The following is a 115,079-nucleotide window of genomic DNA, read 5'->3' as shown; positions in this document are numbered from 1 at the left end:
CTTCGTCACTGTTCGTTATCGAACCTAGTGCCATGCAGTAGCGCCGGTCGATGCTGATGTCCGCGAGAGGAAGCGTATCAGCCTCGTGCCGACCGTGATCGCACACAAGCTGCGTCCTTTCGGGCGTTGACCATCGCGGTTGATCGCGTCGAGCCACCGGCGTCGACAGCGCTGTGACGATCACCTGTACGAAAAAGACCAGCGGGTTGGTGAACCACATGCCTGAAGTGCCGCCGTGCCCAAGAACCCGTCCTGGTTCATCTGCTGCCTTTATGGAGGGTCGTGGCCGATCCACCGCCATGGAGGCGCTGTCTTCGTCACTGTTCGTTATCGAACCTAGTGCCATGCAGTAGCGCCGGTCGATGCTGATGTCCGCGAGAGGAAGCGTATCAGCCTCGTGCCGACCGTGATCACACACAAGCTGCGTCCTTTCGGGCGTTGACCATCGCGGTTGATCGCGTCGAGCCACCGGCGTCGACAGCGCTGTGACGATCACCTGTACGAAAAAGACCAGCGGGTTGGTGAACCACATGCCTGAAGTGCCGCCGTGCCCAAGAACCCGTCCTGGTTCATCTGCTGCCTTTATGGAGGGTCGTGGCCGATCCACCGCCATGGAGGCGCTGTCTTCGTCACTGTTCGTTATCGAACCTAGTGCCATGCAGTAGCGCCGGTCGATGCTGATGTCCGCGAGAGGAAGCGTATCAGCCTCGTGCCGACCGTGATCACACACAAGCTGCGTCCTTTCGGGCGTTGACCATCGCGGTTGATCGCGTCGAGCCACCGGCGTCGACAGCGCTGTGACGATCACCTGTACGAAAAAGACCAGCGGGTTGGTGAACCACATGCCTGAAGTGCCGCCGTGCCCAAGAACCCGTCCTGGTTCATCTGCTGCCTTTATGGAGGGTCGTGGCCGATCCACCGCCATGGAGGCGCTGTCTTCGTCACTGTTCGTTATCGAACCTAGTGCCATGCAGTAGCGCCGGTCGATGCTGATGTCCGCGAGAGGAAGCGTATCAGCCTCGTGCCGACCGTGAGCGCACACAAGCTGCTTCCTTTCGGGCGTTGACCATCGCGGTTGAGCGTGTCGAGCCACCGGCGTCGACAGCGCTGTGACGATCACCTGTACGAAAAAGACCAGCGGGTTGGTGAACCGCATGCCTGAAGTGCCGCCGTGCCCAAGAAACACTTGTTATTTCCCCCCCCCCCCCCCCCAAAAAAAAAAAAAAAATCTGGGAAGATTATGCAGAAAGGGCTTCCCAATTAAAAATGAGAAAACAAGATGCAGTATTAAGCATAAAATAAGTTGATGGAATGCAAAGAAGGAGCAGTATATGTGGTGCCTTTATCAAGTGGCGAAGGCTATATACCAGCCGGTGGATTAACGAGCGTCTGGACGAGCATAACCGCAATGTAAGGCGAGGCCGTGAAGGTGCCGCGCTTCGCACTTCGTGCCAAGGATGCCAGCATTTTCTTAATACGTGCCGGATTCTGCACTATCGCTTAAATCAGCTGACCCGGGAGATAGTCGAAGCGAGGGAACTTATTAGATGTGGTGAGGGTGGTGCTCCGTCAGTGGTTTTACTGGATAAGTAATTGATGTTGTTGGATGGGACGACGGATTACCAGTGTCGCGTTTGGTTTCAGGCACGTGTGGTTGTGCAGTTTTTGCTTGTTTCTTGCTTTTCTACAGTGCCTAGCCGATTTTCCTGACGGCGAAAGGATGTGTATGCGTTGCGGTCGCAATAAAATTCAGTTGAAGGTTGCACCTGTGTGCGTGGCTCTCGCGTTGTCCTGACCGTTGTGAGCGCAAAACATTTCCGTAAGTGTGTAAACCAACTCGCACAAAAGGCAACGGTTCTATACATGTATTTATTGGCTGACAGTTGGACTTTACACCGACACCCGAAACAAGCTGCCACTAGCATTTCGGTTCTAGATTGCTCCCAGCTTTCAATGCGATCAGTTCGGTACTTGTGCGAAAATTTGGAGGCCCACAGTGTTTGCGCAAAAAAATCCTCACAGGCCAATGTGAGGCGGGCGCTTAGTTTCACGTGATAATTACGCGCTGCCGTTACTTCCCTTTTAATTGCGTTTTTTTTATTTCAGCGTTCAGCTGCCTTTCATTTTTTTATTGGCTTTTTATTTTATTTTGTGTTGTTTTGTTTTATTCATTTTATTTTTTTACATTTTCTTAGCGGACCAATAAACGAAGATTCATGTTCATCCCCACAACCTTTGAACACGTGGCAATAGGAATACACAGCTTTTGTAAAATAAGTATGATGGAGCGACGCAGTGAACCTGTGTTGTTTTGTGCGCCATTTCTTTTCAAATTATGTTGTTTACGCTCAAGCAGATGCTTGGGCAGTTGGTAACTCATTTTCACCGGAACAGCGCGCACTAAGACACGGACACGAAGGGAGACACGACACACACGAGCGCTGACTTTCAACTGGTGTTTATTGCTTGGAACGATGCATATATACAGTTCCAACAACATAAGGAAAACAAACCATCCATTCATAGATTCATAGTCAATTCATGCATGTCACACTGAACAAGGACGATAACAACATTATCATTTTCCCTTCCCTAAAAATACCAATTCTTTAGAACCTATCGATAAAGAGGGGCTACTGACGCATGCGTCTTTAGACCAGGCGATGTACGCTGCTTCGATTATTTCGCGTGTTAATTGGTCACTGTGTTTACTTCAAATTTGGTTTGGTTTGGTTTGGTTTGGTTTATGGGGTTTAACATCCCAAAGCGACTAAGGCTATGAGAGACGCCGTAGTGGAGGGCTCCGGAAATTTCGACCACCTGGGGTTCTTTAATGTGCACTGACATCGCACAGTACACGGGCCTCTAGAATTTCTCCTCCAAAGAAATTCTAGCCGCCGCGGCCGGGATCGAACCCGCGTCTTTTGGGTCAGCAGCCGAGCACCATAACCGCTGAGCCACCGCGGCGGCCACTTCAAATTTGTGTTCGAGTGAAGTCAGGGTGGCAAGTTTTGCTTTCACAGCCTCTACAATGGATCCCGAGATGCCCTTTTACTGTGTTATGCACGTTATTATTGTGCTCCTTCAGGCGTTCATTGAGACATCTCCCCGTCTGACCCACATAAAGCTTGCCGCGTGACAAGGGAATGGCATACACTACACCTTCTTCACATGACACGAATCGATTTTCATGCTTGATGTCGCATTCTCTGGGAACGAAATCAATGTTAACCATTTTGCACATTTTCCCAAGATTATCCGGAGCCGAAAACATAACCTTAACACGTGCTCTATTCGCTATCTTTTTAGTCTGTGGGAGAATTGACGAATGTACAAAATACTACAAAATATGTCCGAGGTCAGATTTAGGAAAACTGTTCATGAATATTTTTGTTATAGCTAGTTGTGGTGTGTTTTTACCTAATCAGTTTTTGTCTTAGTTATGTTTTGATCTTAGTTTTGTTGTGCTTAGCTCTATGCATGCCTGATCTCTCTTTCGTTGTCAATATATCCGCTGTTTTTCTAGTTTCTGTTACTTATGGAAACTTTGTACCATTGCCAAGTGCCGCTTTGTTTTTTGTTTTTTACATGGGGAGGGCAGGCCTCTGTCAGGCGCTACTAGGCACCTTTAGCTTGCTCTCCCTTGTTTGCAGTCTCTGTACTGGCCAAACAAAACCAATAAATGAAATGAAATGAAATGTAAGGCACAACAGTAATTTTTTCTTTTTCCTTCCGCGTCACTGAATCTGCCTGCTCCCCTTTTCCATTTTTGCTCAAGCTACTGAGAATAGATTCGGACACTGATACTAGTAGCTGCTTGGGATAACCAGCCTTAACGAGCCGATCAGTTTGGAGAAGGAAACTATCTTGCATGGAGTGCATGCAAGGAGTGCATGCAAGAAATTCGCAGGATGTAATCCAGTTTTTAGAAACTAGCAAGAACAAGGGACTGATGGTCCGCTCTTTTGACGTCAAGGACCTATATTATTCACTACCACATGACGAGCTTTTCGCGTGCTTAGAAGAATGTATTGACCAGCAAGGAGTAATTGAATTCCAAAACAAGAACGGCATATCTGCCGAGGGCTTTTTAGAACTACTTCAAGTGTATTTAACTTCTACCTTTATTTCCTGGGAAAGTGAGTTTTACCTGCAAAAACGAGGAGTTTGCATCGGGTCATGCATAGCTCCCCTGCTTAGTGACTTGTTCTTAGCACAAAAGGGTAGAAGGCTTCAAGAAAAATTGAAAGGGTCAAAGGTTGTACAATGTTTTCGCTATGTTGATGACTTTCTTGTTCTTATAGACTCTAATGTGGAAGAATTTGACGCAGTGTTTACGCAGATCAAAGCTAACTTTGTTGAGTGCCTTCATCCCCTCATACTAACTACTGAAATGCCAGAAAACAATGTCATCCAATTTTAGACCTCAAACTCAGATTAATGCGCCATCACATGTGTTGGGCTTACCAGCCACGAAACAGAAAGCCATTGCTCTCTTTTACGTCATCTCATTCTAAGCTGGTAAAACGTGCCGTGGCGAAGTTATGCTATCACAACGCGCTTAACAGATCTTGCATGCACTGCATGGAAGATAGTTTCCTTCTCCAAACTGATCGGCTCGTTAAGGCTGGTTATCCCAAGCAGATACTAGTATCAGTGTCCGAATCTATTCTCAGTAGCTTGAGGAAAAATGGAAAAGGGGAGCAGGCAGATTCAGTGACGCGGAAGGGAAAAGAAAAAATTACTGTTGTGCCTTACATTCATCAATTCTCCCACAGACTAAAAAAGATAGCGAATAGAGCACGTGTTAAGGTTATGTTTTCGGCTCCGCATAAGCTTGGGAAGATGTGCAAAATGGTTAACATTGATTTCGTTCCCAGAGAATGCGACATCAAGCATGAAAATCGATTCGTGTCATGTGAAGAAGGTGTAGTGTATTTCATTCCCTTGTCATGCGGCAAGCTGTATGCGGGTCAGACGGGGAGATGCCTTAAAGAACGCCTGAAGGAGCACAATAATAACGTGCTTAACACAGTAAAAGGGCATCTCGGGATCCATTGTAGAGACTGTGAAAGCAAAACTTGCCACCCTGACTTCACTCGCACACAGATTTTAAGTAAACGCAGTGACCAATTAACACGCGAAATAATCGAAGCAGCGCACATTGCCTGGTCTAAAGACGCATGCGTCAGTAGCCCCTCTTTATCGATCGGTTCTAAAGAATTGGCATTTTCAGCGAAGGGAAAATGATAATGTTGTTATCGTCTTTGTTCAGTGTGACATGCATGAATTGACTATGAATCTATGAATGGATGGTTTGTTTTCCTTGTGTTGTTAGAACTGTATATATGCATCGTTCCAAGTAATAAACACCAGTCGAAAGTCAGCGCTCGTGTGTGTCGTGTCTCCCTTCGTGTCCGTGTCTTAGTGCGCGCTGTTCCTGTGAAAATTACGCTCAAGGCCACTTCAGGATAATGATCCATCATGTCAAGGAAGTTTGTTTGTTTATTGAGCTTTAACGTCCCATAGCGACTCAGGCTATTAGGGACCCCGTAGTGAAAGGCTCCGGAAATTTCCACAACCTGGGTATAGTGCCTATAACCTGGGGTTCTTTAACGTGCACTGACATCGCACAGCCACGGCCGCTCAATGGAGTGCGCTCTCCATTGAGAGGCCGTGGCACAGCACACGGGCCTCTAGAATTTCGCCTTCATCAAAATTCGGCCGCCGCGGCCGGAATCGAACCCGCGTCTTTCGGGTCGGCAGCCGAGTGCCGTAACCACTGAGCCACCGCGGCGGCGCCATCTCAAGGAAGTGTAGCGCCCAGACTGAATCGGAGTGGCACTCACTCTATGTGCTCTTCATTGCCTTTTTTCTAGTGCTGGGTTGCTTAGGTGCGTCGTGTTAGGCATCGTGTTGATCTGCCAGGGTTTTCCTCCTGGCTTGTAGATAGCTCTTGTGCATAAAACATTGTATCACTGTAGTAAATACCTTGTTAAAAAAGTTCGGTGGCAAAAGGGTTGCGTGCTCGCCTTGGAATTGAAAGTCCTGGACTGAATTGCCCGTACCTTCAAAACGAATTTTTTCTTTTAAACTACGGTGATCTAATGTGCAATTTCCTGGACTGCTGCTTCTGGTCGATGCCGATGCCCGGTTTCGTTTCCGGTGAGGTTTATAATGCTTTCGCAATAACCTCGGAATCAAACCATGGACCAGTACCTGTTCAGAGCAGTCGCTCTAAATAAGCCAAGTTAGGAGGCTAGTAGATGGCGAGGCGTGGCGAGCTGATTAACAATTTCAATCGGGAACGGTGTTAGCCCCATTTTTTAAGGGGAATCTCCGAAGTGGAGTACATTTACTCCACCATGAGGGTTGCACCTAAACATATTGTACTTGTTTGCTCTAAACATATTACAAACAGCTTGCTTCGTAAACTTGGTCGCTGAAGACGTAAGATTGAGAGTAACATGGCATTGCATATTATATGGAGCTTTGTGCCCCAGAGCTGAGAATTTTCGCTCATCGATAACTTGAAAATGTGAGAAATAAACCTGCTGGAAACAGTCAGGTCATAAGCGAAACGAAAGCGTTGCGCTGCCTCGGTGGGGCGAAAGAAAAACGCGACTAGTGCGGGCCTGATCAAACATAGACTTATGGGCATATGCGCTCGCTGTAAACTTTAATAGCTGTGCTGCCGGTGCCTTCCAATGAATGTGGCGCTGGCGGTCTCCTGAACGCAGTTCAGCTGCCTGTGGCACCCGATTATTAGTCGGCTGTGCTCAAAGGCGCAGCTGGAAGCACACGCAGAAATGAGTGTCGTCGTGTTCAAACTCCTTCCGCCCCTCTCCCTCTAAACTTTAAGAGAAAAATTTTAAAACCTGCACGCAGGGGCTACTTTCTCTCTTCCGTCTTTCATCCTTCCCTCATGGCGCAGTTAAAGTGCATTAGAATTACTGAGAATTTCGCATCCTCAAAACGATTATTTTTAAAACATGAGCGCCGAGAAGACGAGGCGCCACTTTCTCGAATTCCCACCGGGTCGCGAAGACGAAGGATGCTCATCGCCACAAGGATGACGGTGGCTCTCAACGGCCGGCTGGGTGTGACTCGTCGACCTGTGTGCAAAGTCTCCGAGGAGGGCGGGCGATGCCGGCTGGTGAAGAAGAGCTTGTTCCTCTTGTTGCTGCTGTGGCCAGTGGGACCCACAAGCGGTGCGGTCGTCAACGTGTGTGGTCAGTACATGCTTTTCTGGACACTTCCTCTTAACTACGGCGACTGCTGCTATCTCGCGGAGTGAACATGGCATGAAATAGTGGAAACGTTTAGGGCGTAATGTGACGCGTTCAGCTTCATCTCGATATGATCCACTCTTACAGGGCGCAATTTAATTTGAGGACAAAAAAGCGAGCTAGGGATGCGCAAATGATAAGAACTGATGCGATTTGAAGGTTTTTTACATAAAATGTAAAACCAAAATGCAATATGGGGGGGAGTCGGTTTTCCACTTCCATAACTAGAGCGGATTTGACGGAACAGAGAGCACTTTGTACTAGCATCTTGTTTATTTATTTATTTATAATTACTGCTGTCTCTGAGGAGAGACAGAGCAGGAGTGGGTAAATACATTAGTAAAAACAAATAACATGGCTAGCATAGAAATAGATAATATAGAAGTATTAAAAACAGATCAAAAGGTCAAATTGTCAGGCAACTGAACAACAAACTCTTCAATTGGCAATAAACGAAGTGAGCCGTTCAATCCATTCCAAATTTCAACAGTTCGAGGGAAAAAAAATGGCTGAGGCTCAGCTTGGCTAAGCCTTGGGAATGCGAAGAATTCCACGGCGACGGCGCGAGGTGGAGGCCGGCTCTCTCATCCGATGTCACGTGGTGTGACGTCACGGTGTCACGTGGTGTGACGTCACGGTGTCACGTGGTGTGACGGCTAGGGGTCCCACGGCGACGGCGCGAGGTGGAGGCCGGCTCTCTCATCCGATGTCACGTGGTGTGACGTCACGGTGTCACGTGGTTTCACGGCTAGGGGTCCCACGGCGACGGCGTGAGTGGTAGCTCTAGCAATACGCTTCGCATAAAAGAAAATTTAAAACAATCTATATGTGGTTCGAAGGGAACAATGTTTAATGGGTGGTTCCGTCGGGTTGCACGTGCGCTTGAGGACACAAATGTGAAGGGTGCCTGAATGCCACATGACGTGTGAACGATCTTGTGCAGCATAATGATGCGTTCACGTGTGCGCCTATGTTCTAAAGTTTGTAATGATAAACTGTGCATATGGGAAGAAGGTGCAAACTTGCGATCATACCGGCCGAAGATGAATCGTATTGCTTTTTTTTGAACTGATTCCAAGCGGTCAATGTCGCGCGCGTAATGAGGGGACCAGACAATTGAGGCGTACTCCAGGATGGGTCGAACTAGTGATTTGTAAGCAGTTAATTTACATTCCTTCGTGGCATTTTTTAAGGTTCGTTTGAGATAGCCAAGTTTGCGAAGTGCTTTCCCAGATATGTTATATATGTGAACATTCCATTTTAAGTTACGCGAAAATATAACGCCCAGGTATCTGAACTCGCTGACATGGGTTAAGTAGTTAGCGTTATTACTGTAAGAAAAATGCAGCGGATTCTTTTGGTTACCAAAGATCATTGCAACTGTTTTAGTGAAATTAATTTTCATTTGCCATGCATTACTTCATTACCAGAACAATGAAAACACTTTGTTTAGTTCCTGTTGATCATCGGCGTTAGCAACGTTGCGGTAAAGCACACAGTCATCGGCATATAGGCGTAACTTCAGTGCGGGGTCATTAGTAACATTAGCTACATCATTAATAAAAATTATAAAGAGTAGAGGCCCAAGCACTGATCCTTGGGGCACACCTGAAGTTACAGTGACTGACGATGACTGTGCATGGTTAAAAGCGACGAAGTGGGATCTTAAGTACAGGCAGTCCGTTATCCATTCCAGTAACTTATTGCCCTTATACATGGTGCGTAGTTTACGAAGAAGCTTATTATGGCAGACCATGTCAAATGGTTCGGAGTACTCTATAAATATTGCATCGATTTGATCGCGGTTTTTTTTAAGCGGCAGCGATGTCGTGAGTAAATTCAATGAGCTGAGTGACAGTGGAAAAACCAGATCGAAAACCGTGCTGACAGTGTGACAGTAGATTATGACAAGTTAAGAGCTGAACAAGGTGCTTGTGAATAATGTGCTCAAGAAGCTTGCAGCAAGTGGGAATCAGGGAGATCGGTCCGTAATTACTAATTTGTTTTTTATCGCCAGATTTAAACACCGGGATGACATTGGCAATTTTCCAAGTCTGGGGAACGGAGGATGTGTCCAGTGATTTGTTGAAAATCACTGTAAGGTAACGGGCACTCCATTCCGAGTACCTCTTTAAAAACATGTTAGGTATGGCCTGTGGTCCCGCACTTTTAGTTGTGTCAATTTTTACTAACAGGTGGTGAACCCCAGCGTAACTTACTTCGAGGTTGGGTAACTGGTGTTCTGAGCTATGAATGAAAGGAGGATTGGTACCATCATCAAAATGAAAGACAGAGTGAAAGTAGCTATTGAAGGCTTCAGTAATGTTTACGGGATCAGCGCAAGGCTGCTCGTTGATAATGAAGGATACAGAGTCATGGGAAGAGGGTAATATTGTTTTCCAAAATTTCGATGGGGTCTCTTTCATGAATGTTGACAGTGTTGTGTTGAATTAAAAGTGTTTAGATTGTGTCATTTTTGTCTTTAGCTCCGACTTGAGTAAAAGTAGTAGTGAATCGCGGCTTTCGTTTCCTGACCGGCTGCGCTTGCGCAAGCGCTCGATGCGTCTTATGAGATGAATTCTGTCTCTTGTGTACCACGGATGCTTCGGGTTATGTTTCACACATTCTGTGGGGACGAAATGAAGCACACAGCTATGCACTAAATTATAAAACTGCTCTAACAAAGCATCAACACCACATGTTTCACTGCCTGCCACGAAATCTCCGAAAGACGACGCTAGCAGTTCAGTAATAGCACAGTCGTTAGCACGGGTAAAATCTTTAACAATATTGAAATTCGGCTTATGAAGCTCACAAACCACATTGAATTTCATGAAAACACACTTGTGATCTAACAGTCCGTCGACTATATCACACTGAAATCCGTACTCTAGCAACTGTTCATTAACAAAAACAAGGTCAAGAACAGAGTTTACTCGTGTTGGACATTCAACGACTTGTGTTAAATCAAATGATATAGCCATAATAATTAGAGATTCACAAACAGTCTTGTCACGACCTGTTGAAATTAACAAGGTCCAATCGATACAAAGAGCATTGAAATCACCTGTAATGATCATTTTATACTTGTGTAGCCTGTGTTCCGCTATGTATTCTGTAATGTGCGAGAAAATGTTTTCCGAACCGGGCGGACGGTATACAGCACCGACAACTGTCATGAAACCAGAAATGTTTATCCGGCACCAAACAGACTCAGTATTCGGAAGTTCTGGCAGTACAAAAATTTCAATGCCTTTTCTAATGAACATAGCTACGCCCCCTCCTCTAGCAAACTGCCTGTCGTTTCTGATGACCGAGTAATCTGGAGGCAAAAATTCTACATCTGATATAGAGTTGCCCAACCATGTTTCTGTTACGCAAATAACTGACAGAGTGTAACACTCTACAAGCAAATTGAAATCTTCAATCTTATTAAGCAAGCTTCTAGCATTTAAGGTCAAAAGAGTCAGTTTCTGCTTTTCTTTCTGCTCATTTCTACCTTTCTGCTCATCTACGAGTCACTCTGTGTCCCTAGGCACTGCAGCACGTGCAGCCTTAACAAGCCTTTTGGAAACATCCTCCCAAGTGTAACGAACACTGTCGACTATCAGGGAATCGTAATGCAACCTATACTTGTCTGCTTCTTTGCGGATATCAACCGAGTTGTCCCAGAGAGCCTTTCGAATGTGCCGTACACGCGCAGAAAAGTCTTCACTAATGTGCGTATGAGATCCTTTCAGTTTTCTGGCGTTTTTAAGAATGGAAAGCTTGGTTCTAAAGTCTAGCAGTTTAAAAATTATAGGTCTCGTCCTTTCAGTTCTTTGCGTGCAAAGCCTGTGACAGCGTTCAATACTTTCACCTTGGATTCAAAGTTTGGAATACAGTAACTCCAATACAGAAGCTAATAGCCCCTCAGAAGTTTCATTTAATGGTTCATTCAAGATAGATGATTAAGTTATTCCTACGGGATCGGTTTTCCAGGGCATCATTTTTGCGGTCAAGTTTGGTAATGACATCTTTAAGGTTCTCAACAGTTATCTCAAAATCATGAACAAGCTGAAGAGCGTCGTTTGCAGTTGAAGCCAACGCCTCTATGTGCGTAATACGCTGTTCAAAGGAAACCATTCTAGAGTTGAGCGCGGAAGGCTCTGCGCTGATTCGTGCTTGTCCAGCTAGCAGCCCCGTTAGCATTTCCTCTGCCTTTGGGCCTGGATTAGTCTCGACATCGCCGGACAGTTGCAACAAAATTCTTAAGGAATGCAGTAGGCAAGAAAAAATACACGCAAAGTGCTGAGGGTCTGGCAGCAGCAATAAGAAACGATTATCGCTCCTAAAACATTTGAAAGCGTATTTGTGGCCTACCTTCAAAATGAAGCACACGTGTTTGCAAGAACCGTTCGCCATGCCGCTGCCAGACCCACTGAAGAGGATTGGCCGGTGCGTCGCTTTTATATCCCGTCGGGTCCGTGTCGATGTCGTTCCGGGGTTGTGCCATGCGTGGTCGAGACAGGCGAGATCGACGGAAGATGGATGGATGGATGGATGGATGGATGGATGGGAGCGCCCCCTTTGAAACGGGGTGGTGGCAAATGCCACCATGCTCAGCTTTTCTTCTTTATTTTTTTTTGTTTACTGTGTTGGCAAATTTCATTAAGAATCGCCACCATCTTTACCTACGGTTTCCTACAATTCTAACCTTATGCCACATCTCTGCTTTTCAGCCACCAATCCTCCAATCGCTTTTTGCTGACTTGAGATGAGGATATGGTTGCATTGCCATCTATCGGTTGACAGCAGGAACTGAATCGAGGGCCCGTGAGGGTGCATTTTCCATGAAGGAAGCTTGAAGAAGAAGCATTGCTCAGGAAGTATGGTCCAGCGATGCTGGCGGCTACCTGCAAAATGAAGCACACGTGTTTGCAAGAACCGTTCGCCATGCCGCTGCCAGACCCACTGTATTGTGTCTTCTTTTGTGTTCCGTCCAATGCGCTGTATTTACCGGAGTGCAGAAAACAAAATGAATGCAGACAGGGCATGCACTGCGGCAAAATAGCGTATTGGGGGCGCACGTAATACTCATTGCCCGGAAGGTAGCGGTTCGGATCCCAAGAGACGGAACAGAGGACGCCAGAGAGTGAGATGAATGGGGCGAGGCATGAGGTGACGTGGTATAGGACAGCCGTGCTGTGCGGACGCATGTTTAGGTGCTCCTAGGATCACGCGTGGGGACCGGACCGGCTGTCGACTGCGAGAGCGACGCGACTGCGTAAAATAGATGAGTACTTTCTTTTAATATTGTCACGGAACCAAGGAAGGAGACACCGTTCGCCAGCAGCGCCAACAGAATCAGCTCTCAGGGCGCGTGAGCCAACTCTCCCCTCTTTGTCTTCTGATGCCACCTGGGGCCACCTGGCGGCATTATTCCCCCTCCCGAAAAAAAGAAAAGGAATACGGAAAACCACTACCACGCCACGAGCTAACGAAGGAAGTAGGGGAACAACAATCGAAGGGGCAAAATAAAAGGGGGAAAACGGGCCTCTGCGAAAAAAACAAAAACCGAAACAAGTGTGGAAGCGCTGTCAGTGCTTGAAAAAGGGCTTCATACGCAGTACGTGCACTACTTCTGTCTGGTGTCGACGGCGCGCACTGTGCACAGAACCGTCGGGCAGAACTTCATAAGTCACATCTGTTATGCGACGCAACACTCTGTAGGTGCCAAAGTAGCGGCATAGGAGTTTTTCCGACATGCCTCGGCGACCGACAGGGGTCCATACCCACACTTGGTCGTCCGGTTCGTACTCGACGTGGCGGTGTCGCTGGTTGTAGCGGCTTGCCTCCTGATGTGCATGCGGGCGAGTTGGCGGGCTTCCTCCGCGTTTTGGAGAAATTCTTCGGCGTGTGGCGTGATCGCCCGGTCGTCGGCAGTGCATGGAAACATGGCATCCAACTTGGTGTGCACATCGCGCCCATAAACAAGGTGAAATGGCGTAAAGTGAGTGGTTTCTTGTATGGCCGTATTGTACGCGAAAGTCACGTATGGAAGGATCTCGTCCCAAGAACTGCGCAATTTCAGACGATGTGCCACGCGGCACCGCTTTGGTTTCGGCATAGCGTGTCAGGTAGTCTGTGGCGACAATTATCCACTTATTGCCGGCCATTGATAGGGGAAATGGGCCGAGAAGATCCATGCCGACTTGGCCAAAGGGCGCACGAGGAGCTGCAACTGGTTGAAGTAAACCCGCGGGCTCGAGGGGAGGTGACTTGCGGCGCTGGCAATCACGGCAACCTCGGACGTAGCGGCGGATAGTGGCAGCAAGTTTTGGCCAATAATAGGCCTAGCGTACTCGAGTGAGAGTGCGTGTAAACCCCAAGTGACCAGAGGTGGGCTCGTCGTGAGAGGCAAAAAGGATGTCGGCACGGAGGTCTGCCGGCACGACGAGGAAATAGGCGCGGCCACCGTGTCACCGTGGGCGCTAGCACAGCAGTGTAATCGCGGCGCATCCGGAGTCACGGAGCGCGCGGTCACGTGTTATTTTTAGAACTCCGCGGGCTTCCGTTTTTCCCGAATAAAAAAGGCCACGCTAAGTCTATCTCGTCTGAAGTGCCTGGGTTGGACAATATTTGTGGAGCTCCACAACTTTCCTATTGACGCCTGAACGTTTCAAGCTATATTTAAAAAGTTATTTTTTTTTTTATCTCGACTAAATATTCAAATAGGAGGACCAAAAAAATTGTGTTGTAACTATAGATAAACCCTAAAAACATCCTCCTCCACCCGATTTTAGTTCTGAGGAATGCTTAGTTTTTTTTATAAATCTTGGTCCATGTTAGCTGGGACATCCTGCATAAGAAGGGCGTTGACCACTCGAGCCGCCGTTTAAGCTTCAGTGAACAAATTGTTTTTGTTTGCTTGCCTCTCTTTCTTATGGTAGCGCACTTTAAGTGCAAGAATTCTTTTTGAGTAAAGGAAATGCGCAGTATCTGTCTCCCACTGCTGCAAAACCAATAGAGCGGGGGCTTGAAAAGCAGAGGGTAAAATTCGTAAATTGGTTTTTGACGAATGGAAATGCGCAGTACCTGTTTTGCACATCTGGGTGGAAACCTGAACCAGAGGGAAGACGCATAACTGCCCTCTTGGAACAGCGGACTCCTCCATCGTGCTTTAAGCTACGTGGCGGTAGTGACAGATGTGCGCTGCATGCTTTGGCATCGACAACGTTGTTCTAGAAACGTTGCCACTTGCCAGGGTGGCCGGGTGGGTGGGGACTTCAGTGTAGTTACAAATACAAGCGGGAATTTCTTACCACTTATACGGGAGAACATCCCGTTCCTCTCTCTCGTAACAGCTCCCACAGCTGTGACAACCTCGCGAAATACTTGCGCAGACCTCGTCTTTGGGAACCAGGCATTTTTGCAGCAAGTCGGCCATATATCCATCTATTTCTCCGTCCGCAAAGCTTCCATCATGAAAATCAAGAACTGTTAGTGGAGTGTTTCTTGAAGAAGGGATATGTGTGAAAAATAAGAAGTTGTCTGTAATTGTACATACATACCTTGCTCGAGTTTTTGCCTCAATCCATGGAAAAGCGGAAACAGCTGATGAGCTGTTCTCAGATTTCGCATTTCGAAGTGACGTAATCATCGGCGATTTTTTTAACAATTTGCTGTTGATTTCGTCGCAGCCACCTGATACAGAGAGCGGAAGGGAGCTAATGAGGTTTGATATGCCCTGTGCGTTGATTTCTGTTTCTGTCATGGGGTGTGGATGAATGCTAGGTGTCTGACTCACAGAGGTAATGTTGGCGGGCGTGAAAGCAGAAACGAAGTAGTCGTTTAGTGCGGTGGCGCAATTGTCAGGGTAAAAATTCAGAGGGCACTTTGTTGACCGAAAGTGCGGTGAGGTGAAAGCCTTTAGTGCGGTGCTTCTGCTCGTGTCAGTAATGTGTGGCTAAGATGTTTATTAATTACACAATTGTTTGTGAATCTTAAATGCTGGAGACAGTGGAGGGTGTTTGGGAGGCATCCGTTGATTCGACGCCTTTCTGCAAATACCGTATATTGCCGATTATATGTCGATTCTGATTATAAGTCGACCCCACAACTCGCGACCCCGTTTGGGCAAAAAAAGTTAGACTCCGAATTTAGGTCGACGCTGCCTCACTTTGCGGTCCTAGCTCGCCCAAAAACTTTTTCAGAAGGCGAAGTCATAAAACATTTGTTCGTTCACAAGACATCTATGACTCGTCCTAGCTTGTGAGGACACAGTCGCGATCATCATCTTATGAGCCACTGCTGACGCCGGTCGTCGGAAGCGGTGCCGGGATGCCGCAGGTGGAAAAAGCGCAGAGACCATGTCTGTGGGTAGTCCATACCAGGCATTGTTGACCCATTGCGCCTTTGGACATTTTTCCGTGGAACGCCCACGGTTTGTCGATAACAAGTCGCTATCGTATTAAAACAAACCTTTGGTGCATATCTTAAATAATTCAAGTTTTTTTAAGCAGATCCACTTTTGCACCGTGTCTGACAACTATTATGGAATTACGAGCGCACGGGGTGTGATATTATCCGCGACTCGGTCTAAATGACTTTTGACCCCGCATATAGGCCGCCGCATATAAGATTTCCAGGCTAAAATTTCTTTATCTTTTGCGCAATAATCACTTCAACTTAAACACAAGCCTCTATTTGCCACAGCGTTCGTGTCGCCCTGTAAGAAGCTCTCAAATTTACCAGGTTACACCCATGATGGCCCGTATTAACTGTTTTAAATACTCCTTTTCCCCCAGAACAATAACAGAATGGAATTCCCTGCCTCAGGCCTTTCTGCAAATAGACAATCTCCCCAAATTTGAAAATTGCTTGTACCGTCACTTACCTGAATAGACATCCCTGTAATTTTGTTTTTCTTTTCATACGTTTTGTTTCCCTACTGCTATTTTATGGTTGTAAGCCAAAATATTTACCCACTAGAGTTTGTACTTTAGGCCTGTATCTGCAGTGCAGGACAGCTGTGTTGCGACGATTGTCGTTTTTAGGTTTGGTTTGGTTTATGGGGTTTAACGTCCCAAAGCGACTAAGGCTATGAGAGACGCCGTAGTGGAAGGCTCCGGAAATTTCGACCACCTGGGGTTCTTTAACGTGCACTGACATCGCACAGTACACGGGCCTCTAGAATTTCTCCTCCAAAGAAATTCCAGCCGCCGCGGCCGGGATCGAACCCGCGTCTTTTGGGTCAGCAGCCGAGCACCATAGCCACTCAGCCACCGCGGCGGCGATTGTCGTTTTTAATTTGGCTGTTTTGAATTGTGTACTGTTTACACTTGTGGCTGTGTGACTTTAGTTACATATGCATCTGTTTCCACCCTGTAACGGCCTGACGGCTGACAGTATCAATAAATAAATTGAAAGGGGGTTCGCGTACTAGGGAACTCAGCGATACAGTTCACCAAACAGCTGAGCGGACGGCAGCAAAATCAGTCAGTCTAGACAGCCAGAGAGCTGGAGCCGCGCGCCGGCACACTTCGTCGTCAACTTCTTCGTCTGCCATCGAGGCTACCTGAGGCACATTCATAATAGTTCAGGCGCGTTCATTGTAATTCACTACAATGGCCTCGGGATGGAAGAGGAGCCATCCTGGCGACCTATGGTGATGGCAAGAGGAGCGGGTCGTAATAAGTCTGGAGGCGACTGACATGGACAAGCTCACGGCCGCGACGACGCAAGTCCGAAGAGGGTGTAAGCGGCTCTACAATATAATTAACAGGAGATGTTGATTCGACGACGCGGTAAGGACCATGAGGTTCTCTACGAAATTTCGAAGACTGTCCTGGTGTAGTGGAGGGGACCCAAAGCCAAACTAATGAACCTGGAGAGAAAGCGTGCACGGTTTGATGGGCATCGTGTTCATGCTTTCGGCGATCTTGGGAGTCCGAGGTGAAAGAACGGGCCAGTTGGCGACATTCCTCGGCGTGCTTGACGAGTTCGGAAAGGGGCGTGCATTCGGAGGCGTCCGGAGTGTACGGCAAAACCGTCTCCATTGTGAAGGACGGCTCACGGCCATACAACAGGTAGAAAGGGGAAAATCCCGTGGTTGACTAGGTGGCGGTATTGTATGCGTACGTCACAAAAGGCAGGTCAGCGTCCCAGTTAGACTGATCTGACGAGACGTACATGGTGAGCATATCGCCGAGAGCGCGATTAAAGCGCTCAGTCAGCCCGTTAGTATGAGGGTGGCAGGCAGTGGTGGTCCGATGAATGATGCGACACTCTCTGAGGAGGGCTTCCACCACGTCCGAAAGAAAGACACGGCCTCGATCACTGAGCAACTCGCGCGGCGCACCATCGCGAAGAACAAAATTGTGCAGCAGGAAGTGGGCGACGTCACGAGCAGTGGCAGCGGGTAGTGCGGCGGTCTCTGCATATCGGGTTAGGTGGTCGACGCCAACAATTATCCAGCGGTTCCCAGATAACGTGTAGGGCAGCGGGCCGTAGAGGTCGACGCCAACACGATCGAATAGGCGAGCCGGGCACGGCAATGGCTGCAAGGGGCCGCTCGTACGGGGCGCGGGAGACTTGCGTTGCTGACAGGCGATGCAGGAGCGGACGTATTGACGAATGTACTTACAGGGTCGTCCACTCTTAGTTAGAATGCGCTAGCACGTAGCCGCACTCTTCAGAGGGCCACCGCGTGCGGCACTGTCGCTCATTGCAGGAAAGTGGCGCAGGAGAAGGTGTACCTGGACGTGGTGCTTCGCGTCATCTGCCACTTCGCTTCGATGCGCAGCCGTTTCGGACGCAGTGACCCTCCAAAGAGCACGGCAATGCGCTAGCGCATTCTAACTAAGAGTGGGCGACCCTGTACCCGAACATGCCCCGCCAATAATAACGTTGAGATATTCGTTGGAACGTCTTCAACACACCGGCGTGGGCACATTGTGGGTCAGCGTGAAACGAGGCACAGATCTCAGAACGTAAATGGCGAGGTATCGCGAGGAGCCACCGTCGACCATCTCGCGTGTAGTTACGGCGGTAGAGCAGGCCATCACGGAAGGCAAAATGGGGTGCCTGGAGGCGGAGAGTGCGCGAAGGCGCAGCAGTGTGAGCGTTGGTCACGACGTCGATGATCGACGCAAGCCACGGGTCTTTGCGCTGCTCCACAAGCATATCAGAGGTGGTAAGAGGTGAGAGGACGGGTTCGGGCACGGATGAGCATGTCTTCAACGTGCTCACTTATCACTTGACGCTCAGCCGCAGACATGCGATAGGGGCGCTGCCGAAAAGGCGGGTGGGAGCCGGTCTCAATGCGATGAGCCACGGTTGATGTACGGCCTAAAGGCTGATGGGCTGCATCGAAAGCGAAGCGGAAACTGTGGAGAAGGGCTGAAAGCTGCTGACGGTAGGTAGACGGAAGAGTATCGTCGATGGCGGCGCGGAAAAGTTCGTCAGGCTCAGGTTCAGTAGCGAGCTCGGAATGCATGGCGTTTAGTGAGGGACCGCTGGCTGCCTCGTGGACATTAAGGGCAGAGAGAAGGCAGACAGGTTGAATGCAGCCAGGGGACTCACCAGGTAGCAGGGTAAGGGCTCACGGGGATGGATTGTAGAGCAGCATCCTCGTGACACCCCGCCGGACATCGAGGACAGCAGAAGGTAGAGGCAGGTTCTTCCGGCGTACAAAGGAAGCAGACGGCGTAAATAAAACAGTGTCATCCGACGCGGCACGGCACGAAAGGGAAACAAGGGCAGATATTCCCGGCGCTACTTCAACATCTTCAGCGATAGTGACCTTGAGTGGCAAGGGGGCAGAGGTTTCAGTAGTAAGCTCGTCAAACAAAGGAGAAAATTCAACTTCAGCGCGGGCGCAATCGATGACGGCGTTGTTGTGTGACAGAAAGTCCCACCCGAGAATTATGTCATGTGAGCATGAGGACAGCACCAACAATTCGACTGGATACAATATATCGTCAATGATGACTCGCGCTGTGCACGAGGCGAGAGGGGCAATGCACTGTTCACTAGTGGTGCGGAGCGAGAGACCCGTAAATGACGTCGTGACTTTACGCAAGCGGCGGCAGAGTTTTTCGTGAATCACTGATACTGAGGCACCCGTGTCGATAAGCGCATGTACCGGCAGTCCGTCGACGACGACCTGAAGAACGTTGCGTGGGGAAAACGGAGGCCTTGAGATTTTCGAACAGCGCGCAGTTCTTGCCTCCGGAACTGCGGATCTTAGTTTCCCTCTTCAGCGGAGGGAGGGCGACGGCGCATTGGTGACAGTGAGTGGCGGCGTGGGGATGGAGAACGTCGGGTCTCGTAAGCACGACGGTCGCGGGCGTACGCGTCTTGCGGCGAGGATGGAGAAGCCGAATAAAACACCTGAGATGGATGCACAGGGGATGAGATGGTTGGCGCTGCCACCATGCGACGGCGACAGTGGCGGGCGACATGTCCCGGGTACCCACAGGAGTAACAGATGGGACGGTTATCTGATGTGCGCCAAGGGTTGTAAAGCCGCTGTGGTGACGACGAAGAAACCGGGGCTGGGCGTAGAGACGGGGCCGGGCGCAGGACGGGCTGACGAGGTGGAACAGTCAGGGGCACGGAGCGCGCCGCTGCTTCTGCGTAGGTCATCCGGGCGGGTATAGGAGATGGTTGGGGATACTGAGCCTCGGTGTAGGTTAATGGAGCAACCGAAGGGACTTGATGGGCAGTGGGAATAGCCTCGGCAACTTCATGGCGGATGACCTCCTGCAATGGCGCCACCAGAGGAGTCGCAGCGTCGTGACTGGAGGGCATCAACGAGAGCTGACGTGCGACTTCCTCCCGAACAAACTGCTTTATTTGCGGTGACAGTTGCGCCGGGTCGGTGTCAGATGTGAGGGAAGCAAACGACTCCTGCTGCGAGAGCGGAGAACGGGTGAGGATGCGTCGCTTCCGAAGTACGTCGAAGTTCTGGCAATGGGTTATGACGTCGGCGACTGTGGTGGGATTGCGTGCCAGAAGCATCTGGAACGTATCGTCGTCGATTCCTTTCATAATGTTCTCGATCTTGGCGCGCTCAGTCATAGAGGCATCGACTCGTGTGCACAGGTTCACAACGTCCTCTATGTAGCTGGTGAAATTTTCACCAGGCAGCTGCGCCCGACTTCGCAGGCGTTGTTCCGCGCGCAGCTTGCGCACCGCAGGCCTGCCAAGTACATCAGAAAAATTGCACTTGAAGGCTGACCACGTGGGGATGTCGGCTTCATGGTTTCTGAACCATAGGTTCGCAACGTCGGAAAGGTATAAGATGACGTTGTTGAGCTTGTGTGCATCGTCCCACTTGTTATGGGTGCTCACCCGTTCGTACGATGCTAGCCAATCCTCGACGTCATCGTCGCCGGTGCCACTGAAGAAAGTGGGATCACGATGCCGCAGCGCTCCAGCGCACAGAACGGTCGGGCTGGGTGGGGCAGGACTGGGCACGGAGTCCTTAGGCATTGTGAGCGGCGGGAGAAGACGGCTGCGAAGGTCCAGGGCTTTAGACGGCCGCAACCTGCACCAAATGAAAGGGGGTTCGCGTACTAGTGAACTCAGCGATACAGTTCACCAAATAGCTGAGCGGACGGCAGCAAAATCACAGTCAGTCTAGACAGCCAGAGAGCTGGAGCCGCGCGCATCGAGGCTACCTGAGGCACATTCATAATAGTTCAGGCGCGTTCATTGTAATTCAATACAAAATAAATAAATAAATAAATAAATAAATAAATAAATAAGAGAGTGTTGCAAATTACGTCACAATTGACAGTAAAACAGAAATGGGACACGGAAACCGCTGCGCGTGAAGTTGAATATATTGCTACATCGTTTTTTGTTGTATCAAAATGAAGTGGTCTCGCTAATGCGCGATTATCGTGTTACTCATGTTCTTCTTATAATACTGGGCTAACTGAAATAAACATATCATTTTTGTTCTCTGTGGTAGCTTTTGGCCGTTTTCTTCGCGTGGGGCAATCCTGTAATTTTTTTATGTTCTGTTCCTTGCTGTCAAGTGTCGGTGCTTTGACGCAGCGTCGCGCCGAACGGAGTACACGCGGCGACGAGGCACTCATGGTGGGAATCCCCTCAGCTGCTGGCCGCGCACTGGCACGCCTAGGCAGAAGTAGCAGACGGAGCGCCGTGTGAGCGCTAGCAGACGACACTGCGGAGACCACGCCCTTCTCCCTCAGCTCGCATGCGCGCGAGCTTTCCCCGGGTGCCGGTTGTCAGCGCCACCCTAGGTGCGCGGAGCGCAGACCACGCGCTCGCGTGTTCCCTTTCATATTGAGCGCGGCTGTACATGCGGGAAAAAGGTTGAAAAAAAAGTAACTTCACATAAGTAAAGGAAAAGACGAAGAAAAACTATGCGCATTGTGTAGTATGGACAGAAAAGCGTTGCTCAAGGAAGTGTACAGCGTTCATATCCAGAACGCGAGAAATACACCATCATATGACTGGATTGTTGTCCGTGAACAGCAATTTCAGTTCTTCTTTTGGAGTTATCGCGGGAGTAATACCGTTTCTATAACAAAAAAAAATTAACAAGTGTGGTAGCATTTTGTTTATCATTTGTCGTCCATAATCTGTCCTGCACGTTTTTATTAACCAAGAAGAGCAGAAAGCTGGGCTAGTTGGTTGATATGCATACTGAAAAAATTTGCGCAGAAAAAACGAGGACAAAGCAAGACGAGACAAAGATCAGCGCTAACTCACAACTGAAGATTTATTCCGAAACACGAGCACATATAGCACATTTTTTCCTATTTATATGTGCTTGTGTTTCGGAATAAATCTTCAGTTGTGAGTTAGCGCTGGTCTTTGTCTCGTCTTGCTTTGTCCTCGTTTTTTCTGCGCAAATTTTTTCAGTATGCTTATTAACCAAGGCTGTGTGCTTCTATACTCATAAAGTAGTGTCCTTTTACAAAGAGATGCTAACCGTAAGAGACAATGGGATTGTTTTTTTTATTTGAATCCTATACACAAGCACATACAATGAAAGCAGTGCGAGTGCAGGCGCTCTATTTTCATTATACAATACTTCGGACCCCGCCGCGGTGGCTCAGTGGTTACGGCGCTTGGCTGCTGACCTGAAAGACGCGTGTCCGATCCCGGCCGCGGCGGCCGAATTTCGATGAAGGCGAAATTCTAGAGGCCCGTGTGCTGTGCGATGTCAGTGCACGTTAAAAAACCCCAGGTGGTCGAAATTTCCGGAGCCCTTCACTACGGCGTCCCTTATAGCCTGAGTTGCTTCGGGACGTTAAACCGCAAAAAACTAAACTAAACAATGCTTCGAGAACAAAGGGTGGGAAGGGTGACTTCTGGGGACGTTTTCAATAGTTCTTGACATTTTTTTCTTTAATGTCAGGATTTTTTGCAAATTTATTTTGGTTGTATTCCCCCAGACTAGTTGCTTTAGAAAGATGGGATGCGCCCATGTGACAAACACAAGAAAGAAGACGGGACGGGTGCATACTAGCAACTGAAGTGTATTCAATGAAATGACATTTGTACATAAGCATGTCAGCACTGGCAACAAAGGGCATCAATGCAGATAGGGTGGATAAAAAACGAGATAAAAACACTATGTGGATTAAGGTCATCATGTTTTCGAGGAAACGTGTCTCTCTATTATTAAGTTTGATGTGTCACTGATGCAAAAGAAAGGAATAGATTTCATCAGTGACACATCAATCAAACTTTATAACAGAGAGATACGTTTCCTCGAAAACATGATGACCTGAATCTACATAGTGTTTTTATCTCGTTTTTTATCCGCCTATCTGCCTTGATGCCCTTTGTTGCCAGTGCTGACATGCTTATGTATAAATGTCGTTTCCTTGAATAAACCTCAGTGTCTAGTTTGCAACCGTCCCGTCTTCTTTCTTGTGTTTGTCTCATGTGCGCATCCCATCTTTCTAAAGCAATATGAATCAACTCGCCCAACAACGCATCCTGCCTGACTAGTGGGCCATTTTTATGTGTGAGTGGAATAGTGCATTGTAAAATGAAAGTTTAACCTTTGGAGGTAGAGTATATCTGTTTGCGTACGTTACTCCCAAGGTGCGAGACAGTTTTGAGATAACGTGGCTCACTTGATTGTCAATAAAACTTGGGTTGGGCCTAGTTGGTACATCATCATCATCATCATTTATTAGACCCTTAAAGGCCCCTGGGAGGGGGTATTACATAAGGGGGGGGAGTAGTACATTCATCATGATGTTGTGAAGGTGTAGGTTGCGCAACCACGGGACAAACCACGAAGAAAGACACAGAGACACACAAGCGCAGACAATCACGTGATTGTCTCACGTCATATTTTCGCTGAAATATACTACAACTATTTTAAATGCATTTACTCTCTCTATCTTTGAGTTGTTCAACTTAATGTCTCTGTTAATGCAAATATTTTTGTTTTTTTGCACGGTATAGGAAAGCCTTCGATTTACTAACGTTTATTTTTAATTTGTTGAGTTGAGCCCATATGTCTAATTTCTCAAGAGTTTTGTTCGCTCTAGGGATGACCTCATCTGGGCTGGCTGCAGTGAAGAACACTGTCACATCATCGGCGTAAATGACAAATTTCACCGTGGGATCAGTGCTTCCGATGTCATTTAGGTACAAGCTAAACAGAAACGGGCCAAGAATACTCGCTTGAGGCACGCCTGCGGAAATGGGCAATACACGGGATGAGTAGCCATTTCAATATACGTACTGATTTCGATAATTTAGGTAGGATGTCAAAAGTGATAGCACAGTTCCACGGATGCCGTCCATTTCAAGTTTTTTATTTAGTAGGATAGAGTGATTTGAGTAATCAAAACCTTTGTGAAATTGACGTATACCCCAGGGGCTACTTTGTTTTCGAGAGACTCTAGAAAAAATTCTTTTTGCTCCAGCAGTGCCGTTTCTGTTGATCGGTGTTTTCTGAAGCCGTACTGTGGGTCGTGAAGAATATCATTGTTCACTAAAATTTGTTATTCTAGAGAGAATCATTTTTTCAAATCCTTTCGAAAAAGCAGAAAGTATTGACACGGGTCTAAAGTTTGTAAAACCATTCTTACTTCCTTTCTTGTGCAGTACACTCACTTTGGCAAGCTGCATTTGCTTCGGAATATTAGTTGAGATAAGCAAAGGTTATATATTTGAGTTAAGCACCCTGTCATGTGTTCTATCCCATACTTGACCGGTTTTATTAAAATGTAGTCTGCGTCAGCACTTTTACGGTTATTTAAGCCCATGAAAACCGATATCACCTCTGATTCTGATATTGGCGTTAAGAACATAGCTTTCTCGTTTCGAATATCAAGAGTACTTGAATCGACAAAATTGCTAGTTATATCTGTAAAGTGGCTGTTAAATGCATTAGCTAAGTCAATGCCTGTCAATTCCTTACCTCCATTCTGAATTGTTATTGGGTTTGAACCTGAAGACCGGCCCAGAAGTGCGTTCAGTTTCCTCCATAGTTCATCCGAGTTATTCATAGAGAAAAACTTATCACAAAAATATTGATCGCGCGCTCTCCATATTTCCGTCGTCAGTTTATTTCGGAACAATTGAAACGCTTTAAATACGTCAGGGTCTCGTGTTTTTTCGTACTTCTTGTAAGGCCTATCCTTTGTTTACAAATTTTCTTCAGCAATGCAGGTGTGATCCATGGCTTCCTAATGTTCTTACGTTTCTGTGAATGTTTATAAGGAAAACACGTTGTGCATACGTAAAAAGGCCGTTAAAAACAAATCATAAGCCCTTTCGGCAGCTGTTTCCTTGAGAACGTCGCTCCAATCATAACTATTAACTTCCTCTTTTAAAGTGTTCAGTTTTTGTCGAAATATCTCGAAATAATTTAGTTGTCACTTTTCTATTAGGAAATTTACTTTTCGAAATGCACATAAAATCAGGGGGCACTTTGTTAGAGCGAAACAAAACTGCGCGAAGAAGACGGGACAAAAGAAAGGCACGAATACACACACACAAAGCGCAGACTTCCAACTGACTTTATTTTGTAAAAGCAGGGTGCTTATAAAGGCAATCACAGCAAACAATCTTTATCTTTGTCTTTATCTCTTTCATGTCAACAAATCAATTTCTTAGATGGTCACATTCGAACTTTTCATGCGTCGTAATCACACGTGGTATTGTTGACTCTGTCATTGCCGTTCGGACGTTGCTTCTGCTTGTCTCCTAGTTTGCTGTGATTAACTTTATAAGCACCCTGCTTTTACAAAATAAAGTCATTTGGAAGTCTGCGCTTTGTGTGTGTGTATTAGTGCCTTTCTTTTGTCCCGTCTTCTTCGCGCAGTTTTGTTTCGCTCTATCCATGAACCGATTAGCCCAACATCATGTCTTACTTCGATGCACTTTGTTGACCTAAAGTGCGGTGAGGCGAAAGCCTTAAGCGTGGTGTTGCTGCTTGTGTCAATAATGTGTGGTTAAGATGTTAAGCTTCGCCTCTAAGAGCGGAATGCGACAGCGTCTTGCAACGCTGCCAGGGACTCCATTGAACACCATCGCCCGTTCGGCTCTATGCCTTGGTCGTCGGTAAATTGGTTTTTGAGGAAAGGAAATGTATCTGTCTCTCATATCTCGGTGGACACCTAAACCTCGTCGTAACGAGAAAGGAGGAAGATGGGAATGAACGAAGACACCGTATTCATTAGACGCGCCTTTGCTCATTCCAAACCATTGAGCTTGCATGGCGGAGTGGTAGCGTGCTCGTCTCGCACTCTGGAGACCGGGGTTCGATTCCTGAGCTCGCCAATTTCCTACCCGGTTTTGTTTATTTATCTGGTCTGACTAGAAAGGTTATTATTTGTTTATCCCAATTATCCTAATTAACCTAGAAAGGATAATTAGGATAATTGGTTAAGTAAGCAATTAACTAAACTCAGTCCCACTTACTTGGAGCATCACTATACGACCCCTTTAATTGGTTCCATGGTTACTAGCAAAAGTACAATTAGCGACGTTTGAAATTCGTGCACTATGACGTCACGACCGTTTCGACCAATTGAAAAGCGTGACATTTTCTGTCGACAACTGCTGCTTACAACGATGAGGCATTAAAGGCTTTCGCCTTAAAAGTAGCACGGTCGTCACTGATATCTGTATTTACTGCACCTGTGTTTCGGACAGGCATGTGCCTATCGGTTGTAAATAGGTTGTAAACTGTCTGCAAATTTTGACGCATGTAATAGAAAACAGACACGTGAAATTTTTTTCTCATCCCAGTTTTTGTGCAGCTAATGGTATTCTATTCACTGTATTTTCATTGCCTTTATGTTTTTCGTACTGTATACTTTCTTGTGCTGTGTTTTGATTTGTTTAGAATGTGTTTCGATGAGTCAATTTATGTAAAAGTGTAACTGAACATGTGTTCAGAATTTTGTGTTGGCTATATGCTGCTGCCTCGTACAGGCATCAGGCACCCTCAAGCTGCCAATGGCAGCTTTTTTGCCTCATGACCCCCAACGAGTCGTTGGAAATAAAGTTCTGAACTGAATTGAATTAGTGATTCAGACTACTGTGTAACACGTGCAGGATTGGAAATCACGTTCAGAAGAGCGCAGGAATTCAACAGATTTTCAGATTCAATTTTCGTGAAGCTATCTACAAGGCGGTTGATATTGAAATCGCCACCTAAAATGACATCGTATTTGTTTTCGCTTATGAAAGATAAGAAAAATTCGAGAAAGGCAAAAAAGGATTTTAAGTGTCCGTTTGGCGCGCGATAGATAACCGCCACAACCTTCCGTCCTATAACAAGAGACAGGACTTCATAATAAGGGTTCACAAAAGAAAATTCATGCAACACGTCGGATTGAAAATGTTTTCTTACCATCAATAGTGCGCCACCACCGCGACTGTTCGTGCGTTTGATAAAGTGTGAGTCGTACAAAGGAAGCTTGAATACATTGTTGTATTCATTAACACGTTTTGGCGGGCTAGTTGGTTAAACATCTTGAATAAACAGCGCGAACGAAGACGAGCACAAAAGACAAGAAAATGGACGACACAACGCTGACTAACAACTGAGGGTTTATTGCTGATCACACAAGTATAAATACATAGATGTCGGCAGAGAGGGAAAGGTATACAAAGTGCAAAACAAACAAACAAAAAAACAAAAAACCATAAATGTGACAACAGCAACAGAAGCGCGCTAGAAATCAGCGGAGATTTCAAGCAGGGAAATGCATGTATAAGCACTCCTTCGCTAACACTACTGGAAAAAGAGCTGTCACTCCTGGGGGCTGATAATCTCCGCTGATTTCTAGCGCGCTTCTGTTGCTGTTGTCACATTTATGTTTTTTTTTTGTTTTTTTTTTGTTTGTTTTGCACTTTGTATACCTTTCCCTCTCTGCCGACATCTATGTATTTATACTTGTGTGATCAGCAATAAACCCTCAGTTGTTAGTCAGCGCTGTGTCGTCCATTTTCTTGTCTTTTGTGCTCGTCTTCGTTCGCGCTGTTTATTCAAGATGTTGTGTTCAGTATTCCAAGTTTCGGTCAGCATGACTGTATAAAATCAAAGCCTAACTGCGTAAAAAGCAACCCAGGATCGGCCGTCTTAGCCACTGCTGAACGAGCATTTAAATGAAATACACTAAATGTCTGCGGGTTCTGAGATCCGCAAAAGTTCAGAAATTCTCTTGTCATTACACAACCAGAAGTGTCTAACGCCATGTGCAATGAAGGAATTGTACCTTGAGCCTGTCACTGACAAAACTGAAACTGAAAAAAAAAACTAACGAAAAGGGAATACATAATAAAGCTAAACAGGTTTATCCCAATTTGCTGCACACGCAACATCAATTGCATTCCCTCCGTCTCGCTGTCTGAAAAAAAAAATTTTCGATTTCTGTGCCAAACGTAATTGAAAGTGTTTTTAGCCCAGTTTTTTGCGTCCCTAAGCAACTCCTTGTTCGTTTTTGTCAAGTTCTCGAGCATAAGGCAGTTTGTTTTCATTTGGTTCCGTTCTGCCCTCTTGCTCAAGAATAGATCTTTCTGTGATTGTCTTGAAAACCGGACAATAATCGCACGGGACCTTATCTTTAGCTGCTGGAAATCGATGCACTGCGGCCACATAACTCACAGTAATTTATTTACTTATTTATTAAGGCGGAAGCCTTTAAGGTCTCATCGTTGTAAGCAGCAGTTGTCGACAGAAAATGTCACGCTTTTCAATTGGTGGAAACGGTCGTGACGTCACAGTGCGCGAATTTCAAACGGGGCCAATTGCACTTACGCTAGTAACCATACAACCAATTGAAGGGATCGTATAGTGATGCTCCAAGTAAGTGGGACTGAGCTTAGTTAATTGCTTAATTACTCAATTAGCCTAATTAGCTTTACTAGTCAGGCCATATAAATAAGTAAAAGCGATTAAGAAATTGGTCGAGCTCAGGAATCGAACCCCGGTCTTCGGCGTGAGAGACAAGCACGCTATCCACTCCGCCATGCCGGCTCGATGGTTTGGAATGAACAAAGGCGCGTCTAGTGAATACGGTGTCTTCACTCACTCTCATCCTCCTCCATTCCCTTCCGGCGAGGTTTAGGTGTCCACCGACAAATGAGAGACAGATACATTTCCTTTCCTCAAAAACCAATTTACCGACCAGCGAGGCGTAGAACCGAATTGGCGATAGCGTTCTATGGACTCCTTGGCAGCGTTGCAAGACGCTGTCGCGTTCCACTCTTAGGGGCGAAGCTTAACATCTTAACCACACATCAGTGACCACACTTTAGGTCAAAAAAGTGCCGCCCTGAATTTTGACGGGTGTCCACCGAGATATGTGAGACAGTTACTGCGTAATTTCCTTTCCTCAAATACAATTTTCATTCTCTTCATTACGGCTCCTCTTTATCTATCTTCTTTCACTCCCACCTCCCTTCCTCTACGGTGCAGTTCAGGTGTCCACCGAGATGACAGAGAATTACTGCGCCATTTCCTTTCCTCAAAAAGCGTTGCGTTCAAAGGGCAAGGCATCGCGCCGAATGGGTGGTGGCGTTCCGTGGACTCCCTGACAGCGCTACAACGCGCTGTCGCGTTCCACTCCTAAAGGCAAAGCTTAAGCGTCATTAATTAGCAGTTAATTAGTATTCATGCATTAATCAGCAATTAACAATTAATTAGTGATTTGCCATCACTTAGTAATTAGCACTCAAATATATGTGACGCCACCAGTGCCACAGAAACAGCGAAGGTGGTGCGGAAAACGCTTCCGCCTGTACCCACTTTAGACAAAGTGCCCCTGAATTTTTTACCAAATACTGTTAGCCCTTGCGGGCTAGTACAGGGTGCGAATGGTATAGTCAGTCAGTACAACAAAGTTCCGGCTCTTTTGCAAAAGTTTCGAGTGAACAAGTTTTGTTGAATATGTTTCGGTCAAGGTTATTCCGAAAGGTAATTGTTTATTCAAGGTAATTGTTTCAGGCAGAAACGAAAACTTATACACATCAACTCTCGGCATGTATGACATAACTGCGAAGGGATGGTTTGTACGCGATGACAGTCTTCCGGGTGGTCGCAAGTACAAGCTGCAATCCAGATTGAACATATTGCGATAAAGCTGATAAAAAATTTTAGCCTAGCAATTTTTCTGCGTATAGCCAGTGTTGGCAACTGTGCTCGTAATAGAAGTTCTGATACGGAATGCGTTCTTCGGTGAGGCGAAAATATAAACCTTACTGCCGATCTTTGAACACGTTCAGACTTTTCTACAAGATATTTCTGATTCGGATCCCAAACTATGATTGCGTATTCCAGAGTTGGTCTTACTATTGATTTATATGCTTGTAGTTTGACATCCGACGGTACATCTTTCAGCTTCCGCCTTAGGAATCCAAGTTTTCGTTGAGCTCCTCCACAAATGTTTTGCACATGATCACTCCAGTTTAAGTCATGGCTGATCGTGATACCTAAATATTTTTATTTACTAGAACGCTTTAGTCCTCTGTTATTAATTATGTATGGGAACACTAATGGAGTCTTTTTGTTCGACACACTCATAGAAGTTGACTTATCATAATTGATGCTCATGTCCCATTTCACACACCAATCATACACAACCTTCAAGGAGTCATTCAAGAGAACCTGGTCTTGCAGGCATTTTACGCGACAAAATAACACAATATCATCAGCAAACAAGCGCGCTTCGACGAGAGGGTGTATGTCATTCGCAATATCATTAATATATAATAAAACCATATAGGACCCAGGACGGACCCTTGCGGAAAACCAGATGATATTGATGAAGTCGATGAGCGTTCTTCATCTCTTAGTACAAATTGTTCTCTGTTATTTAAGTAAGCCTGAATCCAATTAATTATTTGTACATCGATTGGTGGGCACGGCGGACCTGGGCCCAACATGTCACTTACGAGGACGCTCTTCTACGTTCTGCAGGTTATCCTGGGTTCCGCCGCGTTACGAACTGGACACGTGTGGCCTGATGACATCTGTGGCTGCGATGGTAATCAACTTCACACCGAGAACGCATCGAACTCGGTGTCGCCATGTGATGACATTGTTCTTCCAACGACTGCATTCATCCATCGCACCGTGACGTCATCGGAGCTCACGAGTATAAAAGAAACAACACAGGGATTCACCTTCAGTGGGCACGGCGGACCTGGGCCCAACATGTCACTTACGAGGACGCTCTTCTACGTTCTGCAGGTTATCCTGGGTTCCGCCGCGTTACGAACTGGACACGTGTGGCCTGATGACATCTGTGGCTGCGATGAAAATCAACTTCACATCGACAACGCATAGGACTCGGTGTCGCCATTTGATGACATTGTTCTTCCAACGACTGCATTCACCTATCGCACCGTGACGTAATCGGAGCTCACGAGTATAAAAGAAACGACACAGGAATTCACCTTCAGTGGGCACGGCGGACCTGGGCCCAACATGTCACTTACGAGGACGCTCTTCTACCTTCGGCAGGTTGGTAGCTATTCCAGCGCCATTCGTAGCGATTGCCGAGGTATCGTGGTCTTGCCGTGCCCCCGCCGTTGACTTGCCTTGGCATATGAATGTTTTATTGCTTGCAAGTTGATCCTTTGTGGCTACATCGAAACGAATCCTCGCCCGACTCAAAAGGAAGTTATTGAACAAATTTTAGACGGCCAGTTGTCTCTTCAAGCCGAAATCAGTGAAATGAAAGCAGAGCTAGTTAAGACTGTAAATATGGTAAGTGATCTGCAGAGTCTAATACAAAAAATGGAGAAAAAGCTGAGCGAAACATCAACTTTCACCGGGCAGCCTAAGGAAATACAAGCAATCTTGAAATCGATAGAGAATGTGATGGGTTTTCGAGCCAAAAAACTGATCGATCTCGAAGATCGAAGCAGACGGTCCAACCTAATCATTCACGGTATTACTGAGGTACCTGGCGAAACAGAAGCTACGCTGAAAGATCAAATAATCAAATAAGTTTTGCCGCCGCGGTGGCTCAGTGGCTATGGTGCTCGGCTGCTGACTCAAAAGACGCGGGTTCGATCCCGGCCGCGGCGGCTAGAATTTCTTTGGAGGAGAAATTCTAGAGGCCCGTGTGCTGTGCGATGTCAGTGCACGCTAAAGAACCCCAGGTGGTTCAAATTTCCGGAGCCCTCCACTACGGCGTCTCTCATAGCCTCAGTCGCTTTGGGACGTTAAACCCCATAAACCAAACCAATCAAATAAGTTTTCGAGGACAAGCTGCAAGTCAGTTCCCAATGTATCGGGCGCATTCATAGTTTGGGGCGTCGGAGCGACAAACGCCTTGTTATTCTCTATTGAAGAATTTTGCAGAAAAAAAAAGACAATAATAGAGCCTCTGGAATATCAATTCAGAACGATTATTCCCAATCTACGCCGCTGACACGAAAACTGCTTTGGGATAACGTGAAAGAAGAGAGGGATCAAAAAAAGAAGGTCACCCGTATTCATGACAAGCTAAAAGTGGATAAAGATATGTTTTTGTGGGATAAATCGCTTAATAAACGCGTTAAGATAGTCTACTCGGATAAGAGAGTAGATTAGCAGGACAAGGCTTGACGTGATGTGCGAGATCAGATCAAACGTTTGCGCATAATAAACATTAACGCGCGTAGTTTAGTTAATAAGACAGACTGCTCGAAATAGCGCTATTACACCATGATCCGCACGTTGAAGTGATTACTGAGACATGGCTTCACAGTGATGTAAATGATGAGGACGTTTTTCCTCCTTCTTACACTGTATTTCAAAAAAACAGGGAATCTAGGGGTGGTGGAGTGGCTGTCCTAAGTAAGAATCAAATTGAAGCTGTTTTGCAAGATGACGTACATGATATCGAATGCCTATGTGTGAAACTTTCCTGTTGGGGACAAAACTTTGTTTTATATCCTCTATATAGCTAGTTCAGGAACCGACTTCTTAACTAAACTAGAAAATCATCTCTTACAGTACCAAAACAGTAAAATTTTATTGGTTGGCGACTTCAACTTGCCAGGTGTGGATCGGGAAATTCTTGAGTGTCTCGGTGCTTGCACAAAGCAAGCCAACAGCGCTGGTGTTTTGTCCTTCTCTTGTGTCTCGTCTTTGATTGCGCTGTTTTTCCAATTCGTAAAACAAGCCAACATATTGTTTAAAATAATGCTTACCCACAACCTGACGCAAATCGTTCAGGAACCAACCCGTAAAGTCGGTTCCACGAATTTGTTGTTAGATTTGCTGTTCGTAGCTCGCGACATTGTGAATTTCACTGTTTCTGTGGAACAAGGCCTGTCTGACCACTACCTGGTTAGTGCTTCATTTCCTCTAGCACGGCAAACAAAAAAGAAGCACTCGTCTTCACGTTACTTTAAAGATTATTCGCGTGCCAATGACGCGTCTGTCATTGAACACCTGGAAACTTGCCTTGTCGATTTCGATGACGCCGATGTCTGCGCACTCTGGGACAGTTTAAAAAAATCTGTTCGTATTGCATCAATACTTCTGTACCAAATAGGCACAAAAAAGACAGAAATGAAACACCTTGGATGACACGCAATATAATTCAAATGAGGCGAAGGGTAAAACGACACAAGAAGAAACGCGCAGATCCTGATGTGCTCAAGGAATTACTGGACAACCTAGCAAGTGCCTTACGTGATTCAAAAGATTATTTCTTCAACACATCCCTTCAAAACTTTATAAAAACCGAGCCAAGTAAGTTTTGGAATTATATTAGCGAAAAAAAGAAAGCAGTATTCACACAAATTTTGGTGGACAACACTACGGTGTGTGATCCAAAGGCTATTGCTCAGCATTTTAATATTTATAATAAGGGAGTAATTACTCATTGGCATCCACCCGAGCGCAGCCATACGGCTACAAAGGAAAGCTATACAGGTTTCTCAGAAACTTCGTAGTTAAAGAAAAATTCGTCCTCGTCCGGGGTTCGAACCCAGGACCACCGCTACACCGGAGCAGTCGCTCTACCAATTGAGCTAACCAGGACGGCAAGCTTATGGTAGGGCGAGATCGAATTGATCAATAACTCGAAGTGGGAACAGTTACTCCCTTATTACCAATCTAATCCACCTTGGAGGATTCCCCTAAACATTTTACCAACACTGTTCCCACTTCGAGTTATTGATCAATTCGATCTCGCCCTATCATAAGCTTGCCGTCCTGGTTAGCTCAATTGGTAGAGCGACTGCTCCGGTGTAGCGGTGGTCCTGGGTTCGAACCCCGGACCAGGACGAATTTTTCTTTAACTACGAAGTTTCTGAGAAAGCTTTATAGCTTTCCTTTGTAGCCTTATGGCTGCGCTCGGGTGGATGCCAATGAGTAATTACTCCCGTATTACAAATCTACTCCACCTTGGAGGATTCCCCTAAACATTTGACCAATACTGTTCCCACTTCAATTTTAATATTTATTTTCAAAGTGTATGTTCTGCCCCGAGCACATGTACCGACAATAGCCGAGTGTATTATCCCGCCGAAGTGAATTTTATTACTTACTCTGGTGTCTTTTCCATGTTGCTCAACCTAAAAACCAAAGCATCATGTGGCCCTGACAACATTCCAAACGCATTTCTGCGACGCTATGCCGAAACTCTGGCTAAATTCCTTGTCATAATTTTTCGCCCTTCAATGTCAATAGGTAAAATACCTGATGACTGGAGAACAGCCCGAATTGTTCCCGTTTATAAAAAAGGAGACCGTCTTCTCTTGCAGAACTACCGTCCCATATCATTGACGTTCCCATGCTGTAAGCTATTAGAACATATAGTTGCACACTGTATGAATGAATTTTTAGAAAAAATCGCGTGCTAACTAGCTTCCAGCACGGGTTCAGAAAAGGATTCTCGATGGTAACACAGCTAATTACAGTAATAAATTCATTTGCTTCCTGTTTAGATAATAAAGGCCAAATCGATGCAATATTTCTGGATTTTAGCAAGGCATTTGACATAGTTCCTCATGATAAACTAATTTTTAGAATGAAAGAAATTGGCATTCCTGATATTTTAGTAACATGGATTACTGCATACTTAAAAGACCGCAAACAGTTTGTTGAAGTGGGTGGACGATGTTCGGGCTCTCTTCCAGTTTCATCCGGTGCTCCCCAAGGAAGTGTTTTGGGCCCTCTGCTTTTTCTTTTGTATGTGAATGATATTGTTCAAGTTGTTAACCCACCAGTGCATTATCGATTGTTCGCTGACGATTGCGTTCTATACCGAGAAGTTAGAAATAAGGAAGATCAATGTGACCTGGACAGAGCTTTGAACAATGTTTTCGAATGGTGCGACCGATGGGGCATGATTCTGAATGCTGATAAATGTGTTTATATGCCGATAACCCGAAAAACCGTACGTCATAGCCACACATATAAATTAGGCTCTCTCCCTCTTCAACAAGTATCCAACTACAAATACCTAGGAGTAACCATAAGTAGCAATCTATCGTGGAACTTGCACATAAGCAATATCTGCCCTGCTACATTTCGAAAACTGTGTTGCTTAAGACATAAATAAAAAATGCCCCTTCTAACATTAAGCTACTCTGTTATTCTTCAATAATTAGACCTAAACTGGAATATGCATGCATAGTGTGGCGCCCGTATACTAAATTTAACGTAAAAAATCTGGAAAGAATACAGAGAAGAGCCGTCAGGTTTAGAGAGAGAGAGAGAGAGAAAAGGACGGAAAGGCAGGGAGGTTAACCAGGCGATGCCCAGTTGGCTACCTTACACTTGGGGAGGGGAACAAACGGGAAAAAAGGAAAAAGAGCGGCAAAGAAATGAGATACGCAAGGGCTGACTCCCCAACCACTTTAATGAAGATTAATAAAATTGAACTACTTGAACATCGGAGAAGAAAGCTTAGGCTAGAATTTATTTCTCTCTTATTACATAACAAACTTGGTTTGGATCTCTCATCGTAATTAACGCCGGCACCAACCAGACAAACTCGTCAACACCATCCCACTTCTCTAACACCTATATTCGCTAGAACAGACACTTACAAGTTTTCGTTCTTTCTACGCACAATAACAGATAGGAGAAGAACGGTAAACTGGGCTAGTTGGTAGGAATTTATACTGAAAACTGCGCAAAAAACGAAGACACAGAACGAGAAGGCACGACACGGGCGCAGACTATCAGCTGAATTTTTATTCACATGAAGAGGCCTATATACGTATCTTCTACCTACAGTGAGACAAGCACAAAAAACACAACAATCGCGAAAATCAACCCGAAACACAATCACACACTATCCCTTCGCGTGCACCGTGATGCAGCCGTCAATTACACTTCCAAAAAACCGCGCACAAACAAAATCACGACAACTTTAACGGTCACGCTGATATCACACCAAAGACCCATATCGCCTGCTCGTCTTAAGAAAATTGGCCAAAAAGGTTATCTCCCTGTCAAGCAAGGCCACAGATGGTGATGCCACACAGGAATCCGAGTCTTTCTTGATTAGGTAAGCCTCCACCATCTCCCTGCATACCTGATCGCTATGTTTGAACAAGACGCTGGTCCTGTTCAAATGAGGGTAGCACTTTTCGCAACCCTTGCAATGCATGGCGAGATTGAGGTCGTTGAAGGGAGCGGCTTCCTCCAATCTCGCCATGCATTGCAAGGGTTGCGAAAAGTGCTACCCTCATTTGAACAGGACCAGCGTCTTGTTCAAACATAGCGATCAGGTATGCAGGGAGATGGTGGAGGCTTACCTAATCAAGAAAGACTCGGATTCCTGTGTGGCATCACCATCTGTGGCCTTGCTTGACAGGGAGATAACCTTTTTGGCCAATTTTCTTAAGACGAGCAGGCGATATGGGTCTTTGGCGTGATATCAGCGTGACCGTTAAAGTTGTCGTGATTTTGTTTGTGCGCGGTTTTTTGGAAGTGTAATTGACGGCTGCATCACGGTGCACGCGAAGGGATAGTGTGTGATTGTGTTTCGGGTTGATTTTCGCGATTGTTGTGTTTTTTGTGCTTGTCTCACTGTGGGTAGAAGATACGTATATAGGCCTCTTCATGTGAATAAAAATTCAGTTGATAGTCTGCGCCCGTGTCGTGGCTTCTCGTTCTGTGTCTTCGTTTTTTGCGCAGTTTTCAGTATGAACAGATTGGAATCAGCTAGTTAAACCATTGTCTAATCAGTTTTAACCAATTATTGCTGTATTGTGTTCTTTTTTTGAACTGTTGCGTTTTTTGCTGTTTGATTGACTTTTTCGCCTACCGTGCTTGGACTCAGTGTCCGCAGTATTTTGTAAATATAAAAAAAGTAAATAAATAAAAAAATACCCATCTCATGCAATTTGTGTAAAAGTTTGCCATGAAACACTCTGTCGAATGCTTTGGAGAGATCTATTGCAATGACATCTATTTGCTGTTTTGAGTTTATGGCTGTAGCAAAAGCATGAGTGATTTCAAATAGTTTTGTTATTGTCGAGAGGCGGCTACGGAAGCCATGCTGTTTACTGTAAAAAAGGTGTTTACTTTCAATGTATTCTACATGGTATTTGCATATTATATGCTCTAACATTTTGCATACAGAAGATGTGATTGATATAGGACGGTAATTTGAAACGTCAAATTTTTCACCAGATTTATCCCGCTGTTACGAGCAGACTCACCTTGCTCGTAACAGCGTTAACCTTCGACAGCAGGTCGTCATTTTCACTTTCTGAAATTCCATGCAATTCGAGGTTTAACTTCCTACTTTGTCACTCAAGGTCATTTATATCCTTCATTATCTGCTCACAGTCAAGCAAGGGTTCCTTGCTTTCTATAGCGTCAACCCTATGGCGTCTACTTGGTCAAACCTTCCTAGTCTCCTGTGGACCAGTACCGCCGGTCCGAATTCCGGGCTTTCATGGTTTTTGCGACGATCCCGCCGCATGGGTACAAGCTGCCGATGTTGTCACCCGGCGTGCAGCATGGTCCTCGCCACCACGCTCGCCTTCGCGGAAGACCACCTCGGCGACGGCGCCCGCGCCTGGCACCAATAGGCAGGCCACCGCTACCCTACGGCATGGACCATTGTCCTCCTTCCAGCCTTTGCCCCCCTGAACAGTCTGCACGATGTGAAATACTCGACGATGCGCTCGCGGCGCCAGGCTCTAGATGAAGACGTCGCCTTGTATGTTTACGATAAGGTGCGCCCGCCGCGAAGCAGCATATCATCGACGGGCTTCCCGATGCCACCCACGCCTCGATTATCATCACAGTGAACGCCGACAGCCTCTCCACGTTTGTCCACCGGGCTGCCGCCTTGCATGGCACCGCGAGTCGTCGCGCGCCCCTCCCTGCCGCCGCGAAGTCTGCCGCACCACTCCCGCAGCGCCAAGGTTGCTGTTCGTGCGGACGACATGGTCATACATATAAGGACTGTCCTCACGTTTCCCGCCCGTGCATACAGTTCCAAAGTCATCCCCTTCCTTTCCTGCCCGTGCATGTCGAGGGCATCGGGCAGCTCACCGCACTCGTCGACACCGGCGCTGAGCGTACAGTCTTGCTCCAACGTCATGCACCAGTCCCTCTCAACCCATTGACCTCGTCGCCACTGCAAGGCTTGGGTGGAAGCCCCGTTCCTGTGGGTGCCGTGCATATCTGCGTCCGCACTGAGGCTGGCATCAAGCTCCTGGCGGCCGTCCCGGTATTTGCGGAGTTGCCTGCTGACCTCGTCTTGGGTGCGGACTACTTCATGACCGGGGACGTGGCTCTCAGCATCAGCCACGCAGGGGTGCAGCTCCGCTCTTGCCGTACCGCCCCTAGTCCTTTCGTAGACGAGCAAATGAAAGGTGAGCTTCTCGGCCATGGCACATTGTCTGCACTGCTGCATCGACGCAGTGCCATCTTCGCGGACAGCAGTGCCCAGCTTTCTGGAACTTATGGGGGCTATTCTTGTAGTAACGCTCAAAGGGCTAGAAGCAGTTGTCGCTCCCTAGCACCAGCGTGCCAGCCCTAGCAGTCAGAGCTGTAACCCCCAACCCGCGGTGCGGTAAGTCGCAACCACGGCGGGTTCGGGCCAGAGGGGACAAACACGAGTATGCTACTCGAAGGAGAATTTATTGCTCCCGAGCAATACAATGCAGCAGCAACAATACAACCGCCGTAACGATGGAGAGGGTTCCGCTCGCGTACGGGGGTGAAAAACACAAAGGAAAGAACGCACGCAAAAATGTGAGGGAAGAGGGTTCCGCTCACCTCGCGTGGTTCCTCGCTCACGGCCCGCGGCGGTCAAGTCACACACGGTGGCCGGGCGATAAGGGCAGCGGTCTCCGTGGCAGATCTCTGATCCGTGCGTGTGCACGGCTCCCGCCAGAAGACAAGCGAGCCTCGGGAGAAACGCGTCTCCTCCCGGGCTGTGGAGAGGGAGAGGAGGTCTCTCCGTTCTAAGAGGGGAAAGAGGGAAAGTCTCCGCGGCGGCATTGCGGCGGGGAGCGAAAGGAAGCGGGGGTGGCGTGAGTGCCCTCTCTCGCAAAACCTCCCGAACGGCGCGCGCATAGCATCGCGTGATAATTACGCGCGGCCGTTACAATGTGGCAGGGGATTCATGTGTATCCCCACAAACTGCTTTGGTCGTCCACCGCATACCGACTGACAATCACCTGCCAATAACTGTACCGCTACGGCGCTATGCAGAGCGCGAGCGAATAGTTATCGCCGACCAGGTACGCGACATGCTGGCCGCTGGCGTCGTAAGGCCCTCGTCTAGCTATTGGGCCGCCCCTCAAGGAACAAGTGAGCAGGAGCCCAAACGATACGCCGGTGGTGGTGGTGAAAAGCATTTATTACAGGTTACTATACATAGAGAGGTAGTTTGGGAGGTGGCCCCTAGTGCGCCACCCCCCTCACAATACTAGGTCGGGTCCCTATTCCGGGACCCCATTTGACTCAACCGCCGCTCTGGTACGCCGGACCATGGCCGGTTGGGCCGGAAGGTCGTGGCAGCCGGGCAGGGCCGCCTCCCAGTCCTCTCGGGTTGGGTTGAGGTGGGGGGTGAGGGAAGGATTTTTCTGGCATGCCCACACCATATGGTAGGTGTCAGCCACCTCCGTACAGTATGGGCAGAGGCCAGAAAAGGAGGGGTCGAAGTGTTTCATGACTGCCGGGCACAGCAATGTATTTGTAAAAAGTCTTGTCAGAAGACGCTCACCTGCTTTTCCCAGCCCCTTGAGGGGGGGTCGGGTACTTGCGGTGAGAGTCTTGATAGTGATTGACTATATCTTTAAATTTTAAAAGGGGTTCGTTGTCCAGATCCGAATCGGTAAGGTCATCGCCAGGGGCCCGGGAAGTGAGTGCGCGGGCGGCTGCGTCTGCAGCCTCGTTACCTGGTAGGCCTTGGTGGCCCGGAGTCCAGACTAAGTAGCGGAGCGTAGGATCTCGGTCCCGTGCCGCGTTCCGAAGTATTCAATAAGCTGTGAGGGAGACCCAACCCAGCTCGTAATTTCGACAAGCTCCTTGCGAGTCTGAGAGGATATATTGCACCTGAGGGTGAGAGGCCGCCAAGGCGATGGCTACCTCCTCAGCGTGAGTTGCGCTGGGAGCTTTGAAAGTGAGCCCGTCCACCTGTATTTGTTGGTGTATGACCGCGGCCGTGTACCCCCCCCCCCCCCCCCCTAGAGCGGTGCGGGCGGGCCACGTCCGTATAAAATACACCGTATTTGTTGCCATAATGGCGGTGGAGGGCATCCGTCCGCGAATGCCGCCGGCCATCATGGTCTTCTTTGGACATTCTCGTAGGAAGGGGTCGCACGTGGATGGCGCATCTACACATTCCGGGCACTCGTACCCTTTCCTCTGTGTGATGGTTGTGTTGAATGTGTAGTCGGTCCAAAAGGCGACGACCGGACACGGTCTGGGCAAGACGCGTGTATTGGTTGGTGAGGTGCGCTTCTTGCAGCTCCCGATAAGTGTTCACAACTCCCAGCGCGAGGAGCCTCGCGTTGGAGGTGGAGATCGGAAGGTCAAGCGCCCTTTTGATGATCTTACGGAGGGTAACCTCCAAGACATCTTCGTCCTGCTTGCGTAAGTGAAGGTAGGGGGTCGAATAAAGTATTCGACTCGTAACGAAAACATGTGCGAGCCGCAACGCATGTGTGCTTCGTAGACCTCCGCGTTTGTTGGAGACCCGAAGGACCATGCGGCCCACCTGGTCTCCAGCCTTACGCAGCTTGGCCAATGTTGTGTCTGCGCGACGTGTTCGACTAATAAAGAGTCCGAGAACTCTGATCTCCAATGCCTCACGGATGGGGCCGCTGGCGAGGGAGAGGGAAATGGGGATTGCACACTTCGGCGATGGCCGAATATGCACGAATTCTGATTTCTGTGGGGAGCACTGGAGGCCGCAGTACGCCGCATAGTTGTCTACTATGTCAGCGGCTACTTGCAGGCATTCCTCCATGTGACCCACGTTACCTTGGGTGGCCCAAATAGTGATGTCGTCGGCATACAGCGCATGCTGAATGCCTTCGACATCGGCCAATTTAGAGGGTAGGTGAAGCATTGCTAAGTTAAAGAGCAGAGGGGACAGTACAGCGCCTTGTGGTGTACCCCTGCTGCCCATACTGTAAAGGCCGTGCTCTTCGTCCTGGATGCGGACGAAGGCCTGCCGATCCGTGAGAAAATGTTTAATATCAAATGAAGAGGTTTTGGTCCCACAGGGGCCAGTTCACGAACGAGGCGTGCTGAGCAGCGTCGATGCCAACATAGGCGGTCAAGGCGTGGCCATGTTCGCCCGGTGGGAATGCTGCCCGTAGGTCGATGGATGTGCGTGGCTTGACCACAATAATGATGTCTTCTTAGTCGAATTTGGGTGTTCGACTGGCTCGCCAGGAAAGTTTGGCTGTAGGTGATGACCGGACGCCGCCGGTCTGCAGCTGTTGTCTTGCCGTCACGGTAACCTTCGAGGCGGCGTCTCGCTTGGAGCAGTGGCCACCTTTGTGAAGAGTGATCCATGCTGCAAGATGCTCATCACTAATTTCTTCTGCAGGCGGGTCGTTTTCTGGAGGTTCTTTAGGGATTATTTCAGTCCACGACGCAGTTAACGGGTCATATCCCCGACAAGCGGAGGTCGCCATGCTGGGCGGCGGCTCGTGGATTCCCGTTGCAGCGGCGACGCGTTAGGCTAAGTGCAACAGGTGCTCGGGGGGAAATCAATAACCGGCATAAAATGCCGAAACATGATCCCACGTGAGCAAACTTGGTGTCTACTTGGTCCTGATGGCTTGAGGCACACGATGGAGCTGAATAATCCAAGGTTCCGCCAAAATTTCCTGCGGTCCCGGCGAAGATCGCGGGAGCCGAAGTAAGGTGCGTCCGCTCTCGTCGCGCCTAGTGGCGTTCCTCACGCCGGTGCGCGGGGTCCCCGGTGTAGACGCTGTTTTGGAGAATGTGGTAGGCTAGATACGGTACCCACCCCTGCTCGACTTTCCGACATGCCCTCGCGAGGCGGAAATAATTGTTTTTGAATTGGAATCAGATGCAGCCAACGCAATGACGACCTCCTCCGCGTGTGCTATGTCATGGGCTCGAAAAGTAAGGCAGTTCACTGTTTTGGACTGGTGGACGACTGCGGCCGTGTACCATCCCGCATGATGGGGGCCGGAGGCATTCACGTAGAATACGCCGGGTTTCGATCCATAGTGGCGGGCCAGAACTTCCGCCCGCGCCAGGCGCCGGCCATCATGGTCCTCACGGTTCATGTTCGCGGGAAGAGGGCGCACGTGGAAGGCGCATCTCTACTGGGATGGAATACGTACGCGCTCTTCCATAAGAGTGGTGTGTTGGATGTGCAGTCGGGCAAGGAGGCGGCGACCGCACGATGTCTTGGTTGGTTAAGTGGGTTTCCCGGAGCTCCCGAAATGTGTTCACCATGCCTAGCCCCAGTAGGCGCTTGTTAGAGGTGTTGACGGGGAGGCCCAGAGCCCGCTTAATATTTTTGCGGAGGATGACTTCGAGTGAATCCTCGTCTTGCTTCCGCAGGTGGAGGTATGGAGTCGAGTATAGAATTCGACTTGTTACAAATGCATGCGCCAGCCGCAAGGCGTCCTTACATCGTAACCCCCCACGCTTGTTAGAAACCAGGGGACCAAGCGGCCCACCTGGGCCCGAAATACGAAGGGCCCTACGTCATCATCGAACGATTAAGCGACAACACGTAGCGTGTGTCTACTTCATATTTTCAGGCAGGTTCGGACAGGCAGAGGAGATACAATTTTGTAGTGCATGTGTCGCGGCTAGAGAAAAGGGTCGTTCGTCGGCAAGACTGAACATGTTGTGGTACCTGCTCCTTTCAGGTCCGCAGTCATGGCCGCGTGTGATGCCGTGACTAGGAGTAGGACGGAATGGCCGTTGGTGCAAGGGAAGGAGTCAAAGGAGGCAGAAGAGGATGACAAAGAAGGCAGAATAAAGCGAGGCGTTCGAGCGAACGGCCGAGTCTGCTTGTTACTTAACAGTATATATACCCTTTCTGTACAAAACCCTGTAAATAAATACCGTGAAATAAATAAAAAAAAACGAAGTAGCGTAGCCATTAGCACGCTAGGCTGCGGAACGGAGGGATGGTGATTCGAATCCCATCGTGCACAAATATTTTTTTTCTGGTCTCACTAGAAAAAGCGTGACACCTCTGCTGACAACCTACTGCTGACAACCTTTTGTCGATAACGATGACACATTAAAAGCTTTCACCTTAATATTGTCGCCACCGGAATCTGCGAGTTCGATTAGGTACAGACGAGATTTGTTCGACAGAAGGCCCCAGAATTTGTTTGGGTTGAATCACAGAAATAAAAGGAAGTCAGATGTTAGAAATTTCATCTTAGCCTCAGCTAGCTCCTTTAGATACTGTTCTACTCATAGTGGTACCAGCCCCATTTTTCAAGATTGTTACTCTCTTTTGCAGTCCTGTAAAGACGTTTTTTACCGTTTAATACTGATTTGAGGCGTTTATTAAACTAGGGGTTTGTTATTGTCAGATTTTACCAGAATTGTTGCAACGTATTGGTTTCTTAAGTTCCCTAATGTGTTCTTAAAGAACTCCCAATTTGCATTTACTTCGCGAGAACTGTGGAAAGTTGCCAGAAGTTCATCAAGTTTCTGATTGATGCTTTTGATGTTTGTTCTTTTGTAATCCGTGATTAGTTTTCTTGCGGGTGATCGTTTTTTTTATTGCTAATGAAACGGTACTGTGAAGCAGGTTGCTATCGCGGATACCGGGCAAGAGGTTAATACCTTTTACATTATCGGGGGATGATGTGAGCAGGAGGTCTACAGTGTTACCGCCTCTGGTAGCTCATGATATAATTTGCAGGAGATAATAATCTAACACTAGGTCGATAAAGTGTCTGGCGTTGGCTGACGAAGCATTAGAGATAGACCTGATAGAGCAGTTGATATTACGGTAATTGAAGTCGCCAAATAAAAAGATGGGTATGCCAGGGAATGTATTTTCAATATCGGTTAGGGCCTGATATAAGAAATCACAGAAGGATGGGACTGTGTCCCATGGCCGATAACGTATGCCAAAGACCGCCTTGGAAGGCGCATTGCCGATTAGTATCCATGTCAGTTCCAAGTTGTCGTGATCACGTATGAGTGAAGACGATACGCAATTTTAGAGCGCAGCTCTCAGGCACCCGTCTCTGCGTTTCGCGACGTCGCCGTCGTCGTTGTCCGTTGTGACCAGGAGAGGGCAAACACGCAACCTAGTCGCCTCCTCAGCGAGAAACAAAAAAAGAAACAGCGTCGAGCGGACGGCTGTCGCCGGCGGGCCTCGTAAAACAGGGGAGAAGGAAGAGAGCGTGGAGAGCGACTAGCCTTGTGTGTGTGGCTGGCCCCTCTCCCACTACTCGCCGACGCGGCACGCGGGGGAATTTCCGTCGATTGTTCTAGAATGTCCGGGTCGTTTCTATGCGATGTTGACGGAGAAGGCATAGCCTTGCGAGCGCTAAGAGATGCCGTCGGCGGCGCCAAGGCGGAAAGTCCCAAATGCTCCTCGAAGCCACTCCCGGCCTTTGACCAATGAGAACTCGGCCCAGCGCGAGAATGAGGCTGCACAGCCGGCACTGTATGTATGTGCACGCCTGCCTTGGCGCGAAGAGGAGAGAGACGTGGAGCGAGCCCATATAAGAAGGGTGCTGACCGCCCGAGCCGCCGTTCAAGCTTCAGTGAACAAATTGTGTTTTGTTTGCTTGCCTTGCTCTCTTGTGGTAGAGCACTTTAAGTGCAAGAATTCTTTTGTATTTTAATCTCTGTCAAGTGTAACTTTACTGTCAGTGGAGTGATTCTTGAAGGAGGAATATGTCTAAAAAATAAAAAGCTATCTGTAATTGTACATACATGTCTTGCTCGAATTCTTTGCCTAATTCTATCGAAAAGCTGACACAGCTGATGAGCTGCACTCAAATTTTGCATTAGGAAATAACATAATCATCGGCAATTTTTTTCACTGCTGCGAGAACTCCCCCTCCCGTCTGATAGTTCCTATCACGTCGGTTTAATGTGTAGTTTGTGTTGCACGAAAGAACTTCGTTGTCTCTAATGTGGGCACGCCAGCTGGCCACCTGTCAGCATGTCAAACCCGTTTCACCTTTTTGTGCAGATATTTCTGCTAGCCACGACAGCCAAGTCCAGCGCATCACAGGATATGATACGCTTTGTCAGCGCTGCGCCTAGCCCCGACGGAGACTGCGCACAAGATTGGCCGCTCTTCCAAGACCACTGGGCATCACTGCGTCCAGCCCCATCAACATCGGCAGCGAAGGATATAAAAAGCCGGCCCCATCCGAAGATCTTCAGTGGGCACGCCAGCTGGCCACCTGTCAGCATGTCAAACCCGTTTCACCTTTTTGTGCAGATATTTCTGCTAGCCACGACAGCCAAGTCCAGCGCATCACAGGATATGATACGCTTTGTCAGCGCTGCGCCTAGCCCCGACGGAGACTGCGCACAAGATTGGCCGCTCTTCCAAGACCACTGGGCATCACTGCGTCCAGCCCCATCAACATCGGCAGCGAAGGATATAAAAAGCCGGCCCCATCCGAAGATCTTCAGTGGGCACGCCAGCTGGCCACCTGTCAGCATGTCAAACCCGTTTCACCTTTTTGTGCAGGTTAGTTGTCAAACTTCTTCTGTTAAAACCAGTAATCGTTGTTTCATCCAGCTGACGTGCCCCTACAGTGTTCTTGTGATTTTTTGCAAAATTCAAAATCTGTTCTCCTTGCTCATGCTATGTGGTGACATAGAATCCAACCCTGGGCCTACGACAGAAGAAATGCTGATTGAAATACTTGAGGGCCAAAAGAACATTCAGAAAAGGCTCGATGAAATTGAGGCAAAACTCGAAAAAGTCGAAGCAACATCTTCAGCTATAACCGAAGTTGGTACAAGGGTTTCTGGCCTTGAAAGAAGTTTTCAATATCTCCAGAACAAGCTTATAGACTTGGAAAACCGCTCCAGACGAAATAATGTTCTTGTTTTTGGCATTGCTGAGGAAGCTGAGGAGACACCTGAAGACCTTACCTCGCGCGTAGTTGAGGGCGTGTTTAAAAAGAAGCTAGGCATAACTGTGTCATCAACTGAACGGATACATCGCATCGGTCGAATACAGCCGGACAAACCCCGACCTATAATCCTAAAGCTTATCGATCATCGCGAGAAGTTCCGCATTATGCAGAATTGCTTTAAGTTAAAGGACAGTGGTATCTCGATTTCTGAAGATTTCTCGGCAGCGACGCGTCAGAAGAGGAAGAAACTATGGGACAGCACTTCGGAAATTAGGAAAACTGGAGGGAAAGTTAGATTGGTGTATGATAAGATAAAGGTTGACGGTGAGCTGTTTGAATGGGACGACACTGCAAATATAAGAATCCCCGTTGGTAAACGCCCAGACCCCAGCAAGAAATCACCGACACAATGAACTAAAAGTGACCCCCCCTTACATTTTCAATGCTTGAACCTGAACGCTCGGAGCGTACTAAATAAATTAGATGATCTAGAAAGCATAACAATAGCACACAAACCACATATTTTAATTATAACAGAAACTTGGTTACACCCTGAGGTCGGCGATTTCGAAATAACACCACCAGGTTACCGCATACTCCGTAAAGACAGAAGTTCTAGGGGTGGCGGAGTTGCAATAATGTTTAAAGAATCATTGCAAGTAGTTAGGTTGCCTGACATACCTGAAATTGAGTGCGTTGTTGCTAAGATTTGTTTAAGGGAACTGAACCTTATCATAGGAGCATTTTATAGGCCTCCTAACTCCGATAATATCTTCTTCGAAAAACTTAATGATTTCCTTTCTGAGTGCAAAAAAATCTCATCCAACATCTTAATCGGCGGCGATTTTAATATGCCGGCCATTGACTGGGAAAGCGAATTTCCTGAACCACTGTCCAAATCAGCAGAGCCCTTCGTTGACATAATTCTTTTCCATAGTTTAACCCAGCTTGTAAAGCAGCCCACACGCATTCAGAACGACTCGGCGTCCATTTTAGATTTATTTATTTTATCCGATGGACTGCTTCGTCGTGATCCAGAACTGCAAATCGTGGAAGGCATATCAGACCACAAGATGATATGCTTAGCCTTCAAACTAAACATTGTTCTTAAATGCAGGAAGCATAAACGTGCATTTCCAAATTTTTCACGTGCCGATGACGTTGGCATTTTGGATGCGTTGGACGGCTCCTTTTCTAACTTCCTCTCTCTTTCCGAGACACATCGGGTGGACCGCTTATGGCTAATTTTTAAGAGTTTGGTGTTAAAGTGTATAAATGATTTCGTACCATGTACTCAAAAAATTGTACATAACACAAATCCCTGGATGTCCAAAGAGATTGTGCGCTTAAAGCGGAAAACAAAAAGACTTAGAAAACAAATCCGGAAGTTTCCCTCTCCTTCTAATATGCTCAAGCTTTCAGACATGCGCCTTCAGCTGAAGGGATGCATAAGAAAAGCAAAATATAATTACCACCATGTAACCATGAAAACTTTCCTTGTCTCATCCCCTGCCAAGTTCTGGCGGCATTTTAAACCCAGAAAAGACCAATTCTGTAGTATGTGTATCGACGGTGCGACTGTGACTGACAAGTCTCATATTGCGAACGCATTTAACAAATTTTTCTGTTCCATATTTACATTTGATGACGGCAAAATACCACATTTTGCATGCCATGGTAACAACTCCGCTATCAGTGATGTATCCATATCAGAACAAGGGGTCTTATCGCTTTTACTGAACATCGATACAAAAAAGGCACACGGAACTGACGGGATCCCAAACGCCTTCCTGTACAGGTACGCAGAGTGGTGCTCGAAAGACTTATCTGTTATTTTTAGAATATCCCTTTCTCAAGCAGCGCTTCCAGTTGACTGGAAGTATGCGAAAATTACGCCCATACCGAAAGCGGAAAACAAATCACTTCTAGCATCCTACAGACCAATTTCTCTATTGAGCACAAGCGCCAAAATAATGGAACATATTATTTTCAAACACATATCTTCTTTCCTGGAGGAGCACAACTTAATCGATTCCCGACAGCACGGCTTCCGCAGGGGCGTATCTACGGTCACGCAACTTATAGAGGCAGTGCATGACTTTGCAGCAGCACTCGATAAACAAAGCCAGATCGATATTATTTTTTTTAGATTTTGAAAAAGCTTTCGACTGCGTGTCCCACCCAAAGCTGCTATTAAAACTGCGAACCATACTCAATAACGACACACTGCTTGCATGGATAGCAGCTTATCTCTCCTGTAGAGGCCAATGTGTGGGAATTGATGGAGTGTGCTCGAGCTATATGTTTGTCCAGTCGGGTGTTCCACAGGGATCTGTTCTTGGGCCCCTTTTCTTCCTAGTTTTTATTAATGATATTGTTAGTGTAGTACCCGTGAAAATAAAACTTTTTGCTGATGATTGTATTATTTATCAAGAAATTAAAAACTCGAATGACCAATCTCAACTAAATTCTTCGCTAGCTCAAATAGAAAACTGGTGCTCAACGTGGCAAATGAAAATAAACAGGAAGAAAACGGTAACAATGACAGTAACACGCAAAAGAAAACCCCTCCTATTTCCCTATTCCGTCAATGGACACAGTTTATCTTCCGTTAAAAGCTGTAAATACTTAGGTATAATCCTCACCTCAGATCTGAGATGGAATGAACATGTTTCATACATTACAAAAAAGGCTATGCAGAAACTCGGTTACATGAGAAGAACCCTGCGCAATTCAACACAAGAGATAAAACTCCTTGCCTTCAAAACTTTTATCAGACCCGTTCTTGAATACGCTTCTGTAGTCTGGGATCCGTGCACTCAATTAAACATTGCCAAACTCGAAAGCATCCAAAAAAAGGCAGCTCGATTCATCTATAGCTCATATAGTTGGCGTACCTCAGCAACTGCACTTGTGGAAAAAGCTAACTTAGAACCATTACAATTGCGACGGTATTATGAACGAATGAAATACATGCATCTACTCTACAATAGTAAGATAGGTATAGATAGTAGCATTTATATCGAACCTGTTATACGGCGATGTACACGATCAAACCATTCCAAAAAATTAAAAGAATATATGTGCCGAACAGATACCTTTCAAAATTCCTTTTTTCCGAGAACCGTCCGTCAGTGGAACGCTTTGCCTTCTGAAGCTGTGGAATGCCCGTCTGTCGAAACTTTCTTATCAAAATTGAAGGCCATCAGTTAGCTCAACGTAAGCGTTTTTGGTTCCCGCTATTGATATTGCTTTGTGGTTGGCATTATTGTGATTGCGGACGGATCAGCGTATGTCTACCGTTAGTGTTTATTTCCCCAAGCGTGCTATTGATGCCAGTGTTCTTGTGTTATGTGCCAGTGTTGTTTTTATATGCCTGAACAGCGCGAGCTTGTACAAAGCATTTTTCTTTCTTATTTTTTCTTTTTTTCTTCTTGGTGTTAATCTGCTCAAGCAGGCGGATGACACCACTCTTATTATTATCATGTCTTGTAGCGCTTTTTTGTACTTTATTTACCATGTATGCTCACTCCTGCCAAAGGCCTTCTGCGAAGGCTGGCAGTACCTCTGAAAATAAATAAATAAATAATCGTTCAGCCAGGTCTCGGTTAAGAGTAGGATGTCAGCGTCAATATCTTCAACGAGGGTGAGCAGCTGATTCCGTTTAGGAATGATGCTGCATATGTTGGTGAATCCGATGTTAAGAGTTGTGCGTGATGGTGGTTGGTGCCGGGATGGGAATACGGGAAGCCGGACTGATCGTCAATTATTGGTATGCGAAGCAGTATCGCTTGTAGAAATGCTTTCGGGAATGATTTCAGTGGTCTGGGTGGTTTCTATCACACTGGTAGAATTGGCGTGGAAAGCGTAACATTTCTCGCCAACGTGAAGCTTGTCGAATCTTAGTTTGACGAGAGATTTCTGTGGTCGGATAAAGTGCGACAATTTTGATCGCGCCATCCATGTGGCGGAAGCAGTCTTCCCTAATTGCAATTTTGGTGCTTTTTAGTTTCGTTCCACATGCCAGGATGTTTTCCTTAGTGTTGAAATGAGTGAATTTAACTATTATCGTTCGATGCTTCGATTCATAGAATTTACCTATGCGATGTGCACGTTCAATGGTGCTGAAATCAAGATGAAGATTCAGTTCATCAGCGCTCAGTGTCAATACTTCTCGTTCTGAATCTCGCCATGTCTGGTCCTTGGTGCCGTTTAAGCCAAAGAAAATAAGATCATTTCTGCGTAGCCTGTCACTTGCATCAGTGCTTGCCGCTTTAAGAACGGCAATATCTTTTTTGAAATTAGTGGTAGCGTATTGTTCAGAGGTAGGTGTTCGGAGATGTGTTGCTTCTAGTGCCGCAACGCGCTTTGTTATGGCCACTAGTAATTCACTGTGGGAGGATTGTGCGGTTTTAAGCAGTGGAATTTCGCGCAGGATAGCTGTATGGTTTTCGTGTAATTATTTCATTGTTTCTATCTAAGACCCTAATTCAGCCGTACTGGGAGGGCCCGCATTTATTTATTTATTCATTTATTACAATACTCTCCGGGCCCGCAGGGCGTTATAGAGGGGATGGGTAAAAAAGAAAAAAAGATAATAGTGAAAAGTACAGGCAAAAGGCAAATTCATGATGCAGAGGCTCGTTCGATGATATGCTTGGTGATAAGTGGCTTGAAAGATGACGCGTCTTCAATGCAGGTGATATGGGGTGGAAGGTGGTTCCACTGAGTGCTAGTCTTCGGTATGAAGGAATTAAAAAGTGCATTCGTTTTACAAGTTGGGATGGAAACTTTATGGGGATGGTCAACACGTGATGACAGGTATGATGGCATAGAAGAGAAAAATTCCTGTTTTAGTGTCTCGTTATGAAAGAAGACGCTGTGGAAAAGTCTGAGGCCTGAAATATTACTGCGAACTGCAAGATTAGTCAGACCAAGTTAATTTTCATTAAAGAAACACTAGCCGTGCCAGAATAATTGGAAAGGATGAAGCGAGCTGACCGGTTCTGAACAGATTCTATAGCATCGATTAAAGTGAGTTGTGCGGGGTCCCATATTGATGATGCGTATTCCAGTTTTGGCCGTATTAGTGTCTGATATAAAAGTAATTTCAAATGGGATGGAGCCTGAGAGAAGTTTCTGCGTATGTAACCAAGAGCATGGTTTGCATTGTTAATAACATATTCTATGTGCATGCGCCAGGATAAGTTGTTAGTGATGTGAACACCCAGATATTTATAAGATGAAACGTTCTCTAATGAAACCCCGTTAATCTTGTAATCGAATGGTCTAGACGGGTTAGATTGGCGTGAGATGGACATAATTTTGCACTCTGATGGATTTAGAACCATGCACCACCTCTGACACCAAATTAGGACTTTATCAAGATCGGACTGAAGGAGGGGACTGTCGTTAATGTTATGTATTGCACGAAAAAGAACAGTCATCAGCAAAAAGTTTAAGGGAAGAGTTAATGCCAATCGGAAGGTCATTAATATATATCAAAAAAAGTAAAGCACCCAGAACAGAGCCTTGGGGAACACCAGATGTCACGGCACATGGGGATGATACAGAGTCGTTAGCTAATACAAACTGTGTGCGGTTAGTCAAGAAACATTCAATCCACTTAAGAAGATTAGGGTCAATATTCAGGGAACTCATTTTAAGAAGGAGTAAGTGATGAGATACCTTATCAAAAGCCTTAGCGAAGTCAAGAAAGATGCAGTCGGTTAGTAAACCAGTATCTAAAGACAACGCTAAGATATTAGTGAAGTTGAGTCACGCAAGAAAAATTTTTTCGGAACCCGTGCTGACAAGAGCTTAATAAAGAGTTACTTTTCAGAAAAGAAGCGAGGTTAGCATATATAATGTGCTCTAAAAGTTTGCAAGGAATGCTTGTTAATGAAATTCGTCTGTCGTAAGGGGATAATTCGGATTACCTTGCTTGAATAGTGGAACCACCCTCGTTACCTTCCAGTCAGCCGACATTGTGGCCTGTTCGACAGACTGGGTAAAAAGATGCGCTAAATATATGCTGGAATAAACAGAAGTGTTCTTCAAAAACTTCGAATTGATCTTGTCGACACCGCAACTGGACGATAACTTGATATTCTGGACTAACGTCACAATGCCAGCAAAATCGATGACAATGGGGTCCATCGGAAAAAAATTGTACTTAAGCACTTAGGAGCATCGTCAAAGGAACAATCAGAAAACTATTTTGCAAAGGCAAGGTTTAAGGCAGTACAACATTCTTCGGTTGTCATTGTATTCCCAGCACTATCAAAAAGTTGAATGATTGTTCGTTCTTTGGGCCTGATAATGTTCCAGAACTTAGATGGATTAGTAGAAAGGAGTGATGGCAGTGTGTTATTTAGGAACGCGTGCTTGGCTTCTTTGATAGCTAGTCGGTAAGTTCGGAGAACATCACCGTATGCGGACCAACGTTCTGCAGTGTTTGCACGTTTTGCAAGGTGAAAGAAGCGCTTCTTTTTATTCAAAAGTCGTTTCATGGCGACGGTGAACCACGGTGATCGGGATTTTTTTGAAATTCGGCGGATTGGGACGTACTTATCGATTAGTGACGAGACTGTGTTCTTAAATAAAGCCCAATTTTGGTCAACGGTTCTCTCGAAGAAGGCAGGCATGCAGTTATCTATGAAGGGTGCTAGTTCGTTATTAATTGATGTGTGGTCACCTCTGGAATAGTCTCTAATTGTCTTGATGCTACTAACTTTTTTAGTAGTAAGCGCCGTTATTTCGAAATGAATAAGACAATAATCACTCAAACCGGGCATGTAGGTTACACGATGTAGAAGATCAGGAGCAGTGGTAAGAATTAAGTCTAACAGGTTAGATGGACCAGAACCAAACCTTGTAGGCCCTGAAACAAGCTGTGTAAGGTTAAACTGCATGCATATGTTCAGAAAGGATTGGCTGACTGCGGAAGTACCTCTGACAGTTGGAAAGAGACCGGAGCAATCGATTTGGGGAAATTTAAAATCACCTAACAGAAATAAAGGCAATGAGGGGAATTGTGTAACCAAAATATTCAAAACATCGTGTAAGCCATCACAAAAAGATGGTGCCGCGTTCGGCGGCCTGTAGCACACACAGAATAAAGCACTTTGGTAGTGAAGGTTTATGCGGACACAAAGCATTTCTAAGGCAGTAGGGACAGTGACGATGTCTGATTCGAGGTAATCGGCAATGGCAATCAGTACACCACCTCCGTGTTTTGCAGTCCTATCTTGGCGGTAGATGGTGTAGTTTTTTTCACAGTCAAGCAATTCTGTATTGCTTATCACGTTTGAAAGCCAAGTTTCCGTTAACACCACCACATCGGCAGCGCATGCATCAATTACAGACGACAGATCATGGCGTTTGTTTACAATGCTCCGGATGCTTGTGAAGAGAAAGGATAGATTCCGATGGACGACATTAGCGGCACGTTTTTGGGTTAGGATAAGGATGTATCTGCGTCGGTACGGGTAGTGCCAGACGAAGACCCGGCTGGACTGCTGTCGCTAAAAGGCCCTATTTCGCACACGCTGTCGGTGTCCACTGAGTAAACATAACATTTATTGCCAATGTGAAGCTTGTTATACCGTCTGCAAATTTTTCGCCCCTTCCAGTACCAAAATCGAAAAGCTTTTTTCTCACATTTCTTATCGCTTTGTAAAAATCTTCACTCACGGTTACCTTGGAAGCTTTTAACTTGTTTCTTGAGGCAAGAATAGTTTCCCTAAGTTTAAATGAGGCAAATTTAGCAATAATGGGCCGACATTTGTCGGGGACAAAGTGGCCTAGTCTATGGGCTCGGGATAGCGTTCGTCGCTCTCATCCAAACAGAAGCTAAACGTGGTATTTAGAACCGAGGAAATTTTTTGATCGGATTCGGCCCACGTGTCTTGACAGCTATCGTCGATACCGTGGAATATCAAGTTCTCTCGGCGTGAACGATCATCAAATTCGTTCAGTCTCCGATCAAGTGCTACGACATAAGCAACACTTTCAGCCTGAGACGCCTCAGATTTGAGAATACTGTTTTCCACTGCAGTGAGACGACCATCAATATCTGCAATCTGCAGCTCCATTGAATTTTGGGCCACCTTAAGTTCATTAAATGCGGTCATAACTTCGTCGTGCCTAGAATCCATTTTATCATGTAAAGATTTTATTAGCGAGCCTAATTCATTGTATTGCTGGGAAGACTCTACCTCAGAGAGTCCAGGATTCAACTCAACGTCACCGGACATTATTAACAACTTCCCGACGTGAACGCAATCACAAGTCAAAGAGAGCAACACTTGTGGGCATAGAAATACTACCAAAAAAATATCGTCAGATTTTTGCAAAAGAGTTCAGGAGTTGAACCTACCTGCACCAAGAAACGAAATGGCGTTTGACGCATGTTCGCTGTTGCCGTACTTCCATGCCCACTCTCAACGTCATTAAGCTCAACGTCAGTTCAAAGAGCGCCGCAACCAGCACTAGTCAACCTTCCCCATATCAAGCTGTCGGGGCACGTCACCGCAATCAAGCAACGATTACTGCTGCGATATTCTTTAGACAGGTTGAAGTGACTAACCTTAAATGTGAGAAGGGCGTTCGACATTGTTCCATGAGCGGTGTCGCGCCCCGTCTGGTCCGCATGTGCGAGTGGCTTAAGTAGGGAGTGCCTGCCGAGCCCAGTGACCGATGACGTGATTGAAGATCGTTGCCAGGTGAAGTGGGATTCGAAAGCTAAGTCTGAAATGCAGTGCCACGGCAAAAAAGTCGGATGGTGTGTGGGGAATATGGTGTGCCGGTTCGGAAGCAGGAAAGAAGCACGCGAACGTTGATAGGTTCCAGGAATGGCATAAGCTGACAGGTAGCCAGCATGACAGCGCCTGAAACGTGGGAAGGGCGTTAAACATTGTTCCTTGATCGGTGTCGCGCCCCAGAGGACGCTGTTGAGGATTGTGCTTCAATCCAACGCTGGCACCAGTGTTGAAGACGGAGGAGGCTTGCAGATGACTGACTCGTTCAGCCCCGCAGGTCCCGGCTCCGAAGGACGGTGTCGAACTCCGATATGAAGGAAATTGTACCGAAGGTTTATTTTAAGGCGGAAGCCTTTCATGCCTCATCCTTGTAAGCAGGAGTTGTCGACAGAAATGCCACGCTTTTCAATTGGTCGAAATTGTCGTGACGTCACAGTGCGCGAAATTCAAAGGGGGCCAATTATACTTTGGCTAGTAACCATGCAAACAATTAAAGGAATCGTATAGTGATGCTCCAAGTAAGTGGAACTGAGTTTAGTTAATTGCTTAATTAATCAATTAGCCTAATTAAACATTTCCAGTCAGACCAGATAAAATAATAAATCCGAATAGGAAGTTGGTCGAGTTGGACAATCGAACCAGCTAGGGTCACCACAGTGCGAGACGAGCAAGCTAACCGCTCCGCCATGCCAGCTCGATGTTTTGTAACGAACAAAGGCGTGTCTATTGAATAAGGTGTCTTCGTTTCGCTCCCATCTTCATCCCTTCCCTAACGGCGAGGTTGAGGTGTCCACCGAGATATGCGAGACAGATACAGTTGCTTTCCTCAAAAACCAATTTACCGACGAGCAATGCGTAGAGCCGATTGGGCGATGGCGTTCTGTGGACTCCCTGGTAGCGTTGCAAGACGCTGTCGCGTTCCACTCTTAGAGGCGAAGCTTAACATCTTAACCACACATCAGTAACACAAGCAGCAACACCGCGCTTAAGGCTTCCGCCTCATCACACTTTAGGTCAATAAATATGAAAGAAGCCAACAGCCACAGAAACCAAGGGGCACAGGGGATTTTTTTTAAATTTATTTATTTATTTTGTGGTGTTGATCAATTTAGAATATTACTGAATATGTTATCACTTAAAGCTAATTGATTGGAAAAGCAGAAGAAAAAACAACCACATGCCGCCGGTGGGATCCGAACCCACGACCTCCGATTTACGCCTCCGGTGCTCTACCTTTGAGCAACGGCGACGGCTGTCAATTCTTCTGCCTTCGGGGCTATTTATGTTTACAAGTAACCTAACCTTGAGAGTGTTCATCAGCGCCACCCAAGTTCATAAGTGGCGGACGTGGAACGTCCTGAGTTACCGCAGGTGTGACGTAGAACGTCATCGAACGGAGAGGGTGGAAGCTGCGTGAGAACCCTCTTATGCCTCCTATGGCGTCAAGGCTGCCAGAACCGAGGCCCTCGCTAAGCAATTAAGCAAACAAGAGAAGGGGAATGAGGGGCTTGTTATAAATATGAAAGAAGCCAACAACCACAGAAACCAAGGGGCACAGGGGATTTCTTTTTAAATTTATTTATTTATTTTGTGGTGTTGATCAATTTAGAATATTACTGAATATGTTATCGCTTAAAGCTAATTGATTGGAAAAGTGCCCCCTTGAATTTTTTACATGTTTACAGTCGAGACGGGAGTGCTCGATCACAAAACAACATCCCTTTAAATAGGCCTCGGATTTCCCAGACCCCGGAGTGGGCAATAAAGTTCAGAGATCGATGTCCAATCCGATGGGCACTTCTGGAACACCAGTGATACCACCCACGACAAGGGGCTGTGCTGGGCTCTCTGGCTCTCTCGAAGCTCGGTCGGTCACCTTGACCACTGCGGCAAGTCTTCTGTGCGTTGCCTCCACGGGAAAGGAGTCTCCTGCAGTCTCCCCGCAGATAAATGAACGTCCTCGAACTCCCCCGCCGGATGACCGAAGCACGAGACCTCTGTCGAAGACACAGCCGCCTTTCAATTAGCAGCCTCAGCTTGCCCTTCCGTAGCACCACACCGTCCGTAGACCCGAGGACAGACTCGGCCACACTGCCGCCGCCGCCATCGTCTGCTTCCGCCGCTGCTGCCGCCAGCCCGCGCCGCATCTCTTCTTTGAGATGGGTCACGGCCGGTACTAATTCTTCCCAGACCCGTGTTCCCCGATCTTAACAGCTCGTCCGCGGCCCTGACAATCTCGGATAGCCAGCGTTCACGACCGCTGGGCAGGAAGAGATGAGGCTGGAACCAGGTTGAAGGGCTGGTTTCCAGAAAAGTGACTCAACCTCGAACAATCAACACAGAAAGGCATCCGTGGACTGTTCCACGAGACAAGGCACTGACCCACAAGCAAGCGCTCGGAATTTTCCAAAGACCCTTCAAGCTTTCCACAACGACAATCAAAAGTTTACTAAAATGGGACTTGACTTTGTCGTAATTTTGTGCCGACAAAGCGACAAATATCCCCTTCGAAATTGCCAAAGACGGACTAATCGAAGCAAGGTTTAAACAAAAGGAAAGGAACACAGGAGGTGTCCCTACTAAATTTCCTCGTTTACGTGTTTACGACAATCTGCTCAATCCATCAGCATTTCCGTGCAGTTTTCTCTTCTTGTAACCCACCGAGAAATTGTACTGTTTGAGAGCTAGACTCCATCTGAGGAAGCGACAATTTTTGGGGGGACAAATTTGTCATAAGCATGTTTGTGACGATTGTCAGTCTCAAAGATGAACTTCACGCCGTAGAGGTAACCCGACCAATTGTGTGCACCCCAAACAAAACACGCGCACTCTTTTTCTGAAGCGCTCTACGCTTCTTCTCTACATGTCAGCTTGCGGCTGACGTACAGAACCGGGTGTTCTTCGTAGTCGTCGTCAGCTTGGCCTAAAACAGCAGCCAGTCCTCTATCACTGGCGTCGTACGGGCTATAAACTCTCTACCATAGAGAGGCGTCCGAAGCAAGGGTGGGACACGAGCGCTTCCCCCCCCCCCCCAGGCTCCTGAAAGAGTTCTTTCTCTCTTAGGTAATCTCAGTGTACGTCAGTGGGGCTCCCTTTCGTAAGGTGTCATTCAAGGGATTAACGCTCCGTCTACGCGACTCTAAGCGTCATTCTACTGGAGCTCCACTCCTGTGAGTGCCCTTATATCTTGGTAGCATAGGAAATGGGCACTTGTCATTTCGAACTCAGTGACACCATAGCTCTTGTCTAAGATAAGGAAAAAAAACAGTAACATCCGATGAACTGGAAGTTTTTGAACTCAAAACAAAGTATCCTTTCCCTGCCTGATTTCACTCGCACAAAAAAACAACAGTGCATTAAGAAAAAAAAAATTGCTGAGGCTCAGCTTGGCTAAGCCTGGGGAATGCGAAGCATATTAGTGGCTAGGCTTGGTAATACATGGCTTTCTTTGGTTGAATACTTGGTCATTTTAATACAACCACTAGAAGCCTTCGTCGTGGGGGAAGACAACGGCATGGCTACAGCGGAACGCCGACTAAACCCGAGACGCGCGTTGGGTGAGCGCCTGGATTGCCACGGAAGCCGCGTCTGCCTGCCCGGTGGAGCGAGCGTTTCACCTACACCGAGTGTGAACGCGCGTTCGAAATGCGCGGGAATGCGCGGGTGTGACGGCTAGGGGTCCCACGGCGACGGCGTGAGGTGGAGGCCGGCTCTCTCATCCGATGTCACGTGGTGTGACGTCACGGTGTCACGTGGCGTGACGGCTAGGGGTCCCACGGCGACGGCGCGAGGTGGAGGCCGGCTCTCTCATCCGATGTCACGTGGTGTGAAGTCACGGTGTCACGTGGGGTGACGTCACGGTGCCACGTGGTGTGACGTCACGGTGTCACGTGGGGGTCCCACGGCGACGGCGTGAGTGGTAGCTCTAGCAATATGCTTCGCATAAAACAGCTTCTTTGAATGGCTACGCGGGGCTGAAAATGACTCACCTGCGCCGGGTTGAAAGGATTAGTCTATCAGACGTCCCCGCCGGGGTCGCGGTTTGACTGAATGTACTGCTGTCAACTCGTGACAAAAGGCTGCACAAAAATACGATCCCTGACTCTTACTGTCGTTTACAGAACCCCTCGACGAGCTTAGAAAGCTTGAGTAGTGCATACAATCTTGGTAACCGACTCCGCGAGACGAACAGTGATCAGCGCGAGAAGCTACTCTTTGTTCTCGCCCCCAGTACGAAGCTCGGTTGCCCTTCCGCCCTGCGCGCTTCCGACAATGTAGTGCTGAAGGTGAAGGACGAATCTCTTCGAAGTGCGCCCGCCGAACACGCCTGCATGCGTCGTCTCGGTTGTTCGACCCCTTTGCTCGCATGCGCTAGGGCCGCGCAACCTTGGGCCTTCTGATCTCTTGGGCCGTTTTGGCCTTTTTCTAACTGGCTTTTTGTCCGGATGGCGCGGGCTAGGTTTTCTTACTGGCCGATGCCCATTGCAGCACTTCGCGCCTGTTCTGGTCGGAAAACGCTCTCTTCTCTTTCCGTTACTGCGGTCAGCATTAGACTCACCTGCGTGTGCCGCCTGACCAGTAACTGCAGCTGCAAGTATACGAGGTGCAACGCGGGAAGGCTTCGCCTTTCCTTCTACCGCATTCCTTTCTTTGCTAGCATGAGCAGCTGTCCGGGCAACTGAATTTAGTTTTTCAAATTGGCAGTGACTACAGTGAGGGGGCCCGTCACTTTAAAATCTAGGCTACAGTGAGGGGGCCCGTCACTTTAAAATCTGCGCTACAGTGACGGGACCCAACGACTGTAGTGACGCGAGACGCTGCTTGCACTGTACGTTGTCAACGGCTCAACGCAGTCCCCCTTGCCTTGTTCTTTGCGTGAGCCTGCCGCGGTGGCTCAGTGGTTATGGTGCTCAGCTGCTGACCCGAAATACGCTGGTTCGCTGACCGCGAAAGGCGCGGGTTCGAACCCGGCCGCGGCGGTTGCATTTCGATGGAAGCGAATTGTACTACTATGTCGGGGCACGTTAAAGAACCCCAGGTGGTCGAAATTCCGGAGCCCTCCACTACGGCGTCTCTCATAGCCTGAATCGCTTTGGGACGTTAAACTCCACAAAATCAAATCTTTGTATGAGCGCTGATTGGTTTGTAGCCGTTGCGCTAATTGGCGCACTGTATAGTAATTTTATTGTCTTATTTTGGCGTTGTTCTACCGAGATGTTTTTGCCGTTGCCAGTTCATTGCTTTTTGGCCGATGTCCATTCTGTCTGATCCGACATCTCGCCACTGCGATGGGCGTCAAGGTCATAGCTCAGACAGAATTGCCAGACATGAGGAAAGAAGCGTCCTGCTTTAGGAAGAAGGGAGTGGGGTTTAAAGCCTCCATGCAGCGTTAGCACACATGGTGAAATTAAATTCGGGATCGAGCCAGGCGTTCGGCTGCAAAGTGTGGCACTTCCTTGGAGCAGTGGCAGCTCATTAAATGAAACAGACATAATAGCGGAGGGTGGCTGCAAAGTGTGGCACTTCCTTGGGGCAGTGGCATCTCAATAAATGAAACAGGCGTAATAGCGGAGGGTGTGTAGAGTATCATTAATTGAGTAACTATAATATGGATGAATTTGAATTGTAAAGGATGCACAGCAGAAAAGACTAGTACCTCCACTGGTACGTATGTAATCCATACATTCCCCTTTGCACCATGGCTTTTCAAGGAAAGCAGCCCCTCCTTTAACTGAACTAGTCCTGCATATGTTTCATCAGCATGGCCTTTGCAGTGGCTACTCAGCTTCAAGGAAGGCAGTGATTAGCCTTCGACATATGTTGCAAGTGAAATAGCATAAGGCCGGTGTCCAACCACGCGATGTAAAGGACAGCTTTACATTTCCAATGCCTGAACTTCATTATGTGCAGTCATGGTATTCGAGGACACTGTCCTGCAGAATTCCTGCCAACTTGCCTTGATACTGGGTGCGATTCAGACCGACTCGTGCTTTTTGGGCGACTGCATTGCAACAGCCTGCACATTGACAAGTTAGGCAGATGTGATCTCCCACGCCTATGCATACCATTGTGAATCCTTTGAGCAAGTTTGTAATGAACATGCAATTTTAGTCTACTTACTGACAGTCAGGCTTTCCTGCAGCATGGCTAAATAGGTTTAGCGCATAAGATTGTATACAATCTGACAGAAACAAGCACGACAAAAAGTTTCACATAATTCAGGGCAGTGGAACAAATTTTTATGTCCATGGACTGGATTTGCATATGTGTAAGTGGCAGCATACCGCATTAAAGCCGAAAGCACAGACGTTCTTATAAGTGGCACATAACAAGTACAACAACACAGCAATGGTGTCAAGTTGTTCGTAACAAGACATGGTCCAATAAATTATTGGAGCACAATTATGCACAATTTGTACAGTCAAGCAACGACAGCATGCGCAGTTTTGACAAATTGGAAAGAAAAAGACTTGAAACAAGTGAAGCACAATCTGTTCAGACAAGCAATGATAGCGCACAGCAAAAGCGACCATAGCACGCGAGGAACTACTACACGCAAGATGAATGCTAACAAGAAAGCTGCATCACCTTGCTAGCCTATGCATAATGCTTGCTCTAATTAATATGGCAGCCCCCTGCATGTACTACACAGCTACTAGTATCGTCCACCATCGATGCCCTGTGGACTTCAATACAGGTTCAATACTTCAATACACGCACAGTATACAGGTTCAGACAATACTGGTAGCTGAAAGAACACTCCGGCGCCGGGAAAGCAGTGAAAACACTACACAAATAGTACTTGCATGCTACCAAAGAGGGGTTGTTTGCATTCTGTAACAACTCTCGTTACAGACCTTGTCACCACCACCAGAAACGCTATCATCAGTAACAGATCCAATAGTCTTGGCACCTGAATTCTCTTGAATCAGCAGCTTGTCAACAGTGGTCGCTCTCGCTGAATATTGCCACGCGCCTAACGCGCCGCGCGGCCTCCGCGCTGAATCGAAGACGACGACGAAGCGGCGGTGACTCTCGCGGCGCGCTTGTTCTGTTTTGGTGTCGTGGAAGCTGGCTCTATAATTAAAAGAAGGCTCCCAGTCTTGGGTTCTTGCCGACGCCTACCTTCGCGGCTCTTCTGGTCGTGACACTGTGGGGTAAGGGTAAGGGGTAAGGGGGTAAGGTCACTGTGGGGTAAGGTCACACGTGGGGTAAGGGGAAAAAGGTAAGAAACACAGCGTGAACGCAGCGCTCAGTCACGCGAAAAGTACGGCTTTAAGCGCACTACATGCACAATTTCAGGCCGTTGACGCTGAGGGCCGACGATCACAGTTCCATGGGGTACAACTTCGTAGTTGACGCTGTTCAGGCGGCGCAGGACTCTGCACGGGCCAAAGTACCTATTTATAAACTTTTCGCACAATGCCTTGCGGCGCACGGGTGTCCACACCCACACGTGGTCGCCGGGCTCATAGTGCACGTCCCTGTGCCGAAGGTTATATTGTCGGGCATCGGCGGATTGCTGGTCCTTGATGTGCAAGCGGGCCAGCTGACGGGCCTGCTCTGCTTGTTCCACGAAGTGGCCTGCTTCAGGGGGGAGCTCTGCGCCGCCATACGGCAGCATGGCGTCTAGCATCATGCGGACCTCTCTGCCATACACGAGACGGAACGGGGTGAACTGGGTGGTTTCCTGCGTCGCGGTATTATATGCGAAGGTGACGTACGGCAAGACCTCATCCCAGGTTTTGTGTTCAACGTCGACGTACATCGAGATCATGTCCGCCAATGTTTTGTTGAGCCGTCCCGTTAGACCATTGGTTTGGGGATGATACGCTGTTGTTGGTCGATGCGCAGTATGGCTAAGCGTTAAGACGTCTCGTAGAAGTCGGGCTGTAAACGCCTTGCCTCGGTCAGTAATGACGGCCGATGGGGCGCCGTGTCTAAGCACGATGTCGTGCATAAAGAAGTGGGCAACTTCGGCGGCAGTACCTCGAGCAAGGGCCTTTGTTTCAGCGTAGCGGGTCAAGTAGTCTGTGGCGACTACGATCCACTTGTGGCCGGACGACGAGAGAGGAAATGGCCCCAGAAGGTCCATGCCGACTTTGTCGAATGGTATTTGTGGTGGCTCGATGCACTGAAGCAGTCCAGGAGGCTTGAGCGCGGGTTTTTTCCGCCGCTGGCATTGCCGGCATGTCCGGACATAATGCTTGACACTTGAAGTTAGGTTGGGCCAGTAATATTTCTTCCGGATTCGGGATAAGGTCTGTGTAACTCCAAGGTGGCCGGAAGTCGGTTCATCATGGCAGGCAAGCAGGACTTCATCCCGGAGATCGGACGGTATGACGAGCAGGTAAGTTGTCGGACTTGAAGTAGAGTTCTTTTTATAAAGCACCCCTCTCCGCAGGCAGAACGATGATAGTCCACGAGCTAGGTATCGTGGTATTTCAGGTCGCCCGCCTTCGAGATGTTCAATGAGCAGACCCAGCTCGGCGTCGGGACGTTGTCTGGAAACGAGCTCAGACGTGCTGACCGCTCCAAGAAAGCTATCATCATCGGTGGTGCCTTCTGGAGGAGGTTCGACGGGAGCGCGTGACAAGCTGTCAGCGTCGGTGTGCTTCCTGCCTGACTTGCAGGTGACGGTGAAATCGAATTCCTGCAGGCGTAATGCCCAACGTGCTAGGCGGCCGCAAGGGTCCTTTAAATTTTTCAACCAGCACAGCGAGTGGTGGTCGGTGACAAACGGTCTACCATACAGGTATGGGCGGAACTTAGCGGCGGCCCAGACTACCGCCAAACATTCTTTTTCCGTAGTAGAGTAGTTCAACTCGGCGCGCGACAGTGCGCGGCTGGCGTAGGCAATTACTCTGTCGACGCCATTTTGCCGCTGTACTAGAACAGCGCCAACACCGACGTTGCTCGCATCCGTGTGCACCTCCGTGTCAGCATCTTCGTCGAAATGTGCCAGGATGGGCGGCGATTGGAGTCGGCGTCCTAACTCGTCGAAGGCAGTCTGCTGTTCGTTGCCCCAGGAAAATGACGTGTCATCACGGGTGAGGAGTGTCAGGGGGCTGGCGAGCTGGGCGAAGTTTCTAATGAAGCGGCGATAGTAGGAGCACAGGCCCAGGAAGCGTCGGACTGCTTTTTTGTGGGCGGGAACCGGAAAGGCAGCAACGGCAGCAAGCTTCTCTGGGTCAGCGCGGATTCCGTCAGCACTGATGACGTGCCCGAGGAACTTCAATTCGGTGAACCCAAAGTGGCATTTTTCTGGTTTGAGGGAGAGGTTGGCGGATCGAACGGCTTCGAGGACAGTCCTGAGGCGGTGCAGATGTTCCGTGAACGTTGCGGAAAAAATGATGACATCATCAAGATAAACAAGACAGGTCTGCCACTTCAAACCGGTGAGAACGGTGTCCATCATTCTTTGGAACGTGGCAGGAGCACAGCAGAGCCCGAATGGGAGGACACGAAATTCATACAGCCCGTCCGGTGTGATGAAGGCGGTTTTCTCACGGTCCCTCTCATCAACTTCTATCTGCCAATAACCACTTCTGAGGTCGACCGAAGAGAAGTACTTGGCTTGACGAAGTCGGTCGAGGGAATCGTCGATACGCGGGAGCGGGTACACATCTTTCTTGGTCACACTGTTCAGCTTCCTGTAGTCTACGCAGAACCGTAGTGTCCCGTCTTTCTTTTTCACGAGGATGACAGGAGACGACCACGGACTGCTTGACGGTTGGATGACGCCGTCTGTGAGCATCTCTTCGACCTGTGTTTGAATAGCATCTCGCTCACGAGGGGACACACGATAGGGCTGCTGATGGATGGGTCGGGCTCCTTCACGAGTGATAATGCGGTGTTTAACTATCGACGTTTGGCGCAATTTAGACGACGACGTGAAACACGCACCAAACTCCCGCAAGAGGTCCTGGAGTTGCCTCTTTTCAGTCGGTGGAAGGCCTGGATTTATGTCTACGTTGGTGACCGCTTCGGCGTCAGCTCCAGGTGTGTCCTCCGCACAAGCAAAGCATTCGGCCACTTCCTGAACATGGTCGACGTAAGCGATGGCTGTGCCACGGAACAGATGTTGATGCTCATTGCAGAAGTTGGTGACAAAGACCTCTGTACAACCGTCATGAAGGGATCCAAGGCCCCGTGCCATCGCAACCCCCTTAGTGAGTACGAGGGAGACATTAGGCTCGACAACCCGGAGTCCCGTATGTGGCTCGTCGCAGGTAACTCTAGCGAGAATGCTGGCACGTGGTGGCACCGTAACGTTATCGTCGGCGACTCGCAGGGCGGACCGAGAACCCTGGTGCGCAGCTTCTTCTGTGGCCATTGCGGTAGAAAACGTCACCAAGCGGTTCGGCAGGTCTATGATAGCACCGTGCTCGCGAAGAAAGTCGATGCCAAGGATGACATCACGAGAACATTCGCGGAGAACGAGAAAAGTGGCAACGAATGTGCAGCCTCGAACCGTAACCCGGGCCGCACACATGCCGAATGGTGCGACAAGATGTCCGCCTGCCGTGCGTATGTCGGGGCCGTCCCAGGGTGTCGTCACTTTTTTCAGGGCCGTCGCAAGCCGTCCGCTAAGGATAGAGTAATCTGCGCCCGTATCGACCAACGCACTGACCTCCTTTGTGTCGACGAGAACAGGGATATCCAAGGAGACCCTGCCTTCAGCACGGCCCGTCGATGGCTGTTGTGGAGGACTCAGTCGGTGCGGCGGCGGAACCTGGTCGGCGACTGGGGTTGCGCTGTCGCAGCGATTCAAGCGGTGCGTTGGGGGAAACTCTTCAGCGATGCGGCGTTCGGCGTCGGGGCGATTGGGTCGGTGCGGCGGCGGAAGCGGGTCGGCGATCGGGGTTGCGGAATCGCGGCGATACGAAAGGCGCGTCGGGGAAAACTGTGCAGCGATGCGGCGTGCGACGTCGGGGCGATTCAGTTGCTGCGGCGGTGGAAGCTTTGCGTCGGAACGGCGTTCGGCGGCCTCGCCTCCAAAGGCCGCCGGAGCTAGTTTTCCCGACGAGGGCTCGAGGAACCACGTTGTCCTGGGGTGAAACGGGACCCAGAGGGCGAAGACCGGCGTGGAGAGGGCGATCGCGACTCACGGCGCGGAGGAGACGGTGAACTACGCTGGCGGGTGACATACTCAGCGATGTCTTGAGGGCGCTCTCCAGGGCGTGGACGGGGGCTGTCGATGGAAAAACCGCGTAGTCCCATTTCGCGATAGGGGCACCGCCGGTAGAGATGGCCGGCCTCACCACAGTGGTAGCAGAGCGGGCGTTGATCCGGAGTCCGCCAGAGGTCAGTCTTCCGCGGTGCCTGGCGCCGATCCGCCCAGTAAGGTGTCGGGTGGGCAGAGTGCACCGTGACCAATGGTGCGGTGTAAGGCGAAGGCCCAGGAGGTGGGGCCGCGCGGCGCACGACGTCCGCGTACGTGACTGGCTGGACAGGAGTCGGGTACGACGCGGGATCGTAAGGGGTCGGTTGCGGCGCCGGCACAGCTGCAGCGTCTTGTGCCCTGAGTGCCTGCCGGACTTCCTCGCGGATGACGCTGGTGACGGAATCGACGCGAGGGGCAAAGGTGGCTTGAAGGTGCTGCAGCTCCTCGCGGACCACGGAACGGATGAGTTCGCGAAGGGAGTCCGGATTCGGCCTGGGTTCATGGTCGAACCGGTCCAACGTTGATAGAGTCGAAGTTTGACGCAGTTGCCGGTCGTACTGATGGGATCTCTGCTGCAGCAATTTCTCCATGTGCACGGCGTCGGCCAGAAACTCCGCGACGGTGTTGGGCGGGTTCCGCACGAGGCCGGAAAAGAGCTGTTCTTTTACGCCGCGCATCAGGTGCCGCAGCTTTTTTTCTTCAGGCATGGCCGGATCGGCGCGATGGCAAAGACGCGTCAAATCCTCGACGTACATGGCAACACCCTCATTGGGAAGCTGAATTCGAGAGGACAGTGTACGCTCTGCGCTCTCCCGGCGGTCGCTGTTGGCGTACGTACTCAGGAGCTGACGTCGAAAGTCCGGCCACGTAGAGAAAGTAGTCGCATGGTTTTCGAACCACGTTCGTGCGGAGTCTTCAAGGCTGAAGTACACGTTACGCAGCTTTGTAGCGTCGTCCCAGCAGTTAAAGGTCGCGACCCGTTCGTAGTGAGCCAACCAGTCTTCGGCATCTTCAAACAGGTCACCGTGGAAGGACTTAGGCGTGCGTGGAGTCTGAAGAGTGAGATAGGTGGGGCTGGCTGCAGGGACGGTCGTAGGCAGGGCGGGCAGTGGCGTCGCCATGAGTGGAATGGTTGTTGAAGGCGCGCTGACAACAGGGAGGGCCTCGGGGGACAGGCCTCGGATCCTCCGGCTGGCACGATGGACGGAGGTGGTCACAAGAGGCGGGCGCGTCGAGTCGTCCTCAGGAGTAGGGAGCATCGGTCGCACCTCCACCAGTGTCACGACCAGAAGAGCCGCGAAGGTAGGCGTCGGCAAGAACCCAAGACTGGGAGCCTTCTTTTAATTATAGAGCCAGCTTCCACGACACCAAAACAGAACAAGCGCGCCGCGAGAGTCACCGCCGCTTCGTCGTCGTCTTCGATTCAGCGCGGAGGCCGCGCGGCGCGTTAGGCGCGTGGCAATATTATACATGTATGAAATGGTTTCACCTGTTTAGCAGAAGCCTGCTGCTCGAGAAATCTCCTCCAGAATGTCACTTTGTTAGCATTTTGCTACAGTCCTGCTCGGCTGTGCTTTTCTAAGTTTGTCCTATTTCTGCTATGCTTTTCTTGGCTTACGACAGATGCAGACTCCCAAAGGACTGATGCAGAAGGTTTGCTAACAAATGGATACAAAAATGGTCTCATACCAACTGCACGCTATTTTTACTTTTATTTTTACCCTTCAGGGTGTCACAGTTTTCATACCAACTGCACGCTCTTTTTACTTTTATTTTTGCCCTTCAGGGTGTCACAGTGTTGACTGCTATGTATGAAATAAAGAATAACTTTGAAATAGAAATTAATGCATTAAGTTCTGTTGCACTCATCATACGACAAAAATGAGCTACATAGATATGTCCAGGAAATGCCCGCATATTTTCACATACAACTTTCAGACATAACAGTTTCGACAAAACCACACCTTATTTGTAGGTGCAGATGTAACAGATGCACATTTAAAGTGCAGCCATCCCAAGCACGCGTCACAACCAATGGCATCATCACAGACCTGTTGCCGACATGCACTACATGTCCATAAACCAAGATTGCGCTTCTGAGTTAATGTCGCAGTGAGCGCAGCCCAGCCATCATTGGTGAAATAGTTACGGATTTCATCAATCTCGATTCTGTCATCCATAACTGCTGAAGGAACTTTCTCAGGGACAACTTCAATGTCTGCTTCACCAATCTTGTGTCCACTGAGAGCTTTTTCTGCTACATCTGCTTCAACAAACCACTGCAGCATCATCGTCGCACGTTGAAGGGGTGCCTTTATAAAAAATGGTGTCGGTCTCAGGCACCTTCTCTTCTTTGGAAGGCCAACAACTGTCTGACCTCTCCCCTTTGGTCGACCACGATGTTTTATTCTTGTGGGCAGAATAACATCTTCGAGTGCACCTGAAGAAAAATGAGCACGTGTAAAACTGTGTAGAACTAACAAAAAGATGAGGGTACATGCAAATGGCTTACCTTCAAGTGAAGGAGCTGCACGTGCGCTGCTTTGAGGCGGTGGCTGCTGCTGTCCACCTGAAAGCAAATGGGCACATGTACAACTGCATGCAACCCTTAGAGAGGGAATGAGCACGTTTAAAACTGTGTAGAACAAAAAGATGAGGGTACATGCAAATGGCTTACCCTCAAGTGAAGGAGCCACACGTGCGCTACTTTGAGGCGGTGGCTGCTGCTGTCCACCTGAAAGAAAATGGCACATGTACAACTACATGCAACCCTTATAGACGGGATGAGCACGTGTAAAACTGTGTAGAACTAACAAAAAGATGAGGGTACATGCAAATGGCTTACCCTCAAGTGAAGGAGCGACACGTGCGCTGCTTTGAGGCGGTGGCTGCTGCTGTCCACCTGAAAGAAAAGGAGCTGAAAGTGAAGGAGCTGCAGCAGGGCTGTCGTGTTGGGTTAATTTAGAGGAAACTGAACTTAATGCCTCTTCTTGTTCTGGGCATTCAATAATGACAACTACAGACCCATTTTCTACAGCGGTGATGAACTGCTTTACAGCTGTCATCAAAGCTTCAAACCTAGACATTGGCTGCTCAGCAATCCGTGATGCCAATTGCTGCAATGCTTCACTGCATTTCCTGTATTTCTAAATCTCTGACAATATTTTTGGCCTTCGACTGCTTTGCAAGCCATAGACAGTTGAAATCCCAGGTGCATCTTCAGACGGTGCTGCAATTCTGCAAGTCTTAGCATAGTATGCCTTTGTCCAGCGTTCAGCGATACCAGACATTTAAAATGCTGACAGGCCTTCCAATCTTCGCATGTGGAACATATGTTTGCAGGGCATTCGAAGAGCACTATATGTGGGGCATGTGCAGTAGTCACTACTTGCTGACAATGAAGGGGAAACCTCGTTCATGTTCTCAGATGCTCTCAGTTGTTCACGCACCCTCTTAAAGCAATATGGTGTGACAACCTGTGCAAACTTGCTCTCGTCTTCAGACAAGTTTAGGATTGCAGATGCTTTCAACAAAGACTCAACAGCACGCTGGTCCCTTTCAATATGAAGGCTGGTTAACAGTGCAATGAGATCGCTGAAAAGCCGGGACAAACTTTCGTATTTTGAAACAACTTGCATTACTTTATGGTTGACAGATTCCACCCTATTGTTTGTCCTGTTGCCTAAGGTCAGTGACCCTTGCATTCCCGACACCCACTCGTGCATGACCGGGTGCCAGGTCTTCAGAAAATACGCCATCACCAAAGGGCATTCCATATCTTCAATGCGCTGCAGCAGTTGTGAATACTGCTCATTCATCCTTGCATAGCACATTGCCTGTAGCTTTTTCAGGATTGCATTCCTAAGAGCTGGTCTTATAGACATTTTCTGTGGCGTTATCTCTCTCCTAAAGGTACGGAGAACGTTAAAGAGGCAAATATAGAAATTTGCATTGGGGAATATTTCCCGAAGTACCTTTTTCTCAGTGAAGTCTTTGTCAGACATCACTGCAGATGTTCTGACCATGTTGTCACTACCAGAATTCACAACAAATCTGTGGAAGAGTGACCGCACCGTGTCCTCGTCTTCAGACACACACAGAAAGAACCCGGCAACCTCTGTGTGCTCATTTGAATCCTCCACACAGAGGAAGTAGAGTGGCAACCGCCTGTCATTATTTTTTGTGAATGGCATCCACAAATACTATTTCAGGGTAGTTTTGAAATGCTTTTCTCATGTATTCATCCTGGTAAAACAGCCCAATGAGCTCGTTGTTTTCCTCCCTGGCCTAAATGTCGACGGTGCCTCCACTTTGCCTAGCAATAGCTGCTATGGTCTCCAGAGCTCCACTTGCACGAATTTCCTTGTTGGCTGCTGCTGCCTGCACATTAAGCAGATCACGAAGGAGTACAATCTTTCCACTGTTCCGCAGGCTACTTTGCAGAAGCTTCTTGATTGCTCCAAGGGAAATGACTTTTTCTGTGTCATTGAGCAGCTGCCCAGTTAGTTTACGCTGCCGTGGCAACTGCTCATAGCATCTCTGTAATGAAAGGAGTACAAATTGAGGCCCCTTATTTACTTGATAATTTACTTCGTAGCACACCTGCGACTTTGCCGGTGTGCTACAACACTTAAAATTGTTCCAGTTATGTTCGTTTGTTGCATGCCCTGGCAATACAAGAATTACAATATCGCACTACTGACCTTGCTGACAACATGGTTATGCGCTGTCTCAACTGCTTTCACTTGAAGGGCATGACCGTCCTGGGAGGCCAGTAACTTTATTCTGGCTTTGCAGCCGATCTTCGACGTCCTGTAATAAGGGAAATTGTGAACGAGAAAATGTCACGCGTCAACGAAGTCTACGTTTACAGCTCATTTGGCAAGAAACTGCACCTTTGACTTGGTCGTGCACCTGTTGATCGGGAAGAGAACTTCCGATCACCATTAGTGCAAACATACTCAATCTCGGCAAACTTGAGAGCCGGGTCCACCTCTCTTGTCAAGCCTTTCTTTCTCGCTGCTGATATCGTTCGCGACGAATTCACCCAAAACTGGACGCAATTATCGTCTTCGTACTGGTGGATGGTAGCCTGCAGGTCTTCTAATGACGAAAACGTAGCCCCCACGTCAAACGGGCCATTCGGCAGAACGGCAAGGTTTTCCATGCCGCAATGCACACACTAACCGAACAATACCTGGGAGTAGCGCGATGCGTGAAACACGTGCGTGATGTCTGCAACCTTCCTATAACTGAAATGAAGCCGCGTCGCACAGGCGCATGGCGTAGCGCATCGCTAGCGGTGGCAGCGGCTTCAGGTGACGGAGGAAGCAAACAAAATTATAAAAATATATAATTACGTGTAACTGCAAGCAAACGTAAACGTCATGTTTACAACAATTTGTTATTTCCCCCTCACTGTAGCCTAGTTTTTAAAGTGACGGGCCCCCTCACTGTAGCCTAGATTTTAAAGGCTTTTAAAGCCTTTCAAATTTGATTCGTTTTCTCTTGGTCCTTGCCCTTCTTTTCCTCCGCCGGGACTGTTCCGTGTGCGTCTCTTGGTCGCAACTAGCTCCCTCTAGTTTTTCCGTCGCACCTCGGAAATGTTCCTCTAAATCAAAACTGGCCTCTCTGGCTTTGCAGCAGAGTGCCAGCGCCATACAGCTAGCTGCTTCCGAGTTCCCCGCCTCATTCCTTTGGGGGCTCTCCTCTACCGCTTGCCTGTCACTCTGCGCGCCATTCTCTCCATTGCAGTGCTCAGCTACAACTGAGTCCTCTTCACTGCAAGCCTTCACTGCATCGTCGGAGTGTTCAAGGACTGTTCTGGTGGAATGAACTTCACGTGGGAGATGCCAAAAGAGAACAGGATCCAGTTTCTAGATCTGTTCCTGGTTTTTAGTGGTGAGCGAGTGTGTTGGTCGTACAACGTTAGACCGAAGTAAGGTTTACTCCCCTTCGACAGTGCGCATTCCAAACTTGTCAAGCGGGCAGTCGCAACTAGCGCGCTTCATGCGTCACTAACAAAAAGTTGCGAACACATGGCTGATTACAGCTTTGATAGCCAGGTTGGACGCCTTCTTTTAGCTGGCTACTCACCTTTCCTCATAGCAGGCCTGTGCGAAGCCTTACTCCAGAAAATGAAGCTAGGAGAAGGAGGGAGAGAGCCCAGGGAAAGGAAACGTTTTGCCGTAATTCCTTATATCCATAAATTATCGCACAATGTCAAAAAGGTTGCAGCCAGGTACGATGTGAACGTTGTGTTTTCTGTCCCATGTAAGTTGGCAAGAGTGTGTCCGATGGTAAACCGGAAGAAGCGCGCGACCTGCACAGTAAAACATTCCCGTCAGTACACCGAATGTCGGTCCGCAGTTGTCTACCAGATTCCTCTCACTTGTGGTAAAGTGTACATCGGCCAGACCGGACGCTGCTTCAATGACAGAGCAAGCGAACACTTCCTCAACGTAAAAAAACAATTCTGGGAGCCACATGGCACTACACTGTAAACAACCCCGCCACGATTCTCCGCCTATGTTTTCAGACACCAAGTTCCTGGCGACCGCAAGAAGTAAACCAGAAAGGGAGGTTATTGAAGGTTTGTTGATTGAAAAGGCTAGGGACGCGTGCATCAGCAGCTCTTCTGTCTGCTTACAGGAGAAAAAAAGGGTTTTTCTGGAACGGACGCGATTTTTGAGTTTTAACCTATAGACATCCTGACAAACGGTTTTCTCCGCACCTCACCTTATTGTTTTATTTTGCTTTGTTTTGTTTGTTGACCTTATGCGGAACTGTTATCCTCTGTCTTTTAAAGACTTTTACTGGTTTTACCGTCTTCAGTGCTTGGCCGGTGGTGGTTCATGTTTTTCTTTTTCTTTTAGTTTCTCTCTTTAACGATTGTTACTTTTACCGTGTTATTCGTTGGTGTCGGTTTTTTGTTTTGGGTTTTAGCCTGCTGACTGTGCCTATTGCCTAACAACTTTTATTTTTCATGCCCCTTTTTTAATCGCCATTTTCTCATTCTTTTGCGCCTTCTCGCTCTCTTAAATGTTTTTATGTAGCCCAAAGATTCCGCTTTGCTTTGATGTACTCATTTTCTTGCCTATCTGAGCTGTAGTTGTCAAAGGCTGTAGCTGGGTCATGCACATCTTTGTATCTGTTAGTCCTTTTATCATTAGTTTGGTAATGCTATAGTTTGATAGTGCATGCACTTTTCATGAGTTCCTTCGATCTGTGTTATGACTCGCCAAACGTGTGAGGCGTTCCTTCACTGTGTCGCGTGGCTGACAGTGTATCACGGGGTCCACGAAATAGTATAAGTCTGTGTTGGTTTTTTCACGCAATAAAGAGTTGGTAGTCAGCGCCCGTCCTGTGTTTTTCGTGTTCCTTCTGTCCTCGTTCCGTAGCGCTGTTGTGAATCTGTTTATTAAGCATGAACCAACTAGCCCACACTAGAATCCTCATAGAATGGAAGAAGTCTCCAAAAGGATTGCCTTCCTTGATGTCCTTGTTCTCCGCGCTCCAATGGTCTTGCCATTACCGTTTTCCTGAAATCCACACACACACTGCGAAGTACTTCCATTTTCAGTTCAGCAGCAAAAGTCCGCGTCGACCTCGAGGAGAATGGTGTGTCTCGACAACTGCTGCAAAATGAACAACGTCTGTCTCTGCAACCCGCCGAGCCCCGACTCATCCGACAACAGAAGCGCACGAACTTTCCTTACACCCGGGGGACAAGTGAGGCTCTGACACAATTATTTGAAAAATACGACGTGCGCATTGCGCACGTGCCATCCATCAAGCTGAAACAACAGCTCTGTCGCTTTAAAGACCGTCAGGAGCGCTCTCGTTACCCCGTAGTGGTGTACAAAATCCCCTCCAAAAACTGCGATACCTCATACGTTGCCCAGTAAGGCGATTTTAAAAGAAGATTAACAGAGCACAAGAACGACGTCAACAAATGTCACACGTCATCCAACCCCCTGGCAGAGCATGCTCAAGAAATTAAGCACAGCACTGACTGGCAGAACGCGACAATCTTATATACAATGAAACTTTTATCGTCACAACTACTTTTAGAATCTTTTTATATACAGACTGCGGAGAACGTTAATAACAGGAAAAAAATGTAATTTCCCGGATAACTACGCCCAATCACTGCGCTGTCAAGTGCTCATGGAAGAAGCGGCCCATTCCGTCCATTTTTTTTACTGTGAACAAGACCCGTAGGGGTCCCGAAACGTTTTAAAAATCAGCTTTGGCGAGTGTATATTTTATTTATTAGAATTTCTCTGTCATTTAGACAGGAATTTATACCGGGTGTTTCAGCGAACACTTCAAAAAATTTGATAATATTTGGTTCAATATAACAAAAAATTAGGTGTAGGGTCACATACTCTTCACCGGCGGACACAGTATGCTGCCAACCCTCTCTAATTATCTAGATCATTAAAAAAATTCAGGCGGACACTTCGTTGACCTAAAGTGCGATGAGGCGAAAGTCTCAAGCCCGTTCGGCTCTACTCCTTGCTCGTCGGTAAATTGGTTTTTGAGGAAAGGAAATGTATCTGTCTCGCATAGCTTGGTGGGCACCTGAATATTGCCCTAACGGAAAGGGAGAAAAATGGGAGTGAACGAAGACACCATATTCACTAGACGCGCCTTTGTTCATTACGAACCATCGAGCTGGCACGGCGGAGTGGTTAGCGTGCTCGCCTCGCACTCCGGAGACCCTGGTTCGATTCCCCAACTCGACCAATTTCCTACTCGGTTTTACTTGTTTATCTGGTGTGAGTAGAAAGGTTAATTAGGCTAATTGGTTAATTAACGCGTTTCAAATTGGGCGCTGCATTCATTACTACGCGTCCCCAGCCGACACATTGGGTTTGTCGAGAACGATATGCCGACGAACTATGACTTTAATCCCGCGCGTTTCAGCAAGGCGCCTGGAAGCGCTTCTCCGTCGTTTGCCGCTCCACGCGTCCATTTCACCGTACCTAGCATCAGGAGCATCGTGATCAGAGAATTCTGCATGTATGGGCATTAATCAAATAATGGTATCGCGTCATATCCTTAAGGAGGAGCTTAAGTCTCTCCTCCGATTTTTGTTGCTTTATTGAACCCAATATTTTCAGGAATTTTTGAAACTGTTCACTGACACGCCCAGTATAAGTGGCTACAATGTTCGATAAGTTTACAGTAAGACGATGTAAGCGATATTGGACGAAAATTTGTAACAGTTGAGGCTGTGCCGTTTTTCAGTATTGGCAGAATCCGCGCAAATCTCCAATCCGAAAAAACAGTGTCGGCTGCTCGCATGGAAAGTTATGGCTAGAAACTGGGATAAAATTTAACTATAACGGCGCAAGAAGGTGTTTAGAATTGCGTCCGGACAAGGATACTTTTTTGTTTTGAGATTCAACAACATTGAAAACACAGCTGCAGAACATACAACGCTTGGTTCGGGATGACATATAGCGGGTTGACATGCGAGGGAATTTGGTTTCATGGAGAAGATGTGGAAATATCTATTAAAATGTTCAGCAATGCTTATTTTATCGGCGATAAGAACACCATTGTGCCGAATTTGGTAGATTGGTTTGATTTTTATGCGTAAGTGTTTCTAAAACTTCTGCGGAGCATTCAGAAAGAAAGTTGTTAGCGTGTGCACAAAATACTGACGCTTTGATTGACCCACAGCCTGTCGTTAAGCACCTTGAGCAGTCTAAATAGTGTTTCGGCAGGCACGTGTTCGTTTTAATCGCTCTAGTTTTCGTTTCAGATGCAAGACTTTACGCGTAATCCAGGGATTACTTTTGCGTGTTTTCTTGACTTAATAAACAAAATAAATTACATTATTTTAAAAACTTAACAACGCTTTTAAGGAAGTACGTGCAGATTACATTCAATATTCTCTTCAAGGCTCCAACATTCAAGAAGCTGCCAGCCATAGGTATTTAGGACTGATGCTTACCAATCAATTAAACTGGTCAGCGCACATATCCCAAATTTGCTCTTCAGCATTCTCAACATTGTGTTTCCTAAAACGAAAACTGAGTTCCGCTCCCTCTAATTTTAGGCTTTTGGCATATAGCACTTTTCTTCGGACGAAGCTCGAATACGCATCTATCATATGGGATCCGCATACGAAAAAGACATTAATCCCCTGAAATCATTCAAAGGAAAGCAGTCAGGTTTATTTTTCACAAATGCAGCAGATTTGATTCTCCCACAAAGCTAATGGCAGAAAATAATATCCCATTTCTTTCACACCACCACAAAATAAACCGAATTTCGTTCCTTCGTAAGATTCTTTAACGCGAGGTAAACATTCCAATACCTAACTATGCTCAACCTTCCACCACCAGACGTACACGACACACTAAGGAACACACACTGCAGCCTATGTTTGCACGAACAAATTCATTTAAGTATAGCTTCTTCCCCGAACATCTCCGATTGGAATATGCTCCCAGTATCCCTTTTTCAAAATAGCAATCTTAGCAACGCATTGGAAGAACATTTCCTTGGCTAAGTTGTCTCATTTTGTATTTTTTAATGCTGATCTTTTTATATTCCCTTTGTTATCACCGAATGATGCTGTGTGTTGTTTTCCGTATCTTTTATATGTTGTTATGTTGTTTGCCCCTCCTGCTTGGGCCACATAGGCCTGCAGTATTTTGAAATAAATAAATAAATAAATAAATAAATTCTGTAGTAAAGACACGACATTTCCTTGAAAATCACCCATGCATAGGAAAAGACAGTCAAGTACGCTTCCATCCCTGGCATGCGAAAAAACTTTGTTAACAGGCTTAGCACGAGGAGAGTTGTGTGGTTTTTGAATGCTACATGAAAATACACCATACTGTGGGCAGAAAAGCCGTTTTCCGTCGAGACAGAAGCATTTTCAATGGTCCGGCTGAAAAACAAGATCAAGCATAGAAGCACAAGTGCCCTGGACACGCGTGGGTTTTCCAACCACCTGTTGAGGTTTGTGTTGCAACATAGTATAAAAATTGCCATGTTGCTTAGCCGAAACCAGGGACAGGACAGTTCCAATCAAATCACCAAGAAGAATATTCTTATCACGAAAGAATTTGCTGATGTGATCAGCCAAATGAGAAAAAAATTGCCGATGATTACGTCACTTCCTAATGCGAAATTTTAGCGCAGCACATCGATAGACTGAGGCAAACAATTCGAGCAAGACGTGTGTACAATTTCAGACAACCTGTTTTTTTTTCACACATATTCCTTCCTCAAGAAACACTTCGTTAATAGTTCTTGATTGTCATGAAGGAAGCTTTGTGGTCGGAGAAATAGATAAATATATGCTCGACTTGCTGCACTAATGCCTAGTTCTCAAAGAGGTCTATGCAAGTATATCGCGAGGTTGTCAGAGCCGTGGGAGGAGTTGGGAGTGAGAGGAACGGGATGTTCTCACTCATGAGTGGTAAGGAATTCCTGCTTGTTTGTCTTTATATCTACATTAATATCCCCCCCCCCCGCCCACACCTTGGCACCCTGCCAGGTGGCAGTTAATGGTTCGTAGCGAGAGTTCGCTTACCGTTGTCAGCGCTAACGCATACAGCCCACATCTCTCTCTCTCATAACGCCGCCGCGGTGGCTCAGTGGCTATGGTGCTCGGCTGCTGGCCCGAAAGACGCGGGTTCGATCCCGGCCGCGGCGGTTGAATTTCTTTGGAGGAGAAATTCGAGGCACGTGTACTGTGCGATGTCAGCGCACGTTAAAGAACCCCAGGTGGTCGAAATTTCCGGAGCCCTCCACTACGGCGTCTCTCATAGCCTCAGTCGCTTTGGGACGTTAAACCCCATAAACCAACCAACCAATCTCTCTCGTAACCCACGTACGTTTAAGCGCGATGCAGGCGTCCACTGACCCAGGGAGCAAGTTATGCGCACTTCCCTTCCTTAAAATGATCGGAGTGTAAAGCGTTCTCGACGCCAACGCCAATGAACACAACTAACGTCGAAAGTCAGAGCCGCGTTTCTGGCGCAACGTTGTCAGTGCCAACGCATGCAGCGCACATCTGTCACTACCGCCACGTAGCTTAAAGCACGATTGAAGTGTCCACTGTTCCAAATGGGCAGGTATGTGCCTTCCCTCTGCTTTCCAAGCTCCCGCTACATTGGATTCACAGCTTAAAAGGCGACTAAGGTGTCCACTGCTGGTTACAACGGACAACGGCGACGGCGACGCCGCGAAACGCAGAAACGGGCGCCAAAGAGCTCTAAAACCGCTATGACAAATCAGGTGGTCGGTAAACCGCAAATAACAATAAAAGGCCGGCCCCAGCAGCATAGAATAAAAATGACTCTCCCGTGATCATGAAGATGCGGTAACACAAAAGCTTGAATACTGTGCTTCTCCGAGACACCTCATGATTGTCTATCGCAGTGGCATATTCTATGCGAAATGGGGAAATGTTCAACATCTATTTCTTCTTTCAGCCATGTTTCAGTGGGGACTGCAATATATCATAATCTAAGATTAGGGACTCAAGTTGATCACTTTTATTTACTGTACTAACACGCATCAAGGTTCAGCAGGCGTAGGTTCTTATCGCTGGGCGGCTGACGTCACTCCGGGCCTGCCGAACGACTGGACTGGCGACTGGACAGTTCAACTCTTGCAGATGTGGCGTCGTTCCACGCGTAAATTGTACTCTCCACTTTCAATTCAACGCGGGGACCTTCTTCCCCTCTAGTTTTTCGTAGCCCAAAGAAGCTTTCTTTTGCTGTGCGTCTCGCGTGAATAATCGTTCTCATCCGATATATCCATTCCTTTAAGCAAAACTTGTTGTTGGGCTAGTTGGTAATACATACTTCTGAAGGAACCAGCGCACAAAACACAACGTCAAGAAAAAGGTGGTACACGACGGACAGGAGCGCTGACGGACTCAGCGCTCCTGTCCGTCGTGTACCACCTTTTTCTTGTCCGTTGTGTTTTGTGCGCTGGTTCCTTCAGAAGCATTCCTTTAAGCTTGAGTGCGTTTTTAATAATTTCCTATTTTTCTTTGTAGTTTTGGAAGAATAGTATGATTGGCCTTTGCTTTCCTGGTTTCCCCATCCAATGAGTTCTTCCCATTGACTGGCAGGTGGCGGTAACAATAAAAGTTCTTGCCGTGCTAGTTGGATAAAAAAAGGAGCTCAAAACAAGACGGCTCAGGAGGAAGACACCTGTGTCTTCCTCCTGTGGTCGTCTTTTTTTGCGCTAGCTTTTTATTTAAGGAAATGATTGTAAGCGTTTCAATAAACTAATCTACAACTGTTTGTTTTAGTGCTGACACAGTTTCATCCGAGTCTTCAGATAACCCGAAAACCACCAAGTTTGAGCGCCTATTCTGGTCTTCCAAATCAGTGCCTTTCGCTTGTAGTTGATTTAGTGTTTCTTTAATGCTCTCGATTCGTGCTCGGTTTTCTAAGTCAGCGCACTTGGAGGTGAAGTCAGACATAAGTTTTTCCAGATTTGCTTGCAGTGCTCGAAGGGCTGCAGCATCATCCGTTAGCGTATTCTGGCAAGCCAGCAGTCGTTTTAGTAGTTATTCTTTGGTACTGTTGTCCGCCATATTCGGCCCGGGATTTAACTCAACATCAAGCCATAGAATAAGCTTGCACACGCTAAACACCTCACAAACAATAGAAATGCACGGAAGAAGCACGAGACAGGGGCAATCACTGACCTGCAGAGGAAGAAGCGACGACTCTGCGCTGTTTTTGGCCTCTTCAATATGAACCAACTCGCTCAGTTTTTGGCTCTTCTGCGCCATATCCTTGGCCCACTGAGATTTATAGGGGAGCTCAATGATATGACTTGTGATGTCATGATGTACAGGAAACAGGGCGTCGCTGAAACGGCCGAAGCCGCCAAGCATGCATCAATCTTCGATGCATCTTGCTGAGATGGCGTTCTGGCAAAGCCAACTAGAAAAACCTGCATGAAGGAGAGGAAGCGCATGTTAGGCCACATGGTTAGGCTTGGCTTCAACAGGGGTAAGTTGGTGCATAGCTTGAGTAGATGAAGCGCACAAACGACAGCGCACAGACAAGAATAACAGGAAGTGTCGGTCTCGTGTGATTCTTTGTCTCTGTGCTGTCCTTTGTGCGCTTCAGCTACTCAAGCCTACGCCTGGCCCGCCTGGCCCGCTGGCGTTGCAAAAACTTCCGCGTAGAATTCCCCGCGGAAAACAAAAATTGGCCAGATGACTTTAATAGCTATGTTCAGTCCGTGTCTACAAGTAACGCAAATCCTCCACAACATCCATGTACTTTTAATAATAGACAGAAGAAATTAGTTGGCTCCCCAACCATCTCCGAAACTGGTCTGCTTTCAATGATATTAAATATTGAAGAAAGAAATGCAGCGGTCCAGATGGAATTCCGAACGGTTTCCTAAAACGGTATGCCGAACCAATCAGCAAGTACTTGCGCCTCATATTCACAAAGTCATTACAATACAGCTTTCTTCCAGCCGACTGGAAAATTGCGAAAATTGTTCCAGTCCATAAATCGGATGCAGTTTACACCCCAGCAAATAAGAGGCCTATATTGTTAACTTGCGCATCTTGTAAACTGCTTGAAAGTATCCTCCTGAAATTCATTACCGGGTTTGTATTATGGGAAGATATAATTCATTCAAAGCAACACTGGTTCTGAACTGGATTATCCACAGTTACGCAACTAATAGAAATAAATCATCACCTTAACCAAGCCCTCACCAATAAGTCTCAAATTGATATGCTCTTTCTGGATTTATCCAAACTCTTCGATCGGATATTCCATACCAAACTAATTTCCAAGCTTAATATTAATATTAGGCTCGGGATGGACCGGCCACCTGCGGAGTAAGAAATTGCTTGTCCAATAGGAGGTAGTTTGTCCAGCTTGGCCTCCATTCCATAGGTTCGGTTCCTGTTGTTTCCGGTGCTCTTCGGGGCCCTCTTCTTGCCCCACTCCTTTTTTGCTCTTTATAAATGATATCGCTGACGAAGCTGACATCGGAATTGGGATATTTGCAGATGACTGTGTACTTTATAACGAAGTCAAGAATATTGGCCATCAAATATTAAAGGGTTGGGCAGTGGTGTAATGACTGGCACGTGTCAATCAATTTAGAAAAAATGGTTTCGATGTCTGTTACCAGCAAAAAAACTAGATTATTCTTATTTCCTGAACAATGCCACCATTCCAAGTGTGTCTGAGCATAGTTATCTTGGAGTCATCATTTCTTCCGACCTGACCTGGACAGCGCATGCGCAACAAGTAGCTAGAAGAGTAATGCAGAAGATTTTCTTTTTTTATGGTTTTACGGAGACCCTTGCAGCACTCGACCTTTGAAACTTGCATACGTCGCACTTATTCCGCCAATACGCAAATGTAGTCTGCTTTCCCCACCTAAAAAGAGAAATTTACATGATCGAAGTGATTCAAGCGGAAAGCTGCTCGCTTTATTTGCAATCGCCACAAGCGTACCAATTAACCCACTGAACTTTCACAATGTGCACGCCTTCCTACTCTGGCTAGTCGATCGAAATTGCAACGTTTAAAGTTCTGGTATCTATTACTCCATATCTCATTTAAGCTAGAAGAATCAGATTTTGTTTAATTTAAATGTACTCGTCAGACCCGACAGATGCACACGAATACGGAATTCGGAATTCGTGGGACATCCTTACTTCTGCTTAAGTCCTATCTCCAGGATCGTGTCCAGTGCGTTAACATTGGAAACGCTACATCATCATTGGAGGATATTTCTACAGGTGTACTTCAAGGATGTATTCTGGGGCCACTGGTTTTCATTTTGTATATTAATGACATTACTTATATAAGCAATGACCCTAAATATGTTATCTATGCAGACGATACTACGCTATAATTTCAAGGTAGAGACATGCAGTCTCTGGTGCACACAGTTAATGACACCCTGTTAGCATTAAATAAATGGAGTGAACTAAACTCACTACTTATTAATACCTCAAAAACAAAAGGTGTCTCTTTTCATCCACGGCAACGTGTGATGCCAACAAACTATGAATTATACCTTGGAAATTGCCGAATAACATTTGTTGAGACAATAAAACCTTTAGGTGTTTACTTTAACGCAAACATGTCGTGGGATGCCCACTTTGAACATGTCGAAGTACAACTTTCAAGAAGTGCTAGATTTCGCTATTTTCTTCCTACTTCTGTTAAGATTTTGATCTATAACGCCTTGTTTCTTTCTTAGCTTAATTACTGTTTTTTGGTATGGGGAAATTCTACTCAGAAGAATGTTACCAGAGTATACCTTTTGCAAAAAAGGTCAATCCGTTATATTGCAAACATGAATTATTATTCTCATACTAAAGGACTATTTAAACGTTACAATATTGTTCCTGTACATAACTTATATGACTACTGTTTACGTGTTAAGTACAAGAAATGTGTCAATAATAACCAGCACGTGTTTCTGCAGCTAGCTCATCTTAAGGCCAATGTACGAACTTACACACTTCGGCACCAAGAAGTCTGGCACGTTCCAAGTTCTAGAACTCAATTCGGTTGCCAGATGTTGTGTTCCACTATGCCACGACTTCTAAATACCTTTTGTACTAGCAACGTATAATTGGAAAAATGCACCTTGCGTTCCATCAAAACCAGATTCCTCTTATAACTTGTCAATGTAAATGAATGGTGGAAGAGTGATCTGTACCATGTGTATATTTTTGTCTTCTTAATGGTATTCCATCTACAAACTAACAGAGTATTAATTGATATGTGATTACTTTGTGTGCTGTTTCGCTGTATGCCATGTACAGGGGGGCGCCGGCGCATTCAAGAGAAAATTTTTTCGCTTTTTACCGGTGCCTACCCATATCTTTTTGGTGTAAATAAAAAAGAATGAATGAATGAGGGGAATTTTCCTGCAATAACGACTTTTTTTCTGTTCAAAGTTGTGATGAAAGTCGTGACAACTTTGTTGAACTTGTCGAGAAGCTAGTCCTTTGTTTTAGTTATTCTTTATAATGCTGTGTCCAATGCACGTTGAGAATGTTAAGCTCGACGAGAAGTCACTCATTTGTTCTAGTTATTGCTGATAATGCTTGCGTGTCACTGTGTCCCAAACCACTCTCTATTTTCTTGTTCTGTCTCTACACAGTAGCCAGATCGATTCGTAAAAAAGTGTTTTACTCTTCCCCCTTTCTTGTAGTAGCCTCACTGGGATGGGCAGCATAACGAAATAAATAAAAAAAATAATAATGACCAGGTGAAACCGAAGGCAAGAAAGGCACTCCTTGAAGTGCAAGGCTAAATTGCTTCCAGTGCCGGAGCCCAAAGTTGATCTGTGATGCCTGAAGCGCTCATTTAGGCACGTTCGTGTTTATATTTTCAGCAGGACAAATCTTAGAAAGGGCTCTGAAAAGAAAGAAAAATAAGAGTGCCCTGCCCGCACCGCTAGGTGGCACAACCGGACAGCTTTCGAGGGGCAGAGAACACCACAGTGACAAACTTTTTCAGCAACTTTTGAAGGGAAAAGCTTCACTACGGGGATCGGAGCCGAGCTTCGCGTGAGTCGGTGCACAGATTTGCCAGTTCTGCGCATGCGCAAAACCGAGTGACGTCACACGCGGCGAGTGACATCGCCACCGACTCTGTCGCATGACCTCTCGCCGCAGCCGTGCGCTACTGCGCTTGTGCGCCGCCGCTACCGCTGCACGCGCTACTACTTCTCGCCACCGTTTGACCTTTCGATACAACCGCCCGCTACTGGGCTATAAATGCGCTTGTCAGAGAATAGGCGCTCGCAGTCGCCATGGAAGGAGAAACACCAAGACGTGGCTGTAGAAAATCTACCGATCCAGAAGTGCTACCTTGGGAGTTGGCCGAAAAGCAGCGAAGAAATAAAAAGCGCAAAGCTAACCGTACGGCCGAAACTCCAAAAAACCGGGCGGAACGCCTCTAAAAGCAAGCGTAACTCAAGCTTTTCGCTTGTATAACAAGGCTTAACCAGAGCTGAGCCACTGCCAAATTTTTTTTCACCACATGTGACGCCTTGTAGAAGTAGGGGCACACTTCAGTCTACTCCCTATTCGCTTCCACTGGGCGTGCGGGCTTTTCGGAACGCGTTTTCATCTTTTGCGCCATTTAGTCACACACCACAAGCAAAACCGAAGGGGAAACCCCGAGGCCTTGAAACGGTCAACCCGCTCTACCAGACTTTGTTGCATCACATGCGGGCAGCTTGTCTATGAAGCATTCAAAAGCGCAAGTTCGCTATTCTTTGGTTTACCAACATCGGATGTGCCTATTCCTACGGGAAAGGCTGTGTTTTTAGACCTAGGAGCATATTTCCAACACTCGTGCGGATCAGGTAAAAAAGTCAATCCTAAGTCTCGGAATCTAAACGAACAACTTTGGTAAAAACGAAGTTCTTAGTATAGATAGGTACGTTGCAAACCTCGTACGCCAAAAGGGTGAGCTGGCGAACTTCTGCGAAACTGAAAACAACTAAAAAGTCATCGATATATGTAAAGACCACACGTGTGCCTGGAAGTGAGCCCAATAGCGTTGAGCCAAACTTCGCTAAACATACGTTGTGAAGAACTGGTACTTATGCAATCAGTTCGAGCATCCCTGGGCGGCTTCGAGCAATCCTCGGGAGCATTTCTCCTCGCAACACTACTCATTGAAGTTTACTAGAATGATCTTGGGCGAGGTCTGCCCAAGAAAAAGGGACAGAATGCAACTGGCACATCAGTAACGTTATTAACGTTTCAATTAAACAATCTGCTCGTCATAAATACTCTCTAGAGCCCGCAAGCACGTCCGTCTGGCAGCGGTGCACAGAGTGGCTGCTGAGAAGCCTCTCGGAGGGAGTGAATTGCCTTGTGAGGCCTTGGTCGGCAACTTCAAACACGATTGCGTCCTGCAGGCAGACCAGGAAGGTTGGTTTCTCCTTTTTTTAGTACGAAAACAAACGAAGCTTCAAAAAATCTGATTTAAAACCACGAATGGCTAAGGTGCCAGCCCTGAGGCTTCTCAATCGGCTGACAGTTCGCAAGTGCCATCAGGATGACCTGCGTGTGTTTTAGGCGAAAGCCTTTTATGGCTCATGACTCGCCAGCGTGTCCGTCTGTTCGTGCGTCTGCGGCACCCGTCAATCATCTGTATGATAGTAAGAATGTTTAATGGTTACTGAAAAGTCAGTACTGATAGTAATGGTGCATTAGTAGGTATGTGAACGGTAGTGAATAATAATTAGTTCATGGTAATTTGTTCATTGCTTAATGATAATTAGCTGGCGAAAGATATTTGGTTATTAGCCTATGATAATTACTCAATGATATCCAATAAACGAGCACGTTGCGCACGCGAGTGCCCCCATACGCAATCCTCAGGTGGTATAACAACTGCGCATGCGCAATGACGTCACAATATGCGCAATGGTCGCACCACCCAGTGCTCTCTCCTCAGTTGCTCTCTGAACGTTGGTCGAGGAAGGATGTTGAACGCACGCATTCCAATGTCGACTGCTACGAAACGCGCTCGCGATGCCGAACGGAAGCGTTTGAAAAGACCACGCCTACCGAGAGGATGAAGAAGGCTTTCGCGTCTGCGCAATTTAGATCGTCAAAGTGCTCCCCTGAATTTTTCACCGCAAAGAAAAATAAGCCTGGTTATCCTTTTAGGGCGATTGTCATAGAAGAACGTTCTTGGCAAAAAGTGGTCTCGATCTACAGAAACATTCCTTCGAGGGCCTGGTGTCAACGGACCCCTTTCTTGTTTCAGAGCTCAATGAACCTGGTGGAGTGCCTCCGCCGTGAGTCTCCCAGCGCTAATGCTTCATTAGACATAGTGGACCTGTTTTATTTTGTGCCGCATGAAGAACTTTTCACAGCAATGCCCGAATTAACTGAAAGCACTGCGACGATTTCCTTCCAGAATAAGTGCCGCATCCCTATGGAATCATTCATCAAGGTTTTGAAGGTTAATTTTGATTCAATGATTTTATAACCACAACTTCGTTGTACAAAACCGAGGCATCTGTATTTGCCCCTGTCTAGCGCCAATTGTTTGCAACATATTTTCAGCGAAGTCTGACTCAAACTCAATGCTATTGTGCTCAATTCAAGGCAGACGTGTGGTCACGGTCTTCAGATAGGTCGATGACTTTTTAGTAGTTTTCAATTCATTTCATTTCATTTCATTTCATTTATTTTACCCTTAGGGCTTTCGCATTACAGAGGGGGTGGGACAGTGAAGAAAACAATACATAGATCAAAAACAGGGCTATATATACGAACAATATTAAAAGATCCTAGAGACAGAGGACGAAAACATTGAGAACAAAAGTACAGGAGTAGAAAGAAATAAATAAAAGGATTACAAGCCGCCGCGGTGGCTCAGTAGCTATGGTGCTCGGCTGCTGACCCAAAAGACGCGGGTTCGATCCCGGCCGCGGCGGCTAGAATTTCTTTGGAGGAGAAATTCTAGAGGCCCGTGTACTGTGCGATGTCAGTGCACGTTAAAGAACCCCAGGTGGTCCAAATTTCTGGAGCCCTTCACTACGGCGTCTCTCATAGCCTTAGTCGCTTTGGGACGTTAAACCCCACAAAACCAAACCAAAGGATTACAAAAAAAGAAACCTTATGTAGTCTATGTATGAGTAAACAACATATCACAATTGGTCTGATTCTAACAGTGCGAGTAATTTGCTTTTAAAACGCGCAGTGTCGCTAACACAGGTGGCTGTGGGTGAAAGATTATTCCAGTCACGACATGTTTTAGGGAGGAAGGAATTAGAGCATGTCACTGTGCGGCAGTGTGGAACAGATACTTTTTGATTGTGGTCTATGCGAGGCGAGATGAAAGAGGGTGCCTTTACACAGATGGCTTTCAGGCAAGGATTGTGATAGTAAACTTTATGGAAGAGGCAAATGCGTGAAAGCTTACGGCGAGTGGAGAGTAAGGGGAGTTTAAGATTAGATTTCATTTTTGTTACACTGGCAGTGCGATGGAAGTTTCCAACGATGAAACGGACGCTTCGATTCTGCACGGCCTCGAGTTCATTTGTTAATGTGATGGTGTCAGGATCCCAAATTGAACATGCGTACTGTAGTTGCGGACGAATGAGTGTAGTATACAGTAGCATTTTCAATGAAGGTGGAGAGGATGAAAAATTCCTGCGGACGTACCCTAGCATGCGGTTAGCCTTTGAAGTAATGAACCTGATATGAGCTTTCCAAGAAAGGTTAGAACAAACATTAACGCCAAGATACTTGTAAGACGAGACTGGATTCAGCTGAGTGTCGTTAATAAAATAATCTGGGCTCGTTCGCTGGTTACGGGTTACGCGCATGCATTTGCATTTAGATATGTTTAATTCCATTTTCCACGATTGACACCAGTCATAAGTTTTATTTAAGTCTGTCTGTAGCTGAATAATATCATCAGTGTTATTAATTACTCTGTAAATTACGCAGTCGTCAGCAGACAAGCACATGTTAGATGAAATCTTTAAAGGTAAGTCATTGATGTATATTAGAAATAATAACGGGCCAAGAACCGACCCCTGGGGCACACCTGAATGTACTGGCACTGGTGATGAGTCGTGATTATTGGCGAAGACGAACTGAGTACGGTTACTAAGAAAGGCCCGAATCCAATTGAGTACATTAGGGTCAATGTTAAGTTGGCTCAGTTTTAAAAGTAAAAGAGAATGACTGAATTTATCGAAGGCTTTTGAAAAATCTAAGAATAAGCAATCAGTAATGAGTCCAGAGTCTAAAGAAACATGCAAGTCGTTAGTGAAAATCATTAACTGCGTTTCACACGAGAAGAATTTGCGAAAACCATGCTGTTTCGGAGTAAAGAACTGGTTTGATTCTAGGAAATTAACAAGATGACTAAATATGATGTGCTCTAGAACTTTACATGGAACGGAAGTAAGTGAGATGGGACGATAATTACGTGGATCTTGCGTTTCCCCTGATTTGTGCACTGGGATTACTTTGCCGGTGAGCCAGTCATTAGGAAGGGTGTGATGGTATAAAGACTGCGAAAAAATACAATGTAGAATAATGGAAGAATATTCTACGGTATTTTTCAAGAATTTAGTACTGAGGCCATCGATACCACAAGAGGATGACGTTTTAAGTTGGTTAATAATGCCACGAATTCCTTCTGAGGAGATGACGATGGGATCCATTGGTAAAAAGTGATATTCTATGAGCGAAGGTAGGACGGAAGTGCCGGTGGGGCTAGAGAAGGCTTTGATAAAAGTGCTATTGAGAAGCGATGCGCACAGGTGGTCAGGAACTGGATCCCCATCCGGGGTAAATAGCTGTATGGTGGTATTTCCTTTGCCTTTCACTGTGTTCCAAAACTGCTTCGGGTCATTGCTTAGCATAGCTGGAAGAGTCTGATTAAAGAAGGTAAATTTGGTTGATTTTAATGCCTTTGAATAAGCAACTGCAGCGGCTTTATACGCGGACCACCTGACAGCAGAGTGTGTGAAGCGAGCTGTCCTGAGAAGTCTTTTTTTCTTATTGGAAAGCCTATTAAGATACCTGTTGTACCAGGGTGCAGCACTGTTGCTATATACCTTTTTGATTGGTATGTATTTATTTACGAGGTCAGAAACTTTAGATTTGAAGATCTCCCAGTTACGATGTACGCTACGGTCGAGATAAACACTCAAAAATTCATCTAAAAATAAAGACATGTTGTTATTAATAGCCTGGAAGTCAGCCTTGCTGTAATCTCTGATGTATTTGAACTGCTTACGTGAGCGTGATAGGGGTAGAGAGAGGTTGAAGTGGATTATCATGTGATCGCTTAACCCAGGCAAATGAATGATAGAAGACACGATGTCTGGAGATGATGTGAGGATGAGATCAAGAAGGGATGAGGCAGTGGGAGTGACACGTGTGGGGAGCTCAATAAGTTGCGATAATCCGAAATCGGAACATATGTGAAGGAAGTGGTTAGAATTGGAACACGAAGAAAGAAAGACTGGACTATCATGATTCCACTCAATGTCTGGGAAGTTGAAATCTCCTAAAAGAAAAATGCTCACATCCGGAAAGCGCACAAAAATTGTATTGAGGCAGTCGTGTAAATCTTCACAGAAACTAATGGGGCTTGACGGTGGTCGATAGCAGACACCAATAACAATTTTCTTAAAACGGAAAGTTATACAGCACCACACAATTTCTAAACTAGTCACTACGGCAACACGAAAGCATTCAATTCGGTCGTTGACAGCAAGTAAAACACCACCACCTTGCCTTTCATATCTGTCACATCGAAATATGTTGTAATTTTTTTCACAAAAAAATAGTTCACTGTTGGACACGTTATCAGACAGCCATGTCTCTGTTAAGGCAATAATATCAGCGCTACAATCATTTATCAATGCACTCAAGTCATCTCTTTTGGGCAAAAGACTTCGTATGTTAGTAAAAACCACACAAAGACCAATGTTCTCAATGGCAGTACCACCACCCCTGGCGGGCCCCTACGTTCCAGTACCAGCTAGAGTTCGACCAGAGCGAAGAGAGCGCGGAGACTGAATGGGTTCACTGTTTAGAGCAGGTCCAATTTCAAACACTAGGTCAGTTTCCGCATTATATCCATAGCATTTGTCATTGGCAATTAGTTTGTTATGCCTTAAATTGACTTTTAAATCAAACTCTTTCGCATAGTCAATTAGCCGCTTTCTCGCCTTACGTGTCGCCGCAGAAAAATCTTCACTCATAGATACTTCCTTTTCCTTCAGCATCGATCGCTTTGAGTGCACCTGCACCTTGGTTTTATGCGCGGCGAATTTTACTATCACGGGCCTGGTTTTGTTCTCGTCGAATCTACCGATTCTGTGCGCACGAGCAATGCAGTCACTCGTTAAAGAGAGTTCTAATGTTTCGGCAATTAGGTTAAGAACTTTTTCTTCACATTGCTCGTTAGTCTCGGTAGAGCTATCATCAAATCCATAAAAGATAAGGTTGTCACGCCGTGAGCGGTCCTCGCTATCATCTAAACGAGCACGCAAAGCATGTGTTTCCTTTTGCACATGTTCAAGTGCTTTACGTGTATCGCAAAGATCCCGTTGCAAGTTTTCAAAACCAGTCGCTACGTTTTCTACAGCTTCGAGACGCTTTCTGATATCGGCAATATCGCGTGTTGCCGCCTGTTGGTCTCGCTTCAACTCGGATAAGTCGTCAGACATTGTAGCCTGGGCTGCTTCTATGCGAATGGACCTTTGACGTATGTCATCCAGGATTTTCGAAATTTCCGGGAGCGAAGCATTTCCAGGACCAGGGTTACTTTCTATATCACCACATATCAACAAAAGAAGAACACTGAAGGGTTGCAGCACTGCTTCTGGGCGTGGAAGCACAACTAAACACCGGTCATCAGATTTAAAACATTCATAAGGAAGTTGACTGACCTGCACAAGGAACAGAGGCCAGCGTGAGGCCATTGCTGCTGCGGTGCTTCCACGCCCACTGACAACGGTGCTCGGGTTGCTCGGTTTTGTTGCCGACGTCAGCGCCGCACTTGTCGTTGTTCCTCCGGATGCCTTGTTTGCAGCGAAGTCTCCCAGCGCCACCACTTGATTCAAGCAGACGACGCAACTTGGCAACGAAGAGTTGAAGGCTAGCGCGTCAGGATTGTTGGGAAACAGATCCAAGGACGGGTCTGCGACGACGCTCCCGCAGGCCGGAGCCGATGAAGGGCCATACCGGCAGGGGTCCAAGAAAGCGCCGAGAAACTGCACAAGGAACAGAGGCCAGCGTGAGGCCATTGCTGCTGCGATGCTTCCACGCCCACTCCAACTGAAACTGACCAGCTCGCCCTTGTAGCGGACGAGATTTGAAACCTCCTTGTGGCGGACGAGATTTGAAGGTCTAAGAAAGCGCTTTTCTTGTTCGAGTCGGCACATCCATCCGAGGTTGGTAAAGCGAAGCATATTGAACTTGTGCTTTTAAATGCCTTAAGGACAAGCTGGCCGCATGTGATGTAACAAAATCAGGCGGAGCAGGTTGATCGCTTCAAGGTCTCGGGGTTTCCCGCTTGGGTTTTGCTTGCGGTGTGTGAATCCCCAGGAAAAAAAAAAGTTAGAGGCTTATCAAGGTTAAGCCCAGTGGATGCGAAGCAGCCTTCGTTTTGCATTCTTATTATTAACGTCCTTAGCGTTTGGAGGGATCTTGACCGCATACACGCCCGGCGCAAAGACGCGGCGCGGTTGTGGGCACAGAGACTGACGCATTTTCTCCATGGACCAGTGATGCCAACTCAGGTGAACGTTTTCTCCCTAGATTCAACCCCAAAAAATCCCTAGATTGAGGAAAAATCCCTAGCCTATAATTGTTTAATTGTTAATGCGACCATTTCAGCTTTAACAAAGTCTCAGCGCAGTTCACTGTTTTGTCGATTGGTTATATATTTTGTCAGAGATAAATAAAAGCGTGTTAGCCACAATAGGTGAGGTGCGTTTCCGCCGTCAACGCAGAGAGTCATGGGAAAATCGTCTGCTAGCTACTTCTGTTTTTTTTTAAACGTCTTTATTTCTGCATTTAGTAGGCCGATACCTTGCGGCAGAACTAAGGTGCTTCATGGAGGTTGGGGTGGGGGAGTGGTTAAGGGTGGGGGTGAAGGTCGGAGTGCGGGGGGGGGGGGGGGACCGGTGTCCGCTTCCTCCTCGAGGTAGTGTCGTCCCGAGGTCGGCTCCGCGAAGTGATGGCCTGGCCCTTCATCTTCCTTGAAGTAGGAAAGAAAAGTTCGCGAGAGCCGGAGTGCGTCTGATGGCCCGATGTGCAATGGCGGATCGACCCATTCCTGCAGGGTTCCAGGTCGAAGCCCGCCCAGGGACTTGAGTGCTCTCTCCCGTACTGCGTCAAAGGTAGGGCAGCTCCACAGGAGATGTTCGGCCGTCCCTCTGGCAGGGCACGTCGGGCACTGAGGAGTTGGGTACGAGCGCGGGTTTATGAGGTGCAACTTCGCTGGTGATAGAAGCTGGCCGGTCTGGGCTCGGCGAAGGAGCACTGCCTCCACTCTCCGGAATGCGCTATGTGGACGGCGATATAGTTGCTCAGGGTTGGCCAAGTGCTGGAGTATGCTGCGACGATAGCGTTGTGCGCGATGCCATGTCTCCGCCCTGTCCATATGGGGCGACGACGGGTGCGCAACGTCATCAGGGGGCCAAGAAGCGGAAACGTATGTGGATCCAGGCAAAGGTGCGGAAAGAGCTGCTGCGCGCGCTGCCTGGTTCTGGTTCCAAATTGCTCAATTGATTGCATGCATCGCCCTATTCACCGCGTAAGTTGACATCGTTTACGCGATAAATAACTCGTGGTACTAGTCACTGATTGCACTGAAGCATCGAAAGAGAAGCCCGTACTACGTATCTGCATGACCTGAGCGCACAAATGGACAATCAAGAGAGGTAAGCGTATATTTTCATGGTTGATATAGGCCGGCCGCCGTAGTCCATGTCTGTTGTGCATATGCGCTGAGGGTGATTTCGTGTGCGTTTCGACATGTTTAGCGCAAAAGACACAGCCGTTTTAGCCGCACTTTGGTAAACTGCAATCTGTGCAGCTGATTAGACGATGCTCGTATTTTCCTGACAGCGTGTAGAGCCGCCAGTGTGCTAGCAGACGACCCATAAATGCCACTGCGCGGCGCGCGTGTCAGCACATCGCATGGTGCAGTAATAAATCGCCTTGTCGCCTTTTTGTTATTCCTGATGCAGTGAAGGTGGCATTTCATGTGAGAACACGCAGGAACACGCCGCAAAGGAGAGTAGAGGCGTTAGATTATATGTGCCACGCTGTGTTGTACGGAGCTGCGTGAATAAAATGAAATGGCTTGCCCGCGTGTTCTGGAGCAGAAATATTTTATCGAGTACTTACTGCTTTTAGTGACCCGTTGGAAATACGTTGCATGAAGTCAAGGTCACCACGTTACTTACTTCAATCGCATGTGTGATTAGCCCTGCGCTGCGCAACGTACCATATTAGAGCGAAAAGTACCAGGCTCCAAAGGTACCAGGCTCCTTTCGTAACCCTAAAATCACAACTGCGGCAGGCTACAAGGCGAATCAACTTGCAGACTGCTCATGAGGCGAAGTTGAATTTCTCTTTCGATGCTTCAGTGCAATCAGTGACTATTTATTTATTTATTTATTAATACTGCAGGCCAATAAACTGGCCCTAGCAGGAGGGGCAATACAGTAAAAAGTGTGACAATGCAAAACAACACTAACGAAAAATAATGCTGGATGTAGCAGTGTTACTCAATGAATACATTCTGGCACCAGCACAATAACTAACAAAACATGAAGAGTGGCACATGTGAAATAACAAACAGGCGGGCAATTTTTACTCAGAACAACAGAACTGTTTCTGGGGGGAAAAAAAAAGGCATGCCAGAGTGAAGGAGTTAGGAAAACAACAGATTGTGAACACTTTTGTTTCAGTTAGTTTATGGAAGAAAGATGTTTTTCTAGCTCTTCTGCAAAGTTTTGTGACTGCAATACCTCGACAGGTATGGAATTCCATTCATGAATAGTACGCGGAAAGAAACTATTCATATGGGATTTTGTTTTAGAAAATATTGGCGTAAGTGAAAGGTTATGTCTGTGTCTTGTCTGGCGTGAACTTAGAGGTTTTACGCAATGAGGCCGCTGAAGTGCGCTTTTTCCATTTATAATGTTATGTAAAAATTATGTAAATTATGTAAGTTATGTACCAAGAGTTATTTATCGCATAAACGATGTCAACTTACGCGGTGAATAGGGCGAAACATGCAATCAGTTGAACAATTTGGAACCGGAAGTAGTTAGCAGACTATTTACCCATGACTCTTTGCGTTGACGGCGGAAACGCACCTTTTTGTTTCTTTGTTTCTTTTTGTACTTTTACCTTACATAGAGGGCCCACAGATGGCGCCAGCTGCTCCTTCAGCCGGCTTATCATTACGCGCAAAGAACCTATGCAGCCCTTTGAAAAATAAATGCAGTTGATCTCAAGTTGGCAAAGCTGGCATTTTCCGCTAAGCCCCGTCAACACATGAAAGTATTTTATTCAGACACCATTAAGGGTTGTTTTGAAGATTGTATTAAGAGGCACACAGAAAGACGAAAATGTTTGAATTCATGAAAGACCCCTTCTCGCCTCATAGAGAACATTCAGAAGCGGTGAAATGGCTTATCTTACCTCACAGTTCGTTATTAATCATAGTCGCAATCAAAGACCGTCAAATAGTTTTGGAGCTACTAAGGATTGACATCACGAGAAACTGACATAACCAAAAATGTAATCTTTTTCAACACTATAGCCAAACGGGCGAGTTGGTGGTACATATTGAATGAAGAAATATGGGTTGCGTTTCCTAGCTGATAAGTTGGCCACTTTTTCTATAAAATGTACTACTTTCCTTGAATAAAATTTCAGTTGTGAGTCAGCGCTTGTCCTGTGTTTTATTCTACTTTGTCTGCGTCGTTTGCGCTGTTGGCATTCAATAAGTAATCTTTTTACAGTTTTACAGCAATGATACCGACATAGGATTGGTAATTACAAACTCAGAAAGTGATTCCTTACAAAGTTTGAAAGTCACATGGTTTCGTTTTTCCTCCCTGTGCAGCAGTCGATAATTTCACGCTGCAGAATTGCTTTCGCCCTCTCTCGGCTAGGCAGAATATTAAAAGTAAAGGAGTAGTAATTAGCATTTTTCATAGTTTTTTTCTGTTCCAAGCGCAAAATAATCAGATACACCTGCCATTAAGCCGCTTAGAGTAGCAATTCTACGGCCTCTCAAAATCCCTAGATTTCACAAAAAAGACGCTAGATCCCTGAAGCAAAGAAAAAACCCCTAGATCTAAGGATAAATCCCTAGGGTTGGCATCACTGCCATGGACTGACGCGACGGCGGGCGCGCGCCGCTTCATCCCTGGCGTGACGTCACATATCACGTGATGCAGCGATGGTGGCGCCGCCGCCGCGTCGCGCGCGACGGCGCGAACCGAAGCGAGGAAGCCTCCGCCGGCCGACGTCCGACGGCGCGATATGAGGCCCCATCTGCAGCCGGTGTGACGTCATCACGTGACGTCACATCATGTGATCTCACTTCACGGTCAATGGTGGCCACCGCCGGGCGTCGCGCGAAGGCCCGAAACCTACGTTAATATGCTTCGCATGAAAACGAAAAAGCGTTCCTTACAGCTCACTGGAAGAGGAGAGGAAAAAGATTGAAGTTGCCCCTGCTTCCACACATGACGTCCCATGAGCTTGTGGGAATCCTGGCTTTCCGCCGTTGCCTTTGCGCGGCTGTGCCGGCTTCCCGCGTTGTTTCTCCTCTTTCCCTTGCTCCCGCCTCAGGCGGTGGAGAGGCGGCTAGGGTGACTAATCACTGTCATTTGGCCACAGCTCCGCCCCTGCTCCCCAACGGCCTTTGCCATTGGTGCCTTTTGGCGGGATTTCGGGACCCGCTTGGGCGGCCGCGCACCGCGCGACCGTCCGAGCGGGGCCCAGAGAGAGATCCCTCCGAGACAGCGTAAGGTGCGTACGCTACTGTTTGTCCGTGCCGGCCTTTGCCGTTCGGACAAGTGCTTACTCGAGTGCGCCCGCACGTGTCCTCTGACCTGCAGCGGCTCGAGCCTGTCCAGCGGGGTCCAGCGACCTCCGACAGGCGTACCTTGCGTTGATTGCCCACTCTCTCTCGCAACCGGCCCAACATTCGACACGAGAGGGAGATCACAGCACTGCCGCGTGGACATTCTCCTGCAGCGGCGTTCTAGCGGCGCGCATTGCTCGAGTCGCTTCGTGCGCGCAGCGGAGCCTTGCTCCTCGCGCGCCCCCGGGACGGGGTGACGATTGAGTGTGTGTGTACTGCTGAAGGACGACGTGAATAAACGTCTACTTGGTGAACTTGGAGGCCTATTTCATTGCGGCGAATCGCTGTCCTCCCAGCGGAGGTTGAGTGCACTGCATCGGTGTCCCAGTGTGTGTGTGGTGACGGCTGATCGGGGCCCTTGGCTCGCGCGAAGCTCGAACCCGCGGTGGTTGGTGGCCTGTGTCTACGTAGAAACCCACAACTGGCGCCCAACGTGATAAGTCATTGGCGCTTACGCTTTTGATGACACATTAGCCGAGCAGGTCGCCTTGCCGATCACGCCTGCGCACCATGTTTACCCCCAGCGGGGCACTCGGCAGCGTCGTTTGATACGCGGGCTGCTGTTCCTTCGAATAGCCAGACACCGTGGTTGGCCGCGGCCCCCGTTGGGGTTCACGGCGACACAACCCAAAATTTCGACCACGCGGCTCTCATTGGAGCTGTACCCGGAGCACCCTGCGGTGCATCCGCTGGTGACATGCCTCAGCTGTGCACGCTTTCCGCCCAGTGCGAAAGCAGTTCGTGTCACGCTGCCGCAACCGGCAGTTTCGAACAGCAGCAGCCGTGCCCCGCGAGGCGCTGGCCCGGTTCCCTGTGGAAACCACGCCGCTCATCGAACTCGGAGCCTTGCCTCCCTCGTTCGTGCAACCCGCCCAAGCCTCCACTGAGGCAGGGGTGCAGTAGCTGAGGCCGGGGCTCCATTGAGCCAGATGCGGAGAAACTTCGAGCCATACTCGAATTTTCCGCGCCCAAGGACGTACGCGGCCTGCGCCGTTGTGTGGGAATGGCCAACTTTTATCGTCCTTTGCCCGCGTGCAGGCACCCTTGACCAAGCACTTGGGAAAGACTGCCGCGTGGCGATGGGAGCCCGAGCAAGAACGATCCTTTCGCCTCCTGTTTAGTGCCATTGCCGAGATAGCGCAGCTCAGGCTACCCGACCTGACCAGACAGTTCGTAGTCCAGATTGACGCGAGCGATCTGGGTTTAGGAGCAGTTCTCCTACAGGAATTCGATGGCGTGCTGCAACCGCTGGCCTTTGCCAGCCGCTCCTTGCTGCCCTCGGAGAGGAATTATTCCGTGACCGAGAAGGAGTGCCTCGCCATCGTGTTTGCACTGCGCAAATTCGACGTCTACATTGATGGAACGCAATTCGTGGTGCAGACAGACCACAGTGCGCTCAGTTGGCTGATGCGGCTCCGCGAGCCTGCGGGTCGGCTGGCGCGCTGGGCTCTCCTGATACAGCATTACGACTTTTCGGTGCAGTATCGAAAGGGGAGCACGAACGTGGTAGCTGACGTGCTATCCCGTGCCCCACTCGCCAGCGGCGCCTTGACGCCTGTAGGCGGAGGGGGCAAAACAGCGGACAAGCCGCCGGGCGGCAAGGAGGGGGAGCCCGCAAACGGGTTAACCCATTCCGCTAACCAGGCAAGCAGCGCTTCGCAAAGCGGACGAGAGGCAAAGCTCTTCGTGAGCGCCTCGGAGGTGCCGACGCGAACGGAAATTTTGGCTGCAAACCTGAGTGGGTACGAGACCAGGCTCCCCTCTGGGATGACTGGAATCGTTTTCAGCCTTAAAGAGCTACTGAAAGCCCAGCAAAATGACCCCTTTTGTCGCGAGGTGAGCGACGGTCTCAGCGAGACGGAGCGCCGTGACGCTACTGGTATTGTAGCGGGCGCAGGGGGGCAGAAGCCAGCGTGTGTCGCGGCGAACCCCGGGGATTCATATTTGCTGGACCATGACGGGCTCGTGCTGAAGTACCTAGCCACCGATGACGAGTCCATCGACCCGTTCAAGGTGGTTATCCCCAAAAGTCTAAGAGGCGCACTTTTGCGATTCTCTCATGACGAACCACTGGCCGGTCATCTGAGTGGCTCCAAAGTTTTTGCAAAACTGAGTCAATCGGTGACGTGGCCCGGCATGAAGCGTGACATTTTCCGCTATTGCCGTTCCTGCCATGTCTGTCAAGCGGTGAAGTCACGGGGTGGCAAGCCGCCTGGAATGATGAAACCGATTGACAGTGTGCGTCCGTGACAGATAGCCACCTGCGATTTGATGGGGCCTTTCCCCAGGAGCAAGCAGGGGTTCATTTACCTGAAGGCCTACGCGTCACGGTCTGACGAGCTTGCACCGGTACCCATTGGTATCAAAGGCAAGCGCAAAGGCACAACTGGTGCTGCGGAACGCAAGCGTACGGAGCACCGGTACAATCTGAGGCGACGGTCACCGGTGTGATTGATGCCGGACGGCGGACTCCCGCAACCGAAGGTACGCAGCCTCAGCTAGCTGGCGAGCCTCAGCTAGCTGGCACCTGGGTAGGGCGTCAGGCCCTACCCAGGTGAAGCACGGTATGTTATTTTTTTTGTTGTTTTTGCAGCATGCTCAGTTCCAGCCTTGTGTGTTTATCAGTTTATTTATTTGTTTGTTTGAGTCAGTTTCTAGCCACTTTCGTTTCCCGCTTGTTCGTATGTTTTCGTTCTAACGTACCGAGATGTACATAGGCAACATGCGTTTGTGTTAGCGTTCAGTTTTTTTTACCCGACTTGTACATAGGGAAACTTCAGCCCGCTCGTGCTTGCTCTTATCTTCTAGAACCAAAAGATGGGTGTCGTTTGTACGGCGCGCCTTTCCTCATTTCCGGCCCCACTGTGGGTGGTTGGCTCGTTAAGGAGCCGTGCGTCACGGTGCGAGTTTTGTGCGGCCCGTATGGAGGGGAAGTTGGCGGGGCGTTTGGGGCGATGGGGGGCGGAAAGTGCACCCTTTGACCCTCGCCGCGGAGCCTCTGGACGCTTCTGGTGAGGGGATCGTTGTCGCCGACCGGCGTCCGCGCACGTGCCGGTGTATGTGTGTTTGTGGTTGTGGCTGTGTGCGCGCGTAACCATGAGCCAAGGCGACGCCTGTGAGTTGTGCCGTTGTGTGCTTCTGCGTGAGCGCGGGGATGAGAAGGACCCCTCGCTGTGGCCAAGGTTACACATCAGGACGCCGCCGAACGTCCTCGCCCGTTTCAGCCGGCTTGAAAGGGGTGCACTAACTGTCTTGTGCCGAACGTGACGTCGTGACCAAGGGCGCGAGGTTAGTGCTCTGCCGCGGCCCCGTCGTCATCAAGGGAAAGAAGACCACCATCAGTCGTCGGCCCTCCCAACCCGTTCAACTTGAAGTCTGCGAGCGGTGAGTCGCCGACCGGCCCACTGGGCCGTGCCATCGAACTTTGAGGCTGACATCCACCTGTCACATTGCTGTACAGTTGTATTCACGTCTTCTTGTGTACCGTGTATATAATCTGCAAGCTGTTTTGATTTACTGAAGCGTATGCCAGTGTTTGTTTGTTTGCCTTGTTTTTCCTTTGTTTTCTTACGTTGTTCTGGCTGGAACTGAAGAGTAGCTAGTTTTTTTTGTGCGTATTCATTTCTTTATTTTGGAACTGAAGTGTAGCTTATTTTTTTGTGTATTGATTTCTTTATTTTGGCCGCGTGCTTTGCCGATGGGTAGCAGTGCATTTAAGGAGAGGGGGATGTGGGAATCCTGGCTTTCCGCCGTTGCCTTTGCGCGGCTTGCCGGCTTCCCGCGTTGTTTCTCCTCTTTCCCTTGCTCCGGCCTCAGGCGGTGGAGAGGCGGCTAGGTGACTAATCACTGTCATTTGGCCACAGCTCCGCCCCGGCTCCCCAACGGCCTTTGCCATTGGTGCCTTTTGGCGGGATTTCGGGACCCGCTTGGGCGGCCGCGCACCGCGCGACCGTCCTAGCGGGGTCCAGGGAGAGATCCCTCCGAGACAGCGTAAGGTGCGTACGCTACTGTTTGTCCGTGCCGGCCTTTGCCGTTCGGACCAGTGCTTACTCGAGCTCGCCCGCACGTGTCCTCTGACCTGCAGCGGCTCGAGCCTGTCCAGCTGGGTCCAGCGACCTCCGACAGGCGTACCTTGCGGAGCCTTGCTCCTCGCGCGCCCCCGGGACGGTGTGACGATTGAGTGTGTGTGTACTGCTGAAGGACGACGTGAATAAACGTCTCCTTGGTGAACTTGGAGGCCTATTTCATTGCGGCGATTCGCTCTCCTCCCAGCGGAGGTTGAGTGCGCTGCAACGGTGTCCTAGGGTGTGTGTGGTGACGGCTGATCGGGGCCCTTGGCTCGCGCGAAACTCGAACCCGCGGTGGTTGGTGGCCTGCGTCCACTTAGAAACCCACAAGCTATGAAAAGTTGGTCACACATTTGTTGTCACTTTGATGTTTTTTGCCCTTTGAAAGCTCTCGGGTCCTTGCGCTCAAATCTACGGTGACCAGCAGCAAGTCGATGCTTTCTCACTAAGCACCAGAAGAAGTTCGCCACGTGCGCAGTGGCGGTGATTTACTGCATTGCACTGTCCTATGGGAAATATATACAGGGGCCAAACTGAAGCGTGCCTAAATGAACGTTCAAGGCAGCACAAAACAACTTTGGGCCAGAGTACAAAAGCAAATTAACTTCATTCATTCATTCATTCATTCATTCATTCATTTTATTTGTTCTTCACAACATGACGTGCACATTGTGAAAGGGGTCAAGAAGAAAAGCCATTCCTTTACGGCTTGAAAAAAATCTTGGTCCCCCTGGCATTGACGGGAACGAAGCAACACAATTCAGAAACAAATTTACAGAACAAAATGTACAGAAATATACAGAAACAAACAAAATTATAACTTGACATTTTTATGAAATATATAGCGACAAGCTCATGGAACGATCGGGGAATAAAGACAGTTATAATGAAACAGTGGCTAAATATCTGTACAAGGTGTTTTGTTTATGAAATGTGTGGTGTGTATTAGGTACATGCAAATTAATAAAACAACGCCTTCAGGTTCCGGAAATTTAGTCCTAAAATATCTGTTTCCGCTTTAATATGTTCATTTAGTAATCGAGGCAGGTTATTCCTAAGACTATGAAACACATAGTTCGTACGGCATTTTGGCACTTTCCAACGGTCTGTTGTCCTCGTATTATAGGCCGCATTGCCTATTAATTCTAAGTTCGATATGTCCAAAAACAGCCTTTGATTTTCCTTGATGCTGAGTTTATATTCGCGTAGGAGTTTATAATGATACATTTTAGTTATTTGAATCACCTTAAGATTTCTGAAGATAAGTTTACTTGAGTAAAACTTAGGCAAATTATTAATGATCCGTAAAACCTTTTTTTGCATCCTTAAAAGACTACTGAGGTTTTTGTCGGTCGTTGTGCCCCAGACTAAATGAGAATAGTTCATGTAGGAGGAAAATAAGGCATAATAAATTGTTAGTGTTGCAGACATTGGAAAGACATAACGATTTCGACTGAGTGTACCTGTTATGGAACATAATTTCTGCAAAATATGGTTTACGTGGTCATCCCATTGCAACGTCTTGGAAAAGAAAACGCCCAATACCTTTATCATTTTGACCACCTCAATCCTTGTACCTCTAAACAGAAGATCGTAATCGGTAGATAGCTGCTTACCCTTGGGGTGAAAAATTACTGCTTTTGTTTTTTTTTTGTATTAATATTCAGTTGATTACTGTCTGTCCAAGCTTCCAACTTTTTTAAGGCTATGTTTCCTCTAACGAACGCGTCAGCACAAGAGGATGAAGGCACAAATATACTAGTGTCGTCAGCATATATAACAAACTTCAGGTCAGATGAAATACATACAATATCATTAATGTATAAATTAAAGAGTAAGGGACCAAGAATACTTTCTGCGACTATTGCTTTCTGATTAGGTATTAAATGGCTTACTTGGAGAAATTGTTTTCTGTGAGAGAGATAACTAATTAACATATTAAGTGCATGTCCTCTGATACGATGTAATTTATCAAAAAGAATAGAGTGATTAATGTTGTCAAAAGCCTGCGTAAAGTCAACAAAAATCCTCAGAACGTAGTTCTTATCCTCGAAGTTTTGCAAAATGTATTCTTTTTGATCAAGAAGTGCCAGTTCTGTGGACCGATGTTTTTGGAAGCCACACTGCGATTTTGTGATTATATCATATTTGTGGCAGAAACGTGAAAGTTGTTTGAATAGGATTTTTTCCAGACCTTTAGAAAACACAGGCAATATTGATATGGGGCGGTAGTTCGAAACATCTCGGTTATCACCTTTTTTTTTGTATAGCGGAATCACTCGAGCCACTTGCATTTTTGTTGGATAAACTGCAGTTGAAAGGCAAAGATTATGTATGTAGGTTAGTATGGGACTTATAACGTCAAGGACATATTTCACTGGACTAATTTGCACATCGTCAGCGTCGCAGCTACGCGAATTTTTCAAATTTGCAAACACAGAGCAAACTTCTTGAATGTCGGTTGGTTCTAAGAAAAAGTATTATTGTTAACTGTACCTTGCATTGTGTTGTTTCCTGAGGGGCGTGCAGTCACATTCCTATTAACAAAGAACTCGTTAATAGCATTAACCATTGCGTCCCCTCTCAGCGTTTTTCCGTCATGTATAATTTCGACTACGGAATCTTTTTCCTGTCCACGTCCCATAAGAGCATTCATTTTACTCCATAATTCACTCATTCGACCTGAGCACAGAGAAAAGTAACGAAAGTAGTAGGCGTCCCTGCACTTTTTCAGTTCTTTATTTAAAACATTACGGAAGCGTTTAAAAGCTTAAAGGTCCGCCTCATTGCGGGACTTTATAAATTTCTTGAAAAGTCGATCTTTTTTATGGATTTTTTTGTGAAGTTCACGGGTCATCCAAGGTTTTTTATAATTTTAGTTTTTTAGACGTTCCTTACGAATGAAATGCTTTTTATAGATACATAAGAAACGACCCATAAACGCTTCATATACAGCATTTGCATCAGCAATGTTCCGGATGTAGTCCCAGCTTGTAGTTTCTAACTCTGTACGGAAAGAGTCTAGTGTTTTCTGTGAAATCATTGAGAAAACATCTCAGGGTTCTCTGTTGTACTAAACGGATTAGTGTCTACCTTACAACATATTGCCATATGGTCACTAATGGAACAGGTAAGAATAGCTGTAGTGATGGAACCTATATCATAATTAGCTAGGAACAAATCTGGAGTAGTTTCTGAAGTAGGTGTCAACCGAGTAGCCATATTTATAAGGTTAGAGCAGGCATTGCTACTAAGCAGATTTTCAAATTCAAATTTTCTGGAGGTATTAAATGACATGTGAATATTAAAATGACCGCCAATAATGACATTATAATGATTTTCATTTACAAATGTTAACATATTGTCTAGGAACTCAAAAGATCACACACATTGCCATCTGGAGGACGGTAGCATGCTGCAATAACGATATCTTTTGCCTGAACACACACAATTTCATAACTATCTGTAACAGCAGAGAAGTCTGCCAATGAACGGGCTTGTAAGGAGTTGTCTACAAGAAGAGATACGCCCCCACCGCGGCTCTTGGTTCTATGAACATAAAATGTTTTCATATTAGGAAGGTAAAACGCATCCGTTTCATGAGCTTGCCAGGTCTCGGTAAACATAAGTACATTGAAGCAATTATGTATTCTATTATATAAGCACTCAAGTTCAGCAGTTTTGTTTTGTAGAGACTGAACGCTTAAATGGAAACAACGCAGGAGAGTGTCTCTAGTTCCATATTCTTTGGTAGCTCATCCAAAGATATGTATCCCAAATGCGCCATTGAACTTGGAATTTAGACAGAACAAAGGCAACACAGCACAGACGCAAGACTCAGGTGACCAGGTGTGAGATATCACTTTCACATTTGATAACTACGGCGGAGTCCCCAGGCCTTCTGCGCACCAGGACCTTCCCGTTTGAGTGCCAGGCAAAGTCATAGTCATGCTATTTGGCCCATGCCTTGACAGCTACCAGGAGCGCTTTTGAACGCTTGGTCATGTTTTCTGTGATATATCTTTTTCCTTCGGAATCCCTCAGAGTTTTTCTTTTTTCCAACCATGCATCTCTTAGGTCCTGGCGCGCAAACCTCACGATCACGGCTTTTGTGTACCCGGGCTTCGCGGGCAGCCTATGAACAGCCAGAACATCCTCCTTTACGAGTTGATGCATGTTCAACTCGTCCGCAAGTTCATTGACTTTAGCAAGGAGGTCTTCATCTTGAGATTCCGCTAGACCATGTATTTCAATGTTTAACCGTCTACTCCGCCACTCAAGATCGTCAACATCCATTTGCAGCCGCGCCAGGCCCCCAACGTCTTCCTCTCTCTCAATTCGGTCAATTCGTGCCTTAATGTCTTTTATTTCCTTTCCCTGTTGCTTTAACTTTCTTGCCACTGCATCGAACTGGTTCGACAACATCTGGATCGATTGTTCAATGCCATCTACTTTTTAGAGCGCAGAAAGTTGGGCAAGTTGGTTGATATGCATACTGAAAAAATTGCGCAGAAAAAACGAGGACGAAGCAAAGCCAAAGTTCTTGATGTCAGATTGGTATGATTAGTTTTGTTTTTGTTTTTTTTTCTGTTTATATGTGCATGTGTTTCGGAATAAATCTTCAGTTGTGAGTTAGCGCTTGGTCTTGTCTTTGCTTCGTCCTCGTTTTTTCTGCGCAATTTTTTCAGTATGCCATCTACTTTCTCGGTTAGTGGGAGAAGGGATGGCAATTTCTGGTTGATCTCTAATACGAGGGACTTTAGTTCAGCGTCCGCCTTTCCAAAAGCCACGGGACCGTCGTCCCGAGCGCCACTTGGTCTGCACATTGCACATTTCCAGGACTTTTTGCTTTTTTTAGAGTTGAACACTTCTTCAGTCATACCAGAACACTCAACAGCATGAAAATGAAATTTGCAGTCACAGCAAACTATTGAAGGCTCGTCATCATGAAGCGCCACGCGACAAGTACAGCACCGAGGCATGGCTCGTAGTTAAAGCACTGAACGCTGTAGCAAGTTGGCAGCAACGGCAACAAAAGCGCGTGATAACCGCGTGGTAAAGATAAGTGACGGTCACCACTTATGAACATTGAATGTCAAGGGCTGCCGTTGTTCACCTCAGTTTCTCCTGGTCAGTATTATCCGTCGGGGAAAATCAGGATGTGAGCGCTAGCTGCTTGAAGTGTCTTTAGTCAGGAAAAATGAGCAGACATGTGCATGCGATCCTTAAGTCACAATCACAGAAACGGAGTGTCAGTTTTTATTTTCGTAAAGTTTTCCTTTACAGGAGGGGAAGAGCAGCAGGGTGCAGCAGGTGGGCATTGTACTGACCCGCGCGCCAGCAGTGGCGAAGATCGCGATGTGGCGTTAGCACGCGGTGGCAAGAACGTCATCTCCTCTCCTGTAGCCTTCTAATAAACGTGGTCACCTCATAAGCGACCTTTCCTCCTGAAACGGCGCTGGTGTGGCTAATAGGGTCACCAGAATGTGGCATGTCAAGGGAGAAAACCAGCCAAAAGAGACGAAAACACAAGAAGAGAACGACACAGAACAACGGCTGGGCTAACTGTAGGGTAGGCGTGAACCGCCCTTCACTGAAGACCGTGAGCCATGACAGCAAACGCATGGAACGAAACGCAGTTTATTCAGTGACGCACACACATATATATGCACACAACTGTAGCCTCCTGGCGGTGTTCACATTGAAAAGGAAACAAGAACTAACTATACAACTTATTCCCTCCCTTTATGTTAAGGTTAGTGAATTAGTGGACTAGTACAGGTGCAGTCAAAAGTAAATGGAAGGCGCGACAGCGTGGCAAACCATGTCTCAGCGCTTTCTAACGCTGGCTCCGGAAACTGATTAGCTCGGTCGCCAGGAAGCCGCGCGCGCTATCAGCAGCCCCTTGTCTCGAGCGTACGGCCATCACTTTCGGCGGCTCGAACGGATGCTTGTTGCTTTCACGGATTTCGCACCACGGATTTCACGGGCGCTGCCCGCCGCTAAATGCGTCATCATCACTAAGCAATCAAAACACGCCGATGATAGCGGCGTCCGCTCGTCGCCACAAGGAGTACGGGCCAGCTGCTGACTATTTTCAAACGGCGCAAATCGCTCTTCAAACTAATCGCAGGCAGCGCCCGTGAAATCCGTGGTGTCACATTTGAAAAGCAACAAGCATCCGTTCGAGCCGCCGAAAGTGATGGCCGTACGCTCGATACAAGGGTCTGCTGATAACGCGCGCGGCTTCCTGGCGACCGAGCTAAGCAGTTTCCAGAGCCGGCGTTAGAAAGCGCTGCGACATGGTTTGCCACGCTGTCGCGCCTTCCATTTACTTTTGACTGCACCTGCACGTACTACACCATCTCAAAGGATTTACTAATATCATTGCACATGTACATGTAAACCACAACACAGTCATAACACAGTCCATTCATGCACTCTTCACCTAGAGTTCACACTAGACTACATGTAGCCATATCGGTCAGGCGGTCGTCTCTTGCGAGGTGGCAGCACATGGCGCGGAGGGTCCGGCGTTGGAAGCAACGCCTCTGTTGTGTCTTGAGGTGGGTCCGGAGTGCGAAGAACTGGTCCGAGCAATTGTGGGGCGTCAGAAGGCGACCTATGCTGAATGTGGACACACTCACCACTCTCACTGGGGTTCCACGATTGAAGCGCCGCTGGAATCCTCGACAGCTTGGCCGCATTCCATATCTTGCCGTCGGCGAGACTGAAAGACAATCGCCCATGTTTTTTCGTTACCTTGCGGGGACCCGTGAAAGCGAAGTCTCCCTTGAACGAAGTAGCTGGCTTCTTCACCCGCACATAGTCCCCAACTATCACAGTAGTCTCTTTCGCAGACCTGCGGCTATCCGTATACTTATTACTGTACTGCTGTTGCTTCTTCACCCGTTCGCGCAGGCGCTCCAGCTCAGAGTCTGGGGAGCTGAAAAAGGCAGGCGACGGGTATCCGACAATATGAAGTCTTGTTCTTGGTACGCGTCCATGGAGCAGTAATGCAGGGGTAAGCCCCGTAGTAGCGTGCGGAGTGCAGCGATAAATTCCAAGGTACTCGATTACTGCTTGACGAAGCGGACGCTGCTCTAACGTTGCCACTTGAACATACGACTTGAAAACTCTGTTGAAGCGTTCAACTTCCCCGTTCGCTTGAGGATGATACAAGGATGAGTGCAGAAGGCGAATGCCACGATCTTTTAGAAATTGCTCAAACTCTCTAGACGTGAACTGTGGCCCATTATCACAAACGACTTCATTCGGGTAACCTTCACGGGAAAATACAGAAAGCGAAAATTTTGTGACTGTAGTGGTGGAGACGTCGGAGCTGAAGTGTACCTCGCGCCACTTCGAAAAATAGTCCACCAGAGTAATCGCAAACCGACAGTCATGCGGAGCTCGCTCCAGGGGTCCTACGATGTCGAGTGCTATCTTTTGCCATGGGCCGTCTGGGAATGGCACTGGCTGCAGTGGTGTAGCAGATACCTTGGCGCTCTTGTCTGCTCCCTGGCAGATGCTGCAGGTCTGAATCGCGAGCTCGACTTGCCGATCCATGCCCGGCCACCAAAACCGCTCTCGTAGACGCGCCTTCGTCCTGACAATTCCGGGGTGGGCCTCATGTGCTGTGGCGATCACTTGCGGAGTCAGTGCTTCTGGAACAATAAGACGCTCTCCGCGGAGCAACAAGTTATCAACAACGGACAATTCTTGCTGCACCTTGCAATATCGTTTAAGTTCAACCGGAAGCAATTTGTGCGGAGGCCACGACGACTGGACGTAAGAAATGACTTGTTGTAACGTGTTGTCTTCAGCTAGACTCTGCTGGAATTGCTCTTTGGTGATGCACAATGGCGCTTGAATGAATGCTACCACTTCGTCTGTAGACGTTTCGTCCTGCTATAACGCAACTGGAAGACGGGACAGAGCGTCTGCAACTTAGTTTTCCAATCCCTTCCGGTATTGCACCGTATAGCTATACCGAAGAAGTCGCTCTGCCCAGCGTGCTATGCGCAGCGGCCGTCTACCAGTACCTTGACTTGACAACAGAGATACTGAAGCGGGTAGACGACGACGACGACCAAGAGCGTGGGGAGAGTAGAAGACGACAACGAAGTTCGGACTGTGTTCTCGGTGCCGCTCGCAGCTGTTCTTTCCTATTTGCAAATATTTGTAAATATCTTCTTTCCCGCAACATATTTGGTGGAGGTGCGGCTTTCCCCTACGTCTACCGACGACGGAGCTCTGCAGCGGCCGCCAGTTGCCTTCCCTCATCATGACCCAAGATGCCTCCCAGCAAACCTCAGCCCCGGCCATGACATCACTCGTTCTTTCTCCCCCTCGTGACCCTGGGACATTTTCTTGTATCGACAACACTGACGTCGACGACTGGATCAACATGTACGAGCGAGTGAGTACCTACAACCGCTGGGATCCGACCCTTATGCTCGCAAATGTAATATTCTACCTAAAAGACACTGCCCGGGTCTGGTATGAGACCCACGAAGACCATCTAACCAGCTGGGACGTGTGCAAAGAGAAACTCCGCGAATTGTTTGGACGGCCGCTCGGCCGAACACTTGCCGCTAAGAAGGACCTCGCCTCCCGAGCTCAAACATCTACGGAGTCCTATGTGTCGTATATTCAAGATGTGCTGGCCCTCTGTCACAAAGCTGACGCCAACATGCCCGAGTCTGACAAAGTCGGCCACGTGTTGAAGGGAATCGCCGAAGATGCCTTCAACTTGCTCGTATACAAGAACTGCACTACAGTCGACGGAATTATTAAGGAATGTCGACGCTTCGAGGAAGCCAAAAGCAGGCGTATTAGCCAGCCGTACACACGCCTCCCCAACACGGCTGCGACTACTTCATGTGAAGACCTGCGACACCGGGAAACTCCAGCGCCCCCAGAAAATGTGACCCGCATCATCCGACGCGAGCTCGAAGCTATGTCCCCTGCCCCCCTGCATCTACATGATGGGGACAACCGCTTGCCTACCATCTCTCTGGTACAAGCTGTCTTCCGCCAAGAGCTTGCAAACCTTGGTTTCCAGCCCGTCAGCCCTGTACGGTCTTCACCACCACCCGAAATCACTGCGATTGCTCCTGGACGACCTTCGTACTTCACTCCACGTCGGCGAAACCCTAACGACTGGCGGACAACCGACGACAGGCCCATTTGTTTCCATTGCCACCGCACTGGCCACATCTCCCGCCACTGTCGAAATTATTGGTCCCGTCGCAGCACATATCGTCCTCTCAGCTGCCACCTCGACGACGAACAGCCCAGCCACTACACGCCCCCTCCAGCCCAGCACAGTGGTACAGTCGACGGCCAGATTCCCCGCTCCAGCCGCTCCCCGTCCCCCCTGCGTCGACAGTCTCGTTCGCCCCAACGCCGTCGCTCCTCTCCTGGCCCCTACGGACGCTCGCAAGCGGAAAACTAGACGCTGCAGTGTCTGGAGGTGATGCTGCAGTACAGCCCCAGTCCCAAAATCCTCGATTAGCCCTTCGCGCACAGCATAATTTGCTCGCCATTCATGTCGATGGAGTGCCTGTGAGAGCCCTGATCGATAGAGGCGCGCACGTATCCATCATGAGTTCAGCCCTACGACGCCGCCTCCGAAAAGTACTGACCCCTGCACCCAAAGCCGTTCTCCGCGTTGCCGACGGCGGGAGGCCTCATGTTGTTGGACTATGCACAGCCCGTGTGCCCATATCCGGGCGCCATACATCCGTTCTGTTCTCTGTTCTGGACCAGTGCCCTCATGAAGTCATTCTTGGCCTCGACTTCCTGTCTGAGCATTCAGCCCTCATTGACTGCGCCACTAATGTTGTTCAGCTTGACCTTCCTCTTTCTGCTGAGTCGCCGTCCCCAGTTATACACCGTCTTTGTGCTGTTGACTTTGTCCGTCTACCGCCTCAAGCCGCAACTTACATTTCTTTCTCATCTGTTCCCCCTGTACCTGATGTTCACTACGTAGTCACTCCGGAACTTGACGTCGCCCTGACGCGCAGCATTGCGCTTCCACACATTGTATTTACAATGTCGGCCAACCGAGCGTACCTTCCGGTCCTGAACTTTGGTTCATCCATCCAACCGCTCCCGCAAGGCATCTCACTCGCCACGCTGTGCCCTGCTGCCGAATGTGTGATATCAGTGGTGGACAGCTGCTTACCTTCCACTCAGCAATGACGGTTGCATGCGGCCCCATCAACAGCGAACCCAACGGACGACTACGTCGACATGATCGCTTCTGACCTACCGCCGATGCAAGCTCGCGATCTTAGGTGCCTCTTATCATCTTTCCGCGACATCTTCGACTTTGATAGCCGTGTTTTGGCTCGGACCTCTGTGGTGACGCATCACATAAACACCGGTGATTCCGCTCCTCTCCGTAGACGTCTGTACCGAGTGTCCAGCGCCGAACGCACCGTCATAAATCAAGAGGTGGACAAGATGCTCGCAAAAGACATCATCGAGCCCTCGTCAAGTCCTTGGGCTTCACCAGTCGTCCTGGTGAAAAAGAAGGACGGCAGCTGGCGCTTCTGCATTGATTATCGGCACCTCAACCGCATCACAAAAAAAGACGTACATCCACTCCCAAGGATCGATGATGCCTTAGATTGCCTCCACGGCGCCAAATATTTCTCTTCAATTGATCTTCGATCGGAGTACTGGCAAATTGCCGTTGATGAAAAGGACCGCGAGAAGACCGCCTTCGTGACGCCTGATGGCTTATACCAGTTTAAAGTCATGCCGTTCGGCCTCTGTAACGCCCCGGCTACCTTCGAACGAATGATGGACTCCCTTCTTCGTGGCTTTAAATGGTCCACCTGCCTCTGTTACCTAGACGATGTTGTGGTTTTCTCGCCTACTTTTGCCACGCACCTCGAGCGCCTCTCCAATATTCTGACAGTGTTTCGTAACGCCGGACTTCAGCTGAACTCATCGAAATGCAAGTTCGGTCGTCGCCAACTCACTATTCTCGGACACCTCATTGACGCTTCTGGTGTACGCCCAGATCCCATCAAAATTCAAGCTGTGAAGGACTTTCCTCTTCCAAGGTCGTCGAAAGATGTGCGCAGCTTTTCGGCTTGTGCTCGTATTTTCGCCGTTTTATCAAAGATTTCGTAAGCATCGCTCGTCCCCTCACCGATCTTCTGAAGAACGACACCCCCTTTACCTGGGGCCCTGCTCAAGAGAACTCATTTTCATCCCTCGTCCATTTGCTGACCACTCCGCCCATCTTAGCACATTTTGACCCGTCGTCTCCCACAGAGGTTCGCACCGACGCCTCCGGATATGGCATCGGCGCCGTCCTAGCCCAACGTCAACAGGGTCAAGATCGAGTCATCGCTTATGCCAGCCGCCTACTTTCAGCCGCAGAGCAAAATTACACCATTACTGAGCGCGAGTGTCTTGACCTTGTCTGGGCAGTAGCTAAATTCAGACCCTACCTGTTCGGCCGTTTATTCGCTGTTGTCACTGATCACCACGCTCTCTGTTGGCTGTCTTCACTAAAAGATCCCACCGGTCGCTTTGGTCGCTGGGCATTGCGCCTCCAAGAATACTCATACTCCGTCGTGTACAAGTCAGGGCGCCATCACCAGGACGCTGACTGTTTATCCCGATACCCTGTGGAACCACCTGACCTAGAGGACGCTGAGACCCTGCCCTGCCTCTTAGCTATCTCTGATCTTGCCGATATTGCCAACGAACAGCGCCACGACTCATCTTTACGACCTATCTTTGATGGCATCCGTTCTGCAAACCGATCTCCGTCACAACGGCATTTTGTATCGCCGAAACCTACGCTCCGATGGCCCTCCGCTCCTGCTCGTGATACCCCAACGTCTACGCTCTTCTGTCCTTGAAGAACTGCACGATCTGCCGATTGCCGGTCACCTTGGCGTGTCCCGCACGTACGCTCGGGTGCGGCATCGCTTCTTTTGGCCTGGTCTCTATCGTTCCGTCAAGCGTTACGTGGCCGCTTGCGACCTGTGTCAACGTCGGAAAAGGCCCTCCACTTTGCCTGCCGGTCTTCTGCAACCCATCGACATACCTCCGGAACCTTTTCACCGTGTTGGCCTCGACCTTCTTGGCCCTTTTCCGACGTCCCTCTCCGGCAACAAGTGGATCGCTGTCGCAACTGATTACACGACTCGGTACGCCATCACGCGTGCTTTGCCGTCCAGCTGCGCTACCGATGTCGCCGATTTTCTTCTGCAAGACGTCATCCTTCACCACGGCGCCCCTCGTCAACTGCTCACCGACCGCGGTCGTTATTTTCTATCCAGAGTAGTTCACGACATTCTTCGTTCGTGTGACACGCAGCACCAGCTCGCGACAGCTTACCACTCACAAACCAATGGGCTTACGGAAAGGTTCAACCGCACGCTCACCGACATGTTAGCCATGTACAGAGGGCAAAATGCATGTCTAGAACGGCCGAACTGCGTGCTCCCGGCCGCTCAGAGCTACGTGCGCGACGCCTAGCGATATAACGCCTGGTTCGAGACGACGGAGTGTGGGCATGCGTGGCCAAACTGATAGCGCGGCCTGCTTTTCGGGTCTCGCAGGCGGCCGCGTCTTCACCTCCTGCTTTTGTCGTTAGTAGCGCTGATTTGCGCTACCGTCTGCGAAATGACATACGCGGCAGGGCTCACACCACTGACTTCTTTTCTTTTTACTTTCTTTTTGTGCGACGACGGCCACCTCACCTGAGGCCCCAGTATGCTTTCAATAATCACATGCCTATTTTGGCATTTGCCGAAGAACGCCAAAATGCCAAACCTCGCTCCCTTATCTAAGGCTCGTAGCCGCGATGACGATGCAGTACACCGGCGCGTATGTGATGCGGTGAATTGCTCCTCGCTAGAGCTTTGCAAGCGCACGAAAAGAATGTAAAAAAAAAAAGAATTCAGTGGTGTGCGCCCTGCCGCGTATGTCCTTTCGCAGACGGTAGCGCAAATCAGCGCTACTAACGACAAAAGCAGGAGGTGAAGACGCGGCCGCCTGCGAGCCCCGAAAAGACAGCCGCGCTATCAGTTTGGCCACGCGTGCCCACACTCCGTCGTCTCGAACCAGGCGTTATATCGCTAGGCGTCGCGCACGTAGCTCTGAGCGGCCGGGAGCACGCAGTTCGGCCGTTCTAGACATGCATTTTGCCCTCTGTACGTATCGCCAGACCACCGAGATTGGGACGCAGCCTTGCCTTATGTGACATTTCCATATAACTCTTCCCTTTATGACAGAACAGGCTATTCACCTTTCTACCTTTTGTTTGGTAGGCATCCCACCTTGCCTTTGGACACACTCATGCCGCCTTCTTCAGGCCCCACCACTGCTTACACTCGGGACGCCATCTCCCAGGTCACGCTGGCGCGCCAAATAGCACGTAGTAGGCTCCAAGCCTCTCAAGTTTCCCAGAAGTCAGCCTACGACCGCCGTCACCAGGCCGTCGAATTTACCCCAATGTATTTTTGTCATATTACTTTAAATTTTGTTATTTATGTGCTGCACACTGCTGCATGAACTGTATTGGGGAACTGTGACCTCGTCAGGCCTTACCGCCTTTTGTCACAGTTCCCTCTTTCATTTATTGAAAGAAAATAAACCTCAAACTTCAAACTTCAACCCCAGGATCACTCGTCCTTCTCTGGACGCCCTCTCGAAGCGTCGGTCTCTCCGAGAAGCTCCTTTCGCACTACCGTGGCCCTTACGGTGTCGTGCGCCGTGTTACCGACGTGAACTATGAAATTGCTCCCCTTGAAACCTCGCCATCGTCCTCTGGCGCCACCACCGACATCGTCCACGTCTGTCGCCTTAAACCTTATCACGACGCTCATACGTCGCCGCCCTAACGCCGAGACGGCGTTTCAGCAGCCGGGGATCCTGAAGCGGGTAGACGACGACGACGACCAAGAGCGTGGGGAGAGTAGAAGACGACAACGAAGTTCGGACTGTGTTCTCGGTGCCGCTCGCAGCTGTTCTTTCCTATTTGTAAATATTTGTAAATATATTCTTTCGCGCAACAATACCAAAGCCATGTGATCTGTGTACAGTGTGAAGTGGCGCCCCCAAAGATACGTGTGCCAATGCTCGATAGCCCAGACACACGCCAGCGCTTCGCGTTCTCCCACGGAGTACCTTCTTTCTGCAGGCGACAGAGTCCTTGACGCAAACGCCACTGTGAATAACTCGTGCCCATTTCTTTGTTGAAGAACTGCTCCGAGGCCGCAGTCGGATGCATCTGTGGCGACAACGACTGCAAGTGATGCGTTGAACATCCGGAGTACTGTCCCGGAATCGAGCATGGACTTAACCTTTTGAAAGCTGGCGTCAACATTCTCAGACCAAATAAAAGGCACATTCTTGCGAAGAAGGGCCCGCATAGGCTCGACAGTGTCGGCTTAATTTGTACTATTGTGAGACATTCCAGCGGCTAAAAAGACAGGCACGAAGGTAGACGAGACAGGACGAACGCCGGACTTCAACTGAGGTTTATTTCACAAACAGCGATAATATACAATAGGGGGCGCAAGGAAAGACATTGAAGACACTGGGCCGATGGCCTTTCAGAAATGGACAGGGTTATCCACCGACAACTTTTTAGAGCTTTTAAAGTTTTACTTGTCATCTACCTTTGTCACCTTTAATGAGCGCCATATCATCCAAAAAGAAGGAGTGTGCATAGGCTCCTGCCTAGCATCACTTTTAAGAGATATATTTTTATCTACTATTGACAAGCGTATTCAGGCGTCTCTTTACAACGCCAACGTGCAGAAAGTGTTTAGGTATGTTGACGACTACCTGGTGGTAGTAAATGTGATTGATGCTCAGGATAGAGGTATCGATGTGAACTGAATATTCTGTGAATATTCTGGAAATATTTGCTAATAATGCATTCGGAATGAAGTTCACTCACGAATTACCGCAGGAAGGTCGCATCCAGTTCCTTGATGTGTGCCTTATTTTTGAAGAAACGCGTGTGTGCTGGCAGTATAAGCCACGGTCGAAGAAACAAATTCTGAACTATGATTCGGCCCATTCCAAGCTCGTGAAAAGAGCTATAGCAAAAAATTGCGTCCGGTCTGCTCTTGCCA

The 115,079-nt window shown here is 47.8% G+C and overlaps 2 protein-coding genes and 1 long non-coding RNA gene across 4 annotated transcripts; all 3 read left to right on the top strand.

Annotated features, from left to right (window-relative positions):
* The first annotated feature begins 6,965 nt into the window (after window positions 1-6,965).
* Window positions 6,966-72,052, top strand: LOC149327777 (uncharacterized). Of its 2 annotated transcripts, none has more exons than XR_016286306.1 (2): window positions 6,966-7,232; window positions 71,973-72,052. It is a non-coding gene; the product is annotated as an uncharacterized LOC149327777 (long non-coding RNA). The 2 variants fall into 2 exon arrangements; XR_016286305.1 differs by lacking the exon at window positions 71,973-72,052 and adding an exon at window positions 43,080-43,208.
* Window positions 37,652-41,907, top strand: LOC149327779 (uncharacterized). Its single transcript, XM_089563494.1, has 3 exons — window positions 37,652-37,862; window positions 37,935-38,687; window positions 41,774-41,907. The coding sequence occupies exons 1-3, from the start codon at window positions 37,652-37,654 to the stop codon at window positions 41,905-41,907; spliced, it is 1,098 nt and encodes a 365-aa protein (XP_089419620.1).
* Window positions 45,356-46,702, top strand: LOC149327778 (uncharacterized). The gene is made up of 2 exons (XM_089563493.1): window positions 45,356-45,926; window positions 46,674-46,702. Exons 1-2 carry the CDS (start codon window positions 45,356-45,358, stop codon window positions 46,700-46,702), a joined length of 600 nt encoding a protein of 199 aa, XP_089419619.1.
* Window positions 72,053-115,079: the final 43,027 nt, after the last annotated feature.

Source organism: Amblyomma mixtum, chromosome 10 (assembly GCF_055824585.1).
Source record: "Amblyomma mixtum isolate Tamu chromosome 10, ASM5582458v1, whole genome shotgun sequence".
Lineage (NCBI taxonomy): Eukaryota > Metazoa > Arthropoda > Arachnida > Ixodida > Ixodidae > Amblyomma > Amblyomma mixtum.
Note: the sequence above shows the minus strand (reverse complement) of the source record. Positions and strands in the feature narration are given on the sequence as shown.

Bases quoted from the DNA above. Each gene is read 5' to 3' on its own strand.
- LOC149327779 (XM_089563494.1), top strand. From the start codon at position 37,652: ATGGTTTTTGCGACGATCCCGCCGCATGGGTACAAGCTGCCGATGTTG. The intron at 37,863-37,934 runs GTGAAATACTCG...GTTTACGATAAG, and splicing joins CCCTGAACAGTCTGCACGAT to GTGCGCCCGCCGCGAAGCAG. The intron at 38,688-41,773 runs GTAACGCTCAAA...TTTCTTCTGCAG, and splicing joins TTATGGGGGCTATTCTTGTA to GCGGGTCGTTTTCTGGAGGT.
- LOC149327778 (XM_089563493.1), top strand. From the start codon at position 45,356: ATGTCAAACCCGTTTCACCTTTTTGTGCAGATATTTCTGCTAGCCACG. The intron at 45,927-46,673 runs GTAATCGTTGTT...GTAAACGCCCAG, and splicing joins AACTTCTTCTGTTAAAACCA to ACCCCAGCAAGAAATCACCG.